The following is a 144,179-nucleotide window of genomic DNA, read 5'->3' on the forward strand; positions in this document are numbered from 1 at the left end:
CAGGGCTGAATCTTGGATCCCCAGTGCTCTCCATGGGGAAGAAGTATCCCAGGAGCAGCTCCCCACACCTCCTTCTCTCTCTGCCCTCTAGCCAGTTCGGAGGTGGGAAGCTGGAGCCAGGGAGCGCGGGGCAGCTGCTCCTCTAGCTGGTGCCAAGAAGCAAGCAGCCATGGTGCTCCCTCCTCTCCTGCTGGCTGCTCCTCAGCTCCCAGCCCCCTTTTCTCACACAGCTGGTAAGAGCCATAGGAGTGGGGCTGGCAGAGCCCTCAGGGAACAGGGACTGCACCCTGAGCTACCCCCTGCCCACACACAGCCCTTAGCTACCCCCTCACTTCACCTGAGCTACCCCCTGCCCATACACAGCCCCTAGCAACCCCCTGCCTGCACCCTGAGCTACCCCCTGCCTGTACACAGCCCCTAGCTACCCCCTTCCCTGCACCCTGAGCTGTTTTCCAACCTTTTTTTCAACCCCCCCCCCCATCACCTTTGAGTTATAATTTTTGGTTGTGCCTCCCTCCCATCACAACCAAGACATGCTGGGTGGCCTCCTGAGGTGAATCAGGGGGTGAGGGTGGCACTCCCTTCCCGGACCTGCCATGTGGAGCAGGCTTGAGACCTGCTGGCCCCTGCCCCGCAAAATAGAAGTCATACTACGCCTATGCCCAAGGCCGCCTCCCCTGCCCCCGGACACCTGAGGCCCTGCCTTTCCCTGGTGGGCTCTGGAGTTTTTATAGCATGCTGGGGGGGGGGGGAGAGGCGCTACTGCATAGTTCTTATTGATTGCTGTTGAATACGAGCAATTTTACAAGGTGTCCCTTATTCAACATAGGGAAATATGGTCACCCTAGTCTGAAGTAACTCAGGATTTGAGAGTGGAATATTTTCCACCAAGACTTAAAGTTGCATGGCAAAAGTAAAAAAACCCAAACAATCAAACATTTAGTTCCTGATTGCCCCTAAATAACACAAAGGGAGTATTCATCATAGTACTAGTTAAAACATAGCCTTTGTTATTTCAGCAGATGTGGATGTGGTTTCTCTGCAATCACCAGCCCTTACTTAATGTGACACCCCTGACAATACTCTCTGTGGTATCATACTCACCATCAGTCATAGATCACCATCCTGGAGCCTGGAGGCTGACTACAGATATAAAGTACTGTACATTCCTTTATTCACAGCTTGTAAAACTATGTAATTTTTAAAATTTTATAAGCTGTGGGATAGAAGATACAAATATTACCAAATTGAAAAATATTGTTGTTCTAGACTAAAACACTGATATTTTAATCTATTTGAAGGTAACTTTTACTGGGAGTTAAAAACACGGGGCCTGATCCAACGTTCACTGAAGTTAATGGAATGATTCCCATTGATTTCAATGGGGGCTTGCTCAGGCCCCTAGAATCCTATCCTGCAACCCGCTGTCTACCTTCAACTCACGCAGTCTGCTGGGGGAGCAAGATTGGGCTCTTACTTATGTACAGACATAAAAGATACTCTTTGCCCTTATCACGTGTATTACCATGATCAGTCTGTCTCATCAAGTAGGATTAGTAAATTTTCATGTACTATTGAACTGATCTTGGGTTAATCTTTTAAAAAAAAAGTATCCTAGAGCCTGTTTTTCAATGTCTTATGACTGGAGATAAGGTGGTAAATTGGAAAAATTCTACAATTCAGCAAAGCCTTGTATCTGTTCCTATGCTATAAAAATACAGATTGTGTCTTGTAATATTTTTTAAATTGAGTAATAACAGTGCTGTGTAATATAATATATAAATATGGTACATCCTGCAATCTTTATAAAAATTGACCCTTGTATATCAACAGTTATTGCTTGTACAGACATATAGGGCATGATCAGAACTCCTTACACAAGCAAAACTCCCACTGAAGTGTGCAGGAGCAGGTCCATAAGCAGGAATATCAGCTTTATGTGAGATATTATCAAATGTAACACATAAAAATATACTTGGCAGGCTAATAGGCTGCATTTAAATATAGAGTGTATTTATAGCCCCTAAATTACAAAATATGCTGCTTTTCTTTTCCATAGACACCGTGTTCTTCGACCTGGCATGAGTTATATGTGACATTGTGTTCTGAAGCTGACCTGCATTCCTTTTAAAACCATTTAATCACACACAGCTGACCAGCATTCCTTTAAAAAAACCACCTAATCAAATGCATTTCAAATACCCAAAACAGTTATTTAATCTCCATATAAGTACGAGTGTGAAATGTGCAGTGTCCAAATATGCCATTTCCTAAGAGCACTGCAATAGTCAAATGTTTCCAAAATAAAACCCTTCTCTTCCTCTCCCTGAATCACACACTCCTCAGTGCACAGACCGTTTTAGAGTGAATTTGAGCAAAGTACTGTTCCACATACCATGGCCTAAATACAAAAACTAGAATTCACTGTAATCAATGTTCAAGCTTCTTTTCACACATCTTAAAAACATACATTTATTTTTTAAAATTAACACTCTTCCACCTTTGGGCAAGTGTACTGAATGAGCTGTGAAATATATGAGAACGCATTATGTTGCAAGGGAATTATCATGGAACACTACTATACTGCCTTTCATCTCCAGGTCACTGGTGCAAACGTAGATCAGATCAGTAGTTACTATCTGAGGTCTGTTCTATGGAATACATCAAATGGTGGTCTCAGTTCCGTTCCTAATGGGCCAGGAACTGTGATTAGTGACGTCACTGGAAATTTCAGTATGAAGGCCAAGGAGTGAATGAACATGCAGACTGAACCACCGCTCTCAATTCCTAGAGGTGTTCAATCCAGAATGGGGTTTAGTAACATTAGTGGCACAGTGCAGGGAAGCTTGCATTGCTGCTATCTGTGCTATATTTGTTCTGCGGATAACAGTTACCAGTAATGTCAAACCAGGATTTTAAACAAGCATGAAATTCACTTTAATTTACTATGCACATCTTTGGGGCTTTTGCAGTGTTGTCTCATCTGAGACAGAAAACCCAAGTCCTGATTTATGTTTGAAATGTAAAAGCATACAGAAAATCTCTGGGGGGCCAGTGAGAAAGATATAGAGCAGGATAAGTTTAAAAGGCAGGCTGGAAAATGTGTGTGAATAGTGATTAAAAAAAATCCCAGACACTTCTGAGAAAACACTGCCGAAGACATTAAAATTAAACTATGAAAAAGAGGGGAAAATGCATTTAAAGGAACTTTCACTGCAGCCAAACTATCACTTAGAGTATGGGTAGTGTTTTTCTGTTACATCACACTGAAATCACAACGGTTTAGCCTAGTAAGTTACCACTTGAGAATCTTATAACAAACAATTACTATAATGTTTAAGTAGAGTGACCACCTGGCCCATGTTTGACAAATATACTATACATTCGGAAGCAGAGGCACAGCTTGTAACTGCACTAACCCTCAATAACATGAAATAAAATATGGTTTTCTAACAGAGGGAGTTAAAATGAGTTTAATGGAAACGTGTTCCATACATTGCAAGGTTGCCACCAACTCCATCTGTATCTACTGGAAGGAAAGCATGATGTGTGCTTTCCAGGTTTTATACTAAGCCAAAAACCAAGGTTTTATTTTAAACAGATGTGAACGAATTAAACCCAATATTTTCAGGTATTTTTAGTGCAATATGATGCCATGTGATTAATACGTTATACCATGAGATGATGTGTGTTTTCACCTTAAAGATAGCTTTTTAGACATTCATTACAAATTGTGCCTGCTGCTGCCAGCAAATTACAGCTCTGCGCCCTATATTGCTACTTTTAGCACATGTTGGTGTTTTTAAAAGGACCCGCTTCTGGAGTGGCGCGTGGTGTGACAGCAGAACACCCCGAGGGAATTCCGTGAGCAACACAAGGGCACGCGCCTGGCCTTTCCCGTTCTTTCCGTGCTGGAGGGCTCCTGCCAGGCGGCATGGTCCGAAGAAGGCAGGCTTTTCTGCTCAGCCCTCACCCGAGTTGACCCCTCTCAAGGAGCGATCATTGACCCATTTGAGGAGAGGGACATTGAGCCCTAGAACAACAAACACCCCACTAGTTCACCCCGGAAATCTCCCCCCAGCAGCTCGGGCAGGGGCAATTCCCGGAGGGGGGGAGGTGAAGGACACAGCGCCCGGCACCCCCCAGCCCCCGGCTTCGTCCGGTTTCAGCCCCACTCTCCCTAGTGCCCGGGGCAGCGGAGCCGCACGGCCCCTGCGGCGAGGATGGAGTAGGAACGGGGCGCCCCGAGCTGAACCCGGGGTCTCTGTCATGGGGGGTGAGGGAGAAAGTGCAAGAAGCAGGAGCGTGTGCGGGGGGAAGCCAGCGGGAGGCGACTGGCGAGGACGGGGCGGAGCGCGGGCAGCTGCCGGGGCTGCGGGCGGCAGAGGAATGGGTGGGGAGCTCCCGGCACTCAGGCTCGCGGCGGGCAGACTCCAGCGCCTCCGCCCTGCCTGACTCGCCTCCTCCCCGCCCGGCGGCGCCTCGCCCGCTCATCACGTGGCGGCTCTCCCCAGCCCCCCGAATTCCCGGCGTGGGGAATGGCCGCGGCGTGACTGTGACGCAAGCAGCGGGCGGCCGCGTCCCCGAGCTCGCCCGGGCCGCGTTCTGCTGGAGTCCGAGCAGCGGCAGGAGCGGCGCGAACCCCGGCCCGCAGAGCAGCAGCACTTTGGCCGGCAGAGCCCCGGGGTGAGTGAGCGAAAGTTCCCTCGAGCCTGGGCCAGGCAGAGCCCCGGGGGAAGGGGACAGCGCAGGCTGCGGCTCCAAGTTTGCATTGGGGGGGCCCACCTCCCTTCCCTCGCCGCGGCGCACGGAGAGGGGGATTCCGGGCATCGCATCCCTTCTGGCAGCGCAGGCAGGGGACGGCGCTGTTTGTCTCCGGGAGAGCAGCGCCTCGCCGGGCAGGGGTTAGGACAGAGCCGGTGTCTCTATAGTAACGCTGCAGCCAAGGGGTTGTTTTAGCAGGGAGATGGTTGACACACAAGAGGCAGCAGCTTCCACCGCTACCTTATGGGGCATCGATGTTCTTCCCCTCTTGGCTGGCATCCTGTCTAGTATTGCCGCTCATTGTGTCTTCCCTTTAACGAGCCACTTGGTGCAAAACGGGCACGGAATAAAGGCAGCATCACATACAGGGGGAGGTGGAGGGTGGGGTGAAACGAATACACAATAGGATAGTGTGGGAAGTGCCTGCTAACCCCTCTACCCCCGCCCCGAAATCCAGCATTCAGGACTTGGACATCCTCAGCCACCTCTCTTGCTGGGTTACAGTGTGCTTTGGTTTTGCTGCTTGCTGAAATGTGGCTCCTTTGCTTTCCTCTCCTGATGACTTTCATCTGCAGGTGGTAAGTGAGGTAAAGGGTTATTGTGGTTGTTGTCGAAATTCCAGGTTGTGTTTATTTTAAATACAAAACAATGAAAAGGGAGAAGAAAAATTAGGAGGACGTTACTGGCAGCCACACAATTTCCACAGGAAATGCTAGCATTCTTTGCTGAACTCTGCTTGCAGAGAAGAAATAGGTTTCAGAAATAACTATTGTTGACAATTTTCAGTGTTCCTTAAACTAAATCCTGAAATATAATAGTCTATTCCTGTGGCATTTTTGGCTTGCCTGTGAATAACTGTTGAAAAAGGAGTACTCCTGTTGTTTCCCTCTTAAAACAAGCAACAGAGCCCTGTATTTCTTATCAGCATATGATTGACAGGTATCTATCAAGGAAGAAAAGCACCAAGCTCTGTAAAGAAAGAGAATGACAGCAGAAATAAAGAGCCTCTTCTCTCCCCTGTAAAGTGTAGCCAGCCCAGGGTTCTGTTTTCCAAATGAAATTAGGGTTTTATCTGAGGGATTTAATTAGAGCTAAAGCATATACCGGATGTCAGTTCTCCAAAGTGCCACTGTAAAAATAATTTTCTGTGAAATTTGAAGCAAATGCAAATGTATTTGTGTTCTGTTCTGAGCTCAGACATCTCTTGTGGGAAAATGCTTTTAAACACTGAACATGTTCTACTGGTACGTATTGATAGTTAAAAGAAAATGTAAGAAAAGTTTGCTGTTTTTATCCTGTAAGGAAATGTTAGTGGAAACAGCATTTATTTAGTTCTAAGAACAGTAACTATAGGTCTATCTGATAGAAGGACTGCATCTTAGATTACAGTTAAATTAATTCAAGGCTATTCTAATAACATAGGGTTGAAATTTACAAACTGTTTACTCAAGCTGATATCAGTGGGAGTCCTTGCAGGAGTAAAAACACCGTGGATGAGTAAGAGCTGCAGAGTCAGGCTCTTAGCTTATAAATTTGGCTCTGAAACATACTAAGGGTATGTCTATACTTACCTCTGGGTCCGATGGTAAGCAATCGATCCCGGATCGATCCCGGAAGTGCTCGCCGTTGACGCCGGTACGCCTGCTCCGCGAGAGGAGTACGCGGAGTCGACGGGGGAGCCTGCCTGCCGCATGTGGACCTGCGGTAAGTTCGAACTAAGATAGTGAATAACGTAGCTGAAGTTGCATATCTTAGTTCGAAGTGGGGGGGTTAGTGTGGACCAGCCCTAAGGCTTGATTTCAGTGTTGCCAGCTCATGATATTTGATGGTTGACTTAAAGCCTCAGCACATGGAGACAATTGATTGTAAGCTTAATATATATATATATAGAGAGAGAGAGAGTTAGGGCTTTGCAACAGAGGCAGTTAATGCGCACTATAAGGGAACCTTTAGTGCACACCAGCAGGATGTACATAGACCAGTTAATGTGCATCACATTAGTGCACTGTGGAAATCAGAAATCACACCCCTGTAGTGCATATTACCCCGCCATGTAAAAAGCCCTAAGTTTGTTTCTAGCCTTATGGTTGCAAAGAAAAGCTTGGAAATATGATCCCAGTGCACCCTAAAGAGTCCAAAAAACAGAAGGCAAATAAAAACAGCCCACATTTTATTAGTCTTAAAATGTCATGATTTTTAAGCCATGATTTTTTAACATTAGGGTTGGCACTACTGTCTCTTGCTTTCTTTGAAGTCACTGGGAGCAGGATCAGATCCTCCAATTGGAAAATAAAAATAATTCCACTTGGTGCAGTTAGGCATGATTCTGCAAACATGTATTTCTCTGGTCAGTCCAATGGCACGAGGTCTAGTTGCAAACCTTTATAGATCTAAGTCAAGTCAGTAGGACTACTTGAGTAAACAGGCTGAGTACTGAGCAGTATTTAACCCAAAGTATAGAGAAAATTTTTTTTTTCATTATTAGCCTTTTTAGTTAGAAAAATGCCATTTGTAATAGAGCTATACAGACAGGCTACTCCTCTTTGCCAAATCATTAACTCAGTCATAACCCAGCAACTAAAAACCTATTTCAGATCTTTATGAATTGCCATGTAAGTCTTCCCTGCCTCTTTGAGCCAGGGAAAGCAGATGTGCCTTGCAGCATGCCCTGAAGGTTTATAAAGTCTAACTGTTCAGAATGAGGGAATGGTAGAGGGCAAGATCCAAAGCTGAGGGACCCTCACAAAGAATCTCCTGCTAGATGCCTTCTTAAATGAGTGGGTTCCAGCTTGGGCACCCCTGCTGATCTCAGCTGTGGCTTTGTGGCTAGTAAGTTAGATATTAGGTAATGCTCTCATTTGAAATAATTGTACAATAGAGTCTGCTCTTTGATATCAGTGATTCTCCTGTAATGGGGAAAAATTGCAAGAGTATGACCTAGTTTCTTTTGGGCTACATTTTGCCTTTAAGGTAAAGAAAGCTCTGTGTAAGGAGTGGTGTGTAGGTGCACCTCATCAAATGGACCAGTGGGAGGCACTGTGCTTGAGAGAGGCACCTTTTAGTGGGACAGTGCTTGTTCTGGTTCCTTTTGTGTGCTTTGAGGAGAACTAATTTGCAACACACTTTTATGAGATGCAGCATACCCCCTCATGCTTCCAAACAGATCTGGTGAATGTAGTAGAGCGATGGCTCAGTTTGCTGCCCATCTCCCCACTTGCTCCAGAGGAAGAAACATTTTGGGTGATCCACTGAGCATCAGGAGCAGTGATCCAGGAGGCACTAACATGGTACATACAGAGAGGGAAGAACCTTGGTTTTCTCTGTGAGCTAAGCATAATCTAGCCCTTTGATTTTTACTCTGACCTGAAATAGAGGCTTGCTGGCATGCAGTTATTTTAATAAAGTCTTTATAATGAACCAGAGCTACCAACATTTTGCTGTATATAATTCAGAATACTTAAGTATTTAACACAGCATGAAATAATCATTTTCACTGTCAAGATGAAAAATATGTCAAAAAGTATTTGAGAAGTGTTGTATCTTGAATGAAATGTGAAAACAAGTAGACTGACATAGTAAAGGGAGCTTGGAGCCGGCCAGTGGTGGTGTTGGTGTTTTGCCAGATACAAGGTATTTCTTTGTCGAAGGGGTGAGGGATGGTTCACATGCCGAAGAAGTGGGTATTCATCCATGAAAGCTCATGCTCCTATACGTCTGTTAGTCTATAAGGTGCCACAGGACTTTTTGCGGCTTTTATGGAGCAGGTGCATCATTAAAAACACAAGGGAATAATCCTGCAACAACAGGACTGTTGTCACTATTAAAATAGGATACATGCATCAGATACACTATTGATCCTGGTGTCACAGAGGAGTTCTTTGCTGGTGGGGAGAAACAGGCACATAAATATTCTGGTAAACAGCTGTGGAATTTCTATCTGTCTTGTAATTTCATCTTCAAGTATAAAGTTACCAGTGATATACAATATAAAGAAGCTACAGTTACCAAAAATAGCTGATATGCATTTCAACTTTCACAGGTTGGTTAGTACGGAGATCATCCTTTGCTGTGCACAAGTCTTATTCTTGTTTTTTAAAGAACAGTTTAAGAAGTACCTAAATGCACCAAATTTGTGTTCAAAATAGTTTTGTAAACAACACTATTATGTTTTTAACAGCATTTTGTATTTTTCTATATTTAATTTTAAGATGTAAATAGGTTATTCTAAATTGTTCCTTTATCAATATTTCCCCCTCCCTCACATGGGTTCATGTTAGTTGTTTCCTTGTCCATGCTAGACTGTTGGCCTTTTCTCTTTATCTATATAAAGGGGAAAAATTGTTATTCTAAACAAATTTAGACTAATTTTAATCAAATGCTATTATTGATGCTGTTGTATATTCAGATATTGTTCTTAAAGCATATTCTTTAATTAAGCTGAGTACTAACATATCATTTTGGAAACTCATGTTTTGAGCACTGGATACAATATAATATTTGTGCTTGTTGCTAGGACCTGAGCAAAAACTGTTCTTGTGTTACAGAAAGGAATGACCAGGAAATGGATGTATGCTTAACACCATTATTTGATTTATTTTTACTTAAAACAGATTTAAAATGAGATGTAAATTCATTTTACAATGGCTAGTAAAAAAACAAATTTTAGTTTATACTATATTTTTGAACGTGGTGCATGTTTTTGCCTAGCTACAGTAGAATTGCGATAACCTGGACTTCTTGGTTAGTGCTCAATATGTTTGAATTAATAGGTTTTCTGATAATAGGAGTCAATCAACAGAGACAGTATAACAGGGAAACATGTTGGCAGTTCATTAGAAGAAGGGGGGGAGAGAGAATCAGCTATTGAGTATCCTATTGTATAGCACTTGTGTTACATAGCATCAGGATGAAATGTTTGACTAAAGTAATGTGGTTGGCATAAACTACATGATGGTTGTTTGTTAATTTTTTTCTCATGTATCCTTTTTGTTACCTGTGCACAGCATATTAAGTGATCCTTAGGAAAAGGGGAACTGACTTTTAAATTATAATATGATGAGGGTAATTGATGGTTTAACATTCTGGCTATTAGAAAGACACCCGGCAAAGTGGCTAGCCCCACAAATTGGCCTACCTTTGTAATTGCCCGCTATTATAAGTCTTATCTTCAGGAATGTCTACATCCATTTAGTTTGCAAACCAGTTTTTCTTGCTGCACCCAGAAGTCTAAAAAATAATTACATGTATGATATACTGTTAAAAAGGTAAATGGAGCAGTTCATACGTTATAGGTAAGGTACGTTTTAGTTGCGGGTATTTTTACTAAAAGTCATGGACAGGTAACAGGCAGTAAACAAAAATTCATGGCCCGTGACCTGTCCATGACTTTTACTAAAAATACCCCTGACTAAAACTTGGCGGGGGGGGGGGGGAGGGCAGGCTTGGGAGGGTAGCCCTGGGGGTACTGCAGGTGCTGGGGGGACACAGCCCATGGGGGTGCTGTGGGTGCTGGGGGGGGGGGGTGAGTTGGCCTGGGGTGGCGCCGCAGGTGCTGGGGAGGGGAGCGCGGCTGGGGTGGGGGAGGAAGCTTGGGTGCTGGAGAAGGGTTGATAGGGCTGGGGCAGGCTCCCTACCTAGCTCCTGGGAAGTGGCGACCCCAGCTCCTAGCTCCATGTGCTGCCTCCTCTCCACCCCAAGACCCAGTTCTGCAGCTCCCATTGGCTGGGTACGCGGCCAATGGGAGCTGCAGGGGCGGAGGCAGCACATGGAGCTAGGAGCTGAGGGAGGGGAGTTCCTGTCACCCTTCCAGGGAGCCCCCACCAGGTAAGCATCGCCCCACACCCCAGCCCTGAGCTCCCCCACATCCAAACTCCTGCTGCTGAGGGGCAGGGTTGGGGGGCCCGAGACTGCCCCAGCAGCAGCCAGTGCGCCTGGCCCACCAGCTGCTGGAGATGTTCAGGCGGCCCCCGTGCCAGGCGCACTGGCCACTACAGAAGTCATGGAATCTGTGACCTCCGTGACAAACACGGAGCCTTAATTATAGGATAAGAGGCTGTGCATATGCTTTTATTTGTTTAATGTTAGTCTATCAAGTTGTACTTTTGCTAATTTGTTGATGCTGTTTATTAATTTCTGGAAGCAAGATGGCTCTGTTTACAAATAATTTTAATGAAAAGATTCGTGAAAATAAGATCTTCAGGGGTCTGACCATCACAAGGATTAGTATGAGGCTACTAAGTCTTATACCTGTTGGTTATGAATATACATCTGGTTTTTGTCAATTAATTGTCCATTACTACCAAAAGCAGTAGTTGTCTCATAACCATTCGGTAGCCATTGTGAAAAGCATTGGTGGTGTCAGTTTAATTCCAAGCAGACAGATTTTCACATCAAAATTGGCACCTTGAAACTGGTATTCTCATTAGAATAAATCAAAGATTGCATGGGCATAAATAATGAACTACCAACTCTCCACCAAGAAGTAGTGCCGGAGGGTCTTAGCATATTAGCAAATGGTATATTGAAATTTGTACTGTGATTTCCCATGTTGTACCCAATTTGTGGATAAATTGACCTGCAGTCTATCTACATGGCTGATCGTTTCATTTAAAATCAGTTATTCCTCTTACTCTAGGGGCCCCTTCAAACCATCCTCCAAGCTCCCATGGTTTCTCTTCTCCAAACCACTTCTGTGGACCTTAGTAGTGCTACAGGAGCTCTCCCATAACCGTTTACCAGAGAGTAAGAGCTGAGGCAAGGGTTTCTGTGCACCTGCAGTTCACTTTTGAACATGCATTTAAGTTAGACAAGCATGCTTGAGCAGTGCACTTTTGGTGTGCATTTTGGCTGTGATTCAGCAAAGCACTTAAACACACGAGTCTCTGTTCAGCAAAGCACTAGAGCATGTGCTTAATTTTAAACATGCATAAATTCCTTTAGTCACATGTTTTCCCAACTGAAATAAGATGTACAGGAATGGGGCTTTCTGTCAGCCAAGCCAGCTGGCATCCTCAGCCCACAGGATGGTAGTCCCATTCCTCAATACAATAAAGTCATGGTAGTAGTTTGTAGAAAGGTGGATTTAAAATCTGCAGTAGTAGTTTCTGGATTATGGGATTCTTTGGTGAGGGGAACTAAAAAAGTCTGGCGAATTCAGGTAAATTTAAAAAATAGTTGGTATTAGTTATTAAATAAAGCTTTGGGTGTGGGGGAGGTATTGTAGACTGTGACAGCTGTTGAGGTTTTTGGCATCTAAGGAGGCATGAGAGATGGGTTTTGGTACCCATGATGCAGGAGAGGCATTGGGTAGCTCTTTTTTTTCTTCCCAGTTTTAGGCCAATGCAAAAATAAGTTTGGAGTGAGAGGTCATGAATTCAGCAGCCTCTGCCAACAACTAGCTGCCCCACAGTATACCGTTCCAGGCTCTGCCAGTGCAGCCAACAGGGATGGATAAATATGTTACTGATAGTTTGATGTTTCTATTAAAATTATCGGCACTGCAATAGTTGTTACTAGTCTGGCTGCTTACATTATCCTGAGTTAACACCCAATGAAGTTGAATGGGAACATTTCACATCTCTCTTAGGGCATGTCTTCACTAGCAACGTTAAAGCGCTGCCGTGGCAGTGCTTTAACATGTCTATGTACACATGGCACCAGCTCTCCCAGTGCTATAAAAAAACCCACCTCCACGAGGGAAGTAGCTCCCAGTGCTGGGAGCCAGGCGCTGATGCACTGTCTACACTGCCAGTTTACAGCGTTGAAACTTGCAGCACTCGGGGGTATTTTTTCACACCACTGAGCGAGAAAGTTGCAGCACTGTAAAGTGGCAGTGTAAACAAGGACGTAGTATTATTGCATTATGCTCCCTACAGCCTTTGAAAACTGTGTCAGTGTACATTTGATTCCTGTATGGAAAATTTTCTTCAAAACCATAAGGGCTAGAGACTTTTTTTTACATAAAAGTTTAGAACCTGGAGTACAATTATGCAGCAGTTTCAAAAAGGGCAATTATGTGGCTATTGATGAGGGAACATAAATACATGGTCTTGACTAAAGCAATGACTTCAACTATACTGAAAGAACCTGTATTTATCTCATTTTATAGAAATGTTTGTTATCTTTTTGCGTATATCAGGAAAGAGACCCACATTATAAAGAGCTGTGTTATTGTCAGTCAAATTCTCTATTATTAAAGTATCCCATATTCTTAACGCTGGTATTTTGTTCAAAAATATGGTATTTAGATATGCTGCTGTTTAAGACACTTCTTTATGGCAATAATATTTGACATTAATAGGTCATACACCAAAATTTTATATGGAGGTATTTGTAATGGAAATAAGTTTGCTCTTCCTCCCATTTAAAAAAAAAAAACAAATGTAATTTAAGAAAGTTGAGGCAGAAACCATAGTTTCTAAGGATGAGGATGAAACAGAAAAAAGGTGAGCTTGTGTAAATGTTCCATGAGCCACAAAAATATATTATGCAAAGACTGTGGTGATAAATCAAAAATTAAGAAATAGGATGCAACAAAATGTGTTTCTGTGAAATAACATGCTTTGGCGACAGAAGGTGAAGCTGAGCTTTTCAGGCTGGTGGAATGTCACAGCTTATTTATATGCCAAGATAAAAATATTCTCTTTAGATCAGGGGTTCTCAAACTGGGGGTCAGGACCCCTCAGAGGGTCGAGAGGTCATTACATGGGGAGTTGCAAGCTGTCAACCTCCACCCCAAACCTGCTTGCCTCCAGCATTTATAATGGTGTTAAATATATAAAAAACTGTGTTTAATTTATTGGGGGGGGGTCACACTCCGAGGCTTGCAATGTGAAAGGGGTCACCAGTAAAAAAGTTTGAGACCCACTGCTTTAGATAAATGACTAAATAGAAATAATTCCATTATTCAAATTGCAGTTGTGGTTAAAAAAAAGTGATTGTAAAAATGTTACCTTAATGCTTCCATTACCTGCTGCTCAAGGAAAAATAGCAGCACCCTTTAGTGGATTAACTAGGAGCAAGGAATTCCTAATGCTGGCTCTGACTCTTTGATGTCAAATAAATCTTTGTCTCAGTTTACCCATTAGTAAAATGGAGAAAACCTGACCAGTGTACTGAATTTACTCATTATAAAGGGTGCTAATAGCAACATCTGTTTCCAATTGTGGGGAGCTGATAGAGACCTAACACTTAGTTGTCTAACACTTTCCATTAGAAATGACTCTTGCAACCCTGTCTTGAGAAGCTCTAACACCTCCATTGTTTGCAGTTTGGATCGTTTAAGTTCAGCAGGAACAAAGAACTGAGGTCTTTCTTTGGCCCATGAAATATATCTCATGAACAAAGTCCTTCTTTGGCCCATGAAATTCCATTCAAGTTTGGCTGATGCATACATTTTTGAAAATTGCTATTTTCTTTCTGTTGCATTGTCAGCAGAATTTTGGCAGCATGTCAAAATAATAACTGAATATGAACAATGAAATAATAACTGAATATGAACTGAATAATGAAAGGCCAGCCCGCTGCAGCAGTAGCAGCAGCAGCACACACTGCACTGTGATCCCTGGAAGCAAGACAGTCTCCCCAGGAAGAAGTTGTAAAGAGTTGGAGATGGTCCATAGTTAGGACAACAGCCTGGTACTTTGTGACCTACATTCAGTTTCCTGCTCTGCCTCAGATTTCCTTTGTGATCATGGTCAAATCTTTTACGGCCAGATTTACAAAGGTATTTAGGTACCTAAACATGTAGATAAGCATCTACTGGGTTTTTCAATAGTGCCTAAGTAGGTTAGGCCACTGAACATCTATCTGCATCTTTAGGTGCCTAAACCCCTTTTTAAATCTGGCCCTCAGCCTCTCTCTCTGTACCTCTGTTCCCCATTTGCAAAATAGAGATATAGCATTCCTCTTCCTAATAGGAGTGTTGTGAGGATTAAATGCATTGAAGATTGTCAGATACTCAGATATGCTACAGTAATGGGGATCTTGTAAGTACCCTAAATAAATAAGATAGAGTGGAGGAGAGAGAACTGGGCTGGGCTCCCCCCAACAATCTTTCCCTCTGGAGGTGCTAGGTGGGTAAGAAGCTCCCCCACTTCCTGGAACAAGGGAAGAGAGATGGCCAGACCAGGCTCCCCTCCCAGTCTCAGCAAGTCACCTCAGCAATCCATTCCACCCCACTCCCGGGGGAATGGCCTTTTGCTGCCAGCTAATGTAGTTAGTCCTATATTTCAAGTCATGCTAAGGTTAAGGGAACAAATTTTATACATGGAACTCTTGTTACAGTTGCATTTTTTTTTACCTTTTTCTTTTAAAAAAAACAACTAGGAAATCACATACAGAATTTTTAAAGTACTGTCATTTAGGTTACAAAGTCAAATACTGGAAAGATAGGAAATGCCAGAATTAAGCCTGTGGCCCCATAATTCAGACCCCTTGTGTGTATACATTGCAATAAAGTCTTCAATCTGCCTATTTCAGTGCACAGGCTGCACAATGCTCATATAATGAATCAGGGTTGGGTGGTGGACAAAATTGTAAGCTGTCATGGGATAAAAGGGAAGGTCCTATCATGGATCAGTAACTGGTTAAAAGATAGAAACAAGGAGTAGAAATAAATGGTCAGTTTTCAGAACGGAGAAGGGTAAATAGTGGTGTCCCTCAAGGGTCTGTAGTAGGACCAGTACTGTTCAAAATATTCATAAATGATCTTGGAAAAGGGGTTAACAGTGAGGTGGTAGAATTTGCAGATGATACAAAACTACTCAAGATAACAGTTAAGTCCCAGGCAGACTGTGAAGAGCTACAAAAGGATCTCTCAAAACTGTCACACAGTTTTGGGCAACAAAGTGGGAGATGAAATTTAATGTTGATAAATGCAAAGTAATGCACATTGGAAAGCATAATCCCAACGATATATATAAAAGGATGAGGTTTAAATTAGCTGTTACCACTCAAGAAAGAGATCTTGGAGTCATTATGGAGTGTTCTCTGAAAATATTCACTCAATGTGCAACTGAAGTCAAAAAAGCTAACAGAATGTTAGGAATCATTAGGAAAGGGATAGATAATACCGAAAATGACATATTGCCTCTATATAAATCCATAGTATGCTCACATCTTGAATACAGTATGTAGATCTGGTCGCCTCATCTCAAAAAAGGTATACTGGAATGGGAAAAGGTACATAAAAGGGCAACAATAATGATTAGGGATATGGAACAGCTTCCATATGAGGAGAGATTAATAAGACTGGGGCTTTTCAGCTTGGAAAAGAGACGACTAAGGGGGGGATACAATAGAGGTCTATAAAATCATGACTGGTGTGGAGAAAGTAAATAAGGAAGTTATTTACTCCTTCTCATAACACAAGAACTAAGGGTCACCAAATGAAATTAATAGGCAGGAGGTTTAAAACAAACCAATGGAAGTATTTCTTCACACAATGCACAGTCAACCTGTGGAACTCTTTGCCAGAGAATGTTGTGAAGGCCAAGACTATAACAGAGTTTAAAAAAGAACTAGATAAGTTCTTGGAGGATAGGTTCATTAATGGCTAGTAGCCAGTATGGGCAGGCATGCAAAACCATGCTCTGAAGTGTCCTTAGCCTCTGTTTGTCAGAAACTGGGATGGGCAACAGGGGATGGATCACTTGATGATTACCTGTTCTGTTCATTCCCTCTGGGGCACCTAGCATTGGCCACTGTTGGAAGACAGAATACTGGGCTAGATGGACCATTGGTTTGACCCAATATGGCTGTTCTTATATAGGATCCTTGCCTCATTTGTTCTCTAAATTAGAAAGTCTTTGGATTGTAAGGCAGGGGGCTGTAGGAAGAGAAGGAGTGGTTAAGACAGACAAATACCACATGGGACAGCTCAGTTCTATCTGTGCCTCTGTTACAGTTTTCCCATGTGATGCTGAACAAGTAACTTAAGCCAGAATTTTGGCAGGTGGCTAATTGTGTATCCTTCGTTTTCTGAGTGCCCAAGTTGAGCCATTTGGGGCCTAATGTACAGAAGTGCTGCTGAGTACCCTGGCAATGGTTAAGTGCAGGTCTGGTGATATGGGCAGAAGATGGGGAGTCATGATGTCCTGAGCTCTGATCTGTGTCTGACAGTGATTCTTTTGTCTCTTTGTCTCAGTTTCTCCATTTGTAAAATGAGATTTATAATCCCCTTCTATTTTGTAGTTTAAATAAATTCATTAATGCTTTTAAGGTATTCAGATATTATAGTGAGGACACTAATAAAGGCAACAAGGAAGTGAATTATTTTGCATTCATTGCTGCAGATGGATGGGGTGCAGTAAATGAGGCAGGGGCTACTACTTGAAGGATGAGGAGAAACGTTTCTAAACAGTGGCCCTATTCCCTGAGTACTCGCCTGCTTGTGCACTGAATGAGGCAGGGGTCCTGTGGAAAAAATAGCATGTGATGTGTAATTAAGACTGTTTCTTAATGTATATGCACAAGGGGCTGAATTAAGAAAGCACGCGCAACATGAATTCAGCCATTTTCGAACTTTCTAGTGTTTGACTTCAAAACCGAGACAAAGTTCTTCTAACAAAATTTAAAAAAAATATAATTGTTTTGAGATTCTCTAATGGAAGGCAAAAAAGTAGAAATGATTATTATTTTATTTAAGTCATGTCTGCTGTCTGCTCAAAACAAATTTGTGTGTTTGTTTTTAACACTAGCAACACGATAAAGCCAGTATACTGTAGCTGCAGAAGTACAAATTACATTCTCTTTTTCATTAATATAATTAAAAATTTCAGGTAAGCTGTGATTCCAGAAGGCCACATTCTGATTTCAGTTATATAGGTGTAAATCTGGAGTAATTCCAGAGAGGTCAGTGGAATTATTCCAGATAGGGATGAAAAAGTTTAGCTGGTTAACTGGCAAGCATCAGTCTTATCGATTTTGGTTAACGATTAAACTCTGCTGCTGCCCTGCACCCAGGATTCCGCTGCCGCCCCATGCCCGGCATCCTGTTTAACCGATAGAATTTTAATAGGTTAGACTGTTACTATTTTTAAACCCTATTTACATCCCTAATTCCAGACTCCTACTGAGTGCAGAAACTATCTCATTATTTATTTATCTCATTTATTATTTTTGATGTCTTAAAATTAACTGAAAATAACAATATTTAACTTTTTAAGCACTCCTGCAAACTCTCATACACATCCCTCTCATAGAAGGTGATGTATAAGGCTGGTCATTTATTTATCATGACAAAAAATGACTGTCATCATTTTAAATTAATAAAAGTCATAGCATATAATATTGCATATAATATAATATATAATTGTTTTGGAAATTATGAGAAAGTTTAGATATATTTTACTTTGAAATACATTGTTTAATATTTTTTAATAATATTTAATTACTTTGGACATATGGTGTCAAATTTGTAAAAGTTAATCAAGCAATCTCACTGGGTAGTGGGTGGGTCTAAGTGACAAAGATTTTAAAAAAGCCCTAAAAGTCATGGGTGGTTTGGGGTTGTGGTTTTGGTTGGTTGGTTTTGGGGGAAGGGGGGGGGGGAGGGCTCGGGGCTCCAAGACCATGATATGCAGGGGGGGAGAGGAATTATTCCAGGTTAGTACTAATGTGGACACGAGAACGAATGGATATAAACTGGCAGTGGGGAAGTTTAGGCTTGAAATTAGACGAAGGTTTCTGACCGTCAGAGGGGTGAAATATTGGAACGGCCTTCCGAGGGAAACGGTGGGGGTGAGGGACCTGTCTGGTTTTAAGATTAAATTAGATATGTTTATGGAGGGAATGGTTTAATGGTAAAACATATTAGCTGAGGAATATGGAGCAATAGCAGGTAAATAGTATAATGGCTAACAAGGGTCAGGCTGGAGACTCTTGCCTACATGCTCGGGGTCTTACTGATTGCCATATTTGGGGTCGGGAAGGAATTTTCCTCCAGGGTAGATTGGCTGAGGCCCTGGAGGTTTTTCGCCTTCCTCCGCAGCATGGGGCAGGGATCGCTAGCAGGAGGGTTCTCTGCCAATTGAAGTCACCAAGACACAGGATTTGGGGACTTCATCAGCAGAGTCAAGGGAAGGGTAGGGACGGTTTTGTGGCCTGCAGCATGCAGGGGGTCAGACCAGATGATCATAATGGTCCCTTCTGACCTTGAAGTCTATGAGATTTACAACCTTTATAATGTGCCTCCATTCTTGTGTACTGCTAGCTTCTCACAAATGCTTTTGACCACACTGCAAATAAATCTTACTAGCATCATTAGTAAGTTTCACTTGCAATGTAATGGTGTTTCTCTTTTTCGTTTGTTTATTAGAGTTTGCCAAATGATACTTACAGATGTCACCTGTAATTTTCATTTTGCAGATGGCAGAGCTGGCAGACTATAATGGACTAGGTTGTTCAAGTCAAAAAAAGGAGTATGCAAAAGGAGAGGAATTGGTAATAACAACATGGCAGGACAGGGAAAGAAGGATGATACAACAGATGGGACAATATGGAAAGAGAATGGTTCCAGCTGACATTCAGTGCTTTTACATGCGAGCAAGGAGATACAGATGATTTTACACAAATTATGGATAAATTTGGGAGATACTGTAACACCTGGAGATATGTTACTTAGGAGAGACATTATTTTAAATTAATAATTAATGGTAATATGAAGCAAAAATCATCTCAGCATTAGATATGCATTTTTGGCAAGCAAATTTAAATGAGTTAAGCTCTAAATTAATAACTTTTAAATCACTGTTTTAATGTTGCAATTGTAAGTGAATGGCATTTGGCATTAATTCTGTTCCCAAGATATTTTAAAAAGTAATCACACAAACCATTGCGGGATTACAAGACATTGAAATTCTAATGGATGATTATTTAATTTGGCTCAGGGAATTTAGAGAACACAATGAAAGATTTTGGGAAATGTTGCAGAGGTACCTCTCTGTGAACTTAAAAAAAAAACCCAACCAATCCAGGCCTCAGCAGTAGCTATTTGTATTTGATATGAATTGAGCAAAGATATTTTAATTATTGAATCAGTTAAAATAAAAGTTCTAGTTCAAATATCCATTGCACAATGTAAAATGTATCTACGGAGACTTCCAGATCTGATTATGGTCAGTAAGAGAATTGCTGAATAAGGACATTGTCTCGTATTGGGAAGACAGTCAGAAACAGACATTTTATTAATTAAATCACCATTTCAAAACATTTCAGGTATAATTACAGTATTTACCTGAACTTTTTACATTGTTAAGGCTACAGTTTTGGCATGGAATTTTTTGGTAAATTTCATGGAAGAGGTGCACGGGGAAAAAACACTAAGTCACAGAAAGGTCAGCAAATAATGTAGTTTTCACTACATCAGTATACCCACAAGCATAATGGGGGGTGCTGAAAGATGAGGCCGAGGGTAGGGAATTGGCAAGAAAGCTGTATTGACCCTGCATTGGTGGCTCCTGTCCCAGAGGGCTGGGCATGGGTTATGTACGTTCATCAACCATTCAGGAGGCATGGTGTAACTGACACTTTACAATATGTTGTATTTCATCTAGAACAAGTAATGTTTGATGTAAAGAGTAATGGCTTATGGTAGAATCACACTAATTTTGGAAATTATAAATGTGAACCAAGAATCCTTTAGCATTCAAACAGTTAATTTCCTCTCCGTTTTTTGACTGTACATTTAAATATTCACACAAGCTTCTATTGTTTCATTGCTTACATTAACAGGGTACAGTTTATGTCAGATAATTTAGGAGCACTGTAAGTTGATCTCCTGATTATCATCTAGTAGCTTGCCTTCCGTTTTAAGGAAAAGGAATAAGCAGTGGCTTTTATGTGGAGTTCACTGTATTTCAGTTGCTAGTAATCTTTGAAATAATGAAGTGAACTACAGATAATCTTGACATGAAATAGTACAGCATTTTATGTTTCTCTTTCAGTGTTCCAAGCAACCATGACTTGATCCATATAAGTCTTTTGTTCACTCTCAAATCTGAGTTTAATGGAGGATTTACAGAAATATTGGACAGCACAAGTATTTGTGTATGATTGATGCAGTGTTCTGTATATATCGTATAGTTCTGCATTATAAATTATTTGGTGTTTTAGTATTAAAAACAGATGAACATATAGCTTTAGCATTATTATATATGCACAGGAGATGGATACAGTAGATTCCACTTATTAGCAACCTCTCTGTTCTCAGCAAAAAGTTGCTATAATTCAAAGGTTTGCAGGGCTTCAGCCAGGGAAGGAAGTGCCCAGGACACACTGAGCCAAAGTCACTAGGGCTGGGCCAGGGCTCAGCATGGTGGGCACAGAGAAGTACCCGGCAGACCTGTGGGCCCTCCCCCCGCCCCCATGTGTCCTTGCTCACTGTGGAAAGTCTCTGCCCTTCCTGTGGCTGTCCTGACCTCAGCCTCCCCTCCCAGATATAGGCAGGGTTGCAGCCAGGGCACACAGGCCAAAAAGCTGTTCATAAGCAGCAAGCCTGTTGCCAATATCAGAGTCCCATTAACATTAAAGTCAATGGCATGGGATTGGTTCCCAGCAAAATGTCCCTGTTAACCAGAAGTTGTTAACATCAGGATTGCTATTAAGTGGCATCCACTGTATATGCATATATAGTGTGTGTGTTTGTGAATTCTGAGCATCCTCAAAATGTACTAAAAATGTGTTGTTCATTCCTGCCAAGAGCCATGAGTCAGTGGAAAATAATTGGTAAAATCATCTGAAATATACACATTCACAATTTGTTAATATTAATCTCTTAAATGCAAGTTACAGATATTTACCCATTAATTTTATTTTTAGTGATATTTTGAAACTCCTGAGAATTCCTGTTTGTGAATTTGCTGCATTGACACTGATATTTAAAGTAGCCTAGAAAATGTAGATAAGTTAATAATAAATATTATTTTATATTATTAAGACTTACTGACAGGTTATAAAGGTTTATGAAGGATGGAAAGCAAGGTTGCTGGCTTTTGATTTGAGAATATCACTTTGTGAATGCAACTTTTGTGTTTTACTTGCAATGTCATAAATTCAATCTGAAATCACAATTATTGTATATGTATTTTTTTAAGAGTTGCAGTTTTCACTCAGAGTGACTGTTGCACTAAAATTTCATAGCAAGTGGTGAAAGTAAGTGTGTATCTTTTAAGCCTATTTCATTAAGCAATATTTTCGAGTCTGTGTCCAGTTCTCGAGAATGACAAAAGTATAGATTTGTTCAGTTTTAGTGTTTTTGCACACTCAGATTTCTAGAAAGAACTTTGTCAAACAAAGTTTGTATATGGATGTGTTATTTTAACCTGGGTTTAGAATTATAATTAAATTACCAGTATTCAAAACAAATGTATTCAGAGATATTTTTAGTAGGCTTGTTTAAGAAAATATTTTTGTAGACTGTAAAAATTACAGCGAAACACTTACTAGCTGTCCAATTTAAACATGAAGCATTGCACATTAATTGCTCAAAAATATATCAGTGGCATAGTTCCCACTGCATTATGCATACTTTATTTTATTATTGATTGGTCTCGATTTTGCTTCTAACTTAACTTCTTTCCCATTCATATCGTTGTAGGTCCTGTAATTCTTTCTTTACTTGGTCCTTAATTTTAGTCTGATCATTTCTGTCTCATGTCTTTGATGTTTTTCTAACATTTAAAACAGAAAATGTATGCTTTCTTGAAGGAGCTGTAGCTTGTAGATTGCTGAGTGCCTTTTGTGAGTTCAGAGTTCATATTTGGGACCTTATTCTGCAATATGAGTAATCCCTTTTTTATCTGAATAGTCCCATTCATTTCAATGAGATTATTTTTGTAAGTAAAGTTGCAGTATCAACCCATTGGCTTGGATTTGGCTCCTACTGTCATGCTGCCTGGTATGGGACACAGCTAAGAGTGCCAATCTCAGTTCAGACTGCCAGAAAACAGGGCACGCACCCCAAACTGGTGGTATATTCTATTAAGATTTCACCAAGTCAGTAACAAATGTGTGCTTCCAGAATGCTGTACTAGCTATTATGGAGCCACAGACAGTCCCCTTCAGGCCCTCTAACCCCTCATACACCACCCAGAAAAACCAGACTTCTGTGATAAATTATTATTAAAACCACAAATCACATATATTGGGTTCTTCCAGTTCCAAAGAACCAGACACTCACCCCAGATCAATATGTACTTCTGGATCTCACTCAAAAACCATGCTGGTAGACAATCTTTTAGTAAACTAAACTGAAGGTTTATTTTATTTTATTTGTATTTATAATCAACTGTAATGTATATGATTCACTTTAACCATTTAATAACTCTCTCTATTTTTTATATATATATAATGTGTGTGTGTATATAATAGAGAGAGTTATTAAATGGTTAAAGTGAATCATATACATTACAGTTGATTTCAGAGTTTGTAGATCAAAATAATATCAGTGATATTAAATCTGCTAGTTTGCAGTAAGTCTCTCTGGATCACCCAAAAGATTGGGGGTCCTCAGTCCATTATTCAAAGCTTCCCTTTGTTAGATATCATAGTTAAGGCTGTGAGTCTGTCACGGAAGTCATGGATTCTGTGACTTTCTGGGACCTCCGTGACTTCTGCAGCAGCCAGTGCGGCTGATCTAGGAGCCGTCTGAGCAGCTCAAACAGCCTCTGGGTCAGCTGCACCAACCGCTGCAGAGGCAGTCTCGGGCCACCGCCTCCCCCCCCCCCCCCCCCGCCAGCAGCAGCAGGAGTTTGGGTGTGGGAGGGGGCTCAGGGCTGGGGTAGGGGTTTGGGGTGCGGGAGGAGATAAGGGGTCTGGGCAGCACTTACCTCAAGGAGGGGCTCCCCAGAAATGGCGACATGTCCCTCCACTCCTTGGTGGAGGCGTGGCCAAGCAGCTCTACACGCGGCCTCTGTCTGCAGGCACTTGGTTCCCGGACAATGGTAGCTGCGGAGCCAGTGCTTCGGGTGGGGGGACAGCGTGCGGAGCTCCCTGGCCACCCCTCCACCTAGGAGATGAGAGACATGTCGTTGCTTCCAGGCAATCGCGTGGAGCCACGTAGGGAGCCAGCCAGCCCCCCCAAACGCCTCCAGCACCAGCGGGGGTCCTGGGCCACGTGCTGCCGCCTGCCTCCCCCCAGCACCAGCGAAGGTCCTGGGCCATGTGCCACTGCCCGCCCCCCCCCCCCAACAGCAGCAGGGGTCCCAGGCCATGCAGCACCACCCGTTTCCCCCCCCCCCCCCCCAGTACCAGCAGGGGTCCCGGGCTGACCCCCCCACATGCCCTGAGTTCACCCTGGCGTCCCTGGCCCCCTGCCCCAGAACACCCACAGAGCCCCTGGGCCACCCCCTTCCCCAGAGCACCCAAGTTTTAGTTAGGGGTATATAGTCACGGACAGGTCACGGGCCGTGAATTTTTGTTTACTGCCTGTGACCTGTCCATGACTTTTACTAAAAATACCCGTGACTAAAATGTAGCCGTTTTGGAGCATAAGCTTTCGTGGGTGAATACCCACTTCGTCAGAGCTCTGGAAATTTCACCCACGAAAGCTTATGCTCCAATACGTCTGTTAGTCTATAAGGTGCCACAGGACTCTTTGTCGCTTTTTACAGATCCAGACTAACATGGCTACTCCTCTGATAATAGGAATAGTTGATTATCCTTAATGGCCCATCTTCCATGGCTGACTGATCTTAATGTAAATCTGTCTTACAATATGTTCGAGATACAAACACATAGCAAACATTCATAACTTCATATACAATGACAATGCATGCATATAAATAGGATAACATTGTTCAACAGATCACAACTTTTCTAGTAGTATCTTACAAAGCATACTTTGCATAGGATTTATCACAACTGTGCAACAGGGGTTCTGCATCAGTGGTTATACCGTAGTGTAAGCATGGTCATCTTTCTTTTTATACAGTGTCACACCTACAACTGAAGGTTGGGATCCCAAGTCCAAAAGTTAAAAATCCAAAGAAGTTTTATCCTTCCTTTTTTAGTTTTTAGAATGTATTTGAGTTTATTGGTGTAGTGGGGAGGAGAGAGAGAACAATATTATGTGGTGATACTATAAGACAGGATTTATTAAATTTAATTTAGATTTTCAATGGTAATGTGAAAAATGTAAGTTTTATAAGCAATAATAAGAAGAAAAAAAACTTTTTCCTTAACAAGAGATGTTTGAAGCCAATCAGGATGCTGAAAAACTAAAGCACTTATAAAGAATCCGTTCAAAATATTTGCAAATCCCAGTTTTGCTACAGACATTGGATCCCTGGAAAGCAATATGATACGTAACTTCTCCTTGAGGGAAAATACCCCCATAAAACTGAGAAGACAACAAAATAACATGTATTGTATTTACCTTTGCCATAACCCTTAAGAAAAACGAAAGTAGTTCTCTTTTTAATCTTTCAAACTGAGTTTAGGGGATATTTAATAAAATGTAGTTGGGCTTTTTATTGCATACCCCACTCACAAAGTATGATCTACTCTTCAGTGCCCAGCCCCGTCTGAGAGAAGTGGTGATTTGGAGCTAGTGCAGCTAATCCCAGAACTACTACTTCATTCTTTGGCTAATGTGCAAGAGCAAGTCAGCACCTTGTTTCCTGTAAACTCGGGTGGATTTTCGAAGTGTTGAACTGGGCTGTGCACAGATGTCTTGACTTGTACAGTCTGAATGCTTTGACCCCCAACTTAGTTTATTGTACTTGACTCTTTGAGTTGGTAGCACAGTGCAGTGCAGTCTGTTACGTGCGTCTCAGCTACATTAGTAGTCAATCATTTTTAGCTGTGTGGTGTAAATGTGAAGTTCAAGCTCTGTAGCATATAAATCAGGGGTTCTTAAACTGGAGGTTTGGACCCCTCAGGGGGTCGCAAGGTTATTACATGGGGGGTCACGAGCTGTCCGCCTCCACCCCAAACACCGCTTTGCATCCAGCGTTTCTAATGGTGTTAAATATATAAAAAAGTGTTTTTAATTTATAAGGGGGGTCACACTCAGAGGCTTGCTATGTGAAAGGGGTCGCCAGTACAGAAGTTTGAGAACCACTGATATAAATTCATGTAGGTATTTTTTAATAGACTTGCTCATTCTGTGCACGTCTAGATTTCCAAATATAAGCAGTCTGTTTTCCCACCTGGTAGGCCTATCAGCTGATTGTAATAGATCGAAAGGACTCTGTATACAGCTTCTGGGTCTTCCTATTGGAAATAACCATGTAAATGATCCTGATGCATTCTTATAGATTTTTTTTTTTATTACAGACCATGAGTAATGTTCAGACAAATGAGAGATTGGAAAACATCACTCTACAAAATAGAATATGGTTTGTCTAGTACTTCAGTATTGTGCTCTGTCACAATTTGAAACAATTGATTAAAGGGACAAGTCCTTACATATTAGTGTCTGTAACATTTAAAATTCTGTGGGTGTGCCTGGTCTCCTATTGAAACTCAGCCATAACTCCCGTTATTAGTAAAGGGAGTTCTGTGTGTGAATTTATAGCGAAATAATGTGTACAACCAACTCTTGAAAGCTAACTTCACAAGGTAGCCTCCAGTTCTCCCTTCAGGGAAGGATTCCTGAGCATGTACAGGGGGAGAAGATGTGGCTTGCAGTTCTAGGCTCCCTGGTGATATTAGGTTCTGTCTTTGCCATTCCTAGGGCAGTTACATAAGGAGCTAGTCATTACATATATCGCTCTGGGTCCTTCTAACACCAGGAGGGCTCCTCAGAGAGAGAGAGAGAGAGAGAGAAAGAGAGAGAGAAAGAGAGAGAGAGAGATGTAGCTACATACTTTCCTACATGGAGCTTTCTGCGTTCCCTTTGACAGAGCTAAAAAGCATAGACTAAGGAATTAATTCTGAGGGCAGTGGAAATATGCTGGTTCTTCCATATATGTCAGGGTATGTGTAAGTGTTCATGCCCCTTATGCACGTGAGATCAGTTGTTTGAATAGCAGTGTTCATCAGGGGTGCACATGTGCCCTGTGCCGCCTTCTGCCTCTGTATGAGGGCATAAAGGGTGGAGTGGCCCCAACCCTTTCTGTTCCCTCTTCTTACCTGCGGTAGTGAGATGGGACCTTGTTGGTGTCCCATCTGCTAGTCTGTAGCTCCAATTAAAACTCTTCAGAACTCTTATACTTCACACATGGTGGACTGCTGTGAATGAACGTGACCCATTTGGCCTGATTTTGGATGGTCAGACCCTCTTTTACACCCCACTTTATAGGGCATCTCGACATAGCAGACTCTAAGCTTTCAGGCTTCAGTCCCTGCCCTTCCTATGGTGGGCTGATCTCTTTAAAAGATGGGCACAGGAGGTGCCTCTTCTGCTTGGGCAAGAGTAATTTACTGGTAGATGCTCAGTATACCGGTCACTCTCTTTGAGAGCTTGCAAGTTGTGGGATACTCAACTGAAGCTTTGTTTCCTGGATCAATCAATGACTGTCTCTTCAGATCCCATAATAGGTACAAGAGCATAGCAGGTACCGGGGGTGGGGGGTTGGGAAACCATCCATGACCAGCCCATCTAGCAAATTTGTGATGCCTAAAATTAGCATGGAGAAGATTCCAGCAGCGAACAAAGACCCAGAACTGAAGTTGGTACCATCAGCATGGAAGCTAGCGCTGTCACCTTTGGTACTGAAGTCTGGCAGTGAGAGAGGCTGCCAACTTGCGGCGAGAGATCCATGCTAGTTCTAATCTAGCTAGCATGCTAAAAATAGAAGTGGTGGGAGAGCCTCGCTGCTGAAGTACAAATCTTTCCAAGATGCTGAGTATGTACAGCTACAGAGAGGATACTTGTGCATCGTTTTCTTGCCATGAGCCTTCCTGCTACAGTGATCTCCAGGCCATTTATATGCCTTTTCACAAATTTTTCCTTGTCTCAAGGTCAGATGGTACAAGGCTCATCCTGGTAGCTCCATACTGTCTGAGACAGTTTTGGCCATCAAACCTATTGCAAATGTCCTGTCAGCCTCCCAACCATTTCCCAGACCACCTGAACGAAATAGCTTACAATTATGGTCATGTATTGCACTCAGACCCAAAGTCTTTGCACCTAATTGCTTGGCTATTGGGCTCGTTGAGCACTGCTGACAGAAACTGCTCCTGTTCAACAATTCTCATACAGAGCAGAAAGCTGTCCACTACAAAGTCCTAGTCCTTGAAATGAAAAAAGATTCTTCATATGGGAAGCCTAACACCATCTAGACCCAGTAGAGGCTCAGACACAGATGCCGGAACTAGGAGTGCTGCGGGTGCTGCTGTACCCCCTGGCTTGAAGTGGCTTCCATCATATACATTAGAAAGCAAAATGTGGCAGCAGAAAATGCTTCAGTGACACAAACTGCCCCTGGCCTCTGCTCTGAAAGAGATGGAGCAGGCCAACACTGCCCACATATTGGAAGGAGATGGGACAAACATGTCCATGAGATGGGTTGAACCTGCACACCTCCCGGGCAGCTTCCACCATGAAATTTCCTGCCAGTTGTGGCTGGAATTGTAAACTGCTTCTCCGAATGGAACCTGGTTGTGGATTCCACCTTGAGAGCAGCTGCTTGTGTGAGTGTAAAAAATATCCCTCTACCCCATGGGGTAAACTGACTCTAGTATGTTGGAAAATTTGAATATTGTCTGACAGCATTACCCAATGCTGCATATATTTCCAGTAAAGTTATGATTACACTTGTATTTTGGTCATGTGCCAAGACTGATGGTGTGTTTGAGATGCAGAAAATTATATTCATAAAAATGGAAATTATAGTGAGACTGCACACAAAAACAAACTTTCCTATGACACTGTTGTTTGCTTAAAAACTAAACAGTATACAGTTAAAACCAAATTATGTGCTCAGATTTTAAACTAAATCTAACCAATCACTGTTTTTCCTTACTTGTCCATTGTGGAAAACTAAATATTTGCTTTTGAAGCTAAGCTTCTGTCTTCTGAACATCTTCTGCTAGCATTTTTCTCAGTAAATAGAAGTATTCCAACCTCTGTTCACTAGCTAGGCTCTTCTGTGGTTAGAAAATAGGCGTACCGCTTGCTATCTTTTTTTCGCGGGAGAAGTGGAGAATGTGGAGCTAGGACATATTTTACTTCCTATAATTGCCTTCAGCAGATTGGACCTAGGCCTGGCACAGTAGCACTCCCTGATGGGCACAATAGCAGACCCTATCCTTGGGAGTGCAGGGACTGCCCCCTCTTAACATTATCTGGCATACAAACCACCCCAATGGAGGCAGGGGACTAAGTGGAACTAGAGCTGGTCAGGTGGCAGCAGGCTGTCCCTCCCAAAGGGTTGCTTCACTGTGTGCTCTCCCTCTATATGCCAAGCAGCTCAGATAGGAATTGTCTACTGAAGCATAGTCCCTCCTGGAGTGCCTCTTAGGCAGCATGGCTCTGTGCTTTTTCCAGTGCAGACCAATGACTAAATGCCACACTCAGACCTCAGCTGAACAGCAGTCTGATCAGAATCACCTTTTTCCATATGGAGATGTTGTTGTGCAGAAAGCAGAAATACAACAGGTATAGAAAAAGAATAAAACTACTGGTGTGTGAAAAGATGTTTGGTGACAAAGCAGAGCAGGATGGTTCTGAAACAATTATGAAGGGACAGGTTTGTTACAATTTGGTCAGGGCCAGCTCCAGGCACCAGCCCACCAAGCATGTGCTTGGGGCGGCGCCTGGAGGGGGGCGGCGCGGCAGGGCCTCGTCCGGGCTCGCCGCTCCCCCCCACCCCCCGGTACTCTGGCCAGTCGGGGAGAGCGGGGCCCTGGCTGGGCTCACCACCCTTCCCCCGGCGCTCCGGCCAGTCGGGGAGAGTGGAGAGCCGCGGCAAGCTCGCCACCCTCCTCCCGGTGCTCTGGCCGCCAGGGACTCTCCACTCTCCCCCCGGTGCTCTGGCCGCCGGGGAGAGCGAAGAGCCCCGGCTGGGCTCTCCGCCCTCCTTCCGGCGCTCTGGCCACCAGGGACTCTCCACCCTCCTCCCGGCGCTCTGGCCGCTGGGGGCTCTACACCCTCCCCCTGGTGCTCTGGCCGCCGGGGAGAGCAGAGAGTCCCAGCCGGGCTCTCCGCCCTCCTCCCGGTGCTCCGGCCAGTCGGGGATTGCAGGCCCGCGGCCGGGCTCGGCGCCCTCCCCTGCCGCACTGAGTGGGGGGGGGGGGGCGGCGGGTGGCTTTTTTGCCTAGGGTGGCAAAAAAGCCAGAACCTGCCCTGACTTTGGTGTATCTTGTGGTGGTTCTTTTGCCATTAAAAAATTCTAGCTGTCATTTGCTCATTTTTACTATTTAGTTTAATGGTTTTACTTGGTGAATTATAGTTATTTCACTAAAAAATCACTGACCAATAATAATCTCAATTCCCATTAAAAATTATTAGATGGCATCTCTCTAGAATTTGAAATACTCAGCTGTGCAAACAGTTTCTTACCTCTTTATCAATCACCTTTAAAACTGTGAGGTTGCCTCTCAGAAATCATGTCTCCATTGAAAATAATCCTTTAAATTGTGCAGTTGCTCCTTATGTTCAAACAGGAGACGTTTAACACAACTCTTCTCAGCTTTAAAAGTTCCTCCTCTTTCTCCATTGTTTCTCCTACTGTTGTCCAGTGTTCCTGTATCTTGGTGAGCATCCCAACCAAGGCGGGTGACATTTGGCTTCTTCACTTCCTCACTGCTTCTCCGTGTATTGGCAATAGTGATCACTTGAGAACAGTTAGCCTGATCCTGTGGCCTTGTCTACACTACGAGAGTAGTTCGATTTTACTTGCATCGAATTTTTGTAATCGATATTGCAAAGTCGAACGTGTGTGTCCACACTAAGGACAGTAATTCGACTTTGTGCGTCCACACTAACGGTGATAGCGTCGACATTCGAAGCGGTGCACTGTGGTCAGCTATCCCACAGTTCCCGCAGTCCCCTCTGCCCATTGGAATTCTGGGTGTAGCCGGCAATGCCTTCTGGGTAACAAAATGAGTCGAGGGTGCTTTTGGGAAACTGTCGTCATCCGTCCATCACTCCCGCCCTCCCTCCCTGAAAGCGCCGGCGGGAAAACAGTTCGCGCGCTTTTCCAGTCATTGACAGCGCGGACGCCACTGTACTCCGAGCATGGAGCCCGCTGCGACCATCGCTGCAGTTGTGGCCGCTCTCAACGTCTCGCAGCTTATCATAAAGGTTTCCCTGAGGCAGATGCAGAAAAGTCAGGCGAGGAGGCTACGGCACCGCGGTGATGTCCTGAAGTCTGAGAGTAGCACAGACCTGTCAGAAAGCAGGCGACCCAGCGCCGAGGACATCACAGTGGCAATGGGTCATGTTGATGCCGTGGAACGGCGATTCTGGGCACGGGAAACAAGCACTGAGTGGTGGGACCGCATAGTGCTGCAGGTCTGGGATGAATCCCAGTGGCTGCGAAACTTTCGCATGCGGAAGGGAACTTTCCTGGAACTTTGTGAGTTGCTGTCCCCTGCCCTGAAGCGCAGTGACACCCGGTTGCGAGCTGCACTGAGTGTACAGAAGCGAGTGGCCATAGCCCTCTGGAAGCTTGCAACGCCAGACAGCTACCGGTCAGTCGCGAACCAGTTTGGGGTGGGCAAATCTACCGTGGGGGTTGTTGTGATGCAAGTAGCCAAGGCAATCGTTGATGTACTGCTGCCAAAGGTAGTGACCCTGGGAAACGTGGAGGCGATCATAGATGGCTTCGCAGCGATGGGATTCCCAAACTGCGGTGGGGCCATAGATGGAACTCACATCCCTATCCTGGCACCGGACCACCAGGCCACCCAGTACATTAACCGAAAGGGCTACTTTTCCATGGTGCTGCAAGCACTGGTGGACCACAGGGGACGTTTTACCAACATCTACGTGGGATGGCCGGGCAAGGTTCATGACGCTCGTGTTTTCAGGAACTCTGGTCTGTTTAGACGGCTGCAACAAGGTATTTACTTCCCGGACCACAAAATAACTGTTGGGGATCTGGAGATGCCTATAGTCATCCTCGGGGACCCAGCCTACCCGCTAATGCCCTGGCTCATGAAGCCCTATACTGGCGCCCTGGACACTGAAAAAGAACTCTTCAACTACCGGCTGAGCAAGTGCAGAATGGTGGTGGAGTGTGCTTTTGGACGTCTCAAGGGGAGATGGAGAAGCTTACTGACTCGCTGTGATCTCAGCGAAACCAATATCCCCATTGTTATAGCAGCTTGCTGTGTGCTCCACAATCTCTGTGAGAGCAAGGGGGAGACCTTTATGGCGGGGTGGGAGGTTGAGGAAAATAGCCTGGCTGGTGATTACTCACAGCCAGACAGCCGGGCGATTAGAAGAGACCAGCGGGAAGCGCTGTGCATCCGGGAGGCTTTGAAAGCAAAGTTCCTGAGTGAGCAGGGTAACCTGTGACTTTATAGTTTGTGTACTGAGAAGCTAAACCTGCCCCCGTTTCTTTACCCAGTTAATGTTGACTATCCTATCCAGTTACATACCCCCTTCACCCCCCCTCCAACACACGTGTCGAAATAAAAATAGTTCTACTTTGTTAAAGCACACCGTTTTCTTTAATACTGTTTTCGCGGGAATTTTTTAAAACTGGGACGCAGACTGTGGTGCGGGGCGGGTGTAGTGTTGTGACGCGAATGCAGCTTCTAAACTCAAGGATTGACAGGCTCCGCTGCAGTGGGATGCTTGTTTCAACGGAGCCTGTCAACCCTCCTGTTCGGGACTGTGTGTATGGGGGGTCTATTTGACTTTGTGGCAGGGGGAGGACGGTTACAGATCCCATGCTGTGTGGCTCTGTCATCCTGCCTAAGGACCGGCGCTTAAGATCTGTAACTGCCCTCCCCCGCCACAAAGTCACAGAGCAACCCCCCCCCCCCCAACATTACATCAAAACAACCTCCCAGACTAACCGGGGCAACTAGTCACTGCATCACTGCACTGTGTATGTGCCCTGCTGCTGTGCCTGCCCCCGACTATGTACCCTGCCAAAGGAGACTGTCCTGTCCAATTACCAACCCCCTTTCCCCTCCTCCTCCAAAAGAACATGATTGAAACAGTAGTTAACAGAAACGAATTTTTTATTATCAACTACACATGGCATTGGGAGGTGAAACTTGGACGGGGGCTTGTGTCAGGCGGGAAGGAAAGAACTTTTCAAATTTTGGCAAATGAGAGCCTTCTGCTACTAGAGCTCTCTGCAGGGGTGGAGTGAGACTTAGCAGGGACTCTGCCGCCTCTCCTTCTTTGCACTTTGGGTGAGGTGGGTATGGGACTTGGTGGCGGGGGAGGGCGGTTAGAGATGGACTGCAGCGGGGCTCTGTCCTCCTGCCTCCGTTCCTGCAGAACATCCACAAGGCGCCGGAGCGTGTCCGTTTGCTCCCTCAGTAGTCCAAGCAGCGTTTGAGTCGCCTGCTGGTCTTCCTGCCGCCACCTCTCCTCCCGATCCATGTTGGCTTGGTGCATTCGGGTCAAGTTCTCCCGCCACTGGGTCTGCTGTGCTGCCTGGGCTTGGGAAGAGGCCATAAGCTCAGAGAACATGTCCTCCCGTGTCCTCTTCTTCCTACGCCTAATCCGCGCTAGCCTCTGGGAGTGTGATTCCAGGCTAGGTTGTGAGACAGTCGCAGACGGGGCTGTGGAAATGGGAAAAAGGGAGTGAATTCCTCAGAAAGATAAATGTAGTTGTGAACAAAGAACATAGTCTTTCTCTGTGAACAAGACCATGCACAGCACCTTTCACATGCGCACTCAGCACAAGGTCGAATTCTCGGCCTTCGCATTCAGTGCCTGGGGTCTTGAACAGCACATTTGAGAAGCGAGGCAGCACAACGGAATTTCTGTTGCAGGCAGACATGGTAAGCCGTACACTTGTGGCAGTTTAAAACTTTTATATTACCACTGGCCTCATTTCACATTTAAATCAATGTCAGTCCCTGCTGCCAGCAATCCGGCAAGCGGGAACTCTGCCCCTGTCCCACCCCCTCGCGGCTGTCCCCGGGAACGATCCCTTTCGGCTGCCCCTCTCCCGCCTCCACCGCGTGGCTGCAAACCAGCGGTTACAGTTCTGTAAAGGAACGGGAAAGCAGTCCCAACACTAACATTCCCCTACCTAATTAAAAGCAGGTCACCATGGCCGACATCACCCTGATGAGGATCTCCGAGAGCGACAAAGAGAGAATGCTCCGGGAAAGCCTCCAAAGACCAGGGCCGTATGCCGCCCTGCTGTGCAGAGCAATGATCCCCGAGTACTTGATAATCTCGTGGCGCGGCAACGTGTCGTACTTCGGAGGACCCAATAAGGCCGCTCTCCCCAAGAACCTCATGCAACGGCTTTCAAGTTACCTCCAGGAGAGCTTCATCGAGATGTCCCAGGAGGATTACTGCTCTATCCCCGGACACATAGACCGCATTTTACTGTAGCTGCAGTAGCAGGGAATAAACAGTAGAGCGGCTTGTGCAGGACAATCACTGAAAACCGGACATTGCTAGATTTCTTTTCAAAACTTGCACTGCCCATTACTAAACCGTTAAGCGCCTAGGGCACACTAATCATGAACAACCCATTCTTTTAATTGTTAATATTCCTGTTTTGTTAAAAATAAATGTTTAGATGTTTACAACACTTACTGGCTGATCCTTCACCAGATTCTGTGTCCGGGGTAACGGCTGGGGACGCTTCGTAGGGGATCTCTGTAAGGGTGATGAAGAGATCCTGGCTGTCGGGGAAATCAGCGTTGTGAGAGCTGCCGACTGCCTCGCCCTCCTCATCTCCTTCCTCATCTTCCCCGTCCCCTAACATGTCCGAGGAACCGGCCGTGGACAGTATCCCATCCTCAGAGTCCACGGTCACTGGTGGGGTACTGGTGGCGGCAGCACCGAGGATGGAATGCAGTGCCTCGTAGAAACGGGATGTCTGGGGATGGGATCCGGAGCGTCCGTTTGCCTCTTTGGTCTTCTGGTAGCCTTGTCTCAGCTCCTTGATTTTCACGCGGCACTGCGTTGCATCCCGGCTGTATCCTCTCTCTGCCATGTCTTTAGAGATCTTCTCGTAGATCTTTGCATTCCTTCTTTTGGATCGCAGCTCGGAAAGCACGGACTCATCGCCCCACACAGCGATGAGATCCAAGACTTCACGATCAGTCCATGCTGGGGCTCTCTTTCTATTCCCAGACTGCACGGCCATCACTGCTGGAGAGCTCTGCATCGTTGCCAGTGCTGCTGTGCTCGCCACGATGTCCAGACAGGAAATGAGATTCAAACTGGCCAGACAGGAAAAGGAATTCAAATTCAAATTTTCCCGGGGCTTTTCCTGTGTGGCTGGTCAGAGCATCCGAGCTCGCACTGCTGTCCAGAGCGTCAACAGAGTGGTGCACTGTGGGATAGCTCCCGGAGCTATTAGCGTCGATTTCCATCCACACCTAGCCTAATTCGACATGGCCATGTCGAATTTAGCGCTACTCCCCTCGTCGGGGAGGAGTACAGAAGTCGAATTAAAGAGACCTCTATGTCGAACTAAATAGCATCGCAGTGTGGACAGGTGCAGGGTTAATTCGATTTAACGGCGCTAACTTCGACATAAACGCCTAATGTAGACCAGGCCTGTGAATCCTCAATACATGCAACTCCCATTGAAGGTACCGGCGTTCTGTAGGCACTTACAGGATTGGGCCCTAACAAAAAGCATGTGTATTGCAAAGTAGAGGAATCTGAGTAGTTGTGTGGAGAACAGAATAGTAGTGGATAAAAAGTTACGGAATGGCAAATTAAAAGTTCCTCTTACTGTTAGTTTTAGTATTTCATAGTATGGAGTCTAACCCACGACTTAGATTAGAATTTGTCAGCAGGACACTTGTGGTCTAGTTTTTAACTGCAGTAGGAAGACCTGGTGTCTGAAAAACATTCAGAATAATATTGCATTATTGCACAAGATAAAGGAAGAAGAACCAGATGGCTTAAAAGGTAAATCTGACTATCTGTTGTCTTTTGAAATGGAGGGCAGCAGCTGCACACTTCTGCACAACCTTGTGTAGTCTTTTAAACCTGTACAAAGTAGGTATAAAAATGCTACTAAATCAAAATGGGAATGTTCTTGTACCCGCTTTGCCCATTTGTAGACATCTACACCAGTTGCAAGGTAGTGAAGAATGAGGCCCTTATCTCTATTGTGTACCATTTAAATTTGACAGAGTAAAGTAAGTTGGCCCCATCAATACTGTATCCCTCTGGTGATGGGAAGAGTATGTGCTGTGCCTATTCCTGCATTGGAAGTATAGTGAATAAGAGGGAAAATGGAGCATTCTTTCTAGGCTCTGCACACAAAAACCTTAGTAGAACGCTACCTGATTATCATGGAATATGGCTGTGATTCTAGTTCTGACACAGATAAGTAACAGTAGTAGATGATAACTGATGTATTGATATGCAGTTCTTCTATAAAATGAGCTGGCAAAGTTGTGACTTGGTATGTTCAAGGCCAACATATTTAGAATAAAATGGTCATTTTAGTTCATTTGCACACATCTTTTCTCTGAGTTCATGCAAAATGCTGGCTTTGTCTGAAGTGGTCCCTTCTCATAGTTACTACATTAAGTCCTGTTCTAAAGGATGAAAACTAGGAAATGAAGTAGTTACTGAGGAAAAAAAATCTCCTAGAGATTAATAGCATCTTCTTATCCATCTTTTTTGCAACAGGTAAATCACATTGCAAGCACAGCTAGCATTACTTATCTAACAACTTGGGATTTACACATATTCCTAATGGCTTTCAGAAGTTTAATAAAGGACTTGTGTTGATCTGTTTTTGCACCTTTTGACATGTCAATCAATAATGATACAAAACTGTAAGATCAATTTCAAAACCTCTCAGCTTCCTCATAAAAAGTAACTTCATTGACTTCTCAGATAATTTTACTAGAAGGTTGGTTGGAGAGACCTTAAATGCATTAATTATACTTGTATCATTATCAATATATTGCATAATGTTTTTTATCACATTTTGGAGCCTACCTAAGTGGCATCGGTTTGGGGTCCTAAGGAAGGTTTTCAAGAAATCATTTATAGATTTGTGAAATGATGAAGTTGTGCAGATAGGCCAGAAACCAATAATGCTATGTACCTGTAAGAGAAGACAGATGTTTGATGAGGAAGGTAAAAGCATAATTATTTTCATTTAACTAGCAAGTTGCTTGAAAGGACATATTACACAAGCTCTGTCATATGTATAAGACTCAAAGTTATAAAGCCAGAAATTGATCACTGTGATCATCTTCTAGTCTGACCTCCTGTATAACACAGACTGTAGAACTTCTCCAAAACAATTCCTGTTTGGACTAGAGCATATCTTGTAGAAAAACATCCAGTCTTGATTTATAAATTGCTAGTGATGGTAAATCCACCATGACCATTGATAAGTTGTTCCAATGATTAATTAGCCTTGCTGTTAAAAAATCTGTACCATATTTCTAGTCTGCATTTGTTTAGCTTCAGCTTCCAGCCATTATATCTTCTTATACCTTATGTTATAGCTTTTTTTTTAAAAGAACTGTGTGAGAAACATAGACTCATAGACTCATAGACTTTAAGGTCAGAAGGGACCATTATGATCATCTGGTCTGACCCCCTGCATGCTGCAGGCCACAAAGCCGTCCCTACCCTTTCCTTGACTCTGCTGATGAAGTCCCCAAATCCTGTGTCTTAGTGACTTCAATTGGCAGAGAACCCTCCTGCTAGAGATCCCTGCCCCATGCTGTGGAGGAAGGCGAAAAACCTCCAGGGCCTCAGCCAATCTACCCTGGAGGAAAATTCCTTCCCAACCCCAAATCTGGCGATCAGTAAGACCCCGAGCATGTAGGCAAGAGTCTCCAGCCTGACCCTTGTTAGCCATTATACTGTTTACCTACCATTGTTTGGTATTCCTCAGCTAATATGTTTTACCATCAAACCATTCCCTCCATAAACTTGTCTAACTTAATCTTAAAACCAGACAGGTCCCTCGCCCCCACCGTTTCCCTCGGAAGGCCGTTCCAATATTTCACCCCTCTGACGGTCAGAAACCTTCGTCTAATTTCAAGCCTAAACTTCCCTACGGCCAGTTTATATCCATTCGTTCTCATGTCCACATTAGTACTAAGCTGGAATAATTCCTCTCCCTCCCTTGTATTTATCCCTCTGATATATTTAAAGAGAGCAATCATATCCCCCCTCAACCTTCGTTTTGTCAGACTAAACAACCTGAGCTCCTCCAGTCTCCTTTCATACGACAGGTTTTCCATTCCTCTGATCATCCTAGTGGCCCTTCTCTGCACCCGTTCCAATTTAAGTTCATCTTTTTTAAACATGGGAGACCAGAACTGCACACAGTACTCCAAATGAGGTCTCACCAGCGCCTTATACAACGGAAGCAGCACCTCCTTATCCCTACTAGATATACCTCGCCTAATGCATCCCAAGACCGCATTTGATTTTTTCACCGCCACGTCACATTGTCGACTCATAGTCATCCTGCGGTCTACAAGAACCCCTAGGTCCTTCTCCTCTTCCATTACTTCTAACCAATGCGTGCCCAGCTTGTAGCTAAAATTGTTGTTAGTCATCCCTAAATGCATCACCTTACACTTTTCACTATTAATGTCTGAGAGCCAGCTGGGATATAGTGAAGATTATGGCATCTTTACCATAAAGAACATCTGTTCACCAGTACCAACTTCCTTTTGAAAGACTGTAATAGTTGCTTTAATGAATGGTAATTTATTTATTTGATTGATTGATTTACTGTACTAGGGATATAGTGAAGATTATGGCATCTTTACCATAAAGAACATCTGTTCACCAGTACCAACTTCCTTTTGAAAGACTGTAATAGTTGCTTTAATGAATGGTAATTTATTTATTTGATTGATTGATTTACTGTACTAGTCTAAAAGGATATAGGTAGTAGTAATGCAGAGCGTACTGAAATGATAAGCATATCCTAATTGTAGCTTGTTTAAACAGTGGTTACTCAAATTGCTTTTAATATATGTTTCTATGTCCACTTAGTCCAGAACTACTTTCCCTACTGTAATTTTAAATGTGTCAAGCTATGAGATTTCCACTGTTTCCTTAGGGAGACAACTCTACAGTCTAATAGATGCCGTCCTTGGGAAATTTTTTCTAATAGTAAGGTTTGGTTTGGTTTAATTTCAGCCCATTGTTCTTGGGGGGGAAAAAACAACCTCCTCTTGACCCATCCTAATTAATGTATCTCCCTCCTTGACGTTTAATACCTTTCAGATATTTTTAACTTGTTCATTGTTTATTTTGGGGAAAAGTTGATCTACATGTAACTGATTCCTAGAGCTATGTGAAGCTGGTGACTTTTTTTTTTTTTTTTTGATAATTTTTTGAAGGATTTTTTTTTGTCGTTTTCCCTTGAAAGGATATTGCAATCCTCTAATTCACTTTTCTGAAAATAGATTTTTATTTACTATAAAAAATATTAAAAATTCAGTCTTTGAAGCTAATTCTCCTTGAAATAAACTCTTTTTCATTTTGGGGACCTGTCCTAATCAGATAATGCAAATAGTTTAATTGAAGTCAATGAAACTATCCATGTAAGTAAAGCAAGCCTGTTTTCCCTAGAAAATGAGTACATTTTAAATGCAAAATGGGCCTATTTTTTGTTTGTAATGGAATGAAAAAAACCTCCATACTTTGAGTAGATTTAATTGTGAATATTTCATATACATCTTGTTGACTTGATTGCAAGTAGATAATTTCAAAGAGAAGTTAATATCCCTGTAATGGGAGCAATATTTGAGAAGATGTAAACTCTTCTGTATTGAATGACTCCACTTACCTCCTAGATTGAATCACGCTGTTGCAAAATCTTTAATGTGCTTGTTGGAGAAATTATTCTTGAGAACATGTCAAGATAATATGGTAGGTAGGTAAGTATATAGCTACAGTCCTGTTTTATGGAATAAGTGGAAGTTCTTTGTCATTTAAAGAACACTTTCCTAAACATGTTAAGGGAATACCCCACAAAATATGTTCCCTCTTGAGAGGGGGGGATAGAATGTAGTGTTTTAGGGGAAAAGGAGGATTTATACTCCAAGGTATTTTCCAACTGCAAATACATCAGGTATCTCTCTCTAACGGAAAAATGAGCAAGAGAAGTGTACAATGTATGGCTTCACTTTCTCCTCCTCCTGAGGCAACACTTCTCTGTTTTTCATACAGAGACTTGTAAACCAAAGAATGCATACTCCATATTTATCACTAACCATGGCTTTGGAACCCTGTGTGTGCCTAATATAAAGAAATGTTGCTGAAGGAAGTGTTGCTGTGAAAAGGATATTTACATAATAAAGAAGCACTAGCAAGTAGAGCTTTATCTTTGATACCCCATTGCAAACACTGCTTTTCTGCTGGCATGGGTTGATGGATGGGATGGACAGGAGAGACAGGGCAAACTATATTAAGCACCCAATGCAGAAGGTTTGAGTACTCCTTATTAAAACTTGGAGCCAATCACACTTTCTGTATTGGGGTTGAACACAGTTTAGCCTTGGCTTATGTCTGAGATAAAACTGCGTTCCACCACAATTTAGGAGGGGAGTTGCATGATATCTTGTGTCAAACACAGCTACAGCTACTGCCCTGTGTAGATATAGCTTGGTAGTCTGTTCAAAAGAGTGGTATTATAAATGCAACTTATAATAACAAGAATACACTCTGCCCTTGTTATGTGTTCTGATGAAGTTTCTGTTTGGTCTCTCCCTTCATTTATATATACATACATGTATCATTTAGAGAGAGTTGTGGGTCATTTAATCTAGCTCTCCTCTGCATGTCAATGAGGCTCAAAGTCTATGAAAAGAATTAGCTGGTTGAAAATGTTTATACAAGTTTTCTTCAAATGCAGTTGACATGAAAATCACCCTGTCTGAAACAATTGTCTTTTGAGCTATGGTGCAGCAAAGTAAGTGTGTTAACATTACATGACTGTGGAATATTTCATATTATCAATTAACAGTCTCGTAGTAGTTCAAAGTGAATACAAACCTAAATTAATCAAATATAGCAAATCAAATATCTGTGTTCAAACAGATCAGCTGACTGTTTATTTATTTTGATACTTTCATTAAGATTTAGCATACAGTACATTAGCTTTTGCAGAGTACATGAGCCATGTATGCTGTTTCAATTTTAAAATAACAGATATTAATTTCCATTCTCTTTGGTTTCTCCTTCAGGACTAATTAAAGCAAACAAGTTTATTTTTCTAGGCACCATTCCAAAATGTGCAAGTGCATGCATTCTGGTTTAATGCTTTGAGTGCGATTTTTCTTTTGCTTAAATCTCTAAGGAAATACAAATGTGTTTCTGGAAATGGATTGTATTTATTACTATCAAATTCAGATTGGTACTTGACAAACTTCGTGGTCTGTCTTCAAAAGAATGTTACAGTTCAGCTCACTCAGTTGCCTAAACATTGAATGCTTTTTAAAAAAATATATGAGTAGTTCAAAAGTTTTCTGAGAGGGGGTATGTGACGTGTCATTCCATATTCTTTATGAAAATATGCTTATGATATGAATATGACATAACAGATATACTTTATGCAAGATGGCTCATGTGAAATATCATTGGAAAGGTTATGATTTACTGAATGCGATTATCCTATTTGTATGCCTGTATCATTTCTGTATCTGAAATTAGGAATATTGACTATATACTGTATCTGTATTTCAACTATGCTACTTTGACACCCACTGCTAACCCTTCAGGTACAACAACTGAAAAGCCAGACAGGGCAGATGGCCCATCAACAAGGACAATGGACTGGAAAAGAGCTTAGTCTTCCTGTGTAGGTCAGCCTGTGAAGAATGGCTACAAGGGCCCTACAGAGTCAGGTGGTCTTGCTGTGACAGATTTATGTTACCAATCGGCGTGGGGCTTCAGGTGATCAGGCTGAAGCCGCAGGATCTTTAGGGGAGGAGATGAAGGAATACACCAAGTGACTAAGTTTAAAGCTTTATTAACCAAATAACAGCGGTGAGTGCTGGGTGCTCCCCACATTACTCAAGGGAAGGAAGAAAGCATTAGCGCCCGAGCCCTAACCCACTTTCATACTCACACACGTACAACCCAAGGCTGGCCAAGCCTGGGTGTAATGTAAGAAGAAAAGGGGGAAGGGTAGATGGGAGTTCTGTCCTGTGCACAGGCCGTCTAGGATCCGCTGTTGATCTCCGACTTGCTTCAGCTCTCGGGACGGTTTTAAGCCCTGGGTTCTTCTGGGGGCGTTTTAGTCCAGGGATCCTTGTCTCCCATGCTCTCTGTAGCTGTCCAAACTGGCCTTCTGCAGCTCCCTTAGGTTCCCCAAAACACACCGGCTTCAGGGTCTCAAGACTGTTGTTCTTCCACTCACTGGCCTTCGCAATCTTTCTCATTTTGCAACCCCCTTCAGGTCTGCCTGGTTCAGCTCTCCTTTCCCACAGGTTTTTGGCTGTTTGGCAGCAGGGAGCTTATTTGTGTTCATTGGCCTTGAGCGGCAATTTCATTCCTTATCTTCGAGCCTAGCTGAATCATCAAGTTAACCCGTTCCTCCACCTTCGGCCTCTTGCAACCTGCAAAGGAATCTTTCATTCCACACTCACACCTTCAACCCTTCCCAAAATCCTTTCCCATGCATATATAAGCGTTAGCAATCTACAACGCTGGTGCTTACCCAGGGGACCCCATGGGTGGGGCAGGAGTTTTATTGTGACATTGTCACCTGTTACTGAAACATTACCTGGGACTTCTTGTAACTTTCCACTGTAAGGGAAGGGGGGTCAAATTAAGAAACAAAGGACTCCCATCTTATGCAAATCCTATTTAAGGGTGGGCAGTAAGGTAATCCAGGTCATCAGTTCTCCTCTGCTACTCCACCCAAGATGACTACTGGAAACAGCTAAGACTGAACAGGGGGAAAGAACTGGTCCCAGGCCGGAAGGGCATCTAGCCTGTGAAGAAGATTATTAGAACCACATTTAGGGTGAGAACTTACATGTAACCAGTTTCTTTAGTGTATTAAGCTTAGTTTGCATACTCTGTTTTATTTTCTTAGTAATCTGCCTTGTTCTGTCTGCTATCTCCTTAATTACTTAAAATACACCTGTTATAGTTAATAAATTTATTTCTGGTTTATAATATAACCCAGTTTATGTGATTTTTAATGGGGGAGGAGGAGCCGCGAGAAATGATGCATACCCCCTTCCACATTGAGGGAAGGGGCAAATATATTATATCTTTGGGTCTGTACTCCAAGGGAGGTAGACATCTGAGTGCTGGAGCAAGTCCCTTAAGCTGAGTCTTCCCAGAGCTGATCTGCAGCTGGGTGTGGCTCTGCCCGTGTGTGTGTTAGAGGAGGTTTTAAGAGCCTGGCTCAGCAAGACAGGTAAAAGGGGGCCCATGTTGGCAGAACAGGTAGACTCAGTGGTATCTCAGCACATCAGGTGACTTCCCAAGGGGTCCAACCCATCACAGAGTATAAAGGTGCATTTTTCTTTTTTTAAATATTTAAAATATGCAGTAAAAGCTTGTTCACAAGAGAACGTACAGGAATACTAATGAAAAGCAGGCAGAGAAGACCTATGAAACACCAGCTAAAAGTCAGATACTGTCTCCCTACTCATGTAGGGTAAAATCTCACCTCATTGAAGTCAGTGGCAGAGCTCCTATGAATTTCTGCGGAGCCAGGATTTCACCCATTGAGTAATACTTTACTTCTAGAGTCAGGGTATATCTACACCAGGGGTCGGCAACGTTTGGCACGTGGCTTGCCAGGGTAAGCACCCTGGCGGGCCAGGCCAGTTTATTTACCTGCTGACATGGCAGGTTCAGCCGATCGCGGCCCCCACTCACCATGGTTCGCCGTCCCGGGCCAATGGGGGCGGCAGGAAGCAACGCGGGCGAGGGATGTGCTGGCCGCGGCTTCCCGTCACCCCCATTGGCCCGGGACAGTGAACCGCGGCCAGCGGGGGCTGCGATCGGCCGAACCTGCCGTGTCAGCACGTAAATAAACTGGCCCGGCCCGCCAGGGTGCTTACCCTGGCAAGCCACGTGCCAAACGTTGCTGACCCCTGATCTACACTTTAAAATGGTATGTGGCGCAGCTGCAGCACTTCAGCGTGGACACTACATACATTGGGTTTTCCTATTGATGTAGGTTATACATTTCCCTGAGAGGCTGTAGCTAGTGCTGTCTACACTGGGGGCTAGTTTGGTATAACTACATCTCTCTGGTGTGAATTTTTCAAAGCCCTTGGAGACGTAGCTGTACCGATGTAAATTCCTAGTGTAGAACAGCCCTAAGTAAGTATGCAGAGTAACGTACTACTCAGCATAAGTAACAGCATCTTGCCCTTATGATCATACTTTACACCCATTCCTTGCTTCTAGATATGCAAGTTTTATACAGACTAAAAATTGTCTCTCACAGTAACCATTAAGGCTACGCCTACATTGCACACTACTGGCAACACACCTACAGCCTTGGCTACACTTGCGAGTTACAGCGCAATAAAGCAGCCCCAGGCATCCAAGCTCACTCCCCATCCACACTGGCAAGACCCGTAGAGCGCTCTGACTCCACAGCTACAGCGCTGCTTGTATTTCACCTCGGCGAGTAGAATAACATTTGCTGCACCCTTGCTGGAGCACCGTGGCGCCAGTGTGAATGAGGTGTTGCGTTACTGTGCTGTGATCAGCCTCCAGAAACGTCCCATAATGCCCTTAAGTCAAGTGGCCACTCTTGTCATTGTTGTGAAATCGGCTGCAGGAATGCGGAAATGCCCTTTCAAAGCTCTGTTTCGGAGAAGCCGGCTGCTTATCAGCTCTGAGAAAAGCAAACATTTACTGTTTGCTTTGAGTGAGTAAGAGAGAGAGGTGGGGGGAAAGAGGGGGGTCTGAACTTACAAGACAGCATGCTGACACGCTCTCAGCACCCCAAAAACCCACTCTCTCTCCCCCCACATACACACAAAATACTCCCTGTCACGCTCCGCTCCACCCCACCCCCATTTGAAAAGCACGTTTCAGTCACTTGCATGCTGGGATAGCTGCCCATAATGCAGCGCTCCCAATGCCGTTGCAAGTGCCGCAAATGTGGCCACGCAAGTGCGCTTGAAGCTGTCAGTGTGGACAGACTGCAGTGCTTTCCCGACTGCGTTCTACGAAGGTGGGTTTAACTCACAGTGCTCTACATCTGCAAGTGTAGCCATGACCTAGTTGAAAATCGGTCTGTGCCCACACTGTGATGTGCAGTGAAAGGCTCTGGTTGGAGGAGGCTGCAAGGAAAGGCTCCAACAGTGGAGACCTGCTGGAGCCCTTCTCTGTTGCCTCCCCTGCCAGAGTCTTTCCCTGCTGCTGGATCCTTTCCCTGCGGCAGGGGAAGACTCTGGCAGGGAAACACTACACTGCTAAAAATAGCAGTGTAGAGTGGGAAGGCTCTGCTTGGAGATGTAGAGAGCCCTGAACAGAAAGTACATACCCAGGGCCGGCTCTGGCTTTTTTGCCGCCCCAGGCAAAAAAGCTTCTGGCCGCCCCCCCCCACCCTCCAGCGCGGCAGGGGAGGGCGCGGAGGGGAGGGTAGCGAGCCCAAGTCAGGGCTCCGCTCTCCCCGGCGGCCAGAGCACCGGGGGGAGGGCGGCGAGTCCCGGTCGGGGCTCCGCTCTCCCCGGCGGCCAGGGGGACGGCGCCGGGGGGGGAGGGCGGCCGGAGCCCTGGGAGGAGGGCGGAGTGCCCAGCCGGGGCTCCGCTCTCCCCAGGGCTCCGCTCTCCCCAGCGGCCAGAGCGCTGGGGGGAGGGCGCCGAGCCCCAGCCGGGGCTCCGCTCTCCCCGGCAGCCAGAGTGCCGGGGGGAGGGCGGCGAGCCCGGCCGTGGCCCTGCTCTCCCCGGCGGCCGGAGCCGGAGCACCGCACCATGCTGCCCCCCTCCAGGTGCCGCCCCAAGCACAAGCTTGGTGGGCTGGTGCCTGGAGCCGGCCCTGTACATATCATAAGGGTTCAGGCATGTCTTTACTCAGCTAAGCAGTGCCTTGCAGTCTACACTGCTAATTATGCCTGTGCTAGGGTTGTGGAGGATTTCCCATGCAATGGGCAGGGTGGAAGCTTTGTATACCTGAGAAAGTCTTGAGGATTACATGTAAGCACACACTTTTCTTGACCTCCTTTGAGACCCCTTAGCGCAGCTTCTGTCTTTCTCGCCAGTGGCTGGATGGAACTCTTTGTAAAGTTTTGCTGAAGGGGCCCTGCTCTACAGCATAAAACAATAAAGGCCTGCCTGTCATTTCCCCCCTCTGCAGTCATTGCTAAACTCCTATTAATTTCAATAGAAGCAGAATCAGGCCCAGAATTTTCTGTTTTCTCTTTCCAGGGCTGAGTATGGTGTTTCTGCAGGCTCTTGTGGCTATAATTCAGTTTTTTAAAGTTTTTTTTTTTAAATAGCATCTCTTAATTGTTTGAGCATCAGTATGCTTGGTCCCATTCCAGTCTCAGCCCTATTGGTAACATTTGTATAATGATTGTACTTGTGTGCTGATTAAAAGCAGTGCTTTCACTCTGACTTGCTTCAGAAGTAATAGACCATTATAAATGGCTGCTGTGAACTTTTGAACTCAGGGGAATTTCTGAATAAATGTGATAAGGAATAAGGTAATCCTGGTCTCAGAATTCACTCCTCCAGTGAAGTAAATTACGTCATTTTCAACCCAGTTGTTCATTTTTCTTACAATACATTGTTCCTTCAAATTCACCTACAAAAGAAAAAAAAGGGTATTTTAATTTTGAAGTTGACTGTGTAGATAATTCCCCTTGTACTATGTATTTTTCTTGGCTTGCTTAAAAGGGAGAAAAAAAGTAAATAAAACAAGCTAGTACTAGAGAGACGCTTAGTCAGTGAGAGAAAATCCAGACGTTGCACTTGACAAGTAATAGAAACAATGTTATTTAACATAATTTTTTTTAAAGAAAAAACCTTGTGAGATTCCTAAAACTCAGAAAGATGGGTTGAACAGTACACTAGAGATTGCATTGTAGTATTAAGATCCCTCATTAGACTTATTACTTTCAAAATAGTGTCACAGTATGTCAGGTTGTCATTTTATCTGAATGTGTGAAGCTGAAATCAAGTACTTTAGCTGAAAATCAACTGTCAATTTGAGTAACAACTTCTGAGTTTTCATTCCCAGGCTGGTCTATTTAAATCTTTAATGATGAAACAGTCATATCACCTTAGAGTTATTGAGGACAATGTAAATATAAATAAGTGAGCTGTATTTTTTGTGTGTGGTTTAATTCATCCCTACTGGGAAAATTAAACTGTAAATACATATACATGGCATACAAATAGAGCTGCAAGCTATAAACTATTAATATTTTTTATTGTGATAGCACCTAGAGTCTTTAATCAGTAGTGGGACCTCATTGTATTAGGCATTGTACCAATACTCTTTTGTGATTATATACTTCTTTTTATGTTTTGCACCCAAAACTCCAAGAGGATTTCAGTATATGGCACTTAAAGCCATAGTTCGACCTCCTACAAGCAAACTTTTATACAGAGCCTCATCCAAAGCTTATTGGGAGTCTTACCATTGACTTCCCTGGGGTTTGGAGTAGGACTCTGCTGCCCATGTTCGGTTCTGTACTGTACTTGTATCCCCCACCCCCACCCCCAAACAGACACACACTGTAGCAGTGCTCCTGGATGTGTGCTTTCCTTCAGGCTTAAGCAGCTGGATGACTGAGATTGCCATTACAGTGCCAAATTCATCCTTAGTGGTACTCTGCTGAAGCCAGTAGTGTTCCAGCAGGGATTAATTTGATCCAGAGTCCCAGATAATTTCTGACTGCTGCCAGAATTTACTGAAAATCTGCCTTCCGGAACAATTTTAATTGGGTGCTGGGGTTTAAAGTCCAGGCAGAATAGACTGAACAGAATAATTTTTACTGTTCTTTTGGTTTGAAACTGAAGAAGCTTGGTTATATTTTCTTAGCTCTTTGTAAGGGCAAGTCGACATTACAAAATAAGTTGACCTAAATTAGGTAATTATTACGGTGGTTCATGTCCACCCTTTGTCCCCTGTCCATGTACAAATCCTCACCAGAAGCGCTTCCATCGACTTAACTGTGTGGGGCATTGTGGGGCACTGACAGATGGAGCACCCCCTGCCCTGGGGCTGACAGCTGGAGCTCTCTCCCCACCCCCTCCCTGGGGTCGACAGCCCCAGCCACTCAGAGGCCAACAACCAACAGATGATGTAACTCAGTGTCTACAGAGACACTGAGTTGCCATAGCTACATCAACCTAAGTGCTACACCTCTTGCGGAGGTGGTGTTATTGAGTCAGAGTAGTGAGTGACTTACATCAGTGGGAGCAACATTGTAATTTGAACATATACAGAGTTAGGTCAACGTAAGCTGCCTTACGTCAACCTAACTTTATAGTGTAGACCAGGCCTTAATGTTAGTCATGGGATAAAGTTGTATGACACTCATCAGGTTTTAAGTATTGCTTCCTAACAGTCATTCATTTGTACTGTATACCCAATATAAAGATTGTAAAATCTTCCACTATGTGTGTGAATCTTGTTTATCTTAGAACTGCTGTACATATCTAATGCTCAAGAGAGGGCAATACGTTTATTTTTGATCTCAGACCTATAATTGTGTAAAGTAACAGTCTCTAATTAAAAACCAACCGGCATGGCATTCTGGATTTAGAGCCTAAATCTTTAATATTAGCTTTTGCACATGTGCACTTAAGGAAATCTAGCCTTTTGTCAACCAAAAGTATTTACTTTTGAGTTATTTTATTTGAGTTGAAAGTTTAAGTAAATCCCCAAGTACTTTAGCATAGTAGTTTTGAGATGTGGAAAATAGTTTACTGTTTATCCTTCAGCTGCATTTCTTAAAATCATAACCCAAATGTATATTAAAGTGATGGCAAACCTCTTTTTAATTGTTGTTCTTGTATCCATGAATAAATCTGTTAGCCGTGATTATCAGTGATTTGTTGTTTTGTTTTGTTTTGTCTTCAACAAAGGACATTTCCCCCTCCCTCTTTCTTCCACTCCACTGCTCTTGGTTTTAGTCCTTCACTCAGAGTAGGGTTAGAGACCATTCTAGGCTGAGGAAGGCTGGATGAGAATCTTTTCTGAAGCAGCTCATTTCATCTATATACTTGGCTCAAGGGATCGTTGCAGAGCACCTTTGCTCCAAGGCTTTTGCAGTTTGCCCAGTGTAGGGAGCAAGGAACTGAACGATGCATCTGCTGCTCTTTTCTTTCTGCCTTCCCTCCCACTCCACTTTTTCTTCACTCTGTCAACCTCCCTCTCCCACCCACCCACCCCAACACACAAAATGCGTAAAGAAGAGTAAGATGCATGAAGTGGTAGGTCATACTAGACCTGGCCCTCTCAGAGGTCCAGAGAGGCCCAGGCCACTTCCAGCTTTTGAGGCCCCTAGCCACAATAAAAAAAAAAAAATACAACACATGAAAACAAAATAAGGCACCAAAAAAAGAGTGAGACATAATTTGAATATTTTTTTAATTTAACAAATGCTTTTCTAGCCTTTTTCTGTGCAAATGCACTAATTATTGAGGAAAAATGTAGCTTTCATGCAATGTCACAGTTGATATTAAGCATGGCGAGCCCATTCAAATGCTCTTGTCCCATAGTTGAACGGTGATAGTTCTTTACCTGCTTCAACACATTGAAGGTGCGTTCATCTGAAACCACTGATGCAGGCAAACTGACAAAAATACGCAATGCAATTGTGATATTAGGAAACACCCCAGAGAGTCTAAGTTCAAGTATTTCTTGAAGCAATTCCTTAAATTTGCAGCTCTAAGCTGAGAGTGTCACATTTTGATCCGATAGGGATGCACATGAAAACAAGTTGCGAAACTTATCAAATGCCAAAAAATTAACAAGTGTCTAAATTTGAGGTCCCTTTTGAGCTTGAGGCTCAGGCCAAATGGCCCTGCCCTCTCCCCCCATCCGATTGGCCCTGCACTAGACATATCTGTGATCGGGACTTTCTGTCCCCTTGGAGTTTTGCTGTTGAAAGAGACATATTTTTGCCATCCTTTTGCCATTTCTGATATATCAAAAAGGTAAACTGAAAGAATTATTTTATGCTTATTTTACTTGCCATTATTATCATAATGGGTTTCTGCGGGCCAGTATTACCTGAGAACAACTTCTGTTTTACATTTTTTTTTAAAATCTTTTCCCTCTTAACTTCTTGTCCCCGTTCCCCCCTTGCGTCTCTGCCCTCCCCCAAAAGGAAGAATTTTTAAAGATGACTTGTTCAAGGATAACTTAGATGTCAAATTTGTTTTTTCCAGCAAGAAAATATAGGTGTCTCGAGGTTTTTTTTTTTTAGCCATGTTACTGTAACTGCACTTTTCCCAAAGAACAGAAAATGGCAGATACCTGGTTAAGTAGACCCAGAAGAGAAATATAACAAACTAGGGACCACATCATCCATTTTTCTGCTTTTTGGTGGTGTTTAAAAGGAAATTGAAGCAGGATTCCAGTTTTCAGCTTCAGCCTCAGGAAAGATGTGGTAGTTAGTCAGTGCACCCAAGATTTTTAAGTAATAGTTGTTTCTCCAGCAGGTAATAAATAATTAAATTTCACTTGTATTTTTGGTTGGCAAAAGCTACCAGATAATAAGATTTCCCCGTTCCTTTTTTCTTTTTACCATTTTATCATGAATTTCTCTCTGTCTCTGTCCTTAGCCTGTTTTTTTATTTTGTGTGTGTAGGCAACAAGGTTTAAGTTCTGATAAATCAATTTTATTTGGGGGAAGGGTAGCAAAGAACAACCTAATATTTTGGGGAACCAATGAATGTTTCTCATACCTGAACAGGAAGGGGAAGGTGATTTTTAGCAAAACTGCATAACCCCTACATTATTTGAGGTTTAGCATTAATTACAATACAGTGCATGTGAGAGATTATTATTTTATTATGTATTTTACAAATATCATATTTCCATCTTCTTTAGTTAAGTAATATCCTTGTTCTTTCTCACAATAGTAGTGCCCATAAAATAATAAAAATACCCATTGGGTACATACATAGGGAGTGCTGTGGTTTGTGAGGTTTTTTTTCAGTATTGCATTCCATCAACAGGCTGGATTATTTTATGGGTTCTTCTCAGCTGTTGGAGTAATATGTATGTGAACCATCTCACCAGACAGATGAAATTTTTACAGGAATTCTTGAAGTCCAAAACCTTTCTAAGGAGCAAAATTCATTTGGGAAAACTAACCAGTTAAGAAACATGGAACTTTTTGCTGTCATATCAGAGATGATCACTTGCTTGCTCATCTGATTGCTGTGAGCTTGGTTGAAAAGATATTGTTAATCTGTTGTACCAGGAGGTGCATCACTGGACATTAGTGAATGTCACTCGTACTTATTTTCAGCGTTGCATTGGTTAATCTTGCTAAGAAATTGGTGGTAAATGTTATGAAGATTGTTCACACCTCCTGTGATATGTTGGATTCACCTAGCTGCAAAGTTCTCCTGTTCACAGCAGCACTGACTGACTGTGACTCTTGCCATATGATTCACAGTATATATATATATATATATTGCTCTGTTATGTTACACTATAACAAGTAATCTACCCCTGAGTGGCACTCCAAGCATGGACCAGTGCAAATGTTTTTGGTCATTGTTTTTGCTATTTGGGTTGCTGGTATTGCAGTTTGTTGTCCAGTTTTAGCACGTAAGAAAAGAACGCATAGCTGACTTCAGGAAACAAAACTTACCAGTGTTCCAGCGACTTTCTTTATGCAGAATGTAAGGTTGAGTACAGAAATAAAAAGTATAGGGTTGTTGTTTTTTTCCTATGGGAAAATATTTGTGGTGGTTATTGACCTTCTTCCCTTGTTAGTTTTAGTCTTTCTCTGTTTTCAAAGAGCCCTTCTGCTCTGGAACCATGAGAAAGCAACATATGGTGGCATTTGGATTGGGAATGATGTTGCAGAGACTAAGGTCCTCAGAGCACCTAAAGTTGTATCATTGATGTTTCTTGTTTCTGCACTCTAGGTTTCTCATTTTATCCTCAGGTGTTACCAAAAGGACCTAGACTCCTGTTGTTTTATGCCAATGATCCTCACAGTTCTGTCTTCAGGTTATTCATAAATCTATCAGTCCTTATCTTCTTAAATTGAATAATTACAGTTGAGGGTAAAGCTGCTGTCTTTCTGTTCCCAAATGAAAACAAATCAGTCAGCTGCACCAAAATTTGTTGTGCCTTCTCCATACATTTAATAACAGAAATCAATTGGATATACTGCAGTCCGAAGAGGGATGGATTTTAAAAGTAAAATAAAGAAAAACTGGAATAATGTTAATAATTGAAGCAAAACTCTGGTAAGACACACTTTTGGTAGTACATCTTGCTGCTGTATAAGGATATTGTAGCTGTAGACACTTGTTTATACCTGTTTGTGTGTACCCAGTCTGTTATGTGACTGTCCTACATTTTGTATCTTGTATCAGAGGGGTAGCTGTGTTAGTCTGAATCTGTAAAAAGCAACAGAGGGTCCTGTGGCACCTTTAAGACTAACAGAAGTATTGGGAGCATAAGCTTTCGTGGGTAAGAACCTCACTTCTTGCATCTGAAGAAGTGAGGTTCTTACCCACGAAAGCTTATGCTCCCAATACTTCTGTTAGTCTTAAAGGTGCCACAGGACCCTCTGTTGCATTTTGTATCTTGTAATTTATGTATTGCATATTTAGTCGTATGTTACCTCACCGTGGGCAGGTCTGTGTCTGGTTCAGATGGGGCACACTCTTCTAGGTTATTTGCAGATGGATTTGGGAATTTTTTGTCGCCACTTCATTGCCAGGTGGGTAGAGCCATTCCTTGGTCAACACATTTCAGAATTCATTGGTCTTCCATCCTAATATGTCCATACCAAGAAAGCCATTGAACTATTAACATGTTAATGAAGGTAGTTGCTGAATTCAGTTTTGAATAACCTCATTTCTGATCTTGTCCTGTCACTTAATATGGACCAACAGACGAAGACAACAAAGAATCAAAACGTCCCTCTTCCATTTTAAGAGGGGCAGGAACTTCCGAAAAAGCCACCTTCCTTCAACCAAGAAGAGATCCAGTTCACAGTCCATACGCTGAAATTTTGTGACATTTCACCTGAATTGTTGAAGACCAGTGAGAATATTATTGTACCATGGCTGCATAGGCTCTTCCAGACCATCTGGCACACTTATATTATCCCCGATGGGTGGTGTTACTTTACCTCTGTTCAAAAAGGACAACATGGCTGAGCGTAACAATTATAGAAGCATTATGCTGTTAGCAGTCCCAGGGAAAGTCTTCACTTCTTGGCTGGTGTCTCAAATCAGCGATCCACTTTGTGACAGACTGGGATACTCAATGTAGCTTTAGACCTGTTTTTTTTCATTGTTGACCAGATCTTTACCTTGAGACAGCTTTTTGAGGAGATAACTCAGTGGTTCTCAAACTTTTGTACTGGTGACTCCTTTCACATAGCAAGCCTCTGAGTGTGACCCCCCCCCCTTATAAATTAAAAACACTTTTTTATATATTTAACACCATTAGAAACGCTGGATGCAAAGCGGTGTTTGGGGTGGAGGCGGACAGCTCGTGACCCCCCATGTAATAACCTTGCGACCCCCTGAGGGGTCCAAACCTCCAGTTTAAGAACCCCTGATTTATATGCTACAGAGCTTGAACTTCACATTTACACCACACAGCTAAAAATGATTGACTACCCCATGAGGGGTCCTGATCCACAGTTTGAGAACCCCTGAGATAGCTGAATTTAATAAGACATGCACAACACTTTGTATAGACTTCTGTCAGGCCTTTTATTTAGTGCATCGAGCGAGTTTGTGGGATCTGATGAGGCAACCCAGCATCCCTGGGACGATAATTTCATTGATAGAAAAGATCTATAATTGATTTAAACTCAGTTTTCCATTCTATGTCAAATACAGCACATGGCTTCCTATCTCCATGGAGTTTGGCAAGGCTGTGTTCTGTTATCATTGTTCAATACTGGCATTGATTGGTTGATGGATATGCATGAGGAGGCATCATTTGGTGGCATTGATCTCAACACCATTCTTCTTTGAGATTTTGAATATGCTGATGACATTGTCTTATTGGCTCAGTTTGGCTCTCAGCTGCTGTGATTGACCAATCTGGTCAGGCAAAAAGGAGTGCACTTTGGTCTCCATTATCATATGGCTAAAACTAATCCCTGGCCATTACCATCAAGCAGCCTCCAGCTCCAGATGATAATCAGCTCAATATGAACCTGCCTGGACAGGACACTAAGCCGGTGGCAACTGTCAAATACTTAAGTCATGTCATAGACAGTACAGGAAAATGCTTGAAAGATGTGGACACTCGTACAGTAGCAGCTGCTGCCATATTTTGGGCCCTTCTGTAGCCTGCTTGGGGACTTCATAACATTGAGCCTGTTATGAAGCTGCATATCTGTAGAACCACAGTGATACCAACTCAGTTGCATGGCAGTGAAATGTGGGCATGGAGGAAGTGGATTGATGTTTTTGATGCTCATTTTTTTTGTAGTTACTAATGGCGTGTGTGCCAATGGGATGAAAAATGGGTATAGATAAGTCATGTAAAGGGGGCCTACTTCATGTAACATTCCCTCTTCTCTCGGCCTCCCCCACTAATAGTTGTTTTTGCTCTTACACTGCCTTTCACCCCTCATTATAGCCTATGTCCAGAGGTAACAATCTGTGCAGAATAAAGGACAGTGCACTGTTGCACTGCCCTTGGAGCAGTCTGGGAGGCTGAGACTCAGAGACTCATAATCTCTATCCCTCTCCCCTACTGTTTTGTGGAAGGAGTGAACTGCATTAGGTCTGTACTCAGAAATGTGTATGCTGTCAAATGTGCCATTATTACTGTGTTGCTGGGCACATGTGGGGGACAGAGTCAAGACTCTGAAATTTCCTGCCCTGTTCTGCCTACCACCAGTCTAGTGTGGTACATAGCAATTCTGCAGAACCTGCTTCTGAACCTGAATAGCTTCCCATAAGGCAAGTTACCGGCCTAGCAAAATTTGGCCACATGTAAGTTGGCACATTTAGTGAATGCCAAATTGATGTACAAAATGGAGCAGGAAATTTTTCTCATTTTATAGGACCTATGCTTGCAAGAGTAATTTGGTTGTTAATGATACAGTTTGACTAACATATCTAAACAACTAATTATTTTACCATGACTGAGCCATAATTTCCCTCCAAATGTACTATGTAACAGCCATAACAAATGTACTGCAGTCTTATGTGCCCATTAATAAACAAACAGGTGGAAAACTCTGAAGACCTGATCATGTCACCCTTACTCACACCGACTAGTATCTTACTATGTGAGTGCACTTTGAGCATCAATTTGGTATTCGGCAAGTGAACAACATGAGCGCAATTATTCTGCCCAGTAGTTTCCTATTATACACCACCTTCTGCTCCCTCATATGAAGAAGATATGGCTTGTTTTGTATTATTTTACACCCATCTCCCTCCCATTGTCCCATCTATATGTAACCCAACCCACCAACTAAGTCACAAGTGAATTTATTCCAGAGTCTGTCATGGAAGTTGTCCCCGTTTTGTATATTGCTCCTTGAATACAAAGTTTTAATTGAGGTAAAACCTGTTTTGTGTAAGTGGAAAATATGTAAGATTTGTATGTTTTTAAACAGTTGTCTGTAGATTGCTGTGAGGGAGAAATATATTAATATCTGAGTGCGTTCAGGGGGACGGGGGAAAACGTTTTTGAATTTCCATAGAAAACCTGATACTGAATGATCCTATATTTGCAGTAATTTGATGAGAATCAAACATTCAGCTTTTCAAACTTAAAAACTGTTTTGAATATATTTCTCACTTCTGCTTTTTATAGCGTTTCAAGAGCAGCTGTTTTAAGATCAACTTTTAGTTTGTGGAGGTCAGTGTATAGGAGATTAATGACTACAATTTTGTATGCCAATGAATATAACACCTGCAGAATAGGGTTTTGGGTTGTTGTTGTTTTTAAACTTGCTAGAACATTGCTAACCAAATGTTACTGATGCATACAATGATTCTGTTTAGACCAGCACAGCTTAATTTCCATTATTTGAAAACGCATTGTTTACCAATCGTCAGATTGATGAACTGGGGCTGGTATATTTTTTGCTTCAAGCTTTTCCTTTGTCACACAGAAGTGCTGGCAGAGTGAATTTGCTGCCATAATAATGCTTAGCACTTAGTTCCTTACGTCTTAATTGTTATTGTTAATGCATTATCATCTTTCTTTGTTAGCTAACTTAAGTATCTTCCTTTTTTCAGCATTGTACTTGTCTTCAGTCAGGATGTATGCCTTTGACAAGTTGGAAAATGATTTGATTAGAATTAAGAAAATTATGAGTACTTTATAATCCTAACCCCTTTGGAATGTGTGAGCTCTGATTCATGCACAGATTTTTTCTTAAGCTATTTTTTTTCACTGTGAGGAACTAGTAAAGAACCCCAAGGATTGGTGCCTATAGGTATAGATCAGTTCTTGTCACCCCAACCCCTATCCACACCCCTGCCCCCTGACAGGCCCCTGCCCCCGGGACCCCACACCTATCCAACCTCCCTTGTTCCCCATCCCCTGATTGCCCCCCACCCTGCAGAACCTCTGCCCCATCCAACCGCTCCCTGTCCCCTGATTGCCCCCCGGGACCCTCCGCCCCTTATCCAACTCCCCCGGCCCCGACTCCCTTACCATGCCACTCAGAGCAGCATGTCTGGCAGCTGCACTGCCAGGCTGGAGCTAGACACACTGCCACTCTGCTCGGCAGGAGCTCACATCCCCACCACCCAGAGCGCTGCCTGCATGGCGGTGTAGCTGCGGGGGAGGGGCCAGGGGCTAACATCCCCAGCTGGGAGCTCAAGAGCCAGGCAGGACGGTCCCGCGGACTGGATGTGGCCCGCGGGCTGTAGTTTGCCCCCCTCTGATTGAGAGGGCTGTTACTGTTTAAGGACTTGATCCTGCAACTGACTCTGTATGCGGAGCCTCTTTGACTTCATTGGGGCTCTGCATGGGAAGAGGGTGTCTGTGAGCGTACAACAAGTTGCAGGATTGGAGTCTGTCACATCCTGTTCATATTCAAGGTGGCTGTCCTGCTGTATTAGCTGAAATGGGCACAAAAACAACCCCATGATACATAGCCAAGAACAGACAAATTAAATTAAAGGTATTTGGAAGGGTACTTCAATTCCAGTCCAGCTTAAATACTTTTTCAGTAATGTGACCATGTGAAAACATTTTAAAGGTTTTAGATTCTTTAATATATAATACCTCATTTTCTGTATTTTTAATAGGACTTTACTGCTGTACTGACTCACCCAAAATGTGCATAGAAGAATAATGGAAGCCCCTGAATACCTTGATTTGGATGAAATAGATTTTAGTGATGATATATCTGTAAGTATAAATATTTTTTGTTTGCTTAGAGAGGGAGGATTTAAGTGGCTCGATTTCTAGCATAAGATACACATCTCATTGTCATTAGAAGCCAAAGCAGGCTTTTACCTCATGCAGAGGATACTTATTTTGCTTCAAGTATATATGAACTGAATTCGGGTATATACAAAAAATAAACAATGTCCCCATGTGCAAGAATGAAAATCAGATTTTTTCCCAAGGGAAACATAAATCTCTGAAAGTAGAGCTTGGGGCCCACACTTTGTCTGCATTAATAAAGATGATCTGTAAATCAAATTAATAAATTTATTTTACTCATGCTGAGCTGCCTTTATTAACTCTTTGGGTGAATTACCCATCAAGTGATTACCTACGATCACCAAAAGAATAGTTTTAAAAGAATTGAAAATAGGGCCATATGCTATCCCCTTCCCCCATCACTATTTTATTGGTGTAACTTGCTACTTTGCCACGTAGGCCAGCTCCAGGCTTCAGCAAAAGTTTCATTAATAGGTTGCAATTTGATATGTTTTGAGGTCTTATACTACAGCTAGACCAGCAGGACTTCCAGGGAGTCTAAAGAGAGCATGGTTCTGTTGCACCACTTCTCTCCTCATCCATTACTAATGGACTAATGCCCCCACCTAGGTATGGAATTCAGAGGCATCCAATGTTACTTTTGGAGGCTCCAGGACTAAGCTCCGTCCTTGAGCTCAGGATGCCGGATTTTCTGCCTCCAGAGGTGGAACAAGTTGGCGGTTAAGTTTCTCCTGAACATTTTGTTTTTAAATCTTTATTTGTACTCATTTTCATGCAGTTGCAGTTTATAATCTTCCTCTTCCTGTGCATTGGGTAAATAGCAGCATGGTGACTTCAACCACCTGGATCTGCTACTGTAGCATCTCCCCTGCTGGGCTCCTCTGCCCTCACTCAGACATGGCAGAGCTAGCCTGCAAATACTTGACTTAAATCTAATGAGGTATTCCCTATGTGAGGCAGCACTTACAACAGCTACAGAGGGTGAATTATACCCTGCCAGCCAACACACTTGCTTTGCCAGAGTACAGGGCTCAGAGTTGGACTGGCATGCCTGGTCTCCACCTTGCCCCGAGGAGACACAAATCCAATCAGGGGTTTCTGAGTTTTTCAGGGAGAGAGTCTAAGGATGAGGAGGAAGCTAACTGCAAAAGACTTGGGCTGGACAGGGGAAAAAAACACAGAAATGATCCAAAGTCCTCCCCCCGCCCCGTGGATTCTGAAGTGGGCCCTTTGTTCCCTGGGGAAAGAAGCCAGGCTCCTACACAGCTCCCTTTTCTCCCACTGAGATTCAGGGAATTTTCATGATATTCATGGATAAGTCCTGAAAACTCCAGAGACCCAAAAAGGATAAAGCAAACGTGTCCTTCACAAGGCAGTAATTAATATTTTTAATGAACAAGTGGGGTGAAAATCAGGGTTTATACCTGTGACTGGGTGCATCATAATACCCCTTCTCCTTTGCCTTCTTCTGCAGAGGCTTTGTTTACTGGGGCTTTTCTACATAGAAGCTCTCATAGTGCTCTGTATCCTGCTCATGGCCCCATCCCCTACCTACAGCATGTCTGGGCATGCAGAGAAGCTTGTTCCTCCTGTGGAGCCCTGCCTCAGTATGCAGCCTAATGGGAATTGTGCCTGTCTGGCTTTCAGCCCGAAGTCCCGTGCTGTGCTAGAGAAAGGGACTCAGATTTCAGGAATGGGAATTGTGCCATATGATCAATAGCCATAAACTTTTGCTGTGCCACAGAAAGTGGCTGAGGCTCTGGAAAGCAGGAAAGGGTCTCTCTCCCCACCTCGCCCTTACTCTGCATGCTGGCTCCTAAGCTTTACATTCTCTTCAGACAGTCAGTGACCAGATCAGAGGCACTTGAGGATCCCACTCCTCATGAAGCTGTATCATCATGGGATTACAGGGGGGTAAGAGGACTGAGAAATACAGGGCCGAAGGATTGGGGATAGCATTGGTGGAATCTCTGGACATGAACTGGGGGACCCAGGCTTGAGCTATGTCCATGCTTCAAAATGACAGGGTTTGGACCCAAGTCCCAGTGGGACTTGGGCTCACCCCACCCCAGGTGGCTCCTAGGACCTGGGTCCTGAGGGCTTGCTAAGGTTTATATGTAGATAGTAAGTGGGATTGGGCTTATACCTATGTCTGACACCAGCTTTACAATGCAGTATAGGGGTACTGGCTCTTCCAGTTGAGGTATGTGTACCAGTACCCCTCCTCTACTGTGTGGTCCCCATGCCAGGTTAGAGTGTGTGTACTACCTCCCACCTGTAAACAGTGAGAGGAAGGAGTACCACACATGCATCACAGAAAAACAAAACAAAATTCTCAGCATGACAAAGACAAAAGAGCATTTGTGTACGAGTGCTTATAATTCCTGAAGACTCTTCCTTCTGAACAACCCTCTGCACCAAGAGTCTGAAGTGGCTGGTAGTAGTCACAGCAAGGCACAGGTCGCACATTACACACTTATACCCATACATAGACAACATGCCAATCAGTACCTTGTACGGAGAAACAGAACCTTTCATAACTGGAAAGCAGCTGGAAAGGATCCATAGCTACCCTTTCTTCAAAATCAGGAAGAGCTTTTGGTCCCAGTGCAGAGAATTGCTCACCTAGAGCTCAAAATAAATAATCATCGAATATCAGGGTTGGAAGGGACCTCAGGAGGTCATCTAGTCCAACCCCCTGCTCAAAGCCGGACCAATCCCCAAATGGCCTCCGCAAAGATTGAACTTACAACTCTGGGTTTAATGCTCAAACCACTGAGCTATCCCTCCCCCCATAATGACAAAGATTTGCAAAGATCCAAAACTTCATTGCATCATTCATTTCTTGAGGGGCCATCAGTAGCCAGTTATCTCCAGTGGCTAGGGTTGCTGGTGCCATGCATCAGCTTCATCCCGAGTGGATTTCTTAAAATGTACCTGCAGAAGTGCATAGAACCGTGCACTTGATGCAGTGACTCCTTCATTCAGACCAGAAAACCTACATTTAACTCCCTAACTGTTGATCATGGATTCTTCATTAACCTCTGATCATGTCTGGTGTACAGACAGAATTCAGGATATTTCATTAATTGATCTGGTCAAATTTATATTTCAGGTGTGAGGGGAAAGCTCCTTGGGGGCAGGGGCTGCCTCTTTTGTGTAGTGCCAACCACAATGGGGCACTGCCCTCTAGATGCCTGTAATACAAATATTATAATAATCCCAAAGTTTTGGTGCTCTCAGCTATGCTAGAGTTTCTGCAGGAGATTTGGTTGGAGCCCTACAACCAAGCCCCTTAGAAACGTGGATACCAGCCTTAGCAGCATTTTGCAGCCAGGCACATGGGATCCTCTATTTGAGTATGAGGTGCTACGTTTAATCACAATGACAAACAAGACAAGCCTGTGGCTGGCCTTTCTAGCTGTCTGAAAGGCAAGTTTTGGAATTAGTTCCTATATCTATGCAAAAACTACACTGCTGTTGCCATGTGCAAAAGTTTATTCTTGTAGCTTCAGAAACCCTTTCTGTTAAGGTAAGTTCCTCTTTCCACAGTTCCTGGGAAATGGTCATCCTATCATTTTGTTGTAATCCTTTGAAAGGTTGTGGCATGTGTGGACATTCCTAGCACTCCAAACACACATCTCAAGTATATGGTATATATACATCAGTTGTACCCTATTCATCTCATTCCATCTGAAATGCAAAGGGCTTATTGCCTCAAAGTTGCTGCAGGCAAACTTCTGCACCAATTAGCATGCTAGGTATATGGGAAACTAAAGTCCTTAGAGGCACTGGGGGAAACTGTATGGGCCTTATCTGAGGAAGGTTTGTAAAATAAGTTTCCATTCCTCTGAAGACGCATCCTTTGGTAGGAAGAAGCTACTGGGTTGGTTCCCACATAAGGGGAAGCTTCCGTTCCTACTATTACTCTACTATAATAATTAAATTCTGCTTCTCCCTCCCTCTTTCTGGGATTCACTGCTTACTTCTTCCTATGAGTAATGAGTGAGGAGAGAGGCTTTGAATGAGAGACGTCTTATCTGCTCATTTTCTTTCTGTTAGTTGCTTTTCTCCAAATTCAACCCACCCTCGTAGCCTGACCAGAATATAAGTTGAAGTTTTTCTCTAAAAGGAGACTGTGGGCATGTCTACACCAACAATTAGACTGTGCAAGCTGGGGTGTGAATCTACCCTGCACTAGCCTACTGCAGTGTAATTGTCCATGTGGACTTTGCTGGTGCACATTAACAGTTCATTAGCGCACTTTGATCTAGACACTTTGGAGTGGAACTAGCTCAAAGCACTCTAATGAATTCTTAACCCATGTCAGCAGGAGCCACAGGGACAGTTAGACTGTGACAGCCTAGTGCAGGGTAGGTTCATACCCCAGTTTTCCACAGTCTAACTGTTTGTGTAGACAGGCCCTTAGATATAATATATTGTCTTAAGGTTAATTTAGTACATTTCATATGAGTTTGTCTTAATGCTAATAACTGGTTGGTGGAGTGTTTCTACAGTTGTGGAATAACTCTTCTGGTGACCTGAGCTGAAGGGTGGAGCTTAGTCCTGGAGCATCCAGCTACTCACTGGACTGTTCCAAATTCCGTGGGGAGGCGGAGGGAGGAGTATTAATGCATGAATAATTAATTCTGAGAAAAGCTGCTAACAGAAAGAAAATGATCAGGTAAGAAATGTCTCAGTCCAGGTGTTCTTGAAATACTTGCAGCTGTAATTATTGTGAGCAAAAAAGCTGTTCATGTAAGGTGCATACTTGGCAGTTATTACAGGAACCACTAATGCAGTTCATTCCTCCCTCCCTAATCATATCTCTGCCACAAGTGTTTCTCTTTTATGAATAGAAAAGTTGTTTATATGCTGAATGTCTGGCGAGTGAGGGCGCTCCGACACACAAATATTTCTGTTGTAAGTGGAATTTATTTATTTGATTTGCAGCTCACCTTTATGATACAAAGTGCAGAGCCCAAGCTCTCGTGTCAGATAACATTATAAGCTCTTGCAAAGGATTTTATTTTCTTTTTAGCATTTCAGAAGATGGTTCCTTTTAAAAAAGCTCCAGATGCTTTACTCACATGCAGCTTCCTTTTAAATGGACTTTATTTTTACCTATTTTTATGTTGCCTTTTATTTAAAGGTGGGGGGGGGAGGGAGGTGTTGAGACATCACAAGACAATGATCCAATCTTGAGAGGATAGTTTATTCTGGGGAACTGTCTTGTTATGACTGTTCCATGTTAGATTATGTCCTGTAATCTCTTCCTAGGCCCAGTTTTACAAAAACATAAAGCAGAATAGATGTATCCTCTTCTTGCCTCTCCCGTTTTGCCTGATGCTACTGAATGGTGGATTTAACTACCAGTTTCACTGTTGTACAGCTTAGATTGCCCACGCTATTAGGAAGTACTCTGACCTCTTGCTGAACCTTTGAATAATGGCATAGATTATAGAACAAAAAATATTATTCCTATCCCCAGGCAGGAGAATGAAGGAGTTGATGTCAAAGGCAAATTAACTTGAGAAGTACTGGCTTTCCTACTACTCTGCTGGTCTCCTGTGTGGTCAGATGCTTGAATGAACAGGCTTTGCACAAGGAAAGCGTGCAGCGATGGGAACAGGGGGCAGAATTCTCCCCTTTGTCAATCCACAAAACACTTATGCTGCTGCCCCTCTAATCCCCAGTTACTTGTGTGCATGTGACCAGCAGTGGCTAATTCGTCTGGGTTGTTTAGGGCTCCCTGTCAAGATCTCTTGGCTTTCTGAAACTTCAGGTTTCACCTTCGTGCTGCTGTGGAGAGAGCAGCTCCAGAGCACTTTTATTAACCATTTTCAACTTTCCTGCTACACTTCCTGTTCAGATCCAAAGCAGATAAGTAGTGAGTGGAAATTGTTACAATCCGATGATTGTTCTGTGGCCTATGTGAAGTGCTATAGTGGTCTCCATCCATTCCTCAGTGTACATTTCTCTCCCAGATGAGATCCTTGTGGGTCATCTTGGCCAACAGGTCCAGATCTGAATACCTTTGGAATACTAGAGCTGTTTTAAACACAAAATAAATATTTTTTAAGTCTTACATGTGTGTATAAGTAAATAGAAACTATAACTTTCTCTCCTGTAAGATGCTCATTTTTGAGACTCTTAGACTGCCATCATTTAAGTGCCACAAATCACAGATTTATTTGGAGTGTAGTTTATATATGAGTAGGGTAATGTGACTCTTGTTTACATTATACAGAAATATCATTCTGTCCAAAATGACGTTAGGTCACCAGCTAGCACATCTTCACTTATTACTATTATGAAAGAGCAACTGAAACAGACAATAGAAGAGCGGGAAATGAATAAAAGTGGGAGCACTATGAAACCTGTAAATTGCATTTAATCTCAGATATACCTTTAAAAATCAGTATGCATAAATTTAACCTTCCCCCTTTCCCAGTCACTCCTATGAGGACAGATAAAATTAGCCCTGTTAGTAAGTTGTATACTATTCTAGTGGTCCCTTTATGGTTTCTTAGTAGTTTAAAATACAGGCTGTTTACTACACTCTGATGTTATGCAGTTAAAATTATTATTATTACTTACTATTGCAATACAGCAGTAATACCAAATGCCTCAATGTGTTAGGTATTGTACAAACACACAGGAAGACAGTCTGTTTCCCAAAGAGCTGTGTGTGGATACAGGGGTTTCCCTGCATTGTGCCAGTGTTGGATTGGAGCTGGATTAGCTATTGCATTCCTTGATGAGTTTGAAATAATTTGAAAGCCTTTTGTCTTCTATTAATAAAATCGGCTGTCCTCAGTGGCTGCTCACCCCAGCCAGACATTGGTTGACTGACTTCTTGAGCAGTAGGCAGAACTAATTATCATCCTCTAATTTCTACACAGTGAGACAAAAGGCAGAAGGCTGTTAAGACTTACAAACTCTTTCAGATTCAAACAAAAGACATGTATCACTTATAAAGCCAATAGAAAAACAACTCCTGTCTGTTGTTAAAAGTGAAGAATAAAATACAGAGGGTATGTCTATATCAACTGATGCAAACAATACACATGAGCATGAAGAATCAGAATAGGGCTGTAAATGTGTTAATCATAGCCAGTTGGCCCATAGTTTATCCTCTTGGGAAGTAAATTATTTCCTTATAGTCAAGCCACCAGTCTGCTATTTTCTTTTCAATTATGGATGCTGTTCTTTTGTTGTTTTAATGTTTAGATAAGTGAATTCTGTGTTCATTAAAGGAAGAGACTGAGAGCACTGACATAGCATAGACAAAGTTTTTGTGTAAGCTTTTTGTTTTCATTTTTAATGTCAATAAATATTCATCTGTTATGCTTAGGCAGCCATTTGGATTAGACATGCAGTATAAACAAATGAATTAATAAAATATGTTGTAAGGCTGCTCTGCTAATTCATAATCTTGTTTCTGACCTGCAGCACCCACAGTGTGTCCTGGACACAAATTGTGAATTTGCAGAATTGTGGGTAAGAGTTCTGTAAAACACACAAAAACCCTGAAGGGAATAGTTAAGAGTTGATCACCTTACTCATTTTCAGTTGCAACCCGAGCTAGGGTTTGTAACCTTGTCTCTGGAGGGGAAAATTGGGTGGTTTTCATGTTACTATGGAAGCACTGTATGTGGTGATGCTTTCTATGTATTGCTTTACTAGTTGTAGATCACTGTTTAAGTAGCAACCCTTGAAAAGTATCCTGAAAGAGGAATGTACTGCACAGTTTTAAACCAGGAAGTAGTGAATTTAAAAATGTTTTAAAACTTACTTAACATATTTAAACTTATTAATACAATGGTGCAACTGTAATCTTAACTCTGGTAGTTAACTCTAATCTTTTTGAGAGAGTGTTTAATATCCAGAGTTACAATACAATATACCAGTTAAAGAATTTAGCATCAGTCAAGAATTTTGAATGATAGGCCAGAATTTGGAACTAAAATTTAATTTTCTTTTGTTGATTTGATGTGAATGGAAGACAACTGAATTGCTGCATTTTCCAGAGTAATATTTAAACAATAATAGTTTGTTCTAGGAAAAGTTCTACCATGTTAATAACAACTGAAAAAAACTTAATTGTAATATGGACAAGAAGCTGTCTGTATCATCTAGCTAAAAACAGAGGAGTTAGGAGTTTAAGATGAAGACAAAGGCACTGGAGACCCAATCCAGTGCCCGTGAAATCTGTGAGAGTTTTGCCATTGACATCAGTGGGAGTAGGGTAAGGTCCTTGATGCTTTCAGCGGTCACTATAGACCTGATCCTGTGAGGTTGTCAGTGTCCCCATTGAGGTGCTGAGTGTTGCTTGGGATGTGCTGAGCACCTCAGTTCCAATGTAGTGGAAGTTAAGGATGCTCCATATGACAAGTGAAAGGTTAACAAATAGCCATTATTGTCACGATACAGTTCCCTTAATTTTATTTTTAAAACTGTTTCTGTTACATCTCTGTGCCGCTACTTTTAATTTTTCTTCCATTATTTTTCTTTCTGCTATTGTTGGGCTGGCAGTCAATTTTAAACTTGAATGAAACTGCCTAGAGTGTACCTGCTAGATATTCCGAAGATCTGCCTGTTTGTGGGTGTGTGTATTTAAAATTCATTTAATACAAAGTTTTAGTACAAACTTTAAAATAATGTCAAGTGCAAAGATTTTAGAATTTCTATTCCATAAGATTTTGTAGTCATTATTGCTGGAATAATGACTGGTTATTTAACAAGCCATGATCATTTTCAGTAATGTGTGACTACAGATTTACATCTTCTACCAGCAGAAAAACTGGGCTTGTCTGGATTCCCACTGAATTCTTAGAAATCTCTTGCCTGCTGTTATTAATCTCTTTCTAGTAGTACCATTTTTTTCCACAATAGAAGTATAAAGATTGCAGATTAAAGACCTGATCATGTGGTTTGCTGAATGCCATCTTTTTCAGTGGGGGTTGAGGGCACTCAGCACCTCTTAGAATCTGGGGCATCTCTGTGTAACAGGATTGAAATAAAAAATACTACTACTAAGCAATCTAGTCTTGTAACGTGCTTTTGTTTTGCACCTGGACTTTAGTGTAAACCACAAGATAACTCCTTTTCTGAGTTAGTGAAGACCAGGATAGAGTGTGTCTGCTGTTTAAAGAAAGAGAATCCTCTCTTCCTCACTCTGCTGCTCACTTACTCTGTGCACTGGGGCGTATGACTTAACTGCTTCTTGCCTCGGTTTCTCTTTCGTTAGTGAGGTTTAATAATACCTATTTCACAGAGGAGCTGTGAGGCTTAATTGATGTGTGTAAAGCATTTTAAGATCCTTGAATGAAAAGTGGAAAATAACATCACTGAATTATGTGTAGCAAACATGGCATTCTGGATAAAGAGTGGGAGCCCTACAGCTATCAGCATTGCAGTTCAATCCATTGAATAACTTGGAAATTCTGGCTGGAAGAAAGGTTAACAACCATTGGTGGACCAGGACTGGGGCTAGAAAGCTAGAGAAGGAAGTAGCTGGGGAAGGTCTGCTACAGGAAGCAAGTACTGTTACCTCCTAGCAGCTCTATAGTTTCTCAGCTGAAAGCCATGTCTCTGTATTGACCACTAATGCAGATAGCAGAAATGTAAAAGTGCAAAAATATTTCTGAGAATAGAGGTGGGTGGGAGGAAATCTGTTAATGAAATCAAGCATATGTTGTTAAACATAATCATCAGATTTATAACACATTGAATTGACTTTTTTGTGGGTAACTGAATATATTTTAATACAACGTAGGACCGACAAGAAAGTTTGTACTTCCAGAAGTGGAGAAAAAAGACAGAGAAGGAATGGGTCTTCACTTTTGAGGATGCCTGACAAACACATAACAGTGGAGTACAAAAGGCCTACTTCTAATTGAATTACAGACTCTGTAATAGTTTAACCTGCACCAGCTGGTGTTCTAGAGCTACCATATTTCTTGGTAGCTTCTTTTAAGAATCTTACTATGCCAGTTCAACATTATCTTTTTTATCTGTAGGTAAAATACCAAAATGTACAGATCAGTGTTTGACTTTTCATTCAACAGCAGCAACAAAAAATACATGCAGTTTATGTGTGTGTGTATTTGTATTTGATGGTATCCTTCTCCCTTCACATATCACTTATTGTCTTAGGGTATATCTACACTGGAATTAAAACCCTGTGGCTGGCCCATGCCAGCTGACTTGGACTCGGGCTAAAGGGCTGTTTAATTGTGGTGTAGACGTTCGGGCTCGGGCTGAGCCCAGGCTCTAGAACCCTCTGAGTTGGGAGGGTCCCAGAGCTTAAGCTGCAGTCTCAACCCGAACATCTACACCGCAGTTAAACAGCCCCTTAGTCCGAGTCAGCTGGCACTGGCCAGCTGCGTGTGTCTAATTGCAGTGTAGACATATCCTTAGATTGTGAGCAGGGACAAAATCTTTGTATGTGTTTGTACTGCCCTCTAGTATAATGGAACTTCTCTCTGGGTTGGGTACTCTGGGTAGCACTGCAATATACAAATTAATTAATAAATTAAAGTTCTGATGCTGAGAATGCTTAGCATCTGCAGTTCCCATTGACATAGTTGCAGGTGCCCAATATCTCTCAGGATTAGTAGGCCCTAAAGAAGAAAAGTAAAGTATGGAGGGGAGCTGTGTTTGGGGGGCGGTGGTATGTGTTTGAAGTAGCCACAAGCCATGGAGTGACTGTTTTACTTGAGTTCACTTGAATCAAACGAGTAAGTTATTCTGTAATTGGTCACCTGAGATTTACTTTGTATCATTCAGAGGCATATTGTCACTTGAACTTTAATTTGCTTCAGACATGCAATTGGCAAACTGTCAACAAAAAAACAAAACTGGTATGACAATTCCTTTTTTGTGTGGAAAGCTGCCATGTTTTCGTATGTTGTTGTTCCGCTTCATCTGTCAATAGCAGACTAGCTAAAAATATGCCTTCCTTTAAGAACATATGGTTTTTATACATTCCTCAACATTTTGTGCTATATTAATCCTAAATATTTTTTACTTTACTTTTGACTGTTTTTAATAGTTCTTTTAAATGTGCAAAAGCCATTGATTTTTTTTTTAAAAAGGCATAATGATTTTCAGATATGTGTTGGTTTGAAAGGAAACTCTTGTGACACTGTAGCATTAGATTAAGGGTTTCTTGATATTGAGTAACCAGATTTCTGTTTGTGGGAAATTGTATTTTTATGATGTTGGATCATATGGCAGATTGAAGGCATTCCACAAGATTATAAGGAAATGATTGTCGCTTAGTCGGATGAATGTGTCGTCCTCCCCCCCCCACGCACACTTTTAAAGTTGAATCCAAAGAATAACTTGTTGATCAAAATCAGGTGTATCCCCTCACATCAAAGTACTAATACATGTTTGTTTTAATGAAAGCTATTCTTGGATGCGTAGATTTATGTTCTTGTTTGGCTGTGTGTTGTGGGGAGGTGTCTATATCTGAGATCAGATCTTTAACACACTAGCATATTTTTTCATATAGCATTGTATAAATCTGAATTTTATCTGCTATAAAACAAATTATGTTAAAGAGAGGTATGCTGGATCTTGCAAAATCAAACACCATAATGTATAGCACAGGCAACCAAAGTAATCCCTGGGTTTCTAAAGCTCTTGTCAATTTTAATATGGTGAGGCTACCTGTGGAAATGATGAATATATGTGACATGTCATCATAACCCAAGCAGTTATGCTCCACAAGGATGACAAGTCCCAGCAAGAAATGCTGATATCTGATGGAGCGTTGGATGCTGGGATGCAGTTGTCTTCATAGGCAGGTGGCAGTTGCTCCATTTCGTGCAGATTTAGGGGTAGCTTCAGGACTCAGCTACATAGGACACTTGGCATGAGAGTGTCCCCACTACTATTGTGTTTTTCTTTTGTATAATTTTGGGAATGAACCAATTTGTATTTTATATGCATTTTTCCGTCTCTCTATTTCAGTACTCGGTAACTTCTCTCAAGACTATCCCAGAATTATGTAGAAGGTGTGATTCGCAAAATGAAGACAGATCAGGTATGCTGCCCACTTTTGTTCTCCCATCTTCTTTTAGGCTGCTTCTTAAAGTGCAGGACTTGACAGCCTTTGCTTCTTGGCAGTGTTCTGCTGTTTTTGTTTTCTTTTATTTTTGTACTCCTTTCTGGAAACATGGATTTTTTTTTTTCAACAGATGTTAGGTCATTAGCACACACACACAAAAAATTCCATAAAAGGATTTGGCTATATAAACGTAAGGCTTCATCTGAGCAACTCCAAACCACAATTTATGCAACAATTTACTTGAAAACCCAAGAAACCATTGGTGACAAGACATAATGATGTAGGCGCCAATGAAAGAATGTTGGATACATTTACTACCCCTATGACATGACCAGTTTGAGGGATGATATTTTGCCAGGGTCTGAAACCCTATCAGAGATGCTACAAGATAGATTCTACAGTACTCTACTCTAAGACATGCTGTAACAGTTAAGATTAAAGCAAAGTTTTTGAGTTTAATAGTGTAAACTAAATGAAGAATCATGGCATATAGATGAGAACCAGCTGGAGACCTTTTCCCCCCCACTGACAAAAAGTGCATGCAGTGTTGTTTTTCACTTTCTAAATCAGATTAAGCCTCTTCTGTTTCTCTTTTTGTGATGAACAAAAATGAATTGATGAGAATAATACTTTAGTGTGGAGCTATGAAAAGTTTTTTATGCTTTCATCTGATGACTTAATTGTGCTTTCATTAATATTGTTGAATCTAAAACATTTACAGCAGAAACTTGAGACCTGAAATTCATGGGAAGATGGACCATGCCAGACTTTGGCAACCCTTATTTCTGTAGTTCCTTTCACATAGTTGTAAATTACCAAGGTTTGTAGATAAATTGAAGCTTTCTAATAGCTGCTTCTCTTGCCAGAATCATTAGTCACAGTCCTTATGGCAGCTGGACTTGAAAATAAAGGGAAGTAAAGCCTAACTTACTTCTCTGCTCAGATTGTGACTGGCTGCAGTGGGGAGGGCAAGGTTTACTCAGACAATACTTTCTGCTGCAAACAAGTGGGTGGGGAAGGGGCGGGAAATGGGATGTAAACTATAATGATCTTGGGGTTCATTAAACAACAAACCAGTGAATGAGAAAGGAATAAAACTTCTAATAAAACTAGAGAACTTCCGTGGTGAATTGCTTTACACAGCTACATTGCGTTCTCAACCCCAGCTTCCAGGACCTCTCTAAACTACTATATTTATAATACTGTCCTTTATGAGGGAGCGTCGCTAAATTATAATCTTCCACACACGTATCTCTACATAAACTGCTCCACAAAAGGGGGGATAAAGCAAGAGAGAGCAGGATAGGAATTGCAATAAAGTCACAATTCATTCTCTAGTCTCTTCCCAGCCAGAATGGTCTGCTCAGCTCTCTTTGAAGAAATAATATTTCTTTTTATTTGCAGAAAGAGCCTTGCAAACATAAACCTATATAAACCAATAACAAGGTTGGAATATTTGTTACGCCTGATTCTTCTTAGAGACCCTGGGATATTCACAGCCTGCTGTGCAGCTGAATTGTTAACTAAGTTCCATCTGTGAAGTCCCTTTTGCTGTCAGTTGTCTTCCAATGATGCCCACTGAGTTACTTCTTTACACACCAGTTGCCTTGAATGGGGTTGGATAGATGCAACTACAGGCATTTCTGGAAGACAGATGGTAGCACCACGGGACCCCTACCAATGGAAATTAACTAAGAGTTCTGTTGAAGATGCTTGATCCACAAAAGAATACAATTTACTTTCTCAGAGCTGGTAACCATTTCAGTCCTAATGGTTCTGTAGGACTGAAAATAACATGACCTTATTTTTTTCATTAAAAGTATAATGGAATATAGGCAGGGAGCAGAACTGTTGAGTGAGAAGATATCATTCCATATCCTTGATGGGCATAAATAGGTATAACTCCATTGAAGTATCAGTAGAGCAACATCAGTTGATATCAACTGAGGTCATTTTTACATAGTTGCCTTTGAGAGAGAAACCTTAACTTTTCTTCCTTAGTTTCCCTATTAGGAAATAGAGATAATAATTACCTGTCTTCAAAAAGAGTTGGGATAAAAAATTAGTCAGTGACTGAATAGCACTAAATAAGTGCCAAACTTTCGGATACATACACACATCACCGTCATACAGGGGCATACTAGCTTAAGTGGACAATTATTGCAAAACTTTAAAAAATGTTAGCAGTTATGTATGGACCCCAGAACAAGTATTTGGGTTCATCCTCTCTTGCAACAGGAGAGTACAAGTCCCATCTATTCTCCTTCACACACAGGTTCACCATTCAAACAATGGGATTTTCCTGTTATTACAGCTTAGGAGGCAAAACCAGGCCTGTTATGTATGGGAAAATGGCTTGACTCCACTCACTGGGAAAAACCCAGGTGTTATTCTGGTCTATGGTGGTCTCCTGTTCTTCTGACTTCCTGATCTGCAGATTATAGGAAAACTATTAACCTCTCCAAGAGTTATTTATTATGTATTATTTCCATATAAAGAGAAAATATGTCCAACCCCTACAGAAGATGGTAAAAACTGTAAATGAAGACAACCTGATATGTCTGCACTCCATTGACAATTTAAGTTATAATTATATACAGAACAACTGTGTAGTATTAGGAGAAGTGTTGGGGCTCCCCTGAGACCTCTTCCATTCAGTTCCCCCAAAACTCAGTTCAACTCCAATCTCATCACTCGGGTTCCTTTCTTTGGTAAACAGTAAAGCTACACTTAGTTGATTAGTCTCAAACGCGGGAGGTGGAAGCACACAGGATATGTGTCAGATTCAAATTACACAGAAAACCTGTTCCTTTAGATACATTTACACACACAGCACATTAATATACATTTCATCACATGCTTCATGATTGGCTTGGTTACTTTTTATGAACCAATCCTGGTACAGCAAGCTCTGTCAATGTGCTGCTCATGCATAATCTGAAATCTACCTTATTTTACATTTAGGCTTCTTTACTAATACCAGAATGTTCCTGCTGATCTGAGCTAGCCATCCTAACTCCAGCATACTGCTTGTGATAAGAACTTAACTTTCCATTCATCTTCCCAATCATGCCCAATAAGAAATGAGGCAAGTAACTTATGTCAAGCCAGGTCTACTAGAAGGTGGTCCAGCCCTCCACCTCAAAATCTCATTACTTACTAGGCTAGCAAAATAATAGCCACTCTGCACTCAAGACTTTTCCTCTACCTCAGTAGTGGTGCTTTGGGTTAGGTGTACTGCAGAAAAAATAAACTGTGCCACTTTTTTTGCCTCCAGCTGTGGGTTTGAATTGTTTTTTTTTTTTTGGTTGATTTTTCTTTTCTATTTTAGTTCAGCAAGCTCAATCAAGAATCCAGAAAAATATAGATTATTTTTTTTTATTATAAAATAAAAATGATATGTGTACAGCAATGTCACTGCAAGACATTTTGAACTGAATTGTATCACCAGAACCTCTTGATGAGACTAAAATCTTGTATTACATCATTGCTAATCTGTTATTCATGGTGTAAGAATGGGGTTTAGTCAATACCGTTTTCTTCACCCATTTCATCTAAATGTTTGAATAATGTGGTGGTAACATGAGAAAGTGTTTGGTTATATTGATTTTAAATTGCTCTAAATACCTTTAATCCTAGGAAAACATAACATTATTTACCAATCAGCATGCTTTCTCATGGATTCCACCCAAACTTTTCAACAGATTTTTTTTTTTTTGTCCTTATTGCCTGACTGCTGCTCCTTCAGGGCCCGTGGTCATCTGGATTTCATTTCTTATTTTCAAAAATCCAATAATGCATCTTTTTTTTTTCTCACTGTCCATTCTTTTGGTCAACAAGGGGCCAAAGGGTCTGAGAGAAGAATCCCCTCTAGCTGGATTTTCCCCTCTGGTGTAAAAGGATTGGATCTATCACCTCCATGGCATCTTCTGGCCCTATTGTCTCCTGAAGGTCAAGGATCTGTGCCTAAGGGGAAATGCATTCCTTAGTCTCTCACCTTCTCCCACACCCTGCACAAATTAACAGAGTTAATGCAAAGTGAGGGCATTATCTTTTCTGTGACCCTCTTACCAGCAGGAAGTTACTGTTTAATGGGCACATTGCTGGAACTGTGGAGTCTAAGAGAAACCTAGCAGTTCAGTAAAGCTGCCGGGGGCCCCACAGTCAGCCAGGGGTTCCAGATCCCTGGGTTTCTACAGGATTTAAGGGGGAAAGCACATCCCGTTCTGTGGGGAAAGGGTATGAGGTAAGTTCTGGTCCATCCAGTTCTCCTTCATGACACAAAATGATTCAGGCAGAACTCGGGGGTATGTCTATACTGCAGCTGAGAGTGAGCATCCAGTGTGAGTAGACAGACTTGCGCTAGCGGGGCTCAAGCTAGGTCACTAAAAATAGGTGTGTGTACATTGTGGCTTGGACGGCAGACCCCCATAGGCTTGAGTGTGGGTGGCTCGCAGGAGTCTGCCAGAGCTCCAACATCCACAATACGATAAGGGTTTTCTGTCGCATCCCACCTTATAGAAGGGCTGTTCATGGCCGGGGTAATTAGATCCAAGGACCTTTATGGCCCTATTTATAACAACTAGAGTTAAAGGAATCAATTTAAACATAATTCCAGATAGTTCCGTTTCTGACATGGTGTTGCTAGCCCATAGGTCACTTGATTTCCAGTGTTTTCTAAGCAAGAATGATTTACTGGAGCAGAAATTGGCTCTTGTTGCTTTTGTTGTTCAGTATGAAATTGCTTGCTTGCTTGCTTTCTCATCTACCTGGGGAGACAGGAAGATTTGATAAGGCCGTTGCAGCTAATAATTCATGACATCTGTGCCCAGCCAGCTTCACTGAGCTAGTTGATTGCACTAAGGTGTATTCTGTTAGCTGAAAAGTTGAGATGACTTTGTGATGTTGTTAAATAGGTGTCTAGAATGAGAACAGCATCCTACTTGAGATCTTTATTCACTTAATGCTGTAAGCCAACTGACCTCTTGTCCCCAGCAGTGAAAGGTTAGTTCAGTAACCCTCTATGCTACTGTATCCACTGAACTAAATTAAGGATGGTTCACAAGAATATCCAGGGGATTGCTTTTCTATTGGGGAAATTATCAGTAAATATTGAAATTTTCTATTCCTCCAGGTTTGGTGCTCTTATTCCTGGGGGGATTCTGCACCAAAAAATTATGCACACAATATTTTAAAATTCTGCATATTTTTTTGTCAAAATAATGCAATATAATCCAGCTAGTTTCAATTATTTTGGTAATTTATTTAAACTACAATACAATGGATGGTGAATGGGAGTGGGAAGCATTGGAGGAAATCACCAACCCCCCTCCCCATCCCCTTCTCTTCCCCCCATCTAATAGTAATGTAGGTAGTATTGACCCTTTGCTTCCAATTATTAGTCAACAAATATATGTAGCCATATGCTCAGTGTTACATCATAGACAACTGAAAAACAAGTGAGGGCTGGAGACTCAAACTCACAATTTATACTGGCTGCTGACCATGTCCAAAAAGGTCAGTAGCAAACAGTTCATGGAGCACATTTTGATAGGACATTTTTTCAATCCAAAATTGAGACCAGATCTCATCACTAAAGCACCATAAGCATTTATAAGGCCATATTGTCCTTTACAATAAGGCTCCTTTACACCGCTCTGGCAATGTAAAGGAGCCTTAAAACTTTTATACCTGTTTTATACTCCTGGGGGAATTTACCAAGAACAGTGGGAACAATTCATTAAGCAGGCAGGCTGCTATATTCTCCTCTGCCTGCCCCACTCCTATCTCTTCAGAAATACCCCAAAGCCCTGCCCCTCCATGCCAAGAGGGCTGTAATAGCGAGCGAAAGAGACCAGTCTCTCTCTCTCATATACACATGGCTACCCAGCCCCCCTCTCCCAGGTGGTGATTTACATCTCTACTGGCTGCTCTGGATGCCCAAACCGACCTGTCTGTGTTACCCGACATTGGGCCAGCTAGTAAGCTTAGGGAGGACTAATGGCCCACCAAAGTTTGGCAGAAAGCAGCATGTTTATTATACTGATAGCTAAGCTCAAAAGAAGGAGGGGGGTCACACTCACATACTCATGCTCCCAGGACAGGCACGGCACTGGAGATGTCAGGATCCTTCAAGGTAAGTGTCCCACAGCACAGCGATGGATGGTGCGATGAAGGTAAGTCTTCCCGAGGCACAATGGAATGCAATGGGGCGAACCACTGGCCAGGCGGTCTGGGCGAAGGGCCTTCATGGGAGGTACAAGCTTGTGAGTGCACTCCTGAGCACATGGCCCCTTCCCCTTTTAAGGGCCTGCTCCTCATGGCCTGCAACTAGAGATGACTTGTCCGTGTCTGGTTGGTCACGCTCCACCTCGGGCAGTGTCCATGTATTGGGTGTATGAGTGCTGCCTAATTAGAGTCCCAGACACCTTGTCTATCTGGGAGCTCTTCTGATCTTCCAGCTGTTCAACCAGCCCATTCATCCCACAAGCATTCCAGGAGGGAGGGGCAGGGGGAAAGCCACTTCACAGGTATTCAGAGAGGGAGAGGAGACAAAAGGGGGGAGGGGAAGTATAACAGACCTTTTGAGCATACAGGTTATACATAGCATAGTCGTACAGAGCATACAGATCACTGCTGCTCCTGTAACACTCTGCACTGCCAGGGAGTGGGCATATGACCGCTCTTGCAGCTTCCCTTGGCTTTCCCATCAGAAGTAATTTTTCTGCGGGTAAGCAAAGAAATCTGCAGGGGCCATGAATTCTGCACATGTGCAGTGACACAGAATTCCCCCAGGAATATGCTCTGCACAATTTATGCATCAAGCTATTTGGTAGTTTACCAATATGTGACTTATATTAAGGTAAAATTGTGATTTGGTGGCAGTTGTATTTGTAAGTTCTGGATATTTATCATGCCTCCTAAGTGTATCCCAACTAAATATGTTTGAAATTACTGGAATAAATGAATGATTGGATAATGTTAGACCCTGAAAAAAAAGGGAAGATACACAATTCTGTTCTGATAAACAATAATTAGAATAATGGGTGTATAGTAATGCAATTATACTTGTGATACCTCTTCAGCCTAAAATCTGTTCTTTTTACCTAATTTCTTCCCCTTCATTATTTTGTATCTGTACTAATTTTGTGATTCCCTCCTAGACAGTTGAGTGTGATTTTTCCCTCACCTCACCTGGTCACATCCTAAAATCAGTCCGGACAAGGTCTGGAAGATCCCAGTTCATTTATCATTTCCCTCCTTCTCTCCTCTATATCCTATCTGTTATAGTTGACAACATTTGCAATGCTCTTCCTCTAGCCAAGCTAGGACAAGTGAATCCTACAGTGAGGCTATTGCTGTATGGATCATTTGGGAAAAGGTGTAGAGTGAGCTAATATTAATGCCTGTTTCTGTCATATGCTAACCCCAAACTTTGCTTTGTCCTAATGGATAAGTAGAACTGAAATCCAGGAAGGTGAAAACACTCACTCTCACACACATAGGGTCATTCACAAATAAAGTTTCTCATGCCAGAGCACTTGTGTCAAAGCACAAGTTGTGCTCTATGAAGCTGCTAGTATATTAAAACTGTAAAACAGCACCACCTTCAGTTAAAATTGTTAATATATTTCACTGATGTTATTAATTAAAATAGAAATACATTCAGAACTGGTTCTTATTATCCCATTGTTATATATAGCATCCCTTTGTCTCATAAAGCCCCAACTCTGCTAACACTGGTGGAGATGAATCAGTGTGAACAACTGTGAGGAATTTTCTAAAAAATTCCATAGTGTAGACTGCGCCTCAGTATCTGTATACTAAGTCCAAGACAGCTGGACCTGAAATAAATGAAAGTCTTAATTCATTCAAGGGGCTCTGATGAAGTAATGAACCACAAGAGGAAAGATAAGGCATATCTTTTAGATGGCAGCAGAATTCCAAATGTAAAATCATCCATATATTTATTCCTGTCTCTCCAGTGGTTATAGAGTATATAAATGGTAACTTTAAAATATAAAGGGCTAGATTTTTTTAAAATGTTGTGCAGGTTTCTAGTGAGGTACCACAGGGATCAGTGCTAAGCCAAGTCTTCATTACTGATCATGGAAAGGGAGTAAACACTACAATAAGGGAATTTTCAGATGCTATGAAATTGGAAGCTGTTACCGAGTCCTGCAGGGGCAGAGCAGAGGTGCTTCATTAAGACAAGGTAATCTGAATTCATTCATCTGACGATAGAAATGAGATCCAGCTAAAACCAAGCCTAACATAGATGATGTGCTCATTTACAAACCATAAAAGTCTAAAGAGTTCATTAAAGGAGATCATCGATACCTTGTCGGCAACGGCGATGAATATTCCAGATTTGCCATCCTGCGAGACTTCAGCTTCCATGCTGACAACACCTCAGATTCAAAAGCCCCAAAACGCAATTCCTCACTTGCCTCCCTAGCACTTTCACATGTCATCTCCAGTCCAACCCGTACAGCTAAATGTCATTATAGTCTACGTCATGACCCAGCTACTATCTTGGAAAGACAGTCATCTCATTAAGGAAATGATCACAGCTCTCCCAGTTCTCAGGAAACAAGAAAGACCCAGGACCCTGATATGATTATGAAGACTCATGAAGCCCATCGAATTTCAAAACATGCTTAAGAACAGCAGCATATCATCATCATGCTCTAGTCTTGACCATTGGCCCAGTGGCGTCCAAGCAGTACCCTCCTCCCCATCACTTACACAGACCTCCTTGGTTCTCTGACACATTGCATCAGATGAAAAGAGAGGGGTGGAAACTTGAATACCAATGTTGGAAAACAAAGGCTGAAACAGACCAGTCAAAACAGAGAGAATCTCTCAAAGCCTATGCTAAAGTAGTATTAAGGTCAGGAAACTTGCCTTTCAGCCTCCATAGGTCAGCCTCTGAAGTTGCTAAGGAGGTATTCAAGGTGGTAAACCTCTTCATTAACCCAGACTGCCTGGAGTCCACAGCAGAACCAAGCACCAAGTGTTGCAAGGAACTATCATCCCACTTCAGTGAAATAATCACATGTTCAGAATGGGACTTCTGAGACTCCATGGAACTTCTCCCCCTATACTGGCCAATGAACAGCCCTTCTGCATTCCCAGAGTTCAGTCCTTTCATGCCTCTAGAAGTATTGGACACCTGGAAAAAGTCTCAGCCCAAACCCTCTGAACCATGACCCTCCTGGTTGGTGAAAGAGTGTTATGAACAGCAAGTGTCACTCATCACCAAAATAGCCAATGCCTCATTCAAACGAGGAATCTTCCCTTTCTCCTTCAAACGTGCAATTGTCCAACCAGTGCTGAAGAAACCCACCCTGACATCAGACCTAGCCAACTACCACCCAGTATCAAACCTCCTGTTCCTGAGCAAGTTCATAGAGAAGTTTGCATACTGGAAAGATGGTCTAATGGTTAGGGCACTAGCATGGGCTTCAGAAAACCTGGGTTCTGCAGTTCTATGAAGTAGGGAAGAATTATCTCCTTGTTATAGTTGGGAGCGGAGACGCACAGTATAAGTGATGTACTAAAGGTTATGTAAGTGTGCGGCAGATCTTGGAATTGAATAAGATCTCCTGGGTTCCAGTTCAGTGCCTGTGTCATGGGGTATGTCTACACTACGGGATTAATCCGAATTTAGATAATTCGGATTTGAGAAACAGGTTGTATAAAGTATAAATGAGTGCGGCCACACTAGCACAGTAATTCGGTGGTGTGCGTCCAAGTACCGGGGCTAGCGTCGATTTCTGCACCGTTGCACTGTGGGTAGCAATTCCATAGCTATCCCATAGTTCCCGCAGTCTCCCGCGCCCATTGGGATTGTGGGTTAAGATCCCAGTGCCTGATGGGACAAAAAACATCGTCGCAGGTGGTTCTGGGTACAGCCTCACTTCCTCCCTCCCTCCCTCCCTGCATGAAAGCAACGGACGGCAGACAACCATTTTTGCGCCTTTTTTCCTGGGTGGGTGAACACTGCAGACTCCATACCACGGCAAGCATGGAGCCCGCTGAGGTCAAGACAGCACTCATGAATATTGTAAACACCTCGCGCGTTCTCGTGGAGTTTATGCTCAGCCAGGACCAGAAAAACGAGGAGAGGAGGCAGCGGCGGCGGCAGCGCAGCGACAAGCATGATGAGGACATGGACACGGACACGGACACAGAATTCAGTGAAACCACAGGCCCCGGTGCTTTGGAGATCATGTTGTTAATGGGGCAGATTCTATCCATGGAACGCCGATTCTGGGCAAGGGAAACAAGCACAGACTGGTGGGACCGCATAGTGTTGCAGGTCTGGGACGATTCCCAGTGGCTGCGGAACTTTCGCATGCGTAAGGGCACTTTCATGGAACTTTGTGACTTGCTGTCCCCTGCCCTGAAACGCCAGAATACCAAGATGAGAGCAGCCCTCACAGTTGAGAAGCGCGTGGCGATAGCCCTGTGGAAGCTTGCAACGCCAGACAGCTACCGGTCAGTCGGGAATCAATTTGGAGTGGGCAAATCTACTGTGGGGGCTGCTGTGATGCAAGTAGCCAAAGCAATCACTCAGGTGCTGCTACGAAAGTTAGTGACTCTGGGAAATGTGCAGGCTATAGTGGATGGTTTTGCTGCAATGGGATTCCCTAACTGTGGTGGGGCAATAGACGGAACCCATATCCCTATCTTGGCACCGGAGCACCAAGCCACCGAGTACATAAACCGCAAGGGGTACTTTTCAATGGTGCTGCAAGCACTTGTGGATCACAAGGGACGTTTCACCAACATCAACGCGGGCTGGGCGGGAAGGGTTCATGACGCTCGCGTCTTCAGGAACACTACTCTGTTTAAAGGGCTGCAGCAAGGGACTTACTTTCCGGACCAGAAAATAACCGTTGGGGATGTTGAAATGCCCATAGTTATTCTTGGGGACCCAGCCTACCCCTTAATGCCATGGCTTATGAAGCCATACACAGGCAGCCTGGACAGGAGTCAGGAGCTGTTTAACTACAGGCTAAGCAAGTGCAGAATGGTGGTAGAATGTGCATTTGGCCGTTTAAAAGGTCGCTGGCGTTCATTATTGACTCGCTCTGACCTCAGCCAAAGAAATCTCCCCATTGTTATTTCTGCTTGCTGTGTGCTCCACAATCTCTGTGAAAGTAAGGGGGAGACCTTTATGGCGGGGTGAGAGGCTGAGGCAAATCGCCTGGCTGCTGATTACGCGCAGCCAGACACCAGGGCGATTAGAAGATCACACCATGAAGCGCTGTGCATCAGAGAAGCTTTGAAAACCAGTTTCATGGCTGGCCAGGCTACCGTGTGAAATATCTGTTTGTTTCTCCTTCATGAAAACCCTCCCCCTTTACTGACTGATTTTCTGTAAGGAACCCACCCTGCCCCTTCCCCCAGCTTTCTTTCAAACCAAATAAAGTCACTATCATTTAAAAATCATTTATTCTTTATTAATAGATTAGAAAAAGAGGGAGGGAACCCGGGTGGTATTTGGGAGGAGGATTGCTGGGAAGGAAAAAGCCACAAAGAAAAGGTTAAAAAAATGACAGCCTTTTGCTTGGGCTGTCTACTGGGGTGGAATGGGAAGGTGTACGGAGCCTCCCCCCCCCGCGTTCTTACACGTCTGGGTGAGGAGGATACGGAACATGGGGAGGGGGGAGGGTGGAACAGGGGCTGAAGCGGCAGTCTGTTTTCCAGCAGCCGTTCCTGAACCTCCACCAGACGCCGGAGCAGCCCCAGCGTTGCATCCTTCATCCTCTGGTCTTCCTGCCGCCATCTCTCATCTCGATCGTCTCTCCTCTCCTCACGTTGGTCCCTCCTGTCCTCACGTTCACTGACTTCTTTCCTATACTTTGAAACTGTTTCCTTCCACTCATTCAGATGAGCTCTGTCACTCCTGCTGGATTGCATAATTTCAGAAAACATCTCGTCTCGCGTCTTCTTCTTACGACGCCTTATCTGTGATAACCTTCGGGATGGAGGAGGGAGGCTTGAGGAATTTGCAGCTGCTGTAGGGAGGGGAAAAAAGAGAGAATTGTTTTAAAAGCTACATTTTGCAGAACAATGCTTATACTCTTTCACGGTGACCAACACTGTTCACATTACATAGCACATGTGATTTCTGTGCAAGGTCGCATTTTGCCTCTTAATGCTGAGTGCCTGTGGCTTTGCTGCTAGAGATCACAGGTCTGGGCAACAGAATTCGGCTTGCATGCGGCCATGGTAAGCTTCTGCGCCGTGCTTTCCCACATACCAAGCATAGCTTGTAGAGTGCTGCAGAAGCCTGGCCAATCTCAGCCAGTTCGGGGGGGGGCAGTGTGGTGGGGCTTGTCTGGGCCCCTTCAGGCAAGTAGAGTGCTGCGGTTTTTCTGTTAACATTCAGCAGCACCAGAAAACAAACTAACCCCCCCCCTCGCCATGAATTCTCTGGGATGATCACGGTACCCTCCCCCCACTGCGTGGCTGGTATCAGGGAAGATCCCTGCAGGCACCAAACTACCCCCCCCCCGCCGCCGACCCTCCCCCCTCGCCATGAATTCTCTGGGATGATCACGGTACCCTCCCCCCACCGCGTGGCTGGTAACAGGGAAGATCCCTGCTAGCCAAACGCGAAAAACTCAGGGCCAATTTCCCATCTGCGCTTGGCTAACTGCAGGGAAGGATTTATTTTCCGCCACAGGCAAACAGCCCAGTAGGAACGGCCACCTCTGTCCCCTTAATTAAGTTCCCGTATTTCAACCAGGTTACCAGGAGTGATATCACTCTCCTGAGGATTACACAACAAGATAAAGAACGGATGTTGCTTGAATGCCAGCAAACACCGGGACCATACGCTGCCAGGCTTTGTCAGGCAATGATACCAGATTACTTGCTGCAAGCATGGCGTGGTCAAGTGTCCTACCATGGAGGAGGGAATAAAGATGCACTGCCCAGAAACCTTCTGGCAAGGCTTTCGGAGTACCTCCAGGAGAGCTTCATTGAGATGTCCCTGGAGGATTTCCGCTCCATCCCCAGACACGTTAACAGACTTTTCCAGTAGCTACAGACTTTTCCAGTAGCTGAACTGACCGCGAATGCAAAGTCAGGCAAAGTAATCATTAAAAACCGTTTGCTTTTAAAACAAGTTTTATATTTTAAAAGGTAAACTCACCTGAGGTCCCTTCCATGGGGTCAGAGTCTTGGGTACTGGCTTGGGAGGGTACTTCAGTCGGGGTGATAAAAAGATCCTGGCTGTTGGGGAGAAGGGAGTGCTGTGTGCTCTCTGCAAGCTCATCCTCCTCCTCCTCCTCCTCCTCTACCCCATCGGCAGAATCCTCAGGCGTCGAGACTATCCCCGACCCAGAATCCACGAACAAAGGTGGGGTAGTGGTGGCAGCCCCCCCTAGAATTGCATGCAGCTCGGCGTAGTAGCGGCATGTCCGCGGCTCTGACCCGGAGCGACCGTTTGCCTCCTTTGTTTTTTGATAGGCTTGTCTGAGCTCCTTGACCTTCACGCGGCACTGCTCAGAGTCCCTATTGTGGCCTCTCTCCATCATGCCCTTGGAAATTTTTTCAAAAGTTTTTGCATTTCGTCTTTTAGAACGAAGTTCTGCAAGCACTGAATCTTCTCCCCATACAGCGATCAGATCCAGTACCTCCCGTACGGTCCATGCTGGTGCTCTTTTTCGATTATCAGCCTGCATGGTTACCTGTGCTGATGAGGTATCTGTGGTCACCTGTGCTCTCCACGCTGGGCAAACAGGAAATGAAGTTCAAATGTTCGCGGGGCTTTTCCTGTCTACCTGGCCAGTGCATCCGAGTTCAGATTGCTGTCCAGAGCGGTCACAGTGATGCACTGTGGGATAGCTCCCGGAGGCCAATACCATCGAATTGCGGCCACACTAACCCTAATTCGAATTGCTAAAATCGATTTTGGCGCTACTCCGCTCGTTGGGGTGGAGTACAGAAATCGATTTAAAGAGCCCTTTACATCGAATTAAATAGCGTCGTTGTGTGGACGGTTACAGGGTTAATTCGAATTAAAGCTGATAAATCCGAATTAAAGTCGTAGTGTAGACCAGGCCATGGGTTTCCAGAGTAGTAAGCAGTTAGCCTTTATTTGGCCCTGATTGCCAATGGCTTATGCATGACCTCATGAATGTGGAGGGGTGAGCAAGAGCCTTCTCCCACTGGGGCATCTGTGTAAAGGCTACTCACAATAGCAATCCCTGAGCCCTCAGCTCTCTGGAAATCAAACCCGCTACTGATTTCTGATCTCTGAGGGAAGAAGTCCATGACAAGGGGATGGGGAGGAGGCAAAATCATGGCCCTGCTCATCTCTGCACAGGTCTGTGGAGTGGGGCCGGTGTGCATGGGGGATCAGCACTCTGTCAGTGTAATGGCTGGTGCAAAATATGCAATCCCCATGCACAGAAAGCAGCATCAGAAGAGATTGTGCCTGCCTGTCAGATCAGCCTCACTCCCTATAGGGGCCTGTGGGTAAATGCTACAACCTTTTAGTCCTGTATTATGTGCAATATCAATCCATCTTTCTGCTTAAATAAGTAGATATATTCATGAGTTAGAGGAAACGTAGATCATTGTTTTGGTTTAAATCTGCTTTTCTGTAGGCAGTAAGTATAAAGAAATGTCCGGTTTATGTAGTGGACAAAATAGAAGGAAAAATGAGCAAAAAGTGGTTTACTGTGGATGTAATGCAGGAAACAAGAATTAAATGAACATGTGGTGAATCAAGAAAATTTGTAGAAAGCAGCTTTTGCTTTCTCTTAACATCAGGTTTAATATTTTTACTATCACTGTTATGTGTAGATTTCAATTTTTAAGATTAAAAAGTGGCAAAGAGGTAGCTTGTTTCAGCATAGGGACAGAATAATGGATCTAAGCATAAGGAAAGTGACGACAAACAAAATGTTGATGCCGTTTTCTCTGTCTAGACCCTTCTGTTGAAAGAAGTGTTTTCATAAGACTCAGGCAGAATTCATTTCCATTCAGAGTCCTTAATGGTTCCTGTCAGAGCAAAACAGCTGGAAAACATATGGTATCCATTTCCCTGTATCACTTGGAAAAAATTTCACATGTAAATAAAACCAACATAAAAGTGTAACCCTTTGAACCTAGAATCTTATACAATACATAAATAAATCAGTACAATGCGTTCTTTGTATTGGCCCACTAAATTACTTGTTATTATTATTATTATTATTTTCTTTGATATATATTCACAAGAGCCTCCAAAGAAATCAAGGTGATACTCAGACAACTCCAGTTACTAAGCAGTATTATCCTTTTGATTCGTATCTTTAATAATGTATTGAAAACTGTGTATTGCTGCTTCTTAAGAAAGGTGTTTGTTACAGATTATGTATGTGATCACAAATTAGACCTCAGTGATACACTACAGCTAATAATAAATCTACCATGTTTAAAATGTGCCTCTTGAACTTTAGAATGTGCTCGTTCTTTATAAACATTAAAGGTCACTTGGAAAGAAAACATCTAAATTGATTTTAGTGAAAGAAATTTGGTGAGTTTCCCACCTCCCCCACTAAAAATATAAATATAAAGGAAACTTAGTACTGGGGTTCCACTGATCCTGGGCACTGGGGTTATGATGAACTGGGACTGTACTTTTTATAGTTATAGAAGGGTGGAGGATTTTTCTACTGACTAGAACTGGTTGAAAAATCGAGGCGTTCTGCATAAAATTTTCAACCAAAATGGAAAGAAAACCAATAGTTTGAAATTTTCCATGAAAAATACAGAACTGAAATATTTCCACCAAAAAAGCCAGATATTTCGTTTGGGAAACTCTGACGTAATGCCTCACGGGAGTTGAGGTTCAGGTGCCTCATGCTCCCGCTCTCCTCTACAAGCTCCCTTGGTCAGAGTACATTTCCTATGAAGCATCACAGTCTTCCTTGTTGGTGAGGTGAAGTGGTGCACCATGGGAGTCCCATGCCTGCAATATATAATGGTGCATAAAGTCAAGCTGGGGAGCCTGACCCATGGAGGAGAATGGGGATATGAGGCAAGGAATTACAGCTCCCTTGAGGCACCATAGTGGCATATCCAAATAGATATATCTCATTTTCAGACAGAGTCCAAGAACTTTTCAGTTCTTTGATGAAGAATAAAATTTTTCTGCAGAAAGAACAGTTTTTGTGAAGAACTTTTAGTCAAAAATCCAAATTTCCAGTGAAAAGTCAGTTGTGATGGGAAATTTCCAAACAGCCCTATTGCTAAACTCCCAGAAGAATATCCCACTCTTCCAATGAAGCTCAATGAGATAAAAATGGCAGAGCATAGGTTAGCATGGTTTTATGACAGGATTAATATGGATGCCAATGGACCTTTACCAATTGATGTTACACGCGTCATGTACTTGGGGTTTATATTTTTCTCATTAAATTTGGTTCAGTTCTTTTTGTTTAAAATGTATGTCAAATTTGAAAGGCGTTTCTTTCCAGACTGTTTAATTTTGGTATTATTGTAGCAGAAGTATGGTTAACTGCAAATTTGCTTAGGTGTGAATGCAACATGTTTTCTAGTAAATTTCTGTTCTTTGTGCTTGGTCTGGAATATCATATCTTCAAAGTATACAACAGGATAAACGTATACACATGATACAAATATTCTGTTCTTACTCAAATACCTTTTTTTCTGTAGTTTCAAGCACTAGCTGGAGCTGTGGAGTTTCAACTCTTATTGGAAATGCACAAAAACCAACAGGAATTGCAGACATGTACAGTAAGTTCAGACCAGTGAAGAGGGTTTCCCCACTAAAGCACCAGCCGGATAGCTCAGAGAACAATGAAAGTGATGACCAAAAGAACCAGAAGGTGGAATACCAGAAAGGTAGCGATTCTCACCCTGCATCTCAGAATGATGATCCGTGTTCAGGAGATGGAGAAGGCCTTAAAAGTAAAAGCATTGAGTCTGGTGTTTTGCTTGGGGAGCTGGAGCACTATGACCTGGACATGGATGAAATTTTGGATGTGCCTTACATTAAACCAAGCCAGCAACTTGCTGCTTTTACCAAGGTGGCTCCAGAGAAAAGGATTTTGGGTGTATGTTCAACAGTGAATGGTCTGAGTGGCAAGACCTGCTCTGCAGGAAACAGTGAGAACTTGCCAGCCAGCACGACACAGTTTTGTGTTCTGTCCCCTGTGAAAAGCTCTCAGATGAGAAATGCGCAGTCCATTGTCCTTAATCAGCACAAGCATTTAGCTGAAGAATTAGAGCTTTCCCAGCCTCTAGTTAAATGTAGCTCAGTCCATGAAACTGAAGCCCAGAGCAAGGGCTTCCTCAACCGGACATTTACCGATCCCCAAGCTCAGAAACCTGAGAAGACAATGCCAAACTGCCAGCTGAGGACTTTTCATCTGCAGACAGCCGTGACAGAAAACAAACTTGATGAACTGAACAGTAATATGAACTGGAGCAGCTCAGGAGGCCCAGAGGAAAGGGGTGAAGATGTGAAAAAAAATAAAAGCATCTTAAACATTGTGAAAGAAGGACAGATATCATTATTGGTAAGTGTCATCCTTTTCATAAGGCATTTATAATAAAACACATCTGTAAGACATACAATAAGTCGACAGTTGATTAGGTGCATATCATACGTTGCAACTCCATTTGATCCCCTTTAATTAGAAACTGAGTGCATGGGTTTCCAAATGAAACTTGTGGAGTTTATGTACAAATATGATATTTAATCTTAGGTAGTCATGATGTACAAGATTAGTAATTTAGGTAATACACTGAAATAATATAAAATGCAGATGCTTTTCATCTTAAAATCTATTTATTTACTAAATTAAAATTTATTTCTTTATGAAGTTCTGCCTTACAGAATGTTTGCAGTTCACTTTGTTCAGTTATTTGTGGATTACATCACTTTCTACTCAGATGCTGACCATGGGAACAGAGAGGCTTCTGTTGTATTCTGATTATTATTCAGGAGTGTTTATGCCAGTTTGTTGCAGAAGCATTCACAGATGGGAGCTCACACTAAAGCTTGATTGCCCTCTGACCCATATGAAGTTTTGGTTAGTTCCAGCTCTTTGATTAGAAACCATGAATAGGTGTTTCCAAAGTAACTAGCTGCAAATTAACATCATGATGCAGGGAAGGCAAGACTCAGAAAGGCTGTCAGAGTAGCAGTGCATGCAGTATTTTGTACTATCTTTTGTTTAGCTTTACCAGTCTAAAGCAAGCACAATGGAACATAATTAACACAACAACAAAGACAAAAGCAGAGTTATTCAAAGACTAGAAATAGGCAGAGGAATAGATCACAATACTAAAAATAATAAAAATAGAATTCAAAAAACTGGAAGTAAAGAAATGCAGAGGATTTTTGTATAAAACACCTAATTGAATCAGATTGTGTGCTAGCTAATCTGTATAACCATATGATCTTGTCACTCTTACTCCTTACCTTTGTCCTCCCTTCTTCCTCTCCCTCCCGTTGTTTCTGAAAAACAGTTATGTTTTGTCTTAAAATAAGATTCAGGCAACGATCACATATTGCCAAATGTCTGTGCATTGGTTAATCCAATAATTCAAAGCAGTATTGTAATATAAATAATATTAAGGGAACTAGCTAACAAAGTAGCATTCAGAAGTTTCAGAGCTTAATTACATTTTTCACTGTACTTAATATAAGCTGCCACTTTTACCATGAACTACGAAAAATCTGACCTTTTTCAATTATTGGTCCTCCTAGTGGCACATGAAACTGGGGGGGAGGGGGAGGGGAAGCATCGGCAACTTTGCTAAGGGGAGTCATGGACACTTTATGCCAAATTACTCCTAGAGATAATGGCAAAAAAGAAAAGGGACAAATTTTAAAAAACATTTGAAATGTGAGTATATTCTGTCAGATAAAGTAACCAGAAACTATACAGAAAGGCCAAACTATAGGACACGACCTTTCTCTGTATATGGGAATCTTGTTAGGAACTGCTGAATCAGACCAACAGTACTTCTAGTTTCTGATTACACCAACACCAGATGCGTTAGAGGAAAGTGTAAAACCCCTGTTATGGACAAATGTACAATAACATGTGCATGGAGAATGGTTCTTCAAAGGCCCACGTATTAAGTGTTCGGCTCATATCCTGAACCATGAGACTTGATATCCTGTTTAAATTTTTATCTTAAATTGCATAACTGATATACTTTATTTTCCACTGTTCCTTTTTGCACAGCCACACCTAGCAGCAGACAATCTGGACAAAATTCATGATGAAAGTGAAAACAATCTGTTGCACATAGCAGCATCACAGGGACATGCAGAGTGCTTGCAACATCTCACTTCTTTGATGGGAGAAGACTGTTTGAATGAGCGGAACAATGAACAACTAACACCAGCTGGATTAGCAATAAAGGTGACTTGGTCTTAAATAATCTGTGATGGCTATAAATAATGCTGATACCAAAATGATGTTATTTTCAATCCTTTTGCTAAATTAAAGCAAAAAGGGGGTATTTCTGTCATTGATTGATGTCACATAAGTAAATCAAAATGTGTTTCTTTTAAAGAGTTAATGTCCGCCATAAACCACTGTATCATTTAATGGGTCGTTGTTGGTTTTTTCACATACACATTAACTTAACTTTAAATTAGTTAACTGGTATTAAGAAAAATCAGCTGTTATATTTCAAGGAACTTTTATTCATATTAACTCAGATTCAGACTAGTATCCTGGCTATAACTATGTCTTGTTTTTCATTCAGATGAATATAGCATTAAAGACAAGTATGGGAAATATGTGTTAGTAAAGCATGACAGCACTTTTGGTAGTTTCTAATGCTGTTTTTTTCAATGTGCCACATCTGAAGCTGAAACTTCTTAGATATCAACAGCAGTTTGGAGTATCAGACCAAAGTTAAAATTTACCTCTTGCAGAGCACAGCATGCAGCTGTCAGAAACTACAAAAATGAATGTCATCTGGGAAAAAGTTAAAGCTTATGGGAAAATCTATTATACAGTAAAATATGAAACTTTATAGTGCTGTTGTGCTGTAGTAAAATCCAATGGTGTGCAGGAAGCTTGACAGTAAAACTAAACTGCCATCTTTCAAATAAGGAATTAAATCAATGTCTAACTACTCTTGGCAAGTGAATTGCTTTTCAGAGTTATAAGGATCTTAAGCTATGTCTACACTGCACTTTCGTCATTAAAACTTTTTTCGCTCAGGGGTATAAAACATCACCCTCTTGAACGACAAGAGTTTCAACGACAAAAAGCGCCGGTGTGGATAGCACTTCATCGGTGGGAAACGCTCTCCTTGTGATGAAGCTACCGCCCCTCGTTGGAGGTGGTGTTATTTTGTTGCCAGGAAAGCTCTCCCAGCGACAAAGAGCAACTACGCTGCGTACCTTAAAAAGGCGCGGCTGCAGTGGCACAGCCATGCCATTGTAAGGTACTTAGTATAGACATAGCCTTAGAATCACTGTCATGACCAAATTCAAGTCTGGATATCTACATTCTGTCTACCTAAAGTCGTCTTGCAGTTTCAATTGGGTATCACTAACCTATGAGATAGTGTTGCTATACTCTATTAACTTCATTGTCTTTCTTCCCAGAGTGGGTGGCTGTTTTTCAATAGTTGATTTTGTTTATAAAATGTGTGGGCATCCTTTGAGATAAAAAGCACTATGTATATTTATTATACTATGAAGGCATGGGTGCTGTGTCGTGTAGGAGACTCAGGCACAAGTTCAGTTAATTATAATGTGTTGTGCTTGTGTTACATATTACAAAGGGTCCCCTTGATGACTTTAGTTGTCTAGCAAACACTGTCATTTATCCATTTCTTTGATTTAAAAAGTCTCAAAATAGAAGATTTTATTTGAGGGGTGGTAAAAAAGATACTCTTTTGTCAAGATAGTTTTAAATTTGGCTGCATTAGAGCCAGGATCTGAGATGTAAGATTTCTTTTAAAGGACCAATTAAAAGTATACATTAAAATATTTTCACAGCTTTAATTATTTTCAATTAAATTGAGAGAAATATAAGAAAGTGAGTAAAGTAAATTGAAACTTTTTAGATAGAGCATTACAAAGGTTTTACAAAAAGATAAATAAGAAATGGCAGATAGAGACAGGTCAGATTTTGTATCTCCTAATCTAGAGAGTATCCCTTTAACTGTGTGACAGTAAAAGTTTAATATATGTAGCCAAATCATACTCTGTCTATTCACACAAGTAGTAGTCCCATTGATTTGACTTCTAAATCGCTGGGACCAGTCTCATGAGTAACACAAGCAGAGCTCCATTCTGTACAGCTTGAATATTAAAGTATCACTTCATTTACTCTTGAAATGCAGCCGCATCTGTGGTGTCATTCAGCAGCCATTCTGTGCCAAAAACTCTATACAACAGGCATTTAGAAGGGAAAGGGAGGAATAATTTATTCATATAAATCTCCCGGGTAAATTTAAGTAGGCAAAATGTTATCAGTATCAAGTTATAATTAGGCCATCCCACTTGGGTTAACAAATATGTTATCAGTAGATATAAACACAATGTTGCAAACAAATTAGGATGATTTACATGAAAATCAGCATGCATATATGATTCTCATTAGCATTTCCATATGTAGTAGATGTGGTTTGGAATCTAAAACAACTGGAATTTTTTTAATCCTTCTCTTCCTCTATTTAGAATGGTCAACTGGAGTGTGTACGGTGGATGGTGAGCGAAACAGAAGCCATTGCTGAATTAAGTTGCTCAAAAGATCACCCAAGCCTTATTCACTATGCAGGTTCCTATGGTCAGGTATGGTTCCATTTTAAATGAGTTTTTACTTTTTAAAAGAGACTGATTCAATGCTTGCACAAGAATTCCCTTTTATACTGTTCTTCAAGTCAAATGTTTTGCAACAGAAATTACGTTAGTTACTAAATGCAACCTCTCAATTATTAAATACAAACTTTCTTAATTAGTTAGAATGTTAAGGCGCCATACAACTGCATATTTTAATTAATGTGTTTTAAAATTATTTCTTCTTCTAGTTCCTGCCATCAAGGTGTAAATTATTGGCTGTGAGTAGGGTTAAGTGACGCATTAGGTTGGTACGTTATTCTCTCACCTCTGGTAGAAGAGATTAGTCATCTCATCATGGTCCTAATGGACTTTTGGCCACACCAGAAAACATCCAAGCAATATGGTACAGTTTACATGCTCTTTCCAGGAGGCTACAAGCCTGAAATAATTTGCCAAAAGTGTGACAATTTAGGAATTAGATGCATGGCAATGGTGCAAGGTGTGGGAAAACTTGAATAACATCTGCTTACCTCTAGCCATTTTTATTGAGCTTTATCTAAAAGCACGTTGTAAACTAACCTTATCTTATACTGCACCTAATCGACATATAAATCTAGTGATTGATAACCTTAAAAGGTTCAGTGTTTGGATGCTTCTGCCAGTAATACTGATTTGTGGGGAACTTGGGGGAGGATACACTACTAGATTATACAGTTCTCTGTTACTATAGGGTCCCCTTTCCCCAAATAAGCCCTACAGTGAACCCTCTCCAAAGGACCCCCATCATTCTTGGGTTCTGCTGTGTCTTTTGTGGGAAAGAACTAATGGGCTGCTAACCCTGTCTCACTTCTCTGGTGGATAGGTTACTCTCCCCTCCCAATTTCTTCAGGTGTCAGTCAAAGCCTGATGGTCTTCACAGGAGAAGTGCACAAGCCTGTCTAACTGGCCCTATGCATGGAACTGGAAGCATTTCAGAGAATGCTACCATGGAGGTCCTGGACTTTAATCTATTTCTTAGCAGCCTAAATTTAGCTTCCAGGACCTCTTTCCTACTTTTCCCTATGTCATTGGTACCTATACGTACTATGACCACTAGTTCCTGCCCAGCAGTGCCCATAAATCTATCTAGCTGTTTTAAGAGGTCCACGGCCTTTGCACCTGCTGGCAATTCATCATGCAGTTCTCCCGATCATTACAAACCCAACTATCTCTATTTCTAATAATCAAATCCTCCATTGCTATTACCTGTCTCCAATAATAGAAGTCCCCTATCCCAGAGGGGAATTCTCAGTACAAGAGGATACTCTGAGATCATGTGGAAGGAAAGTCCCAACTATGCGATTGTTTCCCTCCGCTCCAGCTTGATGTTCTCCTTCCCTGAGATTTTCATCCTCCTCAGCACTGAGGCTGTCAGACCAGGGCTGGGATTGCTCTACGTCCCTGAAAGTCTTGTCTTTTGTATCTCTTTGTCTCACTTAGCTCCCCCCATTTCAGTCACTCTGGTCTCAAGAGCCTGTACTTGATCTCTGTGGGCCATGAGTTGCTTGCACCTAATGCACATATACACCAGCTGCTCACAAGGCAGGTAATCATACATGCTTCACTCAGTGCAGTAAACTGGATAGCCCCCACTCTGCTGCTGGACTTCTGCCTGCATTATTTCTCCTCATTTTGTTTGTTCTTTGTTTTTTGAGGGGAGTTTATTGGCCTAAGTTTACAGTATGTTTGTTAGGTGTTTTTGGCTCTCATGTTCTCTCTCTAATCTCCCTCACAAAACTCCCCTATTCACTAGCTCCTCTGATCGCTTGGGAGCAGGCTTTTTAAATCCTTGTTCTCACTGCATTACCCCCACCCCCTTTTCAAGGGATACTAAAGGGATCAGAAATTAAAATTTCGCAGGCGGGAACCTCATTAGGAAGCTCTCAGCCTTGCCTGGGAGGCTTCTAGTCTCAGCACATAGCCCCTAAAACAGACGACACTATAAACTCAAATCAAGCAGGCACACAACAGACAAACTGACAGACCGTAAACTCACCCCAATAATCACGTAGTCACTCCTTCTTCACCTGGAGCAGCATGTCATGGAAGGATGCATATCATGACTGACATATGCTTAAAACGTTTTGTTTTGGGAAATTTAGATTTTTTTTTTTTTTTTAATAATTAGATCTGGCATTCTACAAGTGTAGGTTAACCTTAATAACTATTGCAAGTGGATGATAGTCACAAGCCTTGAAAATATCATATATAACTGATCAATATCTAGTCTACTGCAGATGTGAATCACATTTATGATTATTTTACATTACCCAAATCTTTTAGATTTTGCCTGTTATCATCCTTCATTTTCTTTGAATTAATTTAGTTGAAAAACATCTCTATTTTCTGTGCATTTCCAAGAATCTTCATCTTCAAAATACACCAAATGATTTCTTGGACACTGAAACAGCCTTTTGGCGTTCAAGAATTCATTTTTCATCTGTATTACTCAAACATTCAATTAATTTATCTACATATGCCATTTGGGGGTATACCTATTGAAGAGTGTAGTCATTTGAGATATGGAAGTTATTTTAATGTTTAAAAATATTAACAGTAAGTTACCTAGAACTAAAATCTAGGGGCAAACATTTAAATGGGCTTGAACCTGGCCTCTAATTTTGTGCTTGCAATCCACTACTGGTACAAATGATAGCATTTGATTTTTAGGTATAATCAGATGATAAATAGGTGACTAAATAGCATAATTTGCACCATGCTAATTGGAGGCCCAGAATTTGAGGATAGCTTCCAAAGTTTGGACGTTAATATTCACCAGAGCAGTTTATATAAGAACATGTCTAAACTATAATGGTTTTTAATCCTATACACGCATTTCTCTAAAATAAAGTACTTTTGTTTTCTGATAATTAAAATTTAAGGGCACTACCCAGCAAAAAGATAGTCCTTCACCATTGTTGGCCAACACCGCACGCATCCACAGAGATTGTTCTGAGGAAGAATTTTAAAGGGGATACATGAACTGAAAACAGGGTCTTATGAGAAGTGTCAAGCAACTTTAAAAATAGGCAGTGTTACCAGTGCCATTTCTAATAAGTTTTGCTTTTGTTTTATTTCTTTCTTAATTTTTTTCCCTAGGAGAAAATACTTCTGTGGCTTCTCCAGTTTATGCAAGAACAAGGGATTTCTTTGGATGAAGTTGACCAGGATGGTAACAGTGCAGTACATATAGCTGCCCAGCATGGCTATTTAGGATGTATACAGGTAGAGTACTAACTACACTTATTTCAGAGAGCTCCTTTAAATTTAAAAATCTGCAGATTAAAAGCCCTTAATATCAAAATGGAGAACCTTATAGGTAAGAAATAAATCCTTATAATAAAAAGATACTACAACCATAAAAAAGCTTGAACAAGTAGGCCTCAAAGTGAAACTTCTAAAAACTTATGTACCTTAAGTGCTAAACTCCACTCTGTTATATTCGTGTAAATCCAAAGTAATTCTGTTGTAATGAGACTAGGAATTCAGTCCTTAATTCTTGAGAGTTTTAATTGATACAAAGAAAAATAACATGACTCCATGTGCATTAAGATGAGACTACCCCTTAATGAGTTAATGAACTTCTAAAGAGTTGAAAGGGACTCTGTCAGGATTGATAGGCATACTCTGGCATTGACGTCTTTTGAAAGTTCTTACCTTTCTGATGCTTGCCATCTATTTCTCTTTCGAGCAAACCATTGCAACTATCCAGAAGGAGGGAAAAACCATGAACAGCCAGGGTGCACTATGATGAATGACTGCATGCTGAGCAAGCTGCAGCATTGCACAGTCTTAATCCCTGGGGATCATTAGAAGCATTGTGCACAAGGATTCTAGTGTTTAGTGCTGCTAGCACTTCTTGTGTTAGGCAGCCAAAATTGTTGACAGGATGAATAATGGATGGGGAAAGAATTAGTCTAAATGGATGGCAAAGGGATTGTGTGGAAAAGCAGAGTGAGAAAGATGTTGGTCAGAAAGGAAGGAGAATAGAGAGAAGAGGAAAAGAGAAGATCAACTACATGGGTGGAAGATAAAAACCAGAAGCCAAGATGGGAAAAAGAAGATACGGGGACAAGAGGAAGAGAGAGACAGAGAAAATGTATCTGACCAGTAGTAGTCTTTTTTGAGAGTCATAGACAAGGAGTGCTAATTTCAGGAAAGTCATTTCAGGCATCTGTACGTAGTAAGAGCAATAGGGGAAAATTGAACCAGCAGACATTGAGGTAAGAAATTGATCAAACAGATTCGGAGGCATGACCATTACAAAACCTTGATTCCTGAATTTTCTTGTTAGTGATATGCTGGCCTGCTTTGAAAGACATCAGGAGTGGACCCTGCCCAGTTTATTGTGAGAGTCACATTAAACGAATCAGCGCACATGCGCAATCCCTATCTTAGTGTTTTTGTTATTATTTTTCAGATAGTTGCAACGATCAGTTGGAAAAGAAATAGATGGAAGGAATGCGAAAGGTGTAGGACCTACCAGATGGGAGCACTGTCATGGTAGGTCAATGTTTAAGGCTACCAACTTTGACAGTGTCCCTTAGAGCTGTGCAATAAATTGTGAAAGAGTAGTGATTAGCAAATAATTTTGCATGGAACAGTAACAATTCCAGTCCATTCTGGGAAATGAAGTTAAATGGAAGCAAGACTAGTCCCATTTCCCTTCTGAAGAGTTAACTTGAATAAATTGTCCTGAATTTTTGAAAATATTTTTTTATTTGATAAATAAACCAGTAGGGGAAAACCTGGCGATTACAGACCAGTAAGATTTATATCAGTACCAGGAAAATTGATTGAAATAATAATTAAACAGATTTTTTTTAAAAAAGCACAGCTTCTGTAAAGGAAAGTTGTACCACTCCCATCTACTAGAGTTCTTCGAGTGTGTCGGTCACCCCTCTGAGTCTGCCACACCTTCCATCTCCAACATGCTCCTATGCCAAGGGACCAGGACAGAAAGCTAGCTACGTTGACCTTATTATACCCAGGGATTCCCTGTGCCAGGGAAAACCCAGCTGAGCTGAAAAGCTCAGATTGGTAATTTCATAGTAAGGCATTCTGAAAATCAGGCTAGTTAGTCATTCACAGAAAGACAGATTTTGTACAAGTGCATTTGAAAAAGGCTTATTGGATTATCACCAGAGGTGAAAGTAGGCCGGGACGGCGTACCAGTAAGAAGTGGAAACTGGCAGCGCTTTAATGTTGCTGCCCCTTTTTCCGCCCCCCACCCAGGGGCAGCCGACGGGGGGGGGGTGGCGCAAAAGGGGAAGCTTCCCCAGGGCCCTGGGTTCCCAGTACCGCAGCAGCGGCCAGAGCCCCGGGCCATTTAAATCACTGCTGGAGCCCCCGGGGAGCATGGGCCAGGCAGCGTGGAAGGTCTGGCTGGGGGATGCTGACCCCAAAGCCCCACCCCTTCTGCCCAAGGCTCCGCCCCTTCTGGGGACCCGGAGCCAGGCCCCCATACCGGTAAGTATTTTATCTTACTTTCACCCCTGATTATCACAAGCAAAATTTGGCAGGTGTCCAAATGTAAACACTTTTCATTCACTAATCTCAATCCCAGAGTATACTTTAGATTTAAAACCCATTATAAAAGTTACATTATACAAACAAAGTAACAAAAGGTGTCAAATCAAGTTAACTGTGGGACAAGAAAAGCAAGAGGGGGAAATATATCATCTGGTGTCTATAATCATCTGAAGGGATAGCTCAGTATTCTAAATTACTCCTGTTCCCCATTATTAACTTTGATTGTCAAGTTAGGAGCTCTGACTTACTGAAGAGTTATTTGTATGGATGATTTTTAAAAATAATTTAGACCAAGATTTTCAAAATTGTGTGCCTGAAGTCAGGGTTCTAAATTCAGTTTTAGGAACCTTAGTAGGAATACCCAGCAGTTCCCATTGACTTGAAAATCTTTGCCTTAGTTTATAGAGAGATTTTAAAGACACTTACAGCTACTCGTGTTCTTTCTACATCTTCACAGACATTGGTTGAATATGGAGCAAATGTCACCATGCAAAACCGTGCTGGAGAGAAACCTTCACAAAGTGCTGAACGACATGGACACACCATGTGTTCCCGTTACTTAGTGGTTGTGGAGACATGCATGTCATTGGCATCTCAGGTTGTCAAGTTAACTAAACAACTAAAGGAGTAAGTGTCTACTTCATAAGGGTGGGATAGTGGCTAGACCAGGATTGCTCTCCAAACAAGTCTCTCCCTTGTCTTCAGTTTATTAAGTAGGTCCCTCTGCTTCCTCTACATTAAAATTAGTCAATTAATACTTTCCCCTTCTTTCTCCATCCACCACCATACTCTTTCAAACTCTAATCAATCTGCTCCTTCATCTTTAGCTGCTTAGCTCTTCTACTAATCTTGGTGAAAGTTTGCTGTTCTTATGTGGGCGTGAGTATGAGTGACGATATCTGTGTATTTATGTGTGTGTAAGTAATCACCTTATACCTGTCCCCTTAAAAGCCTAAGGACCACATGATTTCTAATCTTATTTTTCTAGTCACTTAGCATACATTTAGATAATTAAAACGGTTATTTGCAGTTACAGTGTTGGGTGTTGATATTGTGAGGAATAATGAAAATAGTAGTTGGAAAATCTTTGGGTCTTGGAAATACAATATTTCCAGAATAGCTCTGTTCTGTTTTTTTCTGTATATGACCAAGTTTGAGCACATCACTTTGACTCATAGCAAATGAATTAGCTTCAAGGGCCTGATTTTCAAAATGTTAGATGTGCGATAGCATAACTATATTGTGTAAGCCATTATTGTGATTGAATGTCCCCTTAGGGTGAATTTTCAAAAGCACTCAGTATTGGCCTAACTTGGCTCCCATTGAGATCAGAGGTAATATTAGACCCAAAATGAACGCTGAAAATCCAGCTCTTAGTGCACACCATATCCCATTTACACATGCAAACATGGAAAAATGGGTCACATGATTTATGTTGTCAGTAACAAACCTATTGTCTTGAGAATCAAGGTCAAAATGTTTTACTGAATATTTATTCTTCCTTTGTTGTTAAGTACATGTGTATCTGCCACATAGGACTTTGTATATATAACAAAAAGACTTTACAGTAGCAGCTTGCCTCCTTTATCATTACAGAACACTTCAGTTCATTTGAGGTATTTTGTTTTTGTGTACATATATGCAAATGTGTGTATACTTGTATTATTGAAACATCTCAGTTAGTTACAGTTTAGATTTTAGACGCACACTGTAATGACCCCACGTGTCTTGAGCCTGCAAGATTGCTAGTCAACCGACACCTCCATGGCTCAGACCCAGTTGATCACTACTTGCTGACCAAATGGAGAGAACAAGAAACCAGAAGACATCACTGAGGCCTCTTCTGGGCCCTGATTGGAGGAACACCGGGATCTCTAATTGGTCCGGGCTTCCTATTTAAACCCAAAGAGAGGCACAGGAAGATGTCTGTCTGCACAATTAGGCTCTACCTGGTTGCTGCTTGGACACCTCGTCCAGTGCTTCAGACTCAGATATGCCTGATTACTTGTATCCTGACGGTGTCCTGATTCATGATGACCTGACTAGTGTCTGACCCCATCCAGATGAGTTCGTCTGGCTCCTGCCTGATTCCTGGTAACTTGAACATGACACTCAAGAATTAGGTCGCTAAGCAGTGCACTAGATCCAGTTGCTTACGTTCCTTTCCCCATTCCCCACACACAGTGAGAAACGCCTTCCAAAGCAGTGAATTCAAAAGAGAAAAATGTTATATCTTGTCACACTTTTCATATGCTGTCTTTCAGTATTGAAAACTCACTCTTATTCAGATACTCATCTCAGTTATTATATTTTCAACAAACTGAAATAGAAGTGGAGCGTATAAATAGCAACCATCAGTTCTCTGTTTCAGTTCTTGTTTCAGTAGAATTCTCTTTTATCAAGACTTACCGTACCTGTGTTGGATTTTACCTCTGATGCCTCATTGGGGAGGGAAGACTAAATCTGTCAGCCAGCAAGCAGCGGGCACATTTTCCCCCTTAGGAATATAATCTAGCTCAGAATATTTCCTGACAACAGAAACAGTTACCTCTCAGACCCCTGGTTTCCCTTGAGCTGTAGAGCATAGGAAACCCTTAGAATCATTAAACTTGACTTCAGATTGGTTTCTGTGCTTGCCCCAGCTGGAAATCAAACTGTGCTCTGTAGGAGTCTGTCTTTTCAGGCCAAAGGGCTTTGTTCCACTCAGTGCAACAGCTGCCTCTCCCCAATCTCTGATGGAGACAAAATGCTGTGAGCTTCTTGTGGAGCTGTCTTGCAGCCTAGTCAGGCAGTGGAATAATCCATCAGTGGCTCAAAAAAGCAACTTCTGCCTGCCTGCTTGGGTTACCAGCTTCAGTCCCAGTACTGGAACTCCAGCTCCAGACTTGCTGGAAGACTCAGTGACTTCAACTTACTTACCAGTGCTTCTCATTAGCCAGGGATAAGTGTCTCTCTCTGAAACCCCCTTTTATGTCCGTCCATGAAAGCGCTGAAGTGGTTAATTGTGTCCTACAGATACAGCAGTTCACCTACCACCTTCCTTTCCAGCCACTTCATCTGCCTCCCTGGAATTGGCACCACCCTTAGCATGTTATCAAGCCAGACTGTCCCAAATACATGTTTCAGAGTAGCAGCCGTGTTAGTCTGTATCCGCAAAAAGAAGAACAGGAGTACTTGTGGCACCTTAAAGGTGCCACAAGTACTCCTGTTCTTCTTTTTCCAAATACATGTGGGATCTGGCTATGTGAAATCAAATCACCATCCCTGCTGCTCAGCCTGACCAGCTGATATTAAGAAGCTCTGGAGGCCTGAACCAGCTCAAGAAGCATCTCTTCTGATTCTTGTTTCAAGGACTGTCCCCAGAAAAGGAGCACCTGGGTGTTGCTCTCTGCCGGGGGAAAGGCTCTCTGCTCCTGGACTAAACCCCTCCATGGTTTAGTGTTAAGGGAGAGCACAAAACCAGGAGTAAAACAGAACATTCAGATCAGTTTTCAGTTTCCCCTTGATCAGAGCAAATGGGCAAGTTCAAAGGCTAAGAGTAAACACAAAAAGTCTCTAAGGTGGTCTCGGTCTCTCTCCAGAGAGAAGATATGACACTCAGAAAATAGGAAATGTCTAGAAACCAGAAATCCTATCTATCATCCTCATCTTCAGAATAAGGTGAACTCAGAATCCAGTCCAGAAGAGAACGAGATCCAGGAAAATTCTTTCTACCATGGGTCAAAGGGAAAGTGAAACAACAAACAAGTACTTACCATCAGCTTCAGTATAAAAAGCCCATCCTCCACCTCTCTGTCTAGTTATAGAAAACATGATCAGTTCAGAATGGGAGCAGCCAACCAAAAGGGATTCCCAAGACAGTCACAAATTTTTCACAATGCCTACATAAAAAGGCCTTGGTTGTACTTCTCAAGGTCATCAAGGTTCTTAACAATTTGGTTAATCAGACTGATTTTCTCAGTAGTATGTCTGTGACCTAAGGAACCCGTGGACCTCTGATCACAAGACACCCTGCTGTACAAATGAGCCAACTTTTGACCCTCTACTGGCATTAGCAGCCTTGACCTGTGTGTTGCTTGAGTTATCTTGGCCTGAACAATTCTGTCAGGCCCAAAGATATAAAATCAGCCCTTCCCTAGATCTCTTTGGCAGTGTCCTTCCATGGCAGACTTCTCTGTGGACTCCCTGTGGTTTGCAGCATGATGTATTGGACATAATACCATAGCTAGATAACATTGGTGGAGCTGGGGGTGGGAATCATCTACCCAAGCCAAGCACTAAAATAAAAAGATATAGACAAAAATACCCTCATGTCAGTGAAGCGTGGACTACAGGTTTTCATCAAAAAGCAGTCTCTCATTTTGTTGCCAGTGTTCATCTACATTCTGTAGATAAAATGCCCGGATTTAGCTGAAATTTTATATGAATGGTTTTATAATGTTGTGCAATTGAAGCCAAACAAATAAAAATGATTATAGGATAAAATGTAACCTTATCGTATGCTCCGTTGTTTTTGTGTGTGGTACTCTGTTATAAATATAAAAGTGTATTCAGATTCTAGGCGTAAACTTTAAAATGTTATTCCATCATTTACTTACTTATGTGTTTTATTTTCTACTGTATAAAGTGTCTGGATTTTTTTAATAAAACAATAGATCTGGGTGCATTGAACATTTTGATACAGTCTGGGGCCTCAGCTTGTTCCCACTGTCATCGGTGACTAAACTCTGTGACTTGAGTAGGAGCAAGGTCGGACCCATAGTTCGAGCCACACCCTGAGGTCCTTATTCATTTCTTATACATGAAACATTTTCACTGACTTCAGTGGGAAGTTTGCTTAAGTAAAAGCTGAGTAAGAATCTCGGTATTTGGTCTTTAGGTGGTTAGAAGTAAATTAACCCCCAACTATACACAAAGCAGTGAGGGTGATCTGTAATTATGTATTTTAATACTAAAGCTCATGATATTGCATGACAAAGTACTGCTCAAGAATATATAATCCTGTAATTCACAAGGCTGTCACGTGTGTGTGCATGCTTGTCTATTACATAGTATTCATTATGTAATGAAATGAAGGAAATATGGGAATGGAGTAAGCTTTAATAGTTTTAGTTTAATAAAGAATAAATAGGACTATTTTTTTTTTTTTGTATAATGCCTTTCAAAAATAATTGAGGCTTGGCAGGAGTAACTGTAAGAAAAGATGTTCTAGTGAGGGAAACACATAAATAAAGGTTACAAGTATAGGAAGTTACACCTATGAAACAGTTTGCATTCTTTCAGATTAGTTCTCACTGTATGTGATTTATGTTTCTTATTTTAATATGCTGAAATGGAAGTTGAGAAAAGGGTAAGAGGTGAGTGAATAGATATGTAGATATCAGAGAGTAATCGCAAATGAAAATAATTTGCCTGACCCTAGAAAAGAGTGTGTCTTGGGAGTTTACTGTATAATCCAGTGTTGACAGATTGTAGGAGTGATTTTAAAATAGTACACAGAACGGTGTAGGCGAAGGGAAGGAAGGGGCAAAATTAAAGGAAGAGAAGACGTATATAACTTAAAGTGTGGTTATGCTTTGAGAAGTAACTGTAAAATGGCATGTTGGGATCTTACCTTTATTGCTTTAGTGCTTTCCAGATCCACTTGGTACATTAGAAGAAAAAAACATTTATTTTCTGTCAGTCCTGCAAATACAACCTGGGATCTGAGAAGTCATCTGGATTCTTTCTGGCTCTGACATTTCCACCTATAAAGACTCTGTATTTGGAACTTAGTTAACAATTCTGTTGATGGTATTTGAGCTAGGAAAGAATCCAGCTCACTGTCACAGAGCTATGTTAGTGCTGCACAACTAACAAGATTTTAAAAATACTAAAAATATAAAGGAGGTAGATAAGACCAATACATAAAGCAGAAAAAAAAAGTAGTGTTTTTTGCATGGTCACTTTTAATGTATAAGTACCTATGCTTAAAGGGGTAGGAAATAAAATCAAATGTGCTGACAGCATTGTGGGTAACAGCACTTTACACCACCTGTCTTCCACATTTTTTTATTAAATCTTTCTAGTTTTCTCTTTTGTGTGAAGCTTATCTGTGATAGTCTAAATAGCAAGCCCACAAATATGGGTATTTTAGTTAAGATGGTACCCTAATTTAGCGTATGTCGAGTATTCACAGCTATGTCAGGAGATAGCTTTGTCAATGGATAGAGGAGTCAAAGCTTCCATCCCAGGAAACTTAGGTCCAGATTCTGCAGTCTGCTTAAGGCCACTTTGTAAGTAGTACACTTTGAACCAGCCAGAAAGAGCCAATGGTGAAGTCCTTGTGAGCAAAAAGAATTTCGAGCCAGCAGAAAGGTGGCAGATGTGGCTCCACCACCTCTTGAGCCAGCCGTCACACTAACCATCCCCAACCCCTAGCAGAAGGGGATGGAGAGGATAGGACACAGTGGAGCAGAGGTCGGCTAATCATACACCAGCGTTAAGTTAGGGCTGCTCCTGTGATGCCCTAATTTGCACCCAGGTTGGGTAGCCCTGAATCAGGGAGCCACAAGAAGCTCCATGCAGTGTTCTCCCCGACCTTCCACTCAGGACTGGAGAATCCAGAATTCTGCTCCTAGAAAGTATTTTCACGTATCTTTTCAAAACACAGATGAATCCATTTTCTTGTGGCCTCAATCAATATAGTTCAGATTTGTCCATGTCTTGAATATGTCCTGGGATTGCAGTAATTTTAGAGCAAAGGGAAGTAAATGTGCACACCTAAAGTTATAAATTGTAGCTCATGGCCAGTCTTCGCGGCAGAGTCTTCATTCACTGCTTCATCTTGAGCTGAGTAAAAGACTGCTTGAATCAATATAGAGTATTGTATAAAATATGCTTCAGTCTTAAGGTATGTTTACACAGCAACTACACAGCCCATGCCAGCCAGCTTGGATTTGCAGGGCTTAGGCTGCAAGGCTCTTTCGTTTGAGTAGCCTTCCGGGCTCAGGTTGGAGCCTGAGCTCTGTGACCTTCCCACCTCACAGGGTCGTAGAGCCTGGGCCCAGAAGTCTACACTGCCTTGAAACAGCCATAGGCCCACAAGCCCAAGTCAGCTGGCACGGGCCAGCCGTGGGTTTTTCATTGCAGTGTACACATAACCTTAGTGGCCAGCATCGCTGTATCAAATATGAGGCTAGCTAATATAGTGTCAAGTTTCCTAGCAAGTTGTCAGTGAAGGCTTCAGTTGGGTGCAAACTTCATATACTCCTGTTCTAGAGAACTGGATTTTTTAAATGAAGTAACAAAATGTTTCCAAGGGTAAATTGTTCAAAGGTGAGCACCTAAAGTGGACTCTCAGAAAAATACACACAACCAATATTTGTGTATGCACTTTGGTTGACACAACTTCTGCACACACATTTGAAAACTTGGCCTTTTTTAAACTATATGTTCAGTAAAACCTGTTATACTACCCCACTCCACTATGTATTCTCTATATGACATATTTTACAGAAAAGCTATTCCGGAAATCTTTTAGAGAATTTAAAAAAATTTATTGGGATTAGTTCTTATATTGTTCTACCTGTGTCTTAGTTACCGTGAGTCCAACTACAAACTGTCAAAGAAGAGAAAAATTAAAACTAATAAACTTAAAACACCTCTTAAAAAGGCCTTAAAATACTTATGTATACATAAAAACATCTTCATGGTAAAATGTTGTATGTGGGAACATACCCTGGGAGAAGGAAGAACTATGTCTGCTATTGGAAAGCTGCGAGTCTCTCTTTTCCTATAGTTATGAAGCCTCAATTTCTAGCCCTGCAAAGTTTTGAGATACTGGAGTTTAAATCTGTCGTTGGTACAAGACTAAATGTTGTCTGTCTTGAGCCATACAGGTACACGATAAATGCAATTTATTATGGATGTCATCTTCACATTTTTGTTTATGTAGATCTCTCTGTACCCGGAATAAGTGTCTGTGTTCCTATTTGCAAATGTGGACTTTCTCTCATTCTTTGCTAGGGTTGCACTATAATCATATGTGCAATATCAGTTATGCACAATATTGTATGTTTAATTGTGGTTCTCCAAATTCTAGATGGGCATGCAGACTATTTACAAAGCACATACAGAGTAAAACAGGAAATTAAGAGATTGTGTATGGGCTATGGTTGTATTCTATTGACTACACTGTGGTATTTTCACCACTGTCCTATGTGAGAGTGCAGGTACACAGTCTGCTCTGACCTTCAGGATGAAGTAGATAGTTCTGCTGATGCACTAGTCCTGTGTTGTGGGCAATGGCCTTGCCCCCACCTCTTGACCTTCCTGTGATTTGCTCTGCAGAGGGAATAGGAGCGAGCAATACCTGTACTCCCCAGAGCTAGAGCCTCTTGCAAGGGACATCCATTCCCTTCCCATGCACAGCTGAGTAAGAGCCATTGTGATCTGACCTTAAGTTTGCTGTGACTTGACAGTTTGGGATCTTAAGTTGGCACCAGATGGATTAAGCTTTGTGCATCACTCAGCTCCAGCAAACTGCTGCTTAAAATTCTAAACATGCAACTTACAGCAGTCACTACCAGTATTAAATAATTTATATTGGCTAGGCAGCTTTCAGAAGGTGCTATACAATGACCACAGGGTTCCCGTAGGGATTAGAGGCAATTTACAGGAGTACAGAACCTCTTTGTCCATGTTAATATTTTTATACGCTCTATATTTGCATCTTCAATTATAGATGAACAGAGACTTTCCTCTGAGTGTGATGTTGAATGAGTGGTATCATTTATCCTCTTGTACAGGCAGCCTTTAAAAATGGGTTTAATGGTTTAATATTTCCTTACAGGCAGACAGTAGAACGTGTGACATTACAGAACCAACTCCAGCAGCTTTTAGAAGCCCAGAGATCAGAGGGCCAATCACTACCAACATCCCCAAGGTAACAGTTTCCAGGAGTAGAATTCTAAAGTAGTGTAACTTGGAGCCTTTTTATTGTATAACTATTATCAGGAGAGATCATGGTCTATCTAATCATTCACACATTAAAAAATAGTAAAACATCTGCTAAAACTCAATACATTTGTTTTTCACTGCTGATTTAAAGTTCACATCTTTTAAATTGCCAGCTTGTAATAGGTGTAAATACTGAACGTTCTTAGAAAGAGGTAAGCAGAACTAATCATCCCTGTTCCTCACCAATATAAAATCTGATTTATTGTGGAAGCAGAGTACATTTTGTATAAGATGAATCACAGTGAACACTGGAAACACCTGGTGAAATTGTAAAGCTTCACTTTGTGTACCATGTGTACCATTGTAACCTTATGCTAGCTATAACTCATAAAACCGGTTGCTAACAAAAAAGGCTTGCAGATTAATATGGCTTCTCATGCTCATTACGTGTTTTGCCCATACTAGCTAGCTGTATGGGACAAAGCCACAGAACCAGAAACATATATAATTTAACATGTCAACGCCTTTCGCGAAAATAGATCACTTGACATTAGTTGAATAACACTAAGGAGGAGGAAGGAGACAAGACTGTGAGCCAGCAGGCCTGGTTTATGTTTCTGACCCTGCCACAGACTTCTTATATGTCTTTGGCCAAGCCAATTATATCCTGATCCTGCAAGAATTTAAGTGCTTAACTTTACTCAGTTGTCAATCCAGTTGACTTCAATGGGATTGCAAAAGGGAGTAAAGTAACACACATACTTAAATGTTTGCAGGATTGTTCCCTTAATCTCTTTCTCACTCAGTGTCTTTATCTGTAAAATGGAGATGATACTTTCCTGCATAACCGGGGTGTGTTATGGAGCTAACTTCATTTTAACATAGGCACTAACGTCAATGGAAAGAGTCACCTATTGACTTCAGTAGACTTAGGATCAAGCCCTTAGAGTGCTATTTATAGAGCAGCTAATAAGTTGTGGGAAACAAATACTAATCATTAGTATTTGTAAAGTGCACTGGATGGGTTATTATACAAGTGCAAATCATTATTGTTTATATTATTTTCTGAAGTAGAAATAGATAGTGCAAATGCACCTTCTGAGATTGGAGAAGTCTTTGTATATACAAGAGGGGTGGGTTGGTGGGTGAATTGCTCGGTTGGTATATCTTTTTCAAATGGGAGAGGAAGACTCATGCTCTGCATCACTCACTAATTCTAACCACTAACCTCCTCCTCTTGATTATGTGGGTAGGGATGAAAATGTCTCTTCATTTTTTTAAAACTCTGCTTTCATGGTGGTCACTGTTTTCCTCCCAGTTACAACTCCCTCACCCATCCCATCTTGCCATGTCAATAGCTCTGCTCATTGAAGCACATTCCAAGAGCCAAAGGAAGATCATCAGAACTAACCTTCTTTCACCCAAATGATAAGAATCTCTATGCTAGACCCAAGTAGTTTTTGCATGCACATTTCCCAGGAGGCCAGATACAGCTTTAATTTGTCTATTTCACTTATATACTAAAACATTTCTTAATTAAGATGAAGTGATTAATAATACTATATTAATTTAGTACAACAGCATCAAGACTGTGAAACGATTAGAACTACAGTTGTTTGAAAAAAGAAGAAATTCACACCTACACTGCCTCAAATTAACCGTAACTGAGTCTTTTTGCCAGTGGCCATGAGTAAAAGCAGGGTGTTGTTTGGTTTGTAATCAGGATATGGAATTTGTGGACTCTGATCCATGCCTCAGAAGGAGCTCTGTAAGATAAATCCTTTGCAAACCAGACTTAAGATTGTATTTCCTCACTTTCCAATATTTGGGTGTTTTTATTAGCGTAACGTCCTAATAATGTTGAACTTAATTAATGTATATTTACATGCTTTTCAATATTCTAACTATAAAGGAGGAGGTGTGAATGGCCCTAGCTTTTTATATAGTCTTACGTGATTTATTGTTAGTGGTGGGTGAAATCTAACATGTGTGAAATGCACCTCTGGCTAGCACAAAGCATGTTTGTGGTAATTAGGCCAAGCTATCTTTGTATTATGACTGGACAAAAATAGTTAAAAAGGAGTGTTTTTTTTACCTTTTTGAAATATGTGTAAGAAAGATCTATAACTGAAAAACAGCTGTTTCTTTCAAATTTTCCTCTAAAATTCTTCTTTGGAATTCAAGTAGCCATACACAATTTCAAGCTGCAAAGAGTTTTTCTTTGTGAACGTTAGCAGAGAAAGGGACTCAAAATCTAGTTTAGAATGGAAACGGAGTTAAAGCTTTCACTGTGGAGCCACTGCAGTTGCTCCATAATAATACATTCTACGTGGACAAAGATCAAGGGGATAAGAGGAGCAGTTTGCTCAGACAGATGTGCACTGGAAATGGCAGCACTGAATTTTATATCTGTACACATTTGACAGTGGTGTCCTATATTGAAAACCATTTCTCTTTTTTTTTTTTCTTTAAGTTCACCATTGTCCCCCACTTCTGGAAAACCTCAGTGGAAAGCCTCTGATGCAGATGATTTGTCTCTACCAAAAAGTAAATTGAACACCCAAGACGGGATTCAGATTCTTGGCAGCATAGGAACTTCCAGCCATACTCGGTCCAAGATGAAAGATGAGGACTCAGATAAAGTCCTGCGCCAATTGTTGGGGAAAGAAATCTCTGAGAATGTCTGTATGCAGGAGAAGCTGACACTGGAATTTCAGGATGTTCATGCTTCCTCCAAGAATGTGAAGAAGATTCTACCAGAGAAAAGGGAGCTGAAGTTAGCCAGACTGAGGCAGCTTATGCAGAGATCCCTCAGCGAGTCTGATACAGACTCAAATAATTCTGAGGACCTGAAGAATACTCCTGTGAAAAGAACTGACAAACCAAGGCCACAACCCATAGTAGAAAGTGTTGAAAGCACTGAGAGTTTGCATCTGATGATTAAGAAACACACTTTGGCAGCAGGGCGCCGGTTTCCTTTTGGCATTAGAGCTTCCAAATCTGTGGATGGCCACAGCCCGTCTCCCTCTTCAGAGAGCAGCGATCCTGATAACGAACCCCAGTATCAGTCTGGGACTGCATCTCAGAGCCAGGTTTCTGGAGATACCTCTCAGTCCAGCACTGACAGTGCCACTGTTCAAAAGGTTGCTACTAGTCCTAAGAGTGCCCTCAAGTCTCCATCTTCAAAGCGCAGAACCTCCCAGAATTTAAAACTCAGAGTAACCTTTGAGGAGCCCGTGGTGCAGATGGAGCAAACAGAGATTGAACTGAATGAGGAAAAGGACAAAGACCGGAGCAAAGCGCCTCAGCGGGCTCCAGCCAGCACTGAACCTGGGGATCAGCTGAAAAGGCCATTTGGAACATTTAGATCTATAATGGAGACTCTGAGCGGGAACCAGAACAACAACAACAACTGTCAAACAGCAAACCTGATGAAAACCTCATCAACATTGCCCTTTACCTCATTAGGAAGAAAGGCTACAGATAGCAAGGGAAATCCAGCAGCTCCTTCTAAAGGAAAAAATAAGACAGTGAGTGCTCTCAGGGTGTGGGAAGGAAGCCTTTTTTTCTTCTCATTTCTTTTCCTTTTTAAATAATGAACAATTTGCCTTTGATTAAGAATGACAACCTCATGTTCTTCCCTCCCCATAGCCATGTACACACAAACAAACAATATGCGCTGCTTGATTGGTAAAAAGAAACACAGACTGCAGATCATAGTTGGCTTTTATTTGAAAACTTATGGAGGGGGAATCGTTGAGGGTGAAATTCTCCCCCCATGGGAGGAACCACTTAAGTCCATAAGTGCCCTTAATTGATGCATTGGCTCTGTGCTCTGCACAGAGGGGAATTTCACTCAGAATAAATTTTTAATCTTATTGTTGGGGGACAATTCATAGTGAGAACATTAATTTTAAAACCTTTGGATTACAAAGGAATAAATAAATTCAGGGCCACCCCTATCCTATAGACCTGGTTACCTAGAGTGGCAGGATTGAGTGGGTGGCAGAAAATAATGTAAACAGACCCTTTTTGTGCTGTTGCCCCTCTCTGCCTTCATCTCTGCTATAGTGCTCCCCATGAGCAACCACTGCCCAATTCACTCCTCACCCCCTCCCAGCTGTGGCTTTCTTTCCCCTACGCTCTCCTCTTCATATCAGAGCAGCTGATTGGTACCTGCTATCTGAGAGTTGGCATGTCAGAGTGAGCTGAGCCATGATCACTGCATGCAGCTTGGGTGCCAAAGTAAGTGCCCCTCCTGAGAGGAACAGGGGAAAGAAGGATGTGTCTGTTCAGAAACCGCCTCCCTTGTTTGAAAGAGGGAGAAGAATTACTCCAAAAGAGTGTCTCCCTGGGGGAGGGAGAGAAAGAAGGGTGTGTGTATGTGTGAATGCAAGAGAGACAGAGGGGTGGGAAACAGTGTGATTGCAGTGTATATGTGTGTGGCTGTGAGAAGCAACAGGCATGTCTGGTGAGGAAGAGAATAGAGTGTGTGAGTGGCAGGATGTGGTGGAGCACTAAACCTGAGTGATGAGTCAAAGTCTCTTGGGGTGAGAAGGACGAGAGGGAAGGGACGAATGGAGGACAAGAAAAGGAAGGAGAAATTGAAGGGGAGGAGAAACACCAAAAGAACAGAAAACAGACTAAGGGAGAGAAAAATGGAGGAATTATGTACTGTCAAAAAATATAATTTAGGAGTAAATGGAAAAAGAGGAGGAAAAGGTGCCTCCAAATATACAGCCAGTGAAAAGAAGTGAATGAAGGAAAGAAAGGCAAAAAGAAGAAAAAGCAATCTCATAAGAGATGGGTTACAATTTACTGTATTATTAATAGACCATGTAGTGCCAAAACATTAAATGAAAATTAAAAGTGTAAAGTCAATGGGATAGGTTAGGTGGACAAGAGAGGGTGCACTTAATGCTATTTGCATAGAAATACACAGCCAGATTAAAGATTGCAGATTTGGGCCTTCAGATAGCTTACAAATTGTTGTAGCTGTAATAGTTGAATTGCCATTGAAATACAGAAGTAACTCGATACCATAAGAGTGAAATTTTTCAGAAAGATGGATTCAGGTATTTGAGAGAGAGAAAAGGACTGATTGTCTTCAAAAATGTTCTGGCAGAAAATGAGACCGCGTGGGTGAGGTAATATCTTTTACTGGACCAACTTCTTTTGATAAAAGAGACATGCTTTCGCACTTACGCAGAGCTCTTCTCTTTCACCAACAGAAATTGGCCCAGTAAAAGATATTACCTCACCCACCTTGTCTTTCTAATATCCTGGAACCAAGACAGCTACAACACTGCAAACTGATAGAAAGTGGTGTCGTAAATAGTTTACTTAGCTCACTTAGGAAGATTAAACAGTTGGAAAGGAAATTCTGACACTATCAATCATTGCTTGCAGTATTGACACTTGCTGTATGTAGAATCGTAGGACTGGAAGGGATCTCGAGAGCTCATCTTGTTAAATGTCAAGGTGCCACATCTGCATGTTATCTTTGTCAAACACCAAATTCATCTGGAAATGTAGTTTCACAGCTGGTCAGAGATACCTCATAGCAATGGGCTTTCTCTACCTCAAAAAAGTAACAGATTAATTATGTTTTAAAGTATCTTTTTTTAAAAGTTTTCACTGTTAAAAATTCTCCTGTAACCTTTTGACTGCACAATTACTTTAAATATGTCTGTGTGCATTGTGCATGTGATAAGCTCATTGCATGTTTTCAACTGACTTATATATTGCACTTCCCTAGGGGCCTTACTCCAGCTACACCAATCTTTCCTCTAGCATGCTGATTGAAGACCGTCTGTGTAACTATGCATGGTATGTGCTGATGCAGAGTGAATTGTTTGGCTTCATTATTGTTGCTTTTTTCCCCCCTAATTGCATGTGCTTGTTAAAATAATTCGCCGCTGAGATAAATGAAACGATTGATGTCAGGAATAAAAACAGGGCAAATACTTGATTTCCTTAAAAAAGAAAAAAAATAACCTACACTTGTGGTGGACTTCTGCTAATGTCACAGGTGAACTAGCTTAGAGGCCTCAGCTGTGAGCATGCATAAAAGCAGTCATACTCATAAATCCACCATGCAGTTTAGTTCTGTTTGGCATAGTGCTTGGTCTCTGTTGAACGAAAGTCAAGTACCAGATGAGAATGGAAATTAAATTTCTTCTCATGAGTAGGGCAAGTCAACCTCCAGTCATAATGTGAACATAAAGTACAGTGTTCTGCCTTCTGTGTTCTTCTCACCCGGCCTTGGACTTCAGAAAAAATTATATATGTTAAAACAAAGTCTCATGATTTTGATCATTTGTTTAATCTTTCTAATTTAAATGTACTGCATTATGAGATTGTCAGGCAGACAGACCAATCTCTCAATAGCCATAAATGTGTGCTGCAAAATGCAGCATTTGATAAGATATATGTTTGTTTTAAAAGAAAATATTCCTTAAACTGCTCTGTTATTTTAACCTAGTGCTAGCAACTTTGGGAAAAGTTTAAAATTAATCTTTTAGCAGTTTAGGAGTTTGAATGACTTTAGCAGTTTTAGTAGTTCAGGAGTTTGTTTTTTTTAAATGTAGGGCTAGGGCTGTCTGTCCCTTACCATCCAAATCTTTCTCGCATATACCTAACTTGATTTTAATAGTTCAGACCAGTGGTTCTCAACCTACTTACCATTGTGGGCCACATATACGGCTCTGTGTGTGTTATGTGGGCTACATCCACACAATATATATACTTCCTGTATGGCCCTGAGGATGTCACCTGGGCCGCAGCTATGTGCTGATTGGGTCGCAAGTGGGCCATGGGTTGAGAAACATTGGTTCAGACAAACAAGAATCTGAGAATTCTCACTTACACTGGTGTCCGTGAAATCAGCATCGGGACACTAAAGTCTAGTTTACGAAGGTTTTCTTCTTTCCTGGGGAATATTGGGGAGATTCGCTTCTGACCTATTTTGAGATAGGGAAAATGCCTGTATTATAACAGTCTCTTATAATGTCTTTGGACACTCTCCAGCCAAAGTAGCCCAGATGCTTGAGTATGGTGAGATACTAGGCCACTAATCATCCCCCTACGCTAGAACCATCTCACAGGACTGCCAGCCCTCACAATATTTTCACAAGTGCCACAATTTTGCACCATTAAAATTGGCCTTTTATGAGAAATGCCTGGTAGCACAGGGTTTCTGCTGGAGATGTAGTGCAGTGGTTCTCAACCTGTGGTCTGCGGACCCCTGGAGATCTGCAGACTATGTCTAAGGGGTCCATGAAAAGTGGTAATTACCATAGGACAGTGGTTTTCAATCTGTGGTCCGCGAACCTGTGGGCATCCACAGACTGTCTAAGATTTCCAAAGGGCTCCACACCTCCATTTGAAATTTTTTAGGGGTCCACAAATAAAAAAAGGTTGAACACCACTGATGTAGGGGGTGCTGCAGTTCTGACTAGAGGCCTCTGCTGGGAGACTGAGCTGAAGACTCTGGACTGCAGTTCGAGTCACACCAGAGGCTGGTGCTCTCCTTGCTGTTTCCCTCACGACGAATCTGTTCATGCTTCCTGGGCCACGAGGCAGATGGAGAAACAGGAAACCAGTTTAGGGATAGTTTTTAACTGTCCCCTCCTTCTATTCAGCATTGAGTGGGCTGAGAGAAGCAAAGATAGGGGTATTGTGATGGTAGAAAAGGGATCCAAGGAGCATGTAGATGGCTCAGTGGGTGGGTGTCTCCGCTTTCCTCTCTAGCCTGCAGGGAGCCAGCCCCAACTGGGATGCACTCTCCCAGAACATTCACAAGGGGCAGCATCCAGGGAAGGGGAGAAATTGCTGAGGAGGGGAAGGTATCCTAGGATGGGAGCTGGGCAGGGGCAGTGCCCAGCAACAGTAGAAAGAGTGAGGTGTGGGTTGGTGCCCGGTTGAAGGGAGGAGGCTGTAAAGGGCAGGGCACAGAGGAGAGAGCTGAGATCAGTGCTTGGGGAAGGGATGGTTTTGGGGAAGAGCCCCCCTGTCAACCAGGAGTAAAAGAGAGGCACTGCCCCAGTTGGGTGTATATTTTTTGTGCACTTCAGGAGAGTTTCTTGAATTACAAAAGGGGCTATTCTTGCTAGGAATCAGAAATCAGAAAACAAATCAAATAGCAGTGTGTTTTAAAAACATTTTTAAAGGGTTCTTATGATATTTAAGTTAAACCTTGGTTTGTTTGGTCTGTCTCATGATTTTGGAACATTCAAGGTTGATAAAACTGCACCTGTCATTTTCCCATTCACCCACAGCCCGCACCCACTAGTGTCATGTAACCTGTGCAGCTTAATATGTTAGGGCAGTGGTCTTGATCCCTTTTACGCACAAGATCACTTTTTGAATTTAAGTGCCACCCAGCATCTGCCCCACCTCTTCCCCTAAGCCCCACCCCACTCATTCCATCCCCCCTCCTTCTGTCGCTTGCTCTCCCCCACCCTCACTCACTTTCACCGGGCTGGGGCAGGGGACTGGCATTCAGGAGAGGGTGCAGTCTCTGGGCTGTGGCCAAGGGGTTTGGAGTGTGGCAGGGGACTCCGGGCTGAGCCTGGAGTAGGGGTATGGGGTGCTGGCTCTGGGAGGGGGCTCAGAGCTGGGGGTTGGGGTGCGCGCTCCCACCGGGCGGCACTTACCTTGGGCGGATCCTGGTCAGCGGCGCAACGGGAGCTGCGGGGGTGGTGCTTGCAGGCAGGAGCAGTGCACGGAGACCCCTGCCCCCACCCCCACCTCCCAGGGGCCACAGGGGCATGCTGGCTGCTTCCGGGAGCAGCCTGGGGCCAGGGCAGGCAGGGAGCCTGCCTTAGCCCCGTTGCGCCACCAGACTTTTAGCAGCCAGAGATCGTGATCGACTGTCAGAAGCTCCAGGATCGATCAGTCAGTGATCACTGTGTTAGGGAAAGTATCAGCCTCAGTCCCATTACTAGTCATTCTGGGCAGAGTCTGACTTTTCCCCTGGAATGACTTGGAAGACTGTAATTCTGGTTGAAACATTACGCAGCTTCTTCCAAAAAAAGAAGTACCTGTTTCGAATAGGGTGCTGCCTCTACAGTTATAACCTTTTTCAGATGCTTAGGCCTGTGTCTTATCTATCTGGACAGTCTCAAACTCATTCTAACTCTAACCTTTCCATATGTAATTTTTTAGCAAATGGTGAATTATTATTTGAGATCAACCTGAAATCAACCAACATCCCCATCCAACCACATCTTCTTCTTTTAAAAAACATTTAAAAATCTCATCTGTGTCAGGGGTTCAGCATGTTGTTTCCTTTTCCAAGTTGGTCAGAGCTTGATAGCGAAGAAATTATTAACATTTCCAGGGTCCTTGTAAAATTAGATTCAATCCATTTCTCTGAACATCTGAGGAGAGATTTCAATGTGGAGGGTGATTTTTTCTCTTTGAAAGGACTGGTTAGCTTTTTATTTATTACAAGTCCAAACAAATGTTTGCAATTACTTGTGTCCTAGATGCCAATGAAATGTTCACTTCCCACAGTTTTTCATTTGAAATCTGTAATACATTAAAGTGAGCACTGGTTCATCTTATCAGTAAGAAGCTCTGTATTAGCCGCTGGCCATCAGCAACTAAGTACTTTGTTTGGATGTACTAGTGCTTTAGGGGAATCCACCATCATAGTGCCCTCAGGTGGTTAATAAATAGTACACCCTTTTACAATTATAAATGCCTATTAAAGCAGTAAACATTGCCAATGTGAGTTCCAGTGCCCAGTAATTGACTACACTGGGATTTATATTTCCTGAGCGCAAAATGAATGCGTAACAGATTGAAGATTAGTTATCGTCAGTCATCAGTGTCTGCTGTGTAAGGGACCCTATAGTGCACTAGTCTGGGGGCACAGTGGTAGCCATCTCCACTATCAACCAGGAAGACCCTGTTATGACAATCTGTTAGAAACCTGTTATGACAATCTTCTCCCTCAGGTTGGCAGGAACTGGGAACAGTATACAAGCGGGGCACTGAGATCCCACCCACTCACTCCCATAGCTCAGCATGGAGGTTTACAAAAACATGGAAAATGCTGCATTGGGCAGCAGACTGAGGAGAGGCAGTGATGAGCAGTGTTTTGCCACTATCCTGACGGTGTTCCCTAGGTGGAGTCAAGGTGCAGCTTCTCTAAATGACATGTTCCCCTAGAAAAGCTGCATCCCTCCCACAAACCCTGGAGCAGTTGTAGAGCTGTAGCAGGGAGGATGCTTGAGTCATGTGGCTTCTTTTGTGCTCTGCATGGCCTTCCACATGAGGAAGGCTGAGAGAGTCACACAACTGTGGATTCCAGTGATGTTACACTGGCATAAAACAACGCAGTAGCGAGTCATCCCAAAAGCAGCTGTCTGGCTTGCAGAGCTACAGCAGGATCTGTGCAAATGTGAGCTTGAAGCCACCTTTACAGACACACACCCTTGACCTGTGCTCTGTGAAGTTTAACCACACACCAGAATCTGACCCTTACAGTGACCAAGTTATATGATGATTATACTGTAGGAGAATTACTGCTAAGGACAAATAATGGAAGGTGGGAATTTTAAGAGTGTCCAAAAGAAGTCACTGTGAAAGTGGGAGGAGTTGGATGCCTAACTCCCCTAGGCACTTTTGAAAATCCTACCCCAAAATTTAAAAACTTTATTGAAGAGAATTAGAACAGCATTGAACTCACATTATGCTCTTGGATGATTCAGACCACAGATAAATCAAAAGAATTGGAGTGTTCTGAATTGAATTTATATATTATAAAATAGTTTGCAGACTTAAATCTTTTTCTTTTTGGTTTCCCTGCTTAAATTAAAGGATAAAATTCTGAGCACATAGTACACCCCTTTAAAAACTGGTTGAATGGGGCATTCTGGAGATTAAAATATATATTATAGAGAAGACATACTTATCGATGTTTCTAATAAATAACATCTTAATTAATAAAACTGGAAGAATTGTAAAAGGTACTGAATACTTGGTGTTCTACAAACAAGATATGGTCTTTGCCATAATGAGCTTGCCATATAATTATTGCCATCCTTTTGTTTACTTTTTGTTTGAATTTTTGTGTGCTGAATATGATTTTCTGAACGTACTATTGGAGTAACATTTTCAAAAGTAACATTGGAGTAACTGGCTTGCAATGGGACTTAGGAATTTTTGAAAATTCTACCCATTATCATTAAATATTTGAATAGTGCCTTAATTTACATAATGCTTTACAAACAAAGACCCTAGTTCTACAGGCTGGCTTTGGATATCTGCCCATGCGAATCTGATACCTGAATAAGAGCCATAAAGAAGTCAGGTTTCAGAGTAGCAGCTGTGTTAGTCTGTATCCGCAAAAAGAACAGGAGTACTTGTGGTACCTTAGAGACTAACAAATTTATTAGAGCATAAGCTTTCGTGGACTACAGCCCACTTCTTCGGATGCATATAGAGTGGAATAAATATTGAGTGTATATATATATATACACACACATACAGAGAGCATGAACAGGTGGGAGTTGTCTTACCAACTCTGAGAGGCCAATTAAGTAATTAATTATCTGTGGTCTGAATCATCCAAGAGCATAATGTGAGTCCAATGCTGTTCTAATTCTCTTCAATAAAGTTTTTAATTAATTACTTAATTGGCCTCTCAGAGTTGGTAAGACAACTCCCACCTGTTCATGCTCACTGTATGTGTGTGTATATATATATACACAATATTTATTCCACTCTATATGCATCCGAAGAAGTGGGCTGTAGTCCACGAAAGCTTATGCTCTAATAAATTTGTTAGTCTCTAAGGTGCCACAAGTACTCCTGTTCTTTTTATAAAGAAGTCAGTGGGACAACATACAGTACTTAAGCCCTCCATTCAGTAGTAAATGTTTGGAGAATCAAGCTTGTAGATAAAGTTGCATTCACCACACACAACTTGCATTCTAAATAAAACAAGATAAACAAGCACAAGACCAAACACTCCGTATCATTAGTATGATCATGGATAATTTTCTTCTTTTTCTCCCCAGGCATAATGACATCAATAGGAAAAGTCTGAAATCTTACAGCCAAAAAAGTATTGAAGAGCCAGAGCTTCAGGAATTCTTCCTCTAAATCACATCTCATGGTGTCTTGTCTGCCTTCAAACATGGTTTGAAATGCCTGAAATATCTTCTTTTAAGAACACTAATATGAGACATAACTCTCACCAGCAAAACAAGACTGTTAGGATGCCTTAAATTTGTAGCAGTTAGACCATATACAAAATGTTTTTATGCTATGTGTGTGTCTGTAACTTGTTTGTAAGATATACTGTTCAAAGGCATGGGGGAGCAAAAGTAATGGTTTGGAAATTGCAGTGACACGGGCAACCTCCAGAATGTTCATCTGGCCACTGAACACATTTTGTAATTCATCTATTGCATGGATATACTGTAATATGTCTGTAGTTCCCTTTCTCAATGACATATACTGTAAAAATTTCAGCCAGGACTCTGCCTGCCGAGCTCCTCAATGAGACCAAGGCAATAGCGTTGTTTTTTTGTCTAGTATGTTTTGTCTGTTATTTCTATTTTTTGTAAAAAGGAAATAAAAACAGTCTTAACAATATACCATCTGAATGGGTCCAGATACTTCTCGTTTCACTGTTCTTTGCTTCCTCACAGTGGCATTTTTGGTTTTTAGAATTCTTAAGTATTGAATGATGGAAGTATCCGTGCAGTTAACAACCACCTAGACTTCCACACAAACGGTCAAAGTCATTTGTGTTAAAAATTGCTATAAAATTTTAAATATGCTTTTGTAGCTTTAAAAAAAAAAAGTCAATGGCTCAGGAAACTCATAAATAAGTTTCAGAATTAACATTTTTTGTTATTTCCTGTCAAGAATTGGAATGTGCTTGGTGCTGTGCTAGCCTCAGAGTCCCTGCTATGAGGACCCTACAGTCTGTTAAAGCCCAGTTCATATCTCTTTGCAGCTCACAGACTTTCCATTAAATTCAGTGGGAACTAGTTCAGGCTTTCAAAGACAAACATTGGTAAGACAAGATATACTGAGAGATCCAGAGAACGATGTTGTTTCTCTTGCTATAGAGAGGTTTTTTTAATGGGTTAGTGTTTTGCAAACTCATGGAAGAAGTGAGTTTTTAATTCCTCGTTCAATTCTCTTCTAGATTCTTTATACATTATCAAACATTCCATTTGGCAATCCCTACAGTATATAGTTCTAAAGCAGAGTAACAGGCAATTGTTAAATGATGCATTTCTCCCTCATTTCTCAGCTGGGCTATGTGGAGTTGGTGAGACAGATCTTATTACAACAATAATCTTGTCTTCCAAATAGTCTTCCAAACAGCATAGTAAAATATAGAGAGCATTAGTCAATAGCAAGTTTACTGATGGCATTTTTCTTTTCGAAGAAGACAAGCTACAATGTTGAAATTACACAAATTAACATCCCACTTATTGTGTGATTTACAGGTAAAATAATGTGAGAGATCAGGGTGTAGCTTAATGGAGCAAAATGGGGTCACTTTGGATCAGTTTTCCAAATGTGTTTCACTGTTTGCAACTGTTATTGACTTCAGAGGAGATATGTGACTAAACCCATTATGCATTGCTTATTGGCTTTCCACAGCAATTCTATCAGTTAAAAGAAGAGAATGAAGAGATCAGAAAAATAAATTGAAATAATAAAAGGCAAGCACACTCAGAAGTGAAATTCATAGTTTGTGTCAACATCCCTAGTTCTTATCTTCCATTTGGCAATGCCTTGGTTTTCAAATAGAAGGAACGAATTTAGCACTCCAGCTGACCTACACTGTGGTTTTTAAGAAAACAATGAAGCCTCCAAATATCTGAAAGCCAGGACCAGAAATACCTCTAGCTGGGCCTCTCATCTTCCATGTGTCCATGAGAAATAAAAATGCAAAGAGAAAAGGGACACGTGTGTTCCAGTTGTCTGAGTGTTGAAAGATAATGTCTGAATAAGAGGGTAAGCAAAGTTCCTGTGTCTGATGCATGGATTTCTTGAGACAGATTTGTGGTGACACTGTGAAGTGTGTGAACAATCTTGTGAACATCAAGAAGCTCACAAATATAACATGATTTATGAAGGATAAATGGACAATTTTTAAAAAATTGAATAGACAGCATATTAAAAATGTTTACCCTTCAGCAATGACTGCACCATCAACACTTAAAGATGACAGGTCTGAAATTCTAGAGGTAGAATGCCTTGCATGAGTATGTGATGGACAGGGACCTGAAGGACAGTTTTAGTCTTATAGGACACTGAATCCACAAAGTGATTAAAGTCTGTTGACTGATTTGGTGCGTGTGAATCCCATGGTAGCTATCTATAACATCTTGTGGCAGCAGGAGACAAGCTGAGCCTTGGTGAAGGATTGTAGCAGGTTATGGTGTAAATATTGTCAAGTACTGGGAGAAGGAAATTACATTGCTGGACACTGTGGCTTTAGAGGACACCTGCTGTCAATTAGCTTCCAATCCATATTGAGGATATTTGCATTTCATATTTTAGAGACAGCAGGTGCATTATGTGGTAAATTGAAATTATCCAGCCGCTATAAAACCACATGAGATTGCTAAATTACATGGGACTGGGATTTGAGATGTTCAGGATTTCTGATTAAAGGGATCATATGGATAGTTCTGGCTGAAGTTGATTCTAAAGGCTCTGAGATAATTGGATTATAGAGTATAGTAGGAAAGAGCTGGATGTTGTGGTTGACACCCTCACACGCTTGATACATGTTATTCCATGTTCCTAACTCATCTTGTACAGTATATGTTGTACCAACTATAATGCAGTGAGCCAGTCACAACATGCTGCTGATCTTCAGCTGTGGAAAGCCCTGGGTAGTGGCTCTGGCAGGGTAATCCTGCAGAAAGGACAGCCTGCTATAAATGTCAACCCACCACCCCCAACCCCCATGCCCAGGGTTTTACATCTCGTGGAAGTGAGCTCATGTAAATAAGTTTTTCACTCTACTACTCCCAGGTCTCAGAGCTATCAGTCTCTGTCACACGGTGGCTATTCCCTTTAAATGAAGCAAGTCCAGCGCCCCTTTGCAAGTACTGTACAGCTTGGCCAATTAAGGTGGTGAGGCAACATAAAGGAGCAAGGAGGAATGAGAGGAGTTCCCTGAGGGAAGGCTGAAGTGCAGGGTTGCTTGCTGACCTCCCTGAGCTAGATCTGGAGAGGGCTGAAGGCAGCAAAGGGAGTTTCCTGCTGACTTCCAAGCTGGAGAGGAATGAAGGTGGGGAAGCAGTGGATGGGTTTACCTGGTGGCCTGTCTGAGATGAGAGGTTAGCTGACAAGGGAGTATGATGGATATTCCCAATAGATGCTTTGGGAGTTCCTGTTGGGAAGAGTGGGGTTGCACTCCATCTGGAAGAGCTGGGGGTAGCTTTCCTGGCCAAATGACAGGAGAGGCCTGAAGAAGCATCTGGATCTGGTGGAGGAGGCCGGAGTGTGGTATGTGCTATGTCAATGGACTAGAGGATGTGAGATTGTCAGAGCTACATGCACTGGGGGTGGGGAATAGACTGTGGCTTGGAACTTTTGTTATGGATAGGTTCACTGTGTTTTTATAATAAACTGACCCCTAAGGAGAGTATTATTGAGGCAAGAAAGACTGTCATGGAGTCCTTAGGGGCCAAGATGAGAAGTGGGATGGTAACTCTCGTGTTAGCATCCCCAGCTACAAGGGGACACTCAGGGATGAGTAGGAGCCATTTACAATTTCCCACCCAGGGCTCCAGAGCCTGCAGATGTTAACTACCTTATGTTGTCCTCAGTGGAGAAATGCACTGGTTCTGTGACCTCCAGTTGGCTGAAAGGTAGCCTGCAAGTAGCAAACTGTTACCATTATGTATCCTTCATTGCCATGGTATCTAGGCACCATAACTCATTCATGTGGTATATAATTCTCCAGGCCTCTGATGGACCCCCATCAGCATTTAAAATAGTTACCCAAGATAGGAGAGGAAGAATGTGTGCCTCCCTGCTTCCAGTTATTAGGATTCTGCAAAGCATTCAGGTTTCTTTGGTTGCCAGTCTGCTAAGTGAGCCTCTCTTGCCTATGGATGGATATCTTTTGAAAGGTTTCCACAAATCTCACTTATGGAGCAGGCAGAAGATGCATCTTTAGAGCAGACTGCTTCTTCATCTTTTGCTTGAACTTTGAAACATAGGACTCATGCGGGCACAGCCACTTCAGGCTGCAGATCCTTTCAAATACTTCCCTTACAGACTGACGTTCATTCAGTCATGGAAGAGCCTACCCGGTATTGGGGATATTATGGGGACAAATAGCTAAACTGCTACATGTGGCAAGGGTAGGCGTAACAGGGCTACCACAGAGTGCCTCACTTGGCAGAGATCGGTAACCTGAGTCAGCCATAAGCTTACACAAAGTAAGCAGTCCCATTCCTGTCTGCCCATCCTTTTGATCCTCTATATCTCTCAAGCCATTTCTGTCTTCCTATCTGGTAGAAGGGTTGGAGGAGGAAACAACTTACCTGACTCCATCACACATCAGCAATGGAGACGGAAAGGAAGAGAACTAATGGTCTGGTTTTCAATCTCTCCATCCTCCTCCCCTACCCCAACTACATCATTCCCCTTCGGGGTTAGGGTTGCCCATGAGCTTGATGGGAGATTGAGGCCAGAGATCTTCTGCATTAGATCTTCCACAAGTCGTTTGTTTGTGACTTGTTGTGAACTCTATTCAGCTTTCCAAGCTTCATCAGGACTGAAGTTGCATTGTTGAAGGTTAAATGTGTGGGTCCAAAAGGGCTTATGCGACTGCAAGCGGTAATGAGGGATGTTGTTAAAGTCCTGGTGGCTGGGAAGATGTTCATTTTCCACAATTCTCTAGAATTCCTGAAGGGTTGTGGTATCGTGGCGAATGGATGTGGGAGCAGTGTGTGACAGCATTGGCAGCCAAGGTGTTGGGGGTCGACTTAAGGGTTTCAGTGGTGCACCACATTGCAGTGTTCAGTTGGACATCAACAAGTCAACAAAACATAAAGTGCAAGTTAGCCCCTGTAAAGTGAACACAATTCATTGGGGCATATTTGGATTCATTGGCAGGCAGGGCCTTACTTTCCACACCCAGATTCATAACTTTGTCGAATATGATCAGGACAGTTCAAAGAAGCCCCCATACTAAAGTAAGAAACTGCTTGCTGGGGACTATGCCAGCTTGCACCTTTGTGACCGAGCATGCAAGATTACTCCTCTGCTGCTTTCAGGGCTGGCTCCGGAGGACCTGTTCCTCAACCAGGAACAGCTTGAACAAACAGATTACAGTTCCCCTGCAGGCGAAGAACTTCCTGGATTGGTGGAAAGATCAGCACAATGTCTGTGGGAGCATCCCTTTCATCCACACAGCTACAACAATAAATGAGAATGCACATATCATTGTTAGGGTGGAGAGCACATCCAACACACTCAGAACTTAGGGCAGATGCAATTTTGGAAATCACCTAGACGCTTTGTCTCCTTTGCAGAAAGATCAAAGGGTCCACTATGTCTTCACAGAGACTGTCAAGATGGATCTCTGGGTGTATTACTGCTTGTGGTGATGCTTTTGGTGCTTTGTATACCCCAGAGGATTACAGCACACTCTACCAGGTCACAAGCAACTTCCACAGATCTACTCATAAACATTCCAGTTTCTGAGATATGTAGAGCTGCTACATGGCCTCAGTGCATACCTTTTCTAAACTCTATGCCTTGGTCCACGCAACCAGATCTGATGCAGCACTTGGTTTTGCTGTACTGTCTCTTCAGTATTGGACTAATTCCGAAGCTTCCTCTTCCCTGTGAGGATCCTGCTTGGGAGTCACCTGAAGGGGAGCACCCACAGAGACACTTCTCTAAGAAGAAGACAAGGTTACTCACCTTGTGCAGTAACTGTGGTTCTTTGAGATGTGCCCTTATGGGTGCTCTGCTACTCATCCTCCTTCCCCTCCACTTTGGACTGTTCTTGTTGGATGTTCAGCTAGAGAAGGAACTGAGGATAGTTTGCCTGTGCAGCCCTATGTGCATTCAGAGGATGGCACCAGGTTATATAGAGTGCATGCATGGGCTGAACAGACACTGCTAATGGAAAATCTTCAATCAAGGGTTCAAGAAGTGCACATGCACCTGAAGTAGAGCACCCATTGGGGGGACACATCTCGAAGAACCACAGTTATTGCACAAGGTGAGTAACCTTTTCTTTTTATACTGCAGCTTATCACCAGAGTATCTGAGGCTATGTTTACACTGGAGCTGAGGGTGTGATTCCCAGCATGCGTATGTCACACCTTCAGGGTAACTGAACCTGTAGTCTCCCACCCTACCTGTTTCCACCCCCCCCCACCCCCCCCCCGTGGTTCATTCCAGAAATGCCCAATCAGGTCTCAAGTCCCAAACCATCACCAGTGGGCAGGACCCTTGTCCCACTCCCTTCTGCCTGGGGTTATTAAGGCTGCACAGCTCCTTGCCTACACTGCAATATCCTTAGCAAGCCAGTCTGCCTACAGTCCAGTGCCTGTGCTTTGCTTTTCTCTCTGAGGGCTATGAAGAGTGTATTGCCCGCAGTTACAAGGTACCACACAGCTCTTTCTAAGCAAGCACATTTATTCTTGAGGTAAAAACATTACAGAGAAAACATACAAAACAATAAAAATTCCTAAACTCATGCTAAAGCTAACCATAAGTCACCCATCAATTTTATGGGGCCCTAGAAGGTTAAATTCTTTCCAACCCTTCTGCAAGTGTTGGGACCCCCTTGGGCAGAAGGCCCTCTCCATTTACTGGATCAGAAGGAAGGCCCTGAGTCAATTAAAACTCACTCAAAAGCCCTTTTTATGCCAAAAGCCCTTTCTTGTCTGTTCGTCTCTGGAAAACCCAGTTTCAACCTTTTACATGCAAGCCTTCCCAGGAAGTGATACCTCTTTGGAGGTGTTCACTGAGTGATTCACCTTAATCACCCCCCACTGGTTTGGGTTCCTGAAGGAGTTTTGGTAACCCTCCCCCATGTCGTTGCATACAATCCCTGGCCCACAATGATATATAAACTTTGTACAATATGGTCCCCAAAGGTGTTACAGAGGATTGCAATATCTGTCACCGCGTAGATGTGCCCAGGCTAGCTCTGCTTGAGCGAGCATGCTAAAAATAGCAGTGTAGCTGGGGCAGCACTGGCAGTGGCTTGGCCTAGCCACCCTGAGTACATACCCGCCTGGACCCTGGGGTATGTACTCAAGCAGCTAGCCCAAGCTGCTGCCTGTGCAACCCCGGCTATGCTGCTATTTTTAGTATGCCAGCTCAAGCAGCGCTAGCATAGGAACATCTATGTGAGCTGGGAATCACACCCCAGTGTCAAGTGTAGACATACCCCTAGTGTTTCCCGTATAAAATCCAACAGCAGTATCCAACAATCCCTTATTGATTTCATTTAGTCTCTGGCTCTCCTGTCTTTCAGGTATTAAAAACTCTGCTAGGAATATTTTGTTTTAGTTGGTTAGCTGATTTGTTTGTTACAGATGTTTTGAGGAATTTGGTGGGGTGGGACTGCTTGGGTAGATGTGGGCTGACAATGTTATGAGTGTGTTTTTTCAATCATGACAGCCCATGTGGTGTTGAACATCAGCAAAGCAGCTTGGTATTACATTATTTCTTTGTCTTTAAGTCTATACACTAGAAGAAAAAATGTTGGTTGAGTAGGTTACTAATAAATGAAATACACAAGATCCTTCACAATCAGTTTGTGAGGGTCTAAAACAAAGAACTGTAGACAACAAGTTAGAAAGGCAAAGTATCAGTTCAAATTTAATATTCATTCCACTGAAGCTGTCACTCAAAAACTTTCTTGTACCATCAAGTCTGACATAAGATCAATGGCACAACAAAGTATGAATGGCAGCATAACAATACAAATATTCCAGCATCCATACATCTGTAGCACTAATAACTGGCTTGAAATGTGCTCATTAAAAGATGTTTCATAGCATGTTTCATACCTTTCAGGCAAAGTAATTTCAGAATACAGCAAAGCAGCAGAGTTGACAATAAACTGAAAATGTCAGCACATTATGTGTTGAATGTAAATTAATGTGTTAGTGAAGAGATTAGTGGTGGTGCAGTTTTTGTCTGTTGATTGTAGAATAAGACTCAGCTGTTACTACCCTTGCAAACTGGCAGTGTTACTTAACCTTTTAAAAACCTATTTGACTGAAATTTGACAAACAGAATCATCTACAGCATAGTCACTGAATCAATAGTTAGAATAGAATAGAATTAAAGACGTTTTACTGCAAGGCTTAAATGTCTATCATTCAACAACTTCCCAATGACAAAATATAATAAGAATAATCTCTCTACTTTATGGTGCAGTTATTATACTAAGTTTTGAATGAGATCTAGAAAGACTATTCTAGCTGCTGAGCAAATGTGTCCAACCAGCACCTGTTCTAAGTTATAGCTACTGTACAAAAGCTATGCCTAGATCACAATATATTTTTAAATGCATTTTGAAACATGCAGGATTGTAAGTACACAATTGTGCATGAAAATAAAATAATATTTTCACATGTGCAGTGTATGGGTTCTAACCAAAGTCCTGTCTCTCTCTCAAAAAAAAACCTAAGTTAGGGTTGCTCAAGAGCAACATCTATCAACACAAACCCTTGAAAATTCCCATTTAAGTTTATCATCCTATCCTACGTAATATTGCTTTCATATCACTTTCTCAAATATACAAATACTAGTCCTGGGGGAATTCTGTGCCACTGTGTACTTGCAGAATTCATGTCTTGCACAGACTTTGTTTTTCTCTGCAGAAAATACATTCTGCCAGAGAGGTGCTACAATTATGCCTTTTGCCCACTGGGGCTGCTGTGGCAGCAGAACAGAAAGCAGCTGCTCCTGGACAGGAGCAGCTCCAGCTGCAGATAGGGAAGAGAAGAGACTGCGTTCCTCACAGTGCCCTGCCCATGGAGCCAGGTCAAGAGGCATAGGCTATGGGGGGATGGACAGCATGGGGCACATGGGGGCCACTGGGGGTCACAGACTGAGGTTCAGAAGGGCTAGTGGGGGGACAAACTGGGGGAGGGGCTGAATGTGAGAGAAGGGTGGCTGAGTGGGGGTGGAGGGACATGTGAGGATGGGGGAGAGGTGCAGGGACAGGTAGGGGAGGGAGGCTGAGTGGGGATGCAGGGCCACATGGGAGACGGGGTGGGTGAGTGGTTTGTGCTGTGCCACAGGGGATGGGGCAGGGAGTGGATGAATGAAGGTACAGGGCCACATGGGGATGGAGGGAGACGAAGTGGCTGAGTGAGGATGACGGAACATCTGGGATTGCAGGGACACATGGGGATGGGTAAAATGTGCCTGACTGAATGGGAGAAGCTAGGAGTCAGTCAGGGTTTGCATGGGGGAAGTTCCCTAACAAAAACCCCTGTTCCATACTTCTCCCACCCTCCAAGTTCACACCCAGGCTCTTCCCAGCAATTACTTCCCTCTCCCTCAGCTCCTCTGTTACCCCTGACTCCCACAAGCCTTTGCACAGCTTCTGAGAGGAGGGCGAGAAATACAGTTCTGTATTGTAGTTTAAATGAATTATTACTCAAAGTTCTGAATTAATATAACTATTAAGGAATCTATTTGTCAAAAAACATTTCCTGAATCTTCTTTGTTGTCTGTATTGTTACAGACATACTGGCTGACAGGTATTTGAAATAAATTACCAAAATAATTGAAACTGGTGTGATTATATTGTGTTATTTTGACAAATAAAATATGCAGAATTTTAAAATATTGTACATAGAATTTTTAATTTTTTGGTACAGAATTTGTAATTTTTTGGCACAGAATTCCCCCAGGAATAAAATTTCCATCAACCACCCACAACACAACTACTAACTCCATCACACTTGCCAGCAAACACACAACTTTAACTCTAACCAAATACCTCATTGAAAAACCCACTTACAACCAGAAGAAAAATAATAAATTCGCCATATGGCACATCATTTTTTTAAACTAAGATATATCCCAATAAGTACATCTACCTCCATCTCATAGCATACAATTGATAATAATGCAACATCAGCTGTCCACACATTCATATTTTTAAAAAGCACTATTATCTAGCCAACCACAACTATAAATACTATTTCAAACTACATTCTTCCTAAAAAGAACACAACTCTGTCTTTTACATCTATACAATGGCTTGCTTCTTTATTAGTCTACACAGTTGGAGCTAAGGCTGTGTGCTTTAAGACAAGTGTGATACTTGGTAGAGGTAGGGGTGTGTGTGGTAGCTATAGGTATATTTCAGAACATGATGTGAAAGCATAAGTCTGTTAGGAAACTTTTTTAAAAAGCTGCTTTTTAAGTGTTTCCACTGCCAAAGTTGGAAAATATTTGCCTGAGTAAATATGATAGGAAATACAGTGGGCTTTTTAATACTGAGAGTGTTTGGACGCTCAATTCAATCACTAAAATCTGACTTAGAAGGACTTTCAAGTGCAGATCTGAACATAAGCTATTGAGCCTCCACAGAACAAGGACAATGTAGGGTTTTTCAGCGAAAGAATTTTCCACCTACACACACTACTCCAGGGGTTCTCAAACTTCATTGTATAGCAACCCCCTTCTGACAACAAAAATTACTGCACAATCCCGGGAACAGGGACTGAAGCCTGAGCCCCGCCACCCCAGACAGCAAGGCCCAAGCCCGAGCCCCACCACCCTGCGGAGGAGGGGACAAAATTTGAGGGCTTCAGCCCTGGGCAGGGGGGCTGTAACCTGAGCCCTGTCACCCAGGGCTGAATCCCTCTGGCTTCAGCATCCACCCTGGGTGGTGGGGATTGAACTTTGGCTTCAGCCCCAGGCCCCAGCAAGTATAACGCCAGCCCTGGCAACCCCATTAAAATGGGGTCCCGACCCACAGTTTGCGAACTGCTGCACTAGTCCAACAATGGTCCCCAGTCCTGACCTGGCAGGATCAATTTTAAGGGTGAGGAAGTGGTTCAGGTCCCCATCATATCATGATCAGTGGAACTGGAGTCAGAGGGCCCATGTTCTCTTGAAGGCCTGTTATTGTCAGGAAAACAGGGAATGTGGAGAGTTTGGTTGGAAGGAACCAACTAACCACATGGACAGAGCAGTCCACAGGGTTTAATAATGTTAAAAATGTGTTCATCTTTGCCTGCATTCACCTGAGCTCTTTGCTAATGAAATATGATGGCAGAGTCTGAGCTCTGAGTTCTCTGCTGTGCAGCCCCTGGCAGTGTGAGCCATAGACTCTATCTGAAGCCCCCTGGAGCCCTAGTCCAGCAATAGACCCAATGGAAGGAGGAGTTCCAGCTGTTCACTGGCCTGGCCATGCAGAAGTACAACAGCAGCAAGTAAGATTATTATTTGTACCTTAGTCAGGAACAAGGCAGAGAGGTCTGCAGCTCTGAAGCTCACTACTGCCTCACGCCTCCCAGCAGTCCTAAGAACTATTGCTCCTCAAAGCAGAACTAAACTATGGAGCCACACAGGTTTTTCACCAATGACCAACCCAAAGGGGAGGGGATAGTTTCACACAAACATAAAACACACACACATTATTTTATGAAACAAACATTGACTGGGTAAAACACCTGTGTGGGGATAAAATCCTTACTTTCTCCAATAAATCGTGAGTTAGTTCTTATAAAATTCCAATCTCACACTACCAAAAAAATCACTTATTTGTTTTCTAAGATTCCTAATTTCCCTCTGTAAAGAATTTTCTTACACTGTAGGGGAAAATAATAAGGAGGCATCTTTATGGAAGTATCATTTCTCCAGTTCCAGCTTGTATCACTAGTGGAGGAAGGATTTTGACAGAAACTTGTATTCCAGAAACTGACTGTACTTAATATATGTGGTATCTACTCTGAACAGCTTTTAAAATAAGAACCAGGTAGTGTCTGACACAGACAGGAGAGAAGGGAATGTGGGGTTGATTAAAACCAAACAAATGTAAGTCTGTTGGGGAATCTCTCTTGCTGCTTCTTAAGGTACTGCATGACAGCCACCTCGTATTTCTCCTGGAGAGGCATATTTCCAAGCTTTCCAACGGAGATTGCCATCTTTCTGGCTGAAAAGCAAAACACAGGAAGAGGATGAATATGTTCTGAGCTTGAAACAGACTGACTGTAAAGTGAAGATGAATATGTTCACATTCCAGAAGTATGATGGCTCCATTCATACTCTGAACATCAATTAGTTGGTCTTAGCATGGTGTTTTCAGAGTGCTATGATTTTAACACACATTTAAGACGTTTTCAGCCACAGGATAAAAACTAGGTTTGTGGCTCCACAGATGTGAGGGGAGCCAACATCATTACTAGCTGCACTTTAAAGATCCGTAATTCTAGTCAAGGTTATTCACATTATTAAAGGGAGAAATTGCTGTGGGCAGGTTTTTGTAGTTCTGGAGTCTGTGGCCTACTACTTTGCTATCAGCTTCCTCCTACTTCACCGACTCCCCACCTTGAAGATGAAATTGGAGCCACCTTTATGGTGGGATCTACATAAAACTTGCTAGTTGAATTGTGTGCCTGTTGTCTGGCATTCTCCAGGATTTGGAGTTCTCCATATCTGATCACACACCAGAGCGCACATGAATTCAAATGCCAAGTGCTTGCATAGAGGCAGTGGGCCTAAAGGCTGTCAGGATATAATAGATCCACTCTGTTTTGTACAAGGAATATAAGTGTTTCAGATAACTATCTTCTCTCTGTCCAAATTATGGGAGCCAAAATTTTCTTAATGATATATCTAGGGCTTCACGTAACATGACTTTGTAAAGGTTTTAAATCCAAACAATATGAAAAAGTACAAAACAGTGTTGACAGAGATTGTTTGTTTAAATCTTGGTAATTGTAAGTGAATGATATGGTCATCAGTTCAGCATCTGTCCTAGGAGAATTAATTTTCTGTATTCCAGATGCTTTCAGCGTACTGGCAGAAATGCAATATGCACCAACTATTGTTGTAGAGCATAACTTTTAACATAATCCCCAATCTTGAGCACTAAAGGAGCATATTTCAGCAACATGTCAACAAAGTGAGCATTGCAGGGGTTTTACTTGTTACAAGACATAGCTTGTAAAGAAGGGTTTTCAGATCCTTGCCATTAAGGAAAAAGATAATTGTACCGAGAATATAGACAAACTGCAGGTGTACTGAGATGCTTCCTGCAATATAGCACAATTGACCACCAGAGGGAGACAGAGTTTGTAACATTTCAGTACTGAAAGTAGAGCTTTAAGAATAAAGTGGCAAGGAAAGCTCAAAGAACTAGCAGGTGGATGAGCCCAAAGCTCAAGATAGACAGCACAAGGAGGAGCCCATTTCTAAGAGGCCCACATATTAGATACTATTAGAAATGTGTAATTAGAAATATGTAATCATTATTTGCCATTTTATCGGTGTGCATTTGCAAGAGACAAGAGGCATGACAACTGCAGTGAGAGCCTATCTTTGAAAATATAGGTCTTAATTCAGCAGGTCACTTAAGCACATATGCAGTCCCATCCTATTCAGCAAAATGCTTAAGTATATGGTTGAAGTCCCACTGCATTCAATTTCAAAGATAAGCATGTGCTTATGTGATGTGATGGATTGGAGCCTTAATAGGGGACAGAATTAGATGAGTATTATAGTCATTGTTTTTATACACCCTTTAGCTAGCTGTTGTCATCAAGACTAATCTACACTGGATTTTTAATTGTTTTAATAAGTGTTAACTAATGAGAGTGTAAATTGTACTGTAAAAAGGACATTAGGGACAAACATTTATGCCCATCTTCTAATCATGTTAGCTAAGATGTTAGAACATGATTTAAAAGGCCAGTGTAGACATGCCCTGAGTGAACTGCAGGGGCTTGGCAGTCAGAGGGCAGTGACACAGACCACATGGATTAGCTATGCAACGTCCCTTGTTTTGCCAGAGCAATAAACCAGCAGCCTATCATGACTTTAGTACTGATGTATCATAACTGTTGTTACTTGGATATCTGACATCTAAAATCATTATGAAAGAGTATGAGTGGGTTAATACATTTGGGTGTCATATCTGGAAAGTTGGATTCAAATCCTGCATTAAAAGTGAAAATAAAGTATGTTTCACCTAGTTACGTATGCTATGATCACCTCATCTATTGATGCTGTTGATATTCTCTGACTAGGAGAGGCCTGAGACCGCAGTTTAGGATCATGGTATACTGGCAGCGCTGGTAGTATAATCTCACATTGGAGACATACCATTACATTTGTTCAGTCAAATATAGGAGCATGTTAATAAAAACACTGCTACTGAACAAAAAACTCCAAACCACTGCCAGGCACCATAAGAAACGTCCCCTTGAAAGTATAAATTGTATATCGCGGCATTCATGGCATATGGATGTCTGTATGGTTTATTATTTGAGGAAGCCACTAAAATCACCCTTGGAGTTAGAAAGTAAAAATATATGATAGATTTAACTGATGTTTGACATTTGATGGCTAACCATTCATTTCTTTCAGCAAAGATTGGCAGCCAAGGAAAGATAAAAGGAGGTAAGTTGTTGTGAGTTCCATGGATTTGACTTTTGATCTATCATATTATAATCCTTTAAGAATATATAAAGCTAGCTGGTTTTCCTGAGGGAGAGAACAAAGACAGGACACAAATAAGTCATATGAAATTTCCAGATCAGTTCCTTCTGAGGTTAGCAGGGACTGTGAATTGCAGAAGTGTCATAATCAACACCCAGGTGGATGTATCTTAGATGCACCAAAACTGTGCCCTCCCCCAAAATAATTAGACCCTCCTCAAGAGACAATTCATTTGAATTCCCCAAGCTATTAATACCTTGGTCTTCCTCCTTCCTTATCTAAACTAGCCAGGTTTTTAGAAATGTTAATTGTAAGAGGCATTTTTTGTTAAAAGTGGGTAACAAGTCTTTTTAAGACAACTAGAGTGTGCTGAATCCAAATACGGTGCTTACCAGACTGTGTGTTATGTATAAGGGCCTCTACAAAGAGAACAAAGTAACATACAGAAATTGCTGAAGTAAAAATCTTTATTTCCTTTTTGTTTAGGATTAATATACTTCAATTGGATTGTAATGAACTGTAGGATGTAATAAAAGTGATCAAATAATGCTTATTTTAATGCTATTGAATTTCAATTTCTTATTTGCAAGAGGTACTGGAAATATTTTAACATTATTCAACAATATAAAACAATGTTTGCATGGCTCTTATAACTTGTGTATTAGCACCCTAAAACAAAAATATATAAACCAATTTAACTATCAGAAATACAGTGTATAAGCTGAAAACTCATATTTGTAAAACCAGTGAAAATATTTTCTTGACAAAATGTTAAGTAAACGTTTTAATGCACACAAGTTAACACATATGTTAGTGTTCTACTGTTTCAAGAAATTTTGGTATACAGTGACAGACTGAATCAACATTTCAGTAAGTCACTTATTATGACACATCTACTTATTTGATAATACTGTCCTTAAACATTGTCAGGTAAATTGACGCAATCTTGTTCCAGTTCTCAAATTTGCATGCTCCTGTACTAACAAGTCATGCTGTCCTACACCTGCATTGCTGACTTCTGCATCCTGTTGTCCAGCCACAGGATATTGCCTCCATGCAGTCTGCTGGCATTGGTGGCAATGACATAATCTATGGCACTCTTGATGGTCTCCTTGATCTTTTCCTAGATCCCTCTAGAGAGAAGACTTGGCTTCTTACACACTCATTGCTGGGTTGGGCCTCTCAAATGGCTGGATTTAGCTCCAGTCCAATTCAATGCCAATTTTCACATCATTTCTCAGAGTAGAACCGCACTTGAGTGCTGAACCTTAAATGTACACTGTATTCCAAACCACATTCAAATTAATATATTTCTTATATCTGCCTGGGGGGAAGGAGTAGGAATAGATGACTTACACAATAGTCCTCCTATTTTGGTTTTATATAGTAAATGAAATGTTAAAATGTTACCATAGCTATTACCAATTTAGAAATAAAAAGGGTTCTTTAAAATGTATACTAGGAAGAAAAAATTAGTTAGCTACTGGCTAGCGGTCCTTCCTCAGAATGAGGGAAAAACCATTGTACTATAAGATTATTCACTCTACCTTATTAACAAAAGGTGGCTTCATGTTTAGCCCTGATCTTAGTTTTTAGTCCATCCAGCATATTGACTATGACATCCCATTTTGGTTTTAGACTGGTAATGTTCATTGGTCACAGTTGCATGCACTGCGGGTTTATGAATCATTTGTTTTACATGAATATAAATTATTTCTCTCTCCAGTTATGGCTTTCCCCTGCCAATAGTATTAACTAGGTGTTTTGGTTGTTATTAAAGGGGAGTTCTTGAAAGGCTTTAATTGTAAATAATTAGGTTAAGCATATAACCAAGGTCAATAAACTTTCCTTCCTTGTCAGATTGCTGTGTTTCACCCTAATTCAATTGTACATAGTAAGTAAAGAAAAGAAATTAGATTTTTTTTTGGCTAATAAACTCTTAGTATTAGGCAAGTTGGAAACTCTCATGTCAACAGTAATACGTTTTGTTTTAAGAAATCCCAACACCAGTGCAACAGTCTCAATTTTGGGAACAAAATGTATCTATCTCCAAGAGTAAATACTTTGAAGGTATAAAATATTCAATTATTCCATTTAACTTTGTGATTTACTCTCCTATTGTGTTCCCTTCTACTTAGTGATTTGTACCTTACCCATCTCTGTATAATCCAAACATCTGGATAAAACAGCAGATTTTAATAGTGCAGCGCAACACCACTTAATGGTTTAGGATGGGAAGTGAAAAAGAAAGCTGTCTCCAAATAAAACTGCAGAGGGGATTCTGAGAAGCAGACAATGCTTTCTTGTCATCTGTAAGATGGTTTTCTTGACTGACTGGCATATTCCATTACAGAGCTTGAGTGAAATAATACTTGCATGTGTAGTACAGAACTTCCTGTTAACAGTGTAAATGAAGTACATGGAAAGCCCATTTTCTCTCTCTTTACAGTTTCAAGCACTGTTGCTAAGGAAAAGACCCTTGATGGAATGAAAGTGCAAATCATGAACATTTCCTAGAAGAGTCTAGCATCAATAATTGAAGCAGCTTTTTACACAACCTGTCAAATTGGTTTAGAAAATACATAAAATGGTGCTTTTAACTTCTTGACAGGAGGAAAAGTCAGACTACTGTAGTTGCCCCTTTTAGAGCTTTTCACAGATCTAGGCCAGAAATCCAAGCTGCCATGGTCACTCATTGCGATTCAAATTCTGATTCATTTTCCTATGTGTTTAAAAAGAGTTTTCAACTGTTGAATTTGACATCTAAAAGTGGGAGTAATGGCTCTTCCTGAAAGTCAAATAACAAGCCAAGTATTTTAATTGTAAATGTCTCACTGAAGAATGGGTGTATGAGTGAGACATGACTTCATCCTCTAACCAACGTGCATTACTGGTCTAAGGAACCCTGGTGGGCTTGGCCTATTTTAGTCATAGTTGTCATGGGAGATCCTTAATGATTTAGGAAGGTAACTTAAAAAAAATCTCCATACAGAACCCACCATATGGTATATTTATTGGCAAATGCTGATCCCCCCAGGAACAAGCTCTGTAGTAACAAATGATGAATTATGTGGCTTCATAAGCACACATGTCATCAAATGCACCATTGACCTTTTTACATTTTCAGGGGGATTTTCTGCTTTGTGCAGTTTCTTTGGTTTTGAAGTGAAGCAGTTTAACAATGTGTCCTGAAGGAAACAGGTAATCAATAATTTCAGTTTTTGTTTCTGTAAAAGGTAAATGAGGCCCCTATATTTGTTGAACAAGTAAGCAAGCCAGCATTTAGTGAAACTAAATCAGGGGCTAATAAGGCACGTGTATACTATCTCCTCCTTGGAAAAGGAGTAAGAATTGTTGTTTAAAAAAAAACCTGTGCTTGCTTTGCAAGAAACAGAATTAGGAAAATGTCAAATTCCAGTGGGGTTGTAAATTGTAACACCAGATAACACCTAGTAGGATGCGTCTCAAACTATAAAGAAACAGGATTGGACTGAAAGTTGATCAAAAGCAGAGGGTTAGATTCTGATCTTAAAATGTTGGTCTTGGACTCATCAGGACATGAAAACTAATTGTACCTATAATGAGACTATTAGGACCAGGAGAAAAGATATTTATGGTACTGAGTCAGAGGCATCTTCACAGTCCTGTTCAAACCCTATCCTTTTTGTAGAAAACCTTATTACACGAATGGTAGCTGAGCAGTTGATTTTATGACATAAGAATACGAGTGTTGGGACCTTAACTGAGTTTGTAGCAGTGCTGGTGTTCTTGTTGTTTTTAATAAATGACATTCTGTTAAGATCTGTTATAAAGGACAATCCATCCATGTGTCTATATAATATAGGCAGATCTGTGTACAGTACACACAGCATGTATACTTGCAAGTGTGCTTACTTTTCTCTGATCCACCATATCATGTGTGAAGTTCAGACTAGCAGGACTGCTCTCTGTATTGAACATCCTGATGCATTCACACCATCTTCACTTGGTAACAGTCAAACATTTCTCTGTAAGGGGAGGTGCCGATCTACTTCATAGAAAAGATTGATTGGATCCAGATTGATTTGGCGATTTCTGTGGGAGCAATATCAGAACAGGAGGAGAGGCACATATGGCCTTCACTTGTAGACTTTCACCTGGTCTGGCATATAAAGGACATGGATGTACTAGATAAAGACAAACTGGCCAGAGCTTAACTGGCATAATAAGATGGAGATGATGCTGGGCCTGGGAGAATCAAGTAGAAGAATCGAGAGGGACTGTGACTGCTCCATCTGTTGGTGGAGTAGGTCTATCTCTTGCCAAAGATATTTGCAGTCTACAGGTCTTTTGGAACCATGATCTCTCTTGATATCCCAAGGTGATGCGGTGACTTATACCATTTGTTTTCCATCTGCAGTTAACTAAGAGATTGTAGCCTTTCTTTTGCTGATTCAGTCCTCATCACAAACATCCTTGTCTTTATCACTACTGCAATGCACTCTACTTGGAGCTACTTTGGAAGACCACTTGGGTGGTTGAGCTAGCACTGAATGAGCCAGCCTAATTGCTTGATGGAGTGGGTTAGTATGAATAGATTCCACCTGTGCTTCGCAAACTATTGTTTGCCCATCTGCTTCTAGATGCAATCAAGATGTTGATTCTAATGTATGCAGCCCTTGTGTTCTTTGAGACCTTAGGTACTGATATCTCCTTATGCACCACTTCAGTGACTATGATTAGCTAATTTAATGTGATGTTACAATAAATTTATGCCATACCTCAGGCAGGCAATGCAATGGACAGGCAAAAACTACTGGATAATAGAACACCATATTCTGTTGAAGCTGCAGATTGTAATTGCTCTGATTACACTTTGGCCATTAGGTTAACAGACAGTCTTGCAAAAAGACCAAAAAATTCTTTACCACATGCTGCTTTGACACATCTGAAAGTGGGTAGCTTCTGCAGCACAGTGCCCACTAGCAACATGCTGAGGAATTGATTTAATACTGAGTTAGAGAGAAGTGTGTCACCTACTGAATTGTCAACAACCCTTCTTCGTAGCACCCTGTTTTCCTTAGGAGTCCATTAATTGACCTGGCCAGACCGTGCTTTGCTCATGCAGTTGAAGAGGTTCAGAGACTGAAGGACTCTATTAAATGAAGAACCCCCTTTATTGCTCTTCTCAAAGTCCAGTGTCAATCCCTTCCCCCCTTTAATCTAGAGGTTTCTAGAGGCCCTGTCAACATCACAAAAATAATTCAAGATGTCCCTTCCCACTTGAGAAATCTATGAGGCAAACCACACTTGAAAAACAGAATAATTTAAACAGACAGAAATGGCTCACATCTCAGGCGGCCAAGAGAATTTTTGGGCCCTGATGACATTTGCAAGCCCTGGACCCATGTCCTTTACTCCATCCACTCATGACTAATAGTCCTAATTGATTGGAACAGCCAAGAACTGGTTGCCAAATAGAATATTTTTACAAACCTACTTAAATTTCTACACTGATAAATACAAAACTCAGTGTCAAAAAGAAAAGTGCAAAGCAGGAGTTAAAAAAATTAATAAAATGATAATGATGAAATGAAATCCTCAGAGAAGATTATGAAACAATGGATGATGACTGGGCACTACACGATTACCCCACAAAAAAGGTGCCTGTAATTGGGGGAGGACAGAGTCAGGAGCACATTGAAAAACAAGTTCTGTGGAACTTTCTGAAACTCTTGCCACATATTTTAGGGAGCAGCTCCCATTTGAAATACCCACCCGTCCTGCTCCTGGAAACTGGATTAAAAATATTTGCATTTCCATTTTTTAGCCTCTCTGATGCCCAGAGATACAAACACTACCTAAACTGTTAACCCACCAACAATTGTACTGGCATTTGTAAAGTGCTTGTTATGATCGTTCCCAAACATATTGAAAAACAAAAAACACAGCTACTGAAGAAGTTAAGGGGCCCTTAACTGAGAAAGGATCCTTTTATTAGTTATGAGAAAGAGAGTCCATCCCTTAAAAACCAACCCTTGATCTCTCCTGAGCAGAAATACAGCATGGCTAGCCAGCCAGGGACAAAGTGCATATTCTTATCTGCTCTCATGTCTCTTTTTAATCAGGTTTCTCCCTTGCCCCCACATTTGAGAATGTGGCTTTCCTAAGGCTAAATGGTATTCACAAAACGGAGGCGCTGGGAGAAGTGTAGGAAGATGATGCACCTATGTCAACATGACGATGCACTTTGCAGCTCCTCTTTTGATCTGGAATTTATTCCTTTTCAAATGTTTTTCTCCTCCCTGCCTCCTATTTTTCAGATAATTAATGGGGTGGGGGAGGAGGCAGAGAACTTGTATTCCCCCCGGGGCAGCTATTGCATCCTGTTATTGTATACATGCCCAGCCCAATGCTTCAAGCCCATTTGTCATGTATATATAAATCACTGAGGTATAAACTGGAGGGCAGAGGGAGAAAACACCACTGAAGGGAAGCAGGAGGGGAAGAGTAAATTGTGGAGGTGATGGCTATCTCCGTATATTATTCTAGCTGTGGTCTGATACCTAGAATAATGTATACCTGTATACCCGGGCATTGTGACTTGGCCAGATAAGGTTCTTTGTTAAGTGTATTAATTGGTGGTAAAATGCTTGTGAAGTGGACTAGTCAGCTCTTCCCTACAATACAACCTTATTGAAATGAAGGGGCTTTGAGACAAAATGGGGCTTTCGGCAAGCAGGTAAGCAATGGCTCTTGTCTTTACCCATGGTTATTCTATAGCACCCATCATCACAGAGTCTGAGCACTGATTTATGGTGCACTGTATTGTTGGGGGAATGTGACAGCCCTTCAGTTAATCTGAGTTGATTCTACAGGGTTATTCTGCAATCATTTTGAAGAGCTCCCTAGAATCCGCCTGTCTTCCCAGCCACAGCCCTACACTGTGGTTTCCTCTACTCTAGTAGAAGAGTTGGATACAGTTCCCTCCAGACTGGAGCCTGTCAGGACCGCTATGAGCATTAGCAGCAGGGCATTGGAGTGTCATAAGGCACTTCCGAGTAGGGGGAACTTAGCACTCCTGGCCCATGGAATGAATTGAGCAAGTTTGTTACTAGAACTTAATTTCCTCATGTGGCAACCTGCTGTGCGTGCACTCGAGTAATCCTGCTGCAGTTATAAGTGTAAGGTAACATTTGTACTGCAATGCTTGTACTACTAGTTAGTAAACACCATGTGGGTGCTCTCGCTATTAAGTGGACTGAGGGGAGGGAATCTTCAAATTAAGATTGTTTATATCTGTGCATGTCAAGCAAAGAAAATCAAACCAGCAGTGCTCTATAAATCAAGATATTGTATTTAATGACCAGTAGGAACAAACACAGTCCCATAAGATTGGACACCCTCATCAGAGGGGCTGGGAGCTGTTTTGGCTGTTTCATTCAATATAATGTCTTGTTTGTTCAATTTTCCTGGCTTGCACACATGAAGGGTAGGTGAACACAAAGAAATGAGCTCTGATTTAGACACAAAGTCATCTGAGCATGTGTTAGACGATCCAGGCTATGTTCCTGCCTTGAGTTCTCAGAAAAAGATTATGTTGGTTCTCTCTTTAGCTATCATCCTGTTCCAGTACAATACTGCAATGCCAACTCTGCTGTCTCTTAAAACTAATGGCAGGGCAGATTTCAGGGGGTTTTTAACGTTTAAAACATCACAAGTCAGCACATCCCAAGGTGTCACCTCTAACAATGGAAAGCCTTTTACAAATTTCTCCTAGTAAAACGGTAGAGGGAGCTGTTGCCATGTAATGAGAAAATGTTCCCATTGCTAACCCTTATACCTTAGCTTTGTCAGAATAAGGAGATAATATCAGTGCAAAAGCATACTGTGGTTATTTCCCTCTGCTTAGCAATACCCTGAACCCTCTTCATAGGACTATCTTCAGGAGCCCAGTATCTGGAGTGTTAAAAGGAGATGACATAGAAAAAAGGCACAAAGGCTGGTGTAAACTGGGTATCTTCTGGCTGAGCAGCAGGTGTGATTCTATTCAAAGCGAGGGCAGCTCAATAGCATCTGAAGCAGTGTGATCTAGTGGACTAAAGAGACAAAGACAGCTAACTCTTTCAAATGGCTGGGGAATATTAATATTTTGGGCATTTTATTCATTTTGCCATGTGTAAATGGAGGGGAGGCAGTTCTGACTATTCAAGTAGTTGAAGTTTGTCAAGAACTGTGCTAAAATTCACCAGAATGCACACACTCTTTAGTGGCTTGAGATGTAGTGGACCCCAGACTCTTGCTTTCATTGGGGAATTGTCCCTTACAAAGCTTTAAAAGAAATATTTTTCTTGGATCCCTTTCAGCCTGTCATGCCACATTTTGCTTTTGCATATTTTTAGAATGGCGAGGTCTTAAAAGCAGTAGTGGGGGAGAGGGGGAAGGGGTAAAACCAGCAAAACATTGTTAGACTGAGTTTCCCCATCCCCTTCCAGAATCCACTGAACATCTCTATTGAAGAGAAGACGTACATGTACTGTGTTGTACCGTATTGCCTGGAGATCCTGATTAGGGACCAGAACACCATTGTGCAAGGTGCTGCATAGATATTAACCCCAAAACCAAACAGTTCTTGCCACTAAGGGCTTAGTCTTATGGCAAGATACAACACAGGGACAAGAGAAATAGGATGTGGGGGGGAAAGAAAGAGGTAAAAGTGAAACATAAGCCATTGTTCACCACTGGGTTTTATAAGCAGGCAGAGTTTTATAAGCCTTACAGCAAAGAGGAGTTTTGAGGAAAGATTTGAAAGAGGATAAAGTACTGACTCTATGGATTTTATCAGGGAGTCTGCACCATTCCCCTGTCTACTTAGAGGCTGGGATGACATATGTACTCTACCCTTTCCAAGCACTGGCTGCAAGTGAATTTGTACCATTTAAAGAAATTAATACTTTGACCCTGTTTAGACTTTGTCTTTCTTTCACTGTAGTAAGGCTGCAGTTACACTTTTTAAAATATTGGACAATGCAATACAAGCTCTAGCTAAGAATGCAGTACTCTGGGAAGGAGATTTGGCTACCATCTTTAGTTTCAACAGCACTACAACCTGCAGGGGAAGGTATCTGACATACATAGTGTGATACATATTTATATATCCTATAGGAATCTTCACACAGGACAGTCAGGGTTCCTGATACAACATGGGAAGTGTTATGGTTTCTCTCCACATGTTGGTTCGATCTTGTGAGGCGCTGAGCAACTCCTGTGAAGTGTGGGGAGCTCTCAAACTTCATTAATTCCCTTGAGAGTTGAGAATGCTCAGTACCTCACAAGTTCAGGCCCTTTGCAAGCTAGAGGCTAGTATCTAGAGGCTAACTATGAGTGGGGCCCCATTGTGCTACTCTGTACAAACATGGAGTGAGAGACAGTTCCTGCCCCAAATAGCTTGCAATATACATAGACAACACAGAGAAAGGGCAGGGTAAAAGGATATAACAGACAAGTAGCGTGAACAATGTGCCCGTGGCAAACATCATAGCAGTTCCATGAATTTTGGTCTTGTTTTGTTATCTATCCTTTCATAAACAATTGTCTCATTTCCCACTGCCTTCCTTTTCAAGAGGACTCCATGTTAAAACTGCATGGATGTCCTGGAAGTAATTACTCTCAAGTAATTACTCAGAATAGTGGCATTTTTTCTTTGGTTTAATTTTTCCCCCACTGGAGAAATCACTGGAACTGTGTTAATTTGCAATTGCTCAGCATAAACTGCATCCCAATATATCCATCAAGGCAGACACTTGCATTGCAATAATAGTACTGCACACTTTGAATTACAAAGTACCTTACAAACATCATCTAATTTTCACAACACCCTTTTATTCCCCTTTTGGAGATGGGAAATTTGAGGCAGAAAGATTACAGATCTCTTCCAAAATTACACAGTAAATCCAATCCAATACAAATCAGGATTCCTTGAGTCTCAGCCTTCTGCTTGGGCAACTAGACCATACCTCTATTCCTTGCAATAGAGGGGAATTTTACATGGATTCAGAGTTGGAATTGAGACAGCAGCATTTCACAACTCAGGAAGCCCATAATCTCCACCTCACACTTATTTCTTTGGACTCTGATAACTACTTTACAAATCTCTAGATTTTAGGGTCATGTTTCTTGTCTGCCCAAGTTATAAACTGTGTGTATTCATCTGAACTCCCTTATTCTGCAAGTATGACATCTGTCTCAAAGCCACTTAATTTGTGGGGTCACTCACTTGTGACTGTGTCACTATCATGGGGTCCTCAGTGGTGACGGAATCATGAGGAGGCGGAGCCTACTGAAGGGTAGCAGCTGGGGTGGAAGTGGGGGACTACTGCAGAGGGATATATTGTGAAGGGAGATGAGGCCTTTTGGAGGGTCACATAGAGGGATGGAGGCTTGGGGAAAACTTTTGATTAGCCTGAAGGGGCTAAAGTAGTGTAAGTAAGGGATAACTCGAAGTTTGTGGAGGAGGAAGTCTGAATCATTTGCATACATTCTGGATTCATATCTGAACTTTTGATGCTTATCAGACCAGAATCTCTGAACTACTTGATGTCCCTGAATGCCATTTGGCATCCATACATACAGTACTGTGAAAGTCTAAGGGAAGAGCAATTTCCCATCCTTGAATATGATCCCAATATAATACTATTGACCACTTATATATTGTCTTAAATGTTCAAATTACTTTATAGAAATTAATTAATCCTTCCCTCACTTCTTTTAGGATAGGATAGTAGCATTATCCCCATTTTACAAATGAGAGAACTATGACAGAGTAGTTAAGTGACTTATCCTACACCAAACAGCAAGTTAATAGCAGCCAGCTTCCTTATAGGATGCTGTAACTTCTAGACACCATGGGGCTTCTTCAATCCATTTATACTGTATCACATCTCTGACACTACAGGGCTTGTATTGTAGTAGGGTGATACTCCAAATGCTTGGAAAATGTTTAATCCACTCTGGCATTCACCATACTGTATATATTACTATGTATTAGAGTTTACTGCATTGTTTCCACCAATTCTTGGCTCTTTAAAAGCCTGTGAAAAATGAGTAGTGATAACAAATGAGAGGAAGTAATACACAGTAGTAATTACTTTCAAGGATCTGTTCTGTCATCAACTCTAATAAAGCTGATCCTCATTGGTCTGTGTCCACACTGCAAATATGGTGCTGCTAACCTGATATTACTTTTTGTCTGTCTTGAATCAAAAGGTAGCATTAGATTTGGAAGTGGTACATTTTTTATTTTAAATGGAATAGAAAAACATTGATTTTAAGCCCTAATTGCACACATGTCAAATAACATGTCACATTTAAAGGCTGTCATGGGAGCCAAACAGTGTAATTGTATATGGACAGTGTTATCTAATTTACCCTGGTTTGTATGATTTACTGATATATTTTGCTGTAGGTTGCATTATTTAGTTCCCTGATAATCTTTCCTTTCCCTAGTGATTTACATCACAAAATCCCTGCTTGTTTTATATCAGTATGTCATTTTGTCAATCAAAATGTCTTTATGCAACAGGAATATAGCAAAAAACATAGCGAGGAACGACTGATAGAGACTAGCCATATATTTACTTCACATGGATTATTTACAGGGTAATATATTGGAGAAACCAGTTCAGAAAGTAGTGGCTGGTTATATGTAAAAAACAAGTGCTGCAGTCAGCGCTCTGTGGGTTTGCTTGCATACGTTTTGTGGAACTGTGTAATTGTCTGAAAGATTAATGATCACAAAGTGGATTTTTTTTTTCAT

At 42.0% G+C, this 144,179-nt stretch overlaps 3 protein-coding genes and 1 pseudogene across 11 annotated transcripts; 2 read left to right on the plus strand and 2 right to left on the minus strand.

Moving 5' to 3' along the window:
- The first annotated feature begins 4,368 nt into the window (after window positions 1-4,368).
- Window positions 4,369-118,333, plus strand: SNCAIP (synuclein alpha interacting protein). Of its 9 annotated transcripts, XM_042854638.2 has the most exons (13): window positions 4,523-4,686; window positions 55,743-55,787; window positions 57,191-57,293; window positions 69,318-69,390; window positions 86,101-86,966; window positions 88,647-88,826; window positions 91,109-91,222; window positions 94,349-94,474; window positions 97,239-97,408; window positions 105,615-105,707; window positions 108,195-109,251; window positions 111,480-111,550; window positions 117,754-118,333. In XM_042854638.2, exons 3-13 carry the CDS (start codon window positions 57,237-57,239, stop codon window positions 117,836-117,838), a joined length of 2,892 nt encoding a protein of 963 aa, XP_042710572.2. In that variant the 5' UTR covers window positions 4,523-4,686; window positions 55,743-55,787; window positions 57,191-57,236; the 3' UTR covers window positions 117,839-118,333. The 9 variants fall into 9 exon arrangements, with proteins under 9 accessions (XP_005305201.2, XP_005305204.2, XP_042710572.2 ...); XM_005305144.5 differs by lacking the exon at window positions 55,743-55,787 and having other exon boundaries at window positions 4,369-4,686; XM_065599272.1 differs by lacking the exon at window positions 111,480-111,550.
- On the minus strand, window positions 32,830-35,118 carry LOC135984338 (uncharacterized). Its single transcript, XM_065599276.1, has 2 exons — window positions 34,394-35,118; window positions 32,830-33,399 (listed from the first exon to the last, which is right to left on the minus strand). Exons 1-2 carry the CDS (start codon window positions 34,968-34,970, stop codon window positions 32,924-32,926), a joined length of 1,053 nt encoding a protein of 350 aa, XP_065455348.1. The 5' UTR covers window positions 34,971-35,118; the 3' UTR covers window positions 32,830-32,923.
- LOC122174100 (uncharacterized) lies at window positions 50,947-52,311 on the plus strand (annotated as a pseudogene).
- LOC135984337 (uncharacterized) lies at window positions 80,835-83,252 on the minus strand. Its single transcript, XM_065599275.1, has 2 exons — window positions 82,586-83,252; window positions 80,835-81,443 (listed from the first exon to the last, which is right to left on the minus strand). Exons 1-2 carry the CDS (start codon window positions 83,115-83,117, stop codon window positions 80,872-80,874), a joined length of 1,104 nt encoding a protein of 367 aa, XP_065455347.1. The 5' UTR covers window positions 83,118-83,252; the 3' UTR covers window positions 80,835-80,871.
- Window positions 118,334-144,179: the final 25,846 nt, after the last annotated feature.

This window comes from Chrysemys picta, chromosome 6 (assembly GCF_011386835.1).
Source record: "Chrysemys picta bellii isolate R12L10 chromosome 6, ASM1138683v2, whole genome shotgun sequence".
Classification (NCBI taxonomy): domain Eukaryota; kingdom Metazoa; phylum Chordata; order Testudines; family Emydidae; genus Chrysemys; species Chrysemys picta.

Coding starts and splice junctions, on each gene's coding strand:
- LOC135984338 (XM_065599276.1), bottom strand. CDS start 34,970: ATGCAGAGCTCTCCAGCAGTGATGGCCGTGCAGTCTGGGAATAGAAAG. Junction 33,400..34,393: donor ATCTGGTGAAGGATCAGCCA/GTAAGTGTTGTA, acceptor CCATTTCCACAG/CCCCGTCTGCGACTGTCTCA.
- SNCAIP (XM_005305144.5), top strand. CDS start 57,237: ATGGAAGCCCCTGAATACCTTGATTTGGATGAAATAGATTTTAGTGAT. Junction 57,294..69,317: donor ATTTTAGTGATGATATATCT/GTAAGTATAAAT, acceptor TCTCTATTTCAG/TACTCGGTAACTTCTCTCAA. Junction 94,475..97,238: donor GCTATTTAGGATGTATACAG/GTAGAGTACTAA, acceptor ACATCTTCACAG/ACATTGGTTGAATATGGAGC.
- LOC135984337 (XM_065599275.1), bottom strand. CDS start 83,117: ATGCAGGCTGATAATCGAAAAAGAGCACCAGCATGGACCGTACGGGAG. Junction 81,444..82,585: donor CCCCATGGAAGGGACCTCAG/GTGAGTTTACCT, acceptor CCCTCCCTACAG/CAGCTGCAAATTCCTCAAGC.